At 43.5% G+C, this 144,179-nt stretch overlaps 2 protein-coding genes and 1 pseudogene across 2 annotated transcripts in view; all 3 read left to right on the top strand.

Moving 5' to 3' along the window:
- cpne4b (copine IVb) overlaps positions 1–35,682 on the top strand; it is a 335,964-nt gene extending 300,282 nt beyond the window's left edge. Inside the window, exons 12-15 of the mRNA XM_041184286.1 lie at positions 10,589–10,640; positions 11,480–11,613; positions 16,982–17,218; positions 35,168–35,682. Coding sequence (XP_041040220.1) covers positions 10,589–10,640; positions 11,480–11,613; positions 16,982–17,218; positions 35,168–35,299 — 555 coding nt within the window. The 3' untranslated portion in view covers positions 35,300–35,682. The remainder of the gene's footprint in view (positions 1–10,588; positions 10,641–11,479; positions 11,614–16,981; positions 17,219–35,167) is intronic.
- Positions 35,683–40,162: 4,480 nt separating this feature from the next.
- On the top strand, positions 40,163–40,593 carry LOC121276181 (annotated as a pseudogene).
- A 47,718-nt stretch (positions 40,594–88,311) lies between these two features.
- Positions 88,312–139,901, top strand: mrpl3 (mitochondrial ribosomal protein L3). The gene is made up of 10 exons (XM_041185152.1): positions 88,312–88,418; positions 94,051–94,229; positions 96,053–96,144; positions 96,810–96,908; positions 107,253–107,352; positions 110,935–110,995; positions 124,238–124,349; positions 125,106–125,183; positions 126,283–126,360; positions 137,871–139,901. The coding sequence occupies exons 1-10, from the start codon at positions 88,339–88,341 to the stop codon at positions 138,018–138,020; spliced, it is 1,029 nt and encodes a 342-aa protein (XP_041041086.1). The 5' UTR covers positions 88,312–88,338; the 3' UTR covers positions 138,021–139,901.
- Positions 139,902–144,179: the final 4,278 nt, after the last annotated feature.

Raw genomic sequence — 144,179 nt, 5'->3', positions numbered from 1 at the left:
ATGAGTTCAAATTGCACCCATTGTTTTCATGACTGCAGAAACAGGGCTCTCTTCTGTGTTTCTTTTCTCAAAGGTATGTTAGAAATTAAAGATGATACTTGCTTGATAATTAGATCCCAAGCCAAATGGTGAAGTATGAAATTGGACGCAAATCCTTTTCATGACAGTTGGTTTACTTACAGAATGCAGCATTGCGTATGTCTGCCTCTTACGTACCAGCCAACCCTTTGATCCAGCAGTCCCTTATCATATCTGCTTCATATCAATTAGTAGCCTCCACCTATTTATCATTAACCTTAACAATACAATTAACATAACATTAATATTTGCTTATCATAAATTCAGAAGAGAATGGAGTGGATTTTCACTCTTACTGTTTTTGGTCAGCCCTGATTCTTGATTTGTTTCCACCAACTCCAATGACAACCTAAATCGGGCAGGGAGCAAAACAATGCTGGCCAATTTGACATTGCTCCTTATTCTCATCTCTCTGTCTGAGTGTCCCTATTGCTTCTGCCTCTGTTGTCCACCCTGTAAATTATTTCAATTATTTCTCACTCTTTGAGCACAGAAGTTCTTCCAGCTATGAGTTTTCTTAACTGATGCCCTGAGTATATCTAAATAATAAATTTACATGTACAATGTCTGACAATTACATAACTAATCTAAATTCTTCTGTAATTTTTGACTGTACTCTCTGGCTCACTGCTTTCACGCTCCCAGATCTCCATCTAGGTAACAGACAGGACCACAAGAAGCACTAACTCCAACCTTTAGACTGTAGCAAAAATAATGATTATTTAACATTTGACTAATTAGAGCATTAAAATAAGATACCGAGAAGAACAAGGCAAGAATCTAAAAGGTACAGAATGAAGAATTTGTTTGGAACTGGTAGATTTCAGAGCTAGGCCAGCATCTATAGAATTAGGGCTAGAACTTTGGTTGCAGTTTTTTGGGTATAGAGCGGTCACGATTCATGATCTGCCCGCACTCGGTTCAGATTGAGGTGGGCAGCATGCAAACTTGGTGCACCCACCTCATCTGCATGATGGTAGCACGTGGCCAAGTGGATGCCTTAAGGCTGCTGCCTTCACCTTAATGCTGTCTTCACCCTACCTCTGCCAGCTGCCTCTGCGTTCAGCAGGAGAGCACAGCAGTGTTGTGCAGAGGCTATGTGGTGCAGCCAGACTGCCTTTGGAAATCCAAATTTGGAACCCCGTCAGCCAGTTGGCAATATGCGACCTCATTCCTAGCCCTGGGTCGTGAATATGCAGCACGTGGAGCTGACGTCTGACTCACCCATTTCATTATCCACTCCACTGCCCAAGCTGCCTATTGCTGTCCATCCGATGAATCTCATTATCTATCATGGCCCAGTTAATCTGTCCATGCTTTGCTGCATCTCGCTTTCCGCTTCACTTCCTACCTCCACACATTTTACCCACTTTTTTTTCTGACAAAGATATTTCTCAGACTATCTATTCAGAAACTTGCAGAAACTATATCGTTAGAATCAATGACTGAGTCAGTTTAACTGTAACAGCATCCTGCTTTTACTTAACACCTTTCACATAGAAACAAAACCTCCCAACAGCAATGTAAACAGAGCAAAATGGCTCCCGAGGCTAGAAGATTCCTAGATTTTAGAAATGGCAGCTAATGCTTGGTCAAACAGTTGGATTTTAAGGAGGGTCTTGGAGGTTTTGCTAGCAGCATCCCTCAGGTTAGGGTTAAAGGACTGGGGAAGGGGGAGCAATTGGGTCAGAAGGGAGGGCAGAGGTTGGGATTGGAGGGGAGCAGTGGTTAGTCTTCAGCAACACTTGTTTTTAATACAGGATTGGGAAGAGCAATCCTCTTCCAGCTCCCGGGTCCACATTCATGTATTTCTTTAAAGACTTACCATTTCAATGACTGCCAGCAATGGGTCCTTTAAGAACCCCTCCCTTGTTACGCTGCAGGCAGGCCTGGTTCCTCTGAGTGCTGCTAATACTGCCACCTTGGACAAGCCAACTTCGTACAGGGGCCTCAAACATGTGCTAGGCTCCTTATTTACATGGGAAAAACATTTAACACCTGCTTTGGGCAGGGTCCTGGGCATCTTTCTTTTGGCTATATCAGTATAACAGGCAATACACTTCTAACTGCTAATGAGTGCACGCTACCCGCCCGGTGTACAGGAGGCTTATGAGGACATTTAGAGTGGGGATTTGGCCCTGAAATTGGTCAGGGAGGCAGTTGGGCAGGCAAAGAATGACTTGAGGCTGGTCACATGCCAGTTTCCCACCACAATCCTGACTCCCCGGCTGTTTTCCTGGAGGCTGAATCAGACAAGGAATGGGCTACCTGCCCACAAGCTGTGGAAAGCTTTCTGACTCAATGAAAAAGCCAATTATAGCCATTGGTCAGAGGCTGACTGGAATTTTCTGTTGGCCCTCCAGCTTCATGAGCCCACCCACTGTCCCTAATTGGACGGCAAGCTTGGCCGATACAGCAACATTCGATGTTGGGTTACCACTCCTGACTTGCATTGGATCCCAAGATCAAGGGTCTTGACCCAAAAGGGAAAATCCTGTCCCCCGTGTCTGAAAATTGGTGGTCAAATATCTAAACCCTTATTTCTGTCGCACTGGTAATGGAGGGCGAATGGGTGGAGGTGCCTGGGGAGCTTGTGGCCTAATGTGGGTGGTGGGTTGGAGGACACTTGGCAGCGGGTATTTAGGTGCACTGATAGCTGATGTGAGCATAAACCTCTGCTGAAAGTTAAAATGCCAACCTCATAAATTTAACCGATACCTCAGATTGATTTTGGCTGCAAGTAATCTCTGGGTTCAGACTGTTGTTGAAACAATTCACTCTGGTCGTCACAGTGTTGGCTGAGTCCTTTCAATTAGGTCAGTGCCTTCTAATCAATTACAGATATCCAGCATTTTCTATATATAATCAACAGGAATGGCGTGCAATTAATTTTTTTTACTCGCATAATTTATTCCTAGAGGGAATGAGTCCTACATCTACCTAGGGTTTAATGCTGTCTACCTTATGGCCAGAATTTTGATGTTGGCGTGTGGGGGTGGGCCTAGCATGCCGAAGCATAAAAATGACGCGCGGTGACATCGGGCGTGCGTCCTGAAGTCGGCACGCGTCATTTGGATATTACGTTCGGCGGGCACATGCCAGAGTCGGCTGCGCGCCCGCCAAACTATCAACAGCCTATTAAAACCAATTAAGGTAGTCATCAATGCCACTGTCCAGCCTTAAGGTCGGCGGGCAGGCAAAGAGCCCGAGTGGCCTTCGCCTTTTTCAGGAAGCCTCATCCATGGGCGGGATGATGTCTCCAGAAGGTTTTATTAAATAAATAAATAATTTGTGCACAATTCACAAACATGTCCCAGCCCATGTGACACTCACGTGAGGGGACAATTCTAAATAATTTTTAACTTTTATTATTCACAAACTTTTATTATGTACTTAATCTCCCTGAGGCAGCTCCGTGCCTCAGGGGGATTCCTGCGCTCTTTTGCGCACAGGCCCCGACTCTCCCTCCTCCGCCCAGCCCCCCCCCCCCCCCCAGGTAGCACTGAGGCTGTGCGTCACACTGGGTGGGCCTTAATTGGCCTGCCCAACTAAAATGGTGGCTCGCAGCCGATCGCGGGCGGCAATCCGCTCCCAACCGGCCTGCCCGACATGCAGAAAATCTTCCCTTATGTCTTTATGGCTCTTTTAAAATTAATGCCATTTAATATTTTTTTGGTCAGGATGAGAAAACTATGGGTTAGTTTAAGTAAACTTTATCAGCGTCTAGCATTCTCATTGATGTGTCTAAGAAAGTCATGTGGCAGCGCAGACCTTGAGTGTTGCTGAAAAAAGAGACATGTCAAAACTTTTCATCCTGCACTCATCAAGACACTTGCAAGAATATCAATATAAGGGGAGAACAACCACTTATACTTCACATCCAGTATAAATGGTTGTTTTCCCCTTATACTGGTATTCTTGTGAATGTCCTGATAAGTGCAAGATGAAAAGTTTTGACATGTCTCTTTTTTCAGCAACACTAAAAAATAAATCAGCCAGGCAGCAGGCAACCAGCAGACGCACATCCTTGTCAGGATGTTTAAGGAAAAAAATCAGAAGCAAGATACAATGCCAGATTGAGAACCAGCTCCTTCTCATCCTCTGAATCTTAGTCCACGGCCAAGACTGTTCTTATACCCAGCCAGAGCTCACTGAGGGAATTTTAACTGCATAGACACAATTTTTAAATCTCCCGTGCGAATTGCGAACACGGAAGCTATTGCCTTAAATCAAGAGGCTCACTGAGGAGGAATGAGCAACAAGGGTTGGCTTTGCCAATGACACTCTCAACTCATGAAGGAATAAGAAAGAAAATCTGTCAAATTTATACCTCCTTATGTGGCTCGGTGTCAAATTTTGTTTTGATAAGGCTCCTGTGGGAACACCTTGAGACGTTTTATGAAAGTCGCTATATAAATACAAGCTGTTGTAACCATTTTACATCCATCTTGCAAGTTGACTATTGGGATGCTTTTAAAAAAATATTTCATTTTGCCATACATATGCAAGAGAAGGCTCACTCGCTTATTAAAATGTGATTGGTCTTCCTGCAACTCTGCAGTGCTGGGAAGTTATTATCTGAAACTAAATTGGATTGAGGTCAGGGAGCTGAGTTTAGGCTGAAGGAACAGAATGTGCAATTACCATAAAGCTCCCGATTCATTTGTGAGCCTCTTGATTTAAGGCAATAGCTTCCGTGTTCGCAATTCACACGGGAGATTTAAAAATTGTGTCTATGCAGTCAAAATTCCCACTGGAATGCAGAACATTATAAACAAACTTCCACAAACCAGGAGGCTCCGGAGCCAATTGCACATGTTCCCAACGCTGCAGAGCACTTAGCAGCAAAGATTCATGCTCCTACCCACCCAGCCACATACCCCCAGGCTATTTTCAGAGCCATCTGTCTGTGTTAAAGTGCCTTCCGAATACCTCCTCATAATGTGGAAATGAACCGCCCTGTCTGCTGACCTTTCCCTTCCCTGCCTGAATGTGCCAACTGTGCAGAATTATAAAGCAGGCGGCTAAGCACAATTCACTGCTCCAAGGCGACAAGGTGCAGGTTCCTGCTGAGGAATCGTGCCATTTCTTTGTGGCTTCTGCCAGCCTCTCCTGCCAAAGATCCAGAAGAATCTCTCCGTGGAATTTCAGGGCTGACAAGCCTTCTTTTCTTTGGATTGAAAGTGAAGAAGGAAAAAAGTTCCCCTTCTTCCTTCACAAAATGGGCGGGATTGTTCATTCAGCGTGATCGGTGGGCCGGGGACCAGCCGGGGAACGGACCCCCACCCAGCCAGGGGTCAATTAACAGCCAGCCAGCGTGAAACGTGTGCTGAAAGGCTCAGCGCTGCCAGGGTTGTGGGGAGTGGGGGGGGAGGCAGGAGGAGGACGAGCGCTGAAGTCAGCGTGGGGGGGTGGTGGGGAGCATTCACAGTAAGCCCCCCGAAGGCAGAGAGCTGCCTCAGGGAGCTGAAGAATTTAAATGCGAGGAAAACAGATCTTAAAATCCGAAAAAAGTGCCCACGCATCAGAATCAGTCACCCGCACACGTACAAGATGAAAATTTCTGTCCATGCATTTGTATTTTTTTATTTCATAACGAAAGGTTTCCTGAAAATTGCAAAGGCCGTCTGGCCAATTCGCCTGCCAGCCAAACTCATTGGATGGGCAACAAAAAAACTCCTTAAATTACAGCTTTAGCGGCCTTGATAGGCCTCTTAATTGTCGGTGGGCGCGCTTCTGATTCTGGTGCGCGCATGCCAGCCAAAATATCGCACGAGTGCGCAATGACGTGGGAACGCTCACCTGATGTCATCACATGTTACTTCACACTCAAGCAAGTTGGGAGTGTGCCCGCACGCCAAGCGTAAAATTCTGCCCAATGTTAATTTAATACACAAAAGAAAAGCACCAGTTAAATTTTGAAGCCAGATAACTACATTTTGTGGGCATTTAGAAAGGGCTTTTCGACGCCCCTTTAGTGTTGCCTGCAACAGTAATTGACAGCCCCTCCACAGGGGGCAGATAGGCCAATTAAAGCCCCAATTGGGTCATTTTGCCCCAGGCGCTGAAACGTTAACTCTGTCCCTCTCTCCACAGTTGCTGCCTGACCTACTAAGTATTTCCTGCATTGTCTGTTTTTATTTCAGATTTCCAACATCCGCTCTGCTTTTCTTCCGTTTCCCCAGCAGCACTCACTGGTGGGGCTGCTATTCGGACATCACTGCGGGCTCTCCTATCAGGCCTCGTGCTTCCCTGACTCACTCATCATCCTTAATTGGATGGTGAATGTAGAGGTGGCCAATTAGGAGGCTGCCTCATGTGAAGTTGCTCACGAGGGTGCGCTGAGGCTACGTGCAGGCTCAGGGCCTGTCTTTGGCCACGGAGTCCCCAGGAAAATTAGCCCAGTGGTTTTAGTTTCTAATGCCTATATAAGAATGAACAAAAATGTAGGCCTCTCTTGTACCGGATTGGCCCCGCTCACACTCTTGCAAGACCCTCCTGAAGCCTCCCCTCATCTCAAAGGTACTTGCATGCCAGGGCAGCCATGAGCCACCTGACCTTCAGCCGTACTCTGTTTCTGGTGGGAAGTGCAATGGGAGCACGTTAACGAGACTTGGAAATTTAAAATTGTCTGCAGCATCTTCCTGGGGTGACGGGTGAAGTCTCTAACTCATTCCATAACCAACCTCACCACAGATGATGAACGTGGTCACCTGCACTTTGCGAAACAAGCAAGAACTGAACCAACCTAGCCAAAACCCACCAAGAGTCAAAGCCCTGGTATGGCCTTCAAAGTTCCCCGAGGTTCTCAGTTTCAGAAGATCTTTCTTATATATCATACCTGCAACTTTTTCCTTCAACTTTAATCCACTTCAATTTTTTATCTGGATGTTTAATCATCATTTGGGTCCTACTCTTCAGATGCCAAAGGCATTGCTATGGGAGATTTACTGGCACATTTTGATGTTACATTTGCTGATGATACTGCAAAGCTACAAAAGAGACCTTGACTGTCCGTGATCTTTCAGTTTCTTCATCATACATTCCAGTCTATTTATACTTTCCTGGCTGCTGTACTTCTCCCTGTTGTTTAATTATCCTATTGGAATGCTGGTCTTTATGCAAGGAGGATGCAGAATAAAAGTAGAAATGTCTTGCTACTTTTTTTAAGGTGAAGGTCAGGAGTGGGATGAAGAGCCATATTAGATTTGAAACGTTAACTCTGTTTCTCTCTCCACAGATACTGCCAGACCTGAGTTTTTCCAGCATTTTCTGTTTTTATGTCTTGCTACAACTGCACAGTGCATTAGTGAGACCCAGAGCACTGTGTACAGTTTTGGTCTCCTTATTTAAGAAGGGATATACTTGCATTGGGGGCAATCCAGAATAGGTTTACCAGGTTGATTTTTGGGGATGAAGGCATTGTCATCTGAGGAGAGTTGAGCAGGTTGGCCCTATACTCATCGGAAGTTAGAAGAATTTCTTATTGAAGCACATAAGATTCCGAGGGGACTTGACAGGGTAGATGCTGAGAGGATGTTTTCCCTCATGGGGGAATCTAGAAGTAGGGGTTACAGCTTCAAAATACCAATAATGAATCTCCCATTTAAGATGGAGATGAGGAGGAATTTTTTCTTTCAGAGAGTCATCAGTCTTTGGAATTCTCTTCCCCAGAGAGCATTGGAGGCTGAATCATTGAATATATTTCAGATTTTTGATCGACAAAGGAGAAAAAGGTTATGGGAGAACGGGAAAGTGGAGTTGAGGCCACAATCAGATCAGCCATGAACTTATTGAATTTTAGAGAAGGCTTGAAGGGCCAAATGGCCTACTCCTGTTCCTATTCCTTATGTTCTGCAAACGTAGCTGTAAACAGCATGGACTAGATTGGCTGAATGGCTTGTCTCTGTGATATCTGTTCTATGTAAAACTATTTTCATTTCCTCTTGCTGCCTCTGCATTTTGGCTCGCTGTCAATCTTTCTCTATTTCTAACATGAGCTTTAACTATATTGAGTTGTCTTTTATACAAATTGGAATCCTCTTTTCATCATTAAACTATTTCTCCTTGTTTTTAGCTTCTTTACAACCTCTATAATCAGATTCTTTATAAGCTGATTAACTGATGTGGTCTGGGTCTAACTACGCCCCTTTCCTTGTTTATAGATAGAAAAAATTCTCTATCCTCACATTAGATAATGATACATTTTTCTACTCAGATCCCACATGAAAGACAATTAATCCTTTCACAGCCACTTTAAATTGTCAATCAAACTGTGAACTCAGAACCTCTGCTGAGATAATTAGCTTTTGAAACTCAGTCAAGCATTCATAATGGCATAATAACAGCCCTTTGGAAATGTCAAAAAAAGAATTGTGTTGAAATTGTGAAACAGGTGGTCATGTTTTTTTTTCTCCAACCTACGCCAGATGACCTGTCAATCAAAGCAGACCACCAGATGGTGTTTTTTTAACCCTCGCTGACAAGCCTGTTTCAGAAACATAGAAAACAGGAATAGGAGTAGGTTATTTGGCCCTTTGGGCCTGCTCTGCCATTCGATATGATCATGGCTGATCCTCTATCTCAACGCTGTACTCCCGTGCTCTCCACAAAGCCCTTGACGCCTTCAGAGTCCAGAAATCTATCTATTTCCTTCTTAAATATATTCAATAGCTTGGCCTCCACAACCTCCTGGTTCACCACCCTGAGTGAAGAAGTTCCTCCTCATCTTAGTCCTGAATGGTCTACCCCATATCCTGAGACTGTGTCCCCTTGTTCTAGACCCCCCAGCCAGAGGAAATAACATCTCTGCATTCAGTCTGTTCATCCCTGTCAGAGTTTTATATGTTTCAATGAGATCTTCTCTCATTCTTCTAACCTCCAGTGAATACAGGCCTAGTCAGCCCAATCTCTCCTAATATGACAATCTTGCCATATCAAGAATCTGTCTGGTGAACCTTTGCTGCACTCCCTCTATGGCAGGGATATCCTTTCTTAGGTAAGGAGACCAAAACTGAACACAATACTCCAGGTATGGTCTCACCAAGGCCCGGTACAACTGCAGTAAGTCACCCTTGCTCCTGCACTCAAGTCCTCTCGCAACAAAGGCAAACATACCATTTGCCCTCTTAACTGCTTGCTTGCACCTACAGGCTGTGACTAGTGGGGTACCACAAAGATCAGTACTTGGGCCCCAGCTGTTCACAATATATATCAATGATTTGGATGTGGGGACCAAATGTAATATCTCCAGGATCGTGGACGATACAAAGCTGGGTGGGAATGTGTGTTGTGAGGAAGATGTAAAGCGACTACAGGAGGATTTGGACAAACATAGTGAGTAGGCAAGAACATGGCAAATGGTTCCCCTGGGTAGAGAATTCCAAAGATTCACAACCCTCTGAGTAAAGAAATTTCTCTGTGGGCGGTGGAAGCTCAATCATTGAGTATGTGTAAGGTAAAGATTGATAGATTTCTGATTAACAAGAATGTAAGTGGTTTTGGGGATAATGTGGGTAAAAGGCATTGAAGTGTTCAGTCAGCCATGATCATATTGAATGGTGAAGCAGAATGGCCTTTCCTGTTCCTATGTTCCTATGCTTGCTTTCAGTGATTGGTGTACAAGGACACCCAGGAGCTTTTGTACATCAACATTTCCCAATCTATCACCGTTTAAATAATACTTTTGTTTTGCAAGCTTAAAAAGTGGAAGATTTAAAAAACTGCATACCATGACCCTTCAAGAGTGCTTACGTCTACTTTATTACTTCATGACTCCCACAGTGTGAGTTAAGGCCCTTGGCACAGTCAAAATGAAGTCTGTTTGAACTCAGCATGAAGTTCAAATGGCCCTGCTGAGTTTGGGTTTCCTACCTGTGTGAATCACACCCCATCCCTTTCCCCCGTAGGCAAAAATTGGATCTGTTGGAAATGGGGAGGGGTGCAAGACTTCCACATCTGGGAGAAGTCCTACTAGTGCAGGTAGAACTCCAAACTGCCTGTTAAAATGGCGTGCGTATCCCAATGATGTCATCCACGCACAAAACTGCTGCTGCAATTAGTCTCCTGTTCCTGTGGGGCAGATGACCTGACCATGCCTAAATCCAGGGAAGTAGAAACATTGGGAGTCAGGAACACTGTGGATGTACCTGCACCACATAGACTGCGGTGATTCATGAAGGCAGCTCACTACTACCTTCTCGAGGGCAACTAGGGATGGGAAATAAATGTTGACCCTAGTCAGTGATGCCCACATCCCATGACAGAATTTTTACCATGACATAAACCCCACCTCCACATCCTCATCCTCCCCAACGCAGCACCATTCCCCCTGGGTGATGGATATTGAAATTGTTCCTCAAAAATTCTAGCACCTCAGCACTATGTGTATCTTTTGCGATGAGAATTGTGTGGCACCTGTGAAATTCCAACATGAAAGATTTTGTAATAACTTACATTTTATCCACCAACTTCTAATACTCCATTTTTTTTTATCCCCCTTGATTTCCAGGTCTCTCATGACTTTGCAATCAACTTTAATGAAGAGAACCCAGAATGTGCAGGTAAAACCCAACACAAGAATCTTCTGACAGACTTATAAATGTCTTTGGTATTTTTCTGAGTTCTGACAGGCCAAATGCAATGTGCTGATGGATGTATTTGTCCACAATGTTTGTACTATTGGATGGGGTTTCCGTCTCCACGTATCCTGATGTTGGACTGTTTTCTGCTCTATTTTCCTTCATTTAAACACAGACATCAGGTTTATGAGATCACAATACACAACCCAACATGAGTACTCAGCCAAATCATGCAGTATGATTCAATTTACATGATTCTTTTTTATTGAGTTCACGATTCACTATCAGAACTCAGGTACCAAGCTTCACATTCCAGCGTTACTACAGCAAACAGTGGTTTGCTCACAATACCGATGCCAATTCCACCTTTGATCTCGACATTTCAATCGTACTAACATGAAATTATAATACATAAAAAGACACAGAATGCAGACTTCATGGAACCAAGAATGGTCATGTTCGTCAACCTCTCCCAATGATTCCTTTACCGTGGTTATATGGTCCACTCAAGCTTTATTACTATAAACAGTGACTAAACCACATGACCCAAACCCTCAAGACATGGATCACTGACTTCCCCATTCCTTCAGCTTCTCGTCCTTTACAAGGCATCCCTGAAGTGAACGCTGTTTTAACACATTAGGTGCTGATTCCATAAACAGCCCGAGACATTGAGATATATGGGTTTTGTGAACCCACCTTCCCACACTCGACACTTAATGAATAAGAGTTCAAACTGATGTGGGTAAGTACTGAAGAATATTGAAGCAACTGCTTTTGCAACATGCTCATTCTCTCTCCTAACTATACTTTTCTGCAAGGTATACAAGGAGTTGTCGAAGCCTATCAGAAGTGCCTTCCAAAAATCCAACTTTATGGACCAACAAACATTGCCCCAATTATCCAGAAGGTGGCCAGTTCAGCCTCAGAGGAAATGCACACCAAGGAGGCGACGGTGAGCGATCATCAAGGACACTACGTGGGGTCGCAAATGACACACAGGAAAAAAGGGCGATCTCTTGTTTCTCCAAAACATAGGGAACTTTCCCCCTATGTCCCACAGACCAAAATTAGCTGGTGGAAATCCAGCCCTGACCCTCTGGGAGCAGATTTATTAAACGTTAAAGATCACAGATTAAGGATCAGAGACTAACACATGGAACCGGCAGGTTGTTTTATGAGGAAAGGTCGGACAGGTTAGGCTTGTATCCACTGGACTTCAGAAGAGAAAGAGGCAACTTGATTGAAGCCTTTAAGATCCTGAGGGGTTTTGGCAGGCTGGATGTGGAGATGGATGTTTCCTCTTGTGGGAGAGTCTAGAACTAAGGGTCACTGTTTAAAAATAATGGATCGCTCATTTAAGGCAGATGAGGAGAAGTTTTTTTCTCTCCAAGGGTCATGAGTCTTTGGAGCTTTTTTCCTCAAAAGGCGGTGGAAGTAGAGTCTTTGAATATTTTTAAGGCAGACCTAGATAGATTCTTTATGAACAAGGGGGTGAAAGGTTATCAGGGGTAGGCAGGAATGCGGGGTTGAGGTTACAATCAGATCAGCCACGATCTTATTGAATAGTGGAGCAGGCTCAAGGGGCCGAGTGGCCTCACTCCTGCTCCTAATTCATTTGTTCGCATGTACATTTTTAAAAAAATAACTACTGTCTATTAGGTTAAAGATACTGCAGCTCCATTTATAGGGGGTAAATATTCTCTGTGAGCTACTTTAATGATTTTGTTTATTTTGAACAAGTTAATGGCTTTATTAAATGAAAGCACTGAGGAGTACCCGCCCATTGAGAGAAGGACGCAGATTTATTGTCCTCGGTTGGGCAAATGGTTGACAACATTCTTCAGAGAACAGATTGTATCTCATTTAGTTTCTCATTCTCAATAATCCCTCCCTGGCTCCACTCAATTTCATTCCATTTGACCTGTTAATTATTTTTCTGAAATATCTGTCTGCTAAATGACATGTCTCTGAGAAGCGTTTATCTCACTCCCGATGCACAGCACGTCCATTCAACATGCGACCCCCAGCTTCCATTATTATATCAACCTCAGTGAACCAAGTCTAATGTGTTCAGTGAGCTCTTTCTGTAAACTGCACGTTCCAACACTCGTGTCAATCGGGTAAAGTCGAGGCTAAATGGATAAGTAGGGAGATCCGTAGAAAAATGAAGCTAAGAAAAGATTTTATGATATATAAAAAAGGCCCAGCTGTCAGGAACATAGGAATGGGAGGAGACCAACTACCACTTTGTATCAGTTCCACCATTCATTGAGCTCATGGCTGGTCTGTGACCTAACTCCATATCCCGTACTACCTTTGGTTAACATAAATCTGTCAACTCAGATTTAAAAGTAACAATTGATCAAGCATCAATAGAAGAGAGTTCTGAACTTATGCCACGTTTTGTGTGAAGAAACGTTTCCTAATTCCACTCCTGAAAGGTCTGGCTCTAACTTTTTGGGTAAATGCCCTCTTCATCCTAGACTCCCCAAACAGCAGAAATAGTTACTTTCCATCAACCCTATCAGTTCCCTTTAATATCTCCAAAACTTTGATCAAGTCGCCCTCAGCCTTCTAAATTCCAGGGATTATAACCGTGGTTTGTGTAACCATGCAGGCAGCTATAAACAAATAACTGGGCCTAACTGAAGGAAGTAGGAGCAATGCTGGATGACAGTGGGGAAATTGGTAGCAGACAGGTAGCAGTGATGATGGCAAGACTTCATTCCGTTACATAATAAGAGTAAAGTAAAATCAATTAAAAAGCAACATTGGTCCTTTGGGAGATTTATCAGGATAGTTTAGCTGTGAAGATAACAAAAAAGGCAAATTTGCAAGACTCTCAAAGACAGCTCTATGATCATGCTGCATGTATCAAGCGTTGCTTCATCGGAAGTAATTGTAGAAATGCTGATGGAAATGGAGAGAGCCACTGGCTAGTACATTTAATAGCTCATTGAGGTCTGAGTTGGTCCCTGCGGCTTGGTGGAAAGCCATTATTTAAGAGGAAGTAATTATGAATTTTATGTGCACGAGCTCCAGCTGTAACATTCCGAATCATCTGAAACAACAGCCCCACAACTCTCCGAGATATCTGTGCTCCTCTGATTCAGGCCTCTTGAGCATCCCCAATTTTAATCGATCCAGCCTTCAGTTGCCTGGGCCTTAACGTCTTGAATTCCCTCCCTAAATCTCTCCCTTTTCTGACTCACTTTCCACTTTTAATACAGTCCTTAAAACCTACCTCTTTGACCGAAATTTCAATTATCACCCTAATATCTCCATGCACGGGTGTCATATTTTGCTTTGTCGTACTGCTGCAAAGAACCTTGGGATATTTTGTTACATTAAAGGTGCTTTATAAATATGAGTTGTTGTTATTGTCCAAGTAACTCATCCAATTACATTGAGGCCAATGCCTACATTATTTTAAAAGCCTCAATCATGTATCCTTTTAAGACTGTAGAGTGGAGATGTGTATGGGTTGTGTGCGTCTCTTGGCGATAAAACAGATGCATTGCTGACAAATTTAATAGAATGACAGCCTACCATTGGGCCCATAGTAAATTAATCATTCCTATTTTATAAGCATCCAGGATAGCTGCCTAAAATAGGGATTAGGCCCCTTTTGTATGTTCATTGAGGGCCTAATGCCACTTGAAGGACCCCACTGAAACATTTTTACAATGGGGGAGGGGGGGGAGCAGGTGTGGGCTTGTCCATCTCAGAATTCCTCAATTTTAATTAAATATTCCATCAGGCACCTTACCATCCGACATCCCCACTCGCCTGCCAGCCAGAATTCTCTCCAGCTACCCTATCAGTTTCCCTTAATTTCTTGAAAACTTTGATTGGATCATCTCTTAGCCTCCTAAATTCCAGGGAATACAACCCGAGCTTGTGTAGCCACATACAGATGGCTATAAACAATTAACTGGGCATAACTGCAGAATTCGAGATGACAGTGGAAAAATTGGTAACAGACAATTGCAGTGATGGCAAGGCTTTGCCCGTTGTATAAGAGGAGACTCGATTCTACAATCCAGCTGAGGCCCGAGAGTTACAATCTGTGCCAAACGAGATGAGTTTCATGTTCACACCAATGTCCAGATGCAATCAGAGCTACAGAAATGGAGAGCATTAAAAAAATCACACTAGATAAAGGGTATTTCCTGCTTTTGGAGTGAAAGAAAGTTAACATGCAGGTACAGCAAGTAACAAGGTAGGCAAATGGCATGTGTTAGCCTTTATTGTAATGAGTATAGGAAGTCTTGCTACAATGATGCAGGTTTTTGATGAGACCACACCTGGAGTGCTGTGTACAATTTTGGTCTCCGTGCCTGAAGAAGGTTGAACGTGGCCCAGTGTTAGTGCAACAAATGTACATCAGACTGATTGTGGTAATGTGAGGGCAATCCCCATGAGGAGGAATTGAGTAGAATGGGCCTCTGCTCTCTGGAATTCAGACAAATGAGAGGCGATCTTATTTCAAAATATAATCTGCATTTAATCATAAATAGTAATAATACTCACCTCGCAATTTTATCTTTAATTCAGAAGCTGCGATAATCTGTGTATGTTATCCATGACTATGTAAGATGAGTGAAATAAGTGTGCAATGGTGCATCAACTATTTGGGGTGAGCTGGGTATTTAGTGGTGCTTGATGAGTGTTGCACTTGCATGCAGCAGGTAGCTGCGTTATTGCTATTACTTCTGTATGATGGGAAATGCTTATAATGGGATCTCTAGTTTGTCCATTCAAAGACCTCCTGAGATGCCGAGTGGAAAAATGAGGTGCCTCCTTATTGGGCAGGTTGATGTGATGTGTTCCATGGTCTGGGGCTCATGGCCACAATCACACTTCAGGTTGTCCCTTATCTTCCTCTTATGGAGCAGGGACCATATCATCCATTCCCTGTGCGGATTCGGTTGAGTGATACCCATTGACTTTGAGAGAGACCAAAGCCCGGGACCTCTGCTGTTGGGTCAGCGATGATGTGTTTGTTATTTATGCTGCATGCATCCCATGATTCTGTCTATCTAGATTGTGAATTGATAGCAGCTGCAGTGGAACTAACTGCGCCTTTGTCCTTATCTCTGATCTGATTTACGGCCAACATTCCAATCACCAATCCGGGAATTGGAAATTTTTAAAAAAACGAAGTGTGATGGAAGGAGTTAAGTAAATCTCGTCATCTTAACTGCCCTGCCCCCAGCTCCTCCCGGTATCCATCAGGCTGTGGCAGGGGATGAATGGGGAGTTAAAATGGGGGCCGTTATTGCTGCAGTGTGTGTTGTTAAGAGGATCCAAGCTGGTTGGTGAAGTAGAAACCAAGTCACAGAGCTTTTCTTTGGTGAGAGAGTTTATTGGCTTGCTCAGGCTCACAGCTCTCCTCCCACACAACCCAACATCCTAGCTGCCCCCTCTTTATAGTCCCTTTTAAATAAAAAAATGATCAATAAATCAAACTAACAAAAAGCAGGGTAAACAGCTCCTGATGGGGCATTGTAATTAAAACAAAACGTCAAAGGAAACCTAACTAAATCAAAATATTATTCCCAGGGGTGGTGACAGACCCCAGGCCCCGCGGAACCCACCGATTGCAGAAGACATCTAGCGTACCAGTGGACACCATGTGCTCCCTCTCCAGGGACACCTGGCCGTGAATATAGTCACGGAACAGGAGCAGACAGTCTGTCCCCTATCTATATGTGCTGAAAGACAATGAATACCGTCACCTGTTTCTCTTAACCATAACCATGTAATTGACGTTAAGAAACCTTAATAATGTAATTGACAAGACATTGACATGTGTGACCTTCATACAATTACATACAATTCAGAAAGTGGCAATGGGTTAAACAGGAGCATTCTGAACCTGGATTAGAATACAATGGGGGTATAAGAAGTGGAACTGAGAACATTGTGTTGGGATTATTTCTAGATTGAAAGGAAGTGTTTCCTCTGGGCACCAAATGTGGAAGAACAATCTTCACATTCTTTACAAGCAATTTGATGTTTTTGGTGTATATAAAACACAAAAGGAATGTTCCTCATTAGTATACATAGTGAACAGAATCTCAATTTTCTTCATGCAGTGAATCCTTATGATCTGGAATACACCAACTGAAGGAGTGGTGGAAGCAGATTCCACAGCTTAAAACAGAGAATTGGATAGATACGTGAAGGGGATTTTTTTTTTAAATGAGGCACTGGGGAAAGTGTAGGGGGAGTAGGATATAGGCACCATGGGCTGAATGGACTCCTTCTGTGCTGTATCATTCTATGATTCTAACTGTGTCTCTTTCCTTTGACAGCAATACTTCATCCTTCTGATTCTGACGGACGGAGTGATCACCGATATGGCTGACACCAGGGATGCCATTGTCCATGCCTCTCACCTTCCCATGTCAGTGATCATCGTGGGGGTTGGAAACGCTGACTTCAGCGACATGCAGATGCTAGATGGAGACGACGGGATTCTCCGCTCCCCAAAGGGTGAACCCGTTTTGCGAGACATCGTTCAGTTTGTGCCATTCAGGAACTTCAAGCATGTAAGTGGGGAAGCGGAGCTTCAGGTTTGTTCCCGGGCCTGGCATCCTTGTGTTGTTGAAGTTTGTTGGGCTCACTTTTCACACCTCTGACAATATAACCTGGGGCAGTTTGTGCTTGTTCCTGTTCACTTAACTTATTAGCAATTTAGGGAGAGCTGGCAATAAGTAATAAGGATGAAAATAAATCGAGACAGTCGGATACGCAGGGCAGGATTTTGCATTTTGGGTTGGGACCTCAGCATTGGGTCAAATGGGGGTCCTGACCCCCACACTACGTCGGAGGAATCATCTGGCAGTGATTTTCCCCGAATTGGCCAATCGGTGGCCAGAGGGTCGCACTGAAGCTTGTAAAAAGTTTTTAAGGTGTCCTCGGGAAACTACAGTAACAGTAGCTTGGTAGTGCAGAACTTTAATATAGCTGCAAAGAGAGAGATGATGCTGAAGCTTTTCATTTTGCACTCATCAGGACAAACACAAGAATGCCAAATTTCAAATAGTTGAAAAGGGTGCTGATTGGGTGACAGATTGACTGTGATTGGCAGAGGCGTTGCCATGGAACATGCAACAAGGAAGCATAGGCTCCTCAAGCTCCCAGGTAATTCAAAAAAGGTGCAAGGCTTAAACGTGTCCTTTTGTTTGCAAAGAACGGGTTCCTGCATTTGAATGCATGTCGCTTCTTCCAAGCGTAAATGAGCCACAATTTGAGCTTGACTGATTATTTTAAACTAGTGTAGTTACTAGCGCACTCAGGATTGTTCAGCAACCGCTGTCCAAGCGCTGATCATTTGAAATTTGACATTCTTACACTTGTCCTGATGAATTCAAGAGGAAAACATGTCTCTCTAATGAGCAAGTCTGTGGGCCTATGGAATGAATACCCTGTAATTTCTCCAGTCCAGAATGTTTGGGACCAGGGGCTGAATTCTCCGGTCGGCGCACAGAGGTGGGGCCCGCTTGCCGATGCGTAAAACGATGCACGGTGACATCAGGCGGGCGTCCCGACATCACCGCGCGTCGTTTAGGTTTCCAGCTCGCCGGGCGCGCAGCCAAAGGCCTGTTAAGGCCTGTTAAAAACTAATTTAAGCAATTAAATGAGCTGCCTGTCCAGCCTTAAGGTCGGCGGGGGGCCTGGCGAAGAGCCCAGGCGGCCTTCGCATTTTTCATGAAACCTCATCCACGGGCGGGAGGAGGTTTCATGACATGTTTTAAAATTCAATAACTTTTAAAATAATTCTTTGACATGTCCCAGCTCATGTGTCAGTGTCACATGAGGGGGCATGTTTTAAAAGTTTTAAATTACTTTATTTGCATTTTAAAACCTTAAACGGATCTGAGGTGACTCAGGGAGATTTCTGCGCTCTTTTGCACCCCCGATTCAGGGAATTCCACCCCTCTCCCCCCCCTGCCCCGCACAAAGTGCTTCCAGGTGAGCACGTAAAATGGCACCGATTGGGTTTGCACCCCCCCCCCCCCCCCCACCCAATGGGGGCAAAAATTTTACCCCAGGTCATTTCTGGATTTCAAAATTTTTTGGATTATAGAAAGATATTAGAATGCGGAACCTGGTGCGTGAACCAGAAATCACTACAGTTATAAATATTTACCTGAAATGTAACGCAGTGATAAAACATTATAAAGCAGCAGTAAAAATTGTTTTACCAAGGTAAGTGCCGTATCTTCCATGTTTTCCACTCCCTAAGTACTGGTACAAACATGATGCCAAAGTCTGCTCAAAATATTTTTGGAAAACTGGGCCAGAATTTTTACCTTGATGGGTGGGCGGCTCAGGGAGTTTCCTGACAGTATAAAAATCTTTAAAAATAGAAAAATATTAAAATTATTAACATGTCTCCCCCCTCCCTCCGTGTGACAATGTCACGCGAGATGGGACGTGTTAATAAGAACGACACAAACTTTATTACACTTTTTAAAAACGGACATGAAACCTCATCCCGCTGGTGGATGAGGCTTCGTGTGTTATCAGAAGCCTGCCGGAGGCTCCTGGCCTGCCCGCCAGCCTTAAGGTTGGACGGGCAGGGCCTTTAACAAGCTTAATTATCCTGTCAATGGCTCAATTGGCCATTGACAGATAGGCAGGCAGACAGCAGATTTCGCTGTCCGCCCGCCTTCCTCAATATTTAAAGGGACCGGGATGACATCGGGGATTCCTCCTGACCTCATTCCCCCGTCATTTTCCTGTCGGCGAGCGGGCCCCGCCCCCAAATCGCCAAGGGGAAAATTCTGCCCCTGGTGTTTCTGAACAATAGACTTCCGGACTGGAGAGGTTACCGTGCACTATACTAAGGAGAGGTAATCAATCGCAAAGGGATTGATCACTGTCCTAAAGAGGCCCGTTTGCTTCATTGGGAGGAGAAGCTGTAAAGGAGATGGGCGAATGTGTTTTTTTTCTTTAAATATTAAGTGCGTGTTTCAGGATAAGGGGCTGATCATTTCGGACTGAGATGAGGAGAAATTACTTCACTCAAAGGGTTGTGAATCTTTGGAATTCTCTATCCCTGATGGTTGTGGATGCTCCATCATTCCAGTTGGGATAGACAGATTTTTGGTCTCTCGGGGAATCAAGGGGTTTGGTTTTCCCAGTTCTTTTTTCTCCCATTCAGTGCTGTTTGGCACAACCCTGACATTCTGAGGGGATTTCCCTTAATGGGAGGAGGTGGAGCAACAAGCCAATGTTGGGAGAGAACAGGAGCTGATAGCCCACATCAGGAGTAAACTGGGAGTGACAAACCTGTAACCGGGCAGATCAGGAGCAGGCAACTAACATTGGACAAATAGCAAGAGCAGCAGTCTGGCCAACCATCTATGGGGGAAGAGCAGGAGTAAGCAACACGAATCAGTTGGAGCCATCACTGAGCCACGAGGTATTGCCACTAAAGTCTGGAAATAGCTTTGCTTTCCCACCAGATATATATTAAGGTGTAGTGTTTTTTTATTCATTCATGACATGTGGGCATTGCTGGCAAGGCCAGCATTTATTGCCCATTCCTAATTGCCCTTGAGAAGGTGCTGGTGAGCTGCCATCTTGAACTGCTGCAGTCCATGTGGTGTAGCTACACCCACAGTGCTGTTAGGGACGAAGTTCCAGGATTTTGAACCAGTGACAGTGAAGGAACGGCGATATTGTTTCAAGTCAGGATGGTGAGTGGCTTTGAGGGGAACTTACAGATGGTGGTAATCCCATGCCTCTGCTGCTCTTGTTCTTCTAGATGATAGAGGTCACGTGTTGTCGAAGGAACCTTTGCAGATATGTTTTCAACTACATTATTTTGGCCTGTAATTGAAATGGAGTATTTTTAACGTGAATTTAATGCTTTAAAAAATTAGTTTCTAATTTTGCAGTGTTGTTCAGTGTTATGTATTGTAATTGTCCTCAAGAGAAGCTCAAAGAGACATGCTGGTTAGATAAGCGACTAAGTCTTCCCTTTCGGTGATTTGACTGGTTGAAAGATCAGCGGCCTGTTGTCTAATGGTCAATGATCTGCGATTCGATGTTCAGTTAGTCAAACTTATTGGTTGAAACACCTCTACAAGACCCCAGTACTAACCCACACTAAGGCAAGTTGACATATTCCCACAGGCGCAAGATTTTAATGAGCGTAGGAGCTATAGTGTCAGCAAAATGAAATATTGCAGATGGCAATTAAATGTAGAGCTGTAATGACATTGATTAACATCTGCCTCATTGATTAACAGAAGATTATAAGGAGAGAATTGCTTTACAGTCAGAATTACAAGGGAGTTAAGAGCCCAGTGCAGACACTATTCTCTGTCTTTCACATAAAATGTTAAATTAAGACGCTATTATAAATCCCATAATGCTGAACAGATAAAAACAGGATATCCGGTCATATATCTCTTTGCTGTTTGAGAATCCTTGCTGTGTGCAGATTGTTGGCTGCTTTACCCCACATGGATAAACAAGCACATGTTCACACTTTCTCTCCTTCCCATTTTATTCTCTTTCTCACACTTATTACAGTTCCACATGTAGCTGTTTATTTTCCAAAGGTGGTCTGTATTTATCTGCTGTCCGTGATGGGTGTGACCTTGGCAGAAACACACCTGGAGCCAGATTTCAAAGGCTGAATTCACTATCATGGTCGACCCTCACCAACAGGACTCAGGCAGGTTGCCAAGTGCTCGGCAGGTGCTGTCGGGCAGCTGGCTTCACCGGAGGGCAAGGATTGTAGTGGCTCCGAGCAGAACGTTGGAGCAGGTGTTGTGGGAGTACCCTAGGGCAGATGGTGATGGGCAGGAGGTTGACCCATTGGCAAAGAGAACTGTTCAAAGCTGGTGAGGCGTGTAACACATCACCTTTCCTGCATGATTTATCATTGCCGTCCGCACGTTTTTCAGATGAAAAACAGGCAGCTGTGGGTCGAGAATCATAAGCCAACTCTCTCTCTCTCTCTTTCTCGCTCTCCCCGCTGGATTTTCCAATGGGTGCCAGAACTCCATGTCAGGCCCATCTGGAGGTCCTGAGACCATCCAAGTCGCCAGTGAGCCCTCCGGCACAGCCTTCCTAGAGACAGCTTCCTAACTGGCCACCTCCATGCTCGGCATCCCATTGGGGATGGCGGACTGGGCTCCTGCTGCTGCTGGCTCAACCAGAGGGACCGCAGCGAAGGCAGACCATCAGCTCCACCGGGGAAAGGTGGCTGCTGCCATGACGGGCAGGCGGGCGAGACAAGGGCACTCTCACTGCCTGTGTAGGAGTTAGAAATGAAGGAGGCCTCGGGCAGTCAGGCCATTGAGATGGAGGGGAAACAGCTCTGCAGGCACATTCGCAGACAAGGCTGTGGTCTGTCATCTCCGGGGACCCTGTCGATGGAGCACGGAGCCTCTCTGCACACAGCGGCGAGCCACCGTGGCTGCAGCAGTTCAAGGCGACAGCTCACCACCACCACCTTCTCAAGGGCAACTAGGGATGGGCAATAAATGCTGGCCCAGCCAGCGAAGCCCACATCTCGTGAATGAATGAATAAAATAAATGAATAATACCGGTGCTGATGCAAAATAGCCCCTAAAGGAGGGTTCACCTCAGTGGAGCGCGTGGCCGTCCCAGTGAAGCTCCCCCCCGCCCCCCCCTGCTATTTTCCATGACCCCTCCCGCTGCCAAGGCCCTCTCCATGAGGCCAGGAAAATCCAGCTCTCTGTGTGTGTCTGTTTGTCAGGCGGGTGGAACGTGACCTGCCTGTGTCCAATTCAGCAATTAAGAGCTGAAAAAAGTGTCCATTGCATCATAATCAACCAGCTGAAAATGCGGCTGATAAAATTGCTGTCCGCAGATATTTACATTTATTTTATTTCACCAAATTTCATCCCGGCCCTTGGATGAGGTTTGATGAAAAATGCAAAGGCCGCCTGGCCGATTCACCCGTCCGCCAACCGTAAGATTGGACGGGCAACGGCAAAATCGGAGTCAATTGCGTCGTTAATAGGTTCAATTGCCCTCTTAATTGTCGCTTCCGACTTTTGCGCGCGCCCGCCGAGTGAAATATCGCGTGAGCGCGTGATGACATGGGGACGTTCACCCCGATGTCTTCTCCCGCGGTTTAACGCCTGATCGGGTCTGGCATGCACCTGCCCAAGGGACGTAAAATTCTGCCCATGGCGTTCAAATCCCACCATGGAAGCTGGTGGAATTTAAATTCAACCAATAAACATGGAACGTAAAGCTAGTCTCAGTAATGGTGACCATGAAACTATCATTGATTGTTATTAAAAAAAAAATACCATTTGGTTTCCTAATGTCCTTTAGGGAAGGAAATCTGCCATCCTTACCTGGTCTGACCAATGTTTTCCCCTGATTCTCCCTGCAGTGAGCACTCAGTCTTTGTCCCCAAAGCACCTGCCTTCAAAACAGGAGAGTATATTTGGAGGATGAGTCATTTTGCTCATTTCTTAAGAAGCCACATTTTTTTCCAAGTCAAACAGAAGTGCAGACTGGATGAAGCTCCGCAAATCAATCGCAAATGGATTGATCACTGTCCTAAAGAGGCCTGTTTGCTTCATTGGGATTACTGCCCTAATCACTTCCATATTTGCTTTCTCCAAAGATTAAACATCAAAGTATTAAAGCACCAAAGCACAAATGCAAGAAAGTAAATATTTAATGATTTGTACATCACTGCCTTGAGTATCCATGACTAATAAACGCAAGATTCCCAATCTGATTAATAAAAATTGTAATAAATTTCATACCGGCAGAATATTCAAAGAAACTTTGCAGGCTATCAGGATCAATAAGTGACTGCTTATGTCAAAAGAATGTGTCTGATATGAGACAAACTTCCATTTGTGTCTCCTTTATAAATCAAATGCTGTGCCTCTTCTGCACTGTGTGATTCTGTGTAAAATGGCAGCACGTTTGGTGTAGGGGGTAACCAGGGAGTTGATTTGTTTTTCATTCGTCCGTGGGACATGGGCATCACTGGCTGGGCCAGCATTTATTGCCCATCCCTAATTGACCCCAGGCATTTAAGAGTCAACCACATTGCTGTGGATCTGAAGCCACACATAGCCCAGACCAGGCTGGGACGGCAGATGGGTTTTTACAACAATCGGCAATGGTTTCACGGTCATCATTAGACTTGTAATTCCAGATATTTTTATTGGATTCAAATTCCACCATCTGCTGTGGTCCCCTGAGCACTACCCCTGGGTTTACAGACTACCTGGTCTGGTGACAATACCACGGTGCCACCCCCCTCCCCTGATTCGAATGGGTCTATTCAGGACAAAGCAAAGCCAAGCTTTCTGAGCTGAAGCAGACCCAGCGACTGTGTAAATATTTTAAAAGGTTGTCCAGCTCCGAACTCCTGACACTTTATTTGCCAGTTGCTGTTATTCCAGTGCAGTTTTCAAGGGGTGTGTTCTCTGACAGTTTGGAATTAAGGGTATGACTCATTTTCGTAGTCAATTGGGCCTAAACTCTCAGGGGTTTAGAAGAATGAGAGGTGATCTCATTGAAACATCCAACATCCTGAAGGCGCTTGACATTGAGAACGGGATTTTCCAGCTCCGACAACGGCGGGCGTTGTCCCAGGCAGGAAGGGAAAGATTTGGAGAGCCGTTGACTTTTAACAGCCTGCCGGTGTTGGGGCCGGAAAATCCCAAGCCCTGGGAGCTTGTTTCCCTGGTCGGATATATAGAACACGGGGGCACGGTCACAGGAAAAGGAGCCGATCCTTTGGGGACTCAGATGAGGAGAAATCTCTTCATTCAGAGAGTGGTGAATCTTTGGAATTCTCCACTGCAGAGGGGAGTGGAGGCTCCATCATTGAACAAATTTAAGGCTGAGATAGACAGATTTTTGGTCTCTCACAGGGAATTAGGGGATATGGAGAGCAGGCCGGTAAATGGATTTGAAGCTCAAGATCAGCCACGATGTATTGAATGGTGGAGCAGCCTCACCAGGCTGAACGGCCTACTCCTATTCCTAGCTCTTAATTCTCATTTCTTATGTTTCTAAATCCTATTTTTTGTGCTAATTAAGGTGAGGCCCACATTTGCAACCAGTGTCTGCACTGTTCTCCCTCTATACTCTCCTGACAAACATACCTTATTTCCAATATGTGAAGAGAAACCCCTAAGTTCCTGCAGTCATTACCTCCATAGATTCATTCATTGACAGGAATAATTTAGTGTGAGTTCATATTGAACTGCAGAGTTAGTGATTGCCAAATCTGCTTTATTTCACTTTGTTTTGTTATCGAGTTGTGCAAGTAGGGACTCAGTTGCTTGGGCCGTGGTAGAACGGAGAGAAAGTGAGGCACACGGCTTTGTAGGTTACATGGTACTTTCAAGCTTTTGCATTGAGAGCCTTGCACGAATCTGACACATGTGCAGGCTTTACACGTGGACACATTCGCTGTTATCAGAGCAAGGGTCATTCCTCATCACGAGGAAATTATTGACAATATAAGTGCATTGCATTGGTCTTGATCCAGTGGTTGGAAGGGGCAGTTGTTAATACATGTCACCATTCAATCCCTTCCTTTGCTTTGAGGATAACAGTAGAACATTGCATTACCCATTTTAGGAGATTAGCATGTGTTAAATAACATAGTGGGGCTGGACGTATCAGGTTTTTTTGGGGAGGGGGTTACAGGAATGCACAATCTTGTGCATGTTTACAGAAACAAATGGATGTCAGAATCTGTGACAGTGAAGCTCAAATGACCTTGAGTACAAACGCTTGGCTTCAACTAGAGTATTTTGTCCAGTTCTTGGAACCACACTTTAGGAAGGATGTGAAGGATTTAGTGAGCATGTGGAAAAGACTCATAAGAATGGTTCTAGGGTTGAGGAACTCCACTTGTATGAATAGATTGGAGAAGTTGGGTTCTGTTCTCCTTGGAGATGAGAAGGTTGAGAGGAGATTTGATAAAGGTGTTCAAAGTCACGAGGGGTCTGGACAGATTAGACAGGGGGAAACTGTTGCCATTGGCAGAAGAGTTGGGAACCAGAAGACACTGATTTAAGGCGATTGGCAAAAGAGGCAATAGTGACATGAGGAAAAGTTTTTTTACACAGCAAGTGGTTAGAATTTGGAATGGGCTGCCTGAGAGTGTGGTGGAAGCACGTTCAATTGTGCCTTTCAGAAGAAAATGGGATAGTTATTCAAAAAGAAAAGAAAGTGCTGGGTTATGGGAAAAGGCAGGGGAGTGTGATAAGCTGAGTAGCTCTTACAGAGAGCCAGCACAGGCACGATGGGCCAAATGGCCTCCTTCTGTCCAATAACCATTCCATGATTCTGGTAGTTATTTCAATCCCTCGAATGATCTTGATATCACTCCCATGCCACCAGTGATTTGATATCAGCAGTAAGTTACTTTACTACCTTGAGTTCCTTCTATTCATTGACAGCAGCCGATATAGACCAGTATTGAGGAGCATTGAGCTCCACACTGTTGCTACATCATGACAAACACACTGAAAGACTAAAACAAAAACAAAAACAGAATTACCTGGAAAAACTCAGCAGGTCTGGCAGCATCGGCGGAGAAGAAAAGAGTTGATGTTTCGAGTCCTCATGACCCTTCGACAGAACTGTTCAACAATTCTGTTGAAGGGTCATGAGGACTCGAAACGTCAACTCTTTTTTTCTCCGCCGATGCTGCCAGACCTGCTGAGTTTTTCCAGGTAATTCTGTTTTTGTTTTTGTTTTGGATTTCCAGCATCCGCAGTTTTTTTGTTTTTAACACTGAACGACTATTGATTGTAACAGTTACACGCTGAGAAGTCTGGTCAGTGTTATGCTGTGTTGCACTCAGCAATGTTAACAAGGAGTAGTAATGGAAATTGCTAATTAACTGTGACAACTGCTCAGCTCGTCAAACAATTACCACATGAAACTTTCCTTTGTGCAGCAGGAATCAAATCTCAAACAAATTTTAATTAACCTTGGCCTACTAGACAGAAATAAATATTTCTGTGAGACTCAGAAATACTTGACAGTACTAAGCCTGTGTATACTGTAGCCAGAAACAATGAAACCACTTAAACACAAACACAAAGGCAGTGATCATTGAAAGACCTTTTTTTAATTACCATAAAAACATGAATAATATAGTCATCCGGACTCGAAACGTTAACTGTATTGCTCTCCGCAGATGTTGCCAGACCTGCTGAGTTTTTCCAGGTATTTTTATTTTTGTTTTATAATATAGTCATCCTTCTTCTTAGGCAAAACAAAAACAGAATTACCTGGAAAAACTCAGCAGGTCTGGCAGCATCGGCGGAGAAGAAAAGAGTTGACGTTTCGAGTCCTCATGACCCTTCGACAGAACTTGAGTTCGAGTCCAGGAAAGAGCTGAAATATAAGCTGGTTTAAGGTGTGTGTGTGGGGGGCGGAGAGATAGAGAGACAGAGAGGTGGAGGGGGTTGGTGTGGTTGTAGCGACAAACAAGCAGTGATAGAAGCAGAATATATATTTGATATTCTGCTTCTATCACTGCTTGTTTGTCGCTACAACCACACCAACCCCCTCCACCTCTCTGTCTCTCTATCTCTCCGCCCCCCACACACACACCTTAAACCAGCTTATATTTCAGCTCTTTCCTGGACTCGAACTCAAGTTCTGTCGAAGGGTCATGAGGACTCGAAACGTCAACTCTTTTCTTCTCCGCCGATGCTGCCAGACCTGCTGAGTTTTTCCAGGTAATTCTGTTTTTGTTTTGGATTTCCAGCATCCGCAGTTTTTTTGTTTTTATCTTCTTCTTAGGCAGTCCCTTGGGATACAAATATACAAACAAGGAGCAGGAGTAGGCCATTTGGTCCCTTGAGCCTGCTCCACCATTTAATAAGATCATGGCTGATCTGATAGTAACTTCAAATCTGCACCCCTGATAACCTATCACCTTCTTGCTTACCAATAATCTATCCACCTTAAAAATATTCAAAGACTCTGCTTCTACCGCCTTTTCAGGAAGAGTTTCAAAGACTCACAACCCTCAGAAAAATTTTAGCCTCATCTCCATTTTAAATGGATGATCCCCTATTTTTGAACAATAACCCCTAATTCTAGATTCTCCCACAAGAGGAAACATCCTCTCCACATCCGCCCTGTCAAGACCCCTCAGGATCTTATATGTTTCAATCAAGTTGCCTCTTACTCTTCTAAACTGCGGTGGATACTAGCCTCACCATTCCAGGTATCAGTCTGGTAAACCATCTCTGAACTGCTTCCAACGCATTTATACCCTTCCTTAAATAAGGTGACCAATACTGTACGCAGTACTCCAAATGTGGTCTCACAAGTGCTTTGTATAACTGGAACATAATCTCCCTATTTTTGTATTCAATTCTCCTTGCAATAAATGATAACATTCTATTAGCTTTCCTAATTACTTGCTGTACCTACATACTAGGCTTTTGTGATTCATGCACCCAGATCCCTCTGCGCCTCAGAGCTCTGCAATCTCTCACCATTTAGGTAATAAGCTTCTCTTTTATTCTTCCTGCCAAAATGGACAATTTCACATTTTCTCACCTTGTACTCCATTTGCCAGGTTTTTTGCCCACTCACTTAAGCTATCTAGATCCTTTCCTAGCTTCCTTATGTCCTCTTCACAACATACCTATCTTGGTATCATCGGCAAATTTGGAAACCATCCCATTCATCCCTTCATCCAAGTCATTTATATAAATTGTAAACAGTTGAGGTCCTAGCACTGAACTCTGTGGCACACCGCTCGTTACATCCTGCCCACCTGAAAAGACCCATTTATGCCTACTCCCTGCTTCCTGTTAAACAGCCAATCTTCTATCCATGCCAATATGTTACCCCCTGTACCATGAGCTTTTATTTTCTGCAATAACTTGAAGCAATGACTTGCTTCCACTCCGGCTTGCTATTTTCCGAGATTGCTGATAAGCCCAATACATGACCTGTGGATTCTGCCACATGCAGGGCAGATGGTGCTTGAAGGGTTATATAGTTATACCATGTATTGTAACGCAGTTAGTCAGAAAAATGCCATGCTTATTCACATGAGTCAGTCAGTTTAATGGCAGCTTAGATTATTTCCTATAGCGATTGGACATTGCAAAGGTTATAAAGTTGCATAGGTCTACAAGCAGAACTATAGTTTCGCTGTTTTTATTATTTTGCTGCAATCTCAGCTGAGGACTTTAAGAGCACAGGGATATGTCACTCTATGCTGTTTTCCTAGGGTTTCTCTGATTCTTCTTCCACACTCACAGGACATGAGAGTTTCTCCCTCAGAGAAATGGGAGGTTATACTGGGAACTGGGCATAGTGTTATTGGAGGAGGCAGTGGCATAGTGGTAACATCACTGGATTGTAACCCAGAGGTCCAGGCTCTGTGGACATGGGTTCAAATCCCACCACAGCACCTCATAGAATTTGCATTCAATTATTTAATAAATCTGGAATACAAAGCTAGCCATCATGAACAGTGACTATGACAACTATCATAGATTGTTGTAAAAACCCATCCGGTTGGTGAAGGAAACCTACCATCCCTACCTGGACAGGCCGACATTTGACTCCAGACCCACAGCAATGTGGTTGGCCCTTAACTGCCTAGCAAGCCATTCATTTTCAATTAGGGACCGGGAACAAATGTTGGCCTTGCTAGCAATGCCCACACCCCATGATGGAATTTTAAAAAATATCAAATGTGACAATTGAAATTAGTTCCACTAGCATCAGTGGTTAGAAAAAAGCTCCCTGCAAAGATCCAGTGATCTCTGTGGCATGGATTTCCCCTTTCCAATTATAAAATTAGTTTTTCAAGGCCAGACATGCCGTTCTGTAGTAACTATGAACTTAGTACCCACTTAAAAATCCAGTTAATCCCCATAACAAATAATTTATTCTGTAAGGGTTTTACAGCAAAACTAGTAGCATAAGAGAGGAAATTTTCATCAGTTCAGTGATTTCTAACTGATTGTACACTGAGGGATTTTCAACAGCACACCCTCTGAAGACACTTAGAATCACTGACAGCACCTTCTGGATTTCTGTGTTTAACTCTTACAGGTGCGGGTCTCAGAAGCTGCCGTCAGTTTCAGAGAAACGACGGCGATGAGTGCTGACAGTTCCACCATCATCGCTACCGCAAAATCCGGGCTAAAATTTCACAGCTACTGTACAAAATTAAAGGGAATCATTTTTGAAGGGGGAGAGGTTTCACGGTAAAGAACTCCACTCAATTACGTAATACACCAAAATTATTGAAGATCTCTCCTATTCAGGAGAAAAATGTAACTGTGAGCAATCTCTTTATTACACTGGAGATGTGTCAATAAAAAAAAAAGCCATTCAGTTGACATAAACATCTGGTTCACTTCTGAGGAGCTCCAGAGAATTAGTTTGTATTAAGGTATCTGCTGCCTGGGATTAGCATTGTCTTCGCTATCAACCTCAAGCAATCAATGACGCTTTTAATTTCACAATGGGTTTCACTGTGAATTGATCCATGTAAAATTTCAAAAACCTCATTCATTTGGACTGCAAGAAAATTTGGTTTAATCAGTACTAACAGGAAGGGAAGCCAGTTACTTAAGAATCCAGAACAAAAACAGAATTACCTGGAAAAACTCAGCAGGTCTGGCAGCATCGGCGGAGAAGAAAAGAGTTGACGTTTCGAGACCTCATGATCCTTCAACAGAACTGAGTAATATTAGGAAAGGGGTGAAATATAAGCTGGTTTAAGGTCGAGGGGAGGATGGGGGGAGAGAAGTGGGGGGAGGGGGTTGTAGGGACAAGCAAGCAGTGATAGGAGCAGATAATCAAAAGATGTCACAGACAAAAGAACAAAGAGGTGTTGAAGGTGGTGATATTATCTAAACAAATGTGCTAATTAAGAATGGATGGCAGGACACACAAGGTACAGCTCTAGTGGAGGTGGGGTAGAAAGACTAACAAGGCATAAAAGGTATAGATTTAAAAATAATGGAAATTGGTGGGAAAAGAAAAATCTATATAAATTATTGGAAAAAACAAAAGGAAGGGGGAAGAAACGGAAAGAGGGTGGGGATGGAGGATAGAGTTCAAGATCTAAGGTTGTTGAATTCAATGTCCATCCAGAAGGCTGTAAAGTGCCTAGTCGGAAGAGGAGGTGCTGTTCCTCCAGTTTGCATTGGGCTTCACTGGAACAATGCAGCAAGCCAAGGACAGACATGTGGGCAAGAAAGCAGGGTGAAGTGTTAAAATGGCAAGCAACAGGGAGGTTTGGGTCATTCTTGTGGACAGACCGCAGGTATTCTGCAAAGCGGTCACCCAGTTTACGTTTGGTCTCTCCAATGTAGAGGAGACCACATTGGGAGCAACGAATGTAGTAGACTAAGTTAGGGGAAATGCAAGTGAAATGCTGCTTCACTTGAAAGGAGTGTTTGGGCCCTTGGTCGGTGAGAAGAGAGGAAGTGAAGGGGCAGGTTGCATCTTTCGTGTGGGCATGGGGTGGTGCCATAGGAGGGGGGTTGAGGAGTACGGGGTGATGGAGGAGTGGACTAGGGTGTCCTGGAGGGAACGATCCCTCCATAATGCCGCTGGGGTGGGGGTGAAGGGAAGATGTGTTTGGTGGTGGCATCATGCTGGAGTTGGCGGAAATGGTGGAGGATGATCCTTTGAATGCGGAGGCTGGTGGGGTGATAAGTGAGGACAAGGGAGACCCTATCATGTTTCTGGGAGGGAGGAGAAGGCGTGAGGGCGGATGCACGGGAGATGGGCCGGACACGGTTGAGGGCCCTGTCAACGACCGTGGGTGGAAAACCTCGGTTAAGGAAGAAGGAGGACATGTCAGAGGAACTGTTTTTGAAGGTAGCATCATCAGAACAGATGCGACGAAAGCGAAGAAACTGAAAGAATGGGGTGGAGTCGTTACAGGAAGCGGGGTGTGAGGAGCTGTAGTCGAGGTAGCTGTGGGAATCGGTAGGCTTGTAATGAATATTGGTGGACAGTCTATCACCAGAAATTGAGATAGAGAGGTCAAGGAAGGGAAGGGAAGTGTCAGAGATGGACCATGTGTAAATGATGGAGGGGTGGAGATTGGAAGCAAAATTAATAAATTTTTCCAGGTCCTGATGAGAGCATGAAGCGGCACTGAAGCAGGATTTCCAGCATCCGCAGTTTTTGTTTTTATTACTTAAGGATCCAGGATTAATATTAGCTGCTTGTTCCTTTGCCACATCTGAAGTGTTGGGTTTGTGTGAAGCAGTAATGAGAAAACCCAACGTTTAGAATTCCTCCTAAAAATGTAAATGACTTTGCTGAATTACCTAAACTATGGGGATGGGGCAGGGGGCAAGACATTGTTTTAAACTGGAAGTCTCCTTCCCTCTTCTAGAATTTTCCCCTAATACAATGACTGAAATCTTCTGCACTTGGAACAATTTTGAGCATTCCCAGATCCCAACCCCACTCATTGCAGCAGTGCACCCACTGATGGAATCTGCTGGGAACCAGCCAGCGTACTTGCCATCTAATTAAGAAGAACAGGTGGGTGCAGGAGGCAGGAATTTGACTGATCCATTCAGGGTGACCAACGCTTATGAAATAAAAAGGACACTTCGGCCGTGGGGCCAGGGGATGGGTTGGGAGGTTGCTGATGACCATAAGAGTAGTGTGGCGTTGGTTGCCGGTGACTTCCAGGCTCAGTCTCCACAGGCTGTCCTAGAAGTGAGGGACAAAATGTGTCCCTTAAGAGACATAAGGCACATAAGAACTAGGAGGAGTAGGCCATTTGGCCCCTTGAGCACGATTCAACTAGATCATGGCTGACCTACCTCAACATCATTGTCCCTGCATTATCTGCATATCAGTGAATACCTTTAATATCTAGAAATCTATCGACCTCTGTCTTGAACATACTCAATGACTGAGCCTCTACAGCCCCCTGGGGTAGAGAATTCCAAAGATTCACCACCATCTGAATGGAGAAATTACTCCTCATCTCAGGCCTAAACGACCAACCTCTTTTTCTGAGACTGTGCCCCCTGGTTCTAGACCTCCCCACAGCCAGGGGAAACATCCTTCCTGAATCTACCCCATCGAGCCCTGTAAGAATTTTGTATGCTTCAATGAGATCAACTCACATTCTTCTAAACTCCAGTCTCCTCAATCTCTCTACGTTGGACAACGCCAGCATGCCAGGTTTAGTCTGGTGACAGTCCCTCTAGGGCCAGTATATCCTTCCTTGGGTAAGGAGACTAAAAATGTAGACAATTCTCCAGATGCGGTTCCACCAAGGTGCATACAATTTCAGCAAGATTTCTTCACTTCTGTACTCAAATCCTCTTACAATAAAGGCCAACATACCATTTCCCTTCCTAATTGTTTGCTGCACCTGCATGTCAGCTATCAGTCACCTGTGAACAAGGACATCCAGGTCCCTTTGGACATCAACACTTCCCAATCTTTCACCATTTAAGAAATACTCTGCATTTCTGTTCTTCCTATCAAATTGGATAACTTCACATTTTTCCACATTATATTCCATCTGCCATGTTGTTTCCTACTCACTTAGCCTGTCTAAATCTCCTTGAAGCCACTTTGCATCCTCCTCACATCTCACATTCTCGCCTCGTTTTGTGTCTTCAGCAAACTTGGAAATATTAAACTCGGTCCCCACATCCAAAACATTGATATAGCTTGTGAATAGCTGGGGCTATTGATTCCCCACTAGACACCGCCTGCCAGCCTGAGATTGACCCTTTTATTCCTACTCTCTGTTTTCTGCCTGTTCTCAATTCATGCCAGTATATTAACCCTTAGCCCAAGTGCTCTAATTTTGCTTACTAATCTCCTGTGTGGGATTAGCCAATGCCTTCCACAAATCCAAATAGACCGCACCCTCAGGTTCCCCCTTATACATTCTGCTAGTTACACCCCCCAAAAATCCTTAACAGGTTTGTCAAACATGATTTTCCTTTCATAAATCCATGTTGGCTCTGCCCAATTCTACCATTATTTTCTAAGTGTTCAGTTATCACATCCTTGAGAAATAGATTCCAGAATTTTCCCCACTAACAGGACTGTAGATCCCTGTTTTCTCTCTCCCTCCTTTCTTAAATAGTGGATTTACATTTGCTACCTGCTAATCTGCAGAATGTATAGAATTTTGGAAGATGACCACCAACACATCCACCATCTCTACAGCCACCCTTTTTCAACACTCTGGAATATAGATCATCAGATCCAGTGCATTTCTCCACTTTCAGTCCCATTAATTTCCCCAGTACTACTTTTTTTTTTTACCAATAATAATTTCTTTCAGTTCCTCATTCCCGCTAGCCCCTTGGTTCTCAAGTAATCTTGGGAGGAATTTTTTTGTATCTTCCTCCATGAAGACGGACACAAAGTATTTGTTCAGTTTCTCTGCCATTTCCTTATCCCCATTATAAATTCTCCTGTCTCTGCTTGTAGCAAGCCCACATTTGTCTTTTTGAATCTTTTCCTTTTTACATACCTGTAGAAGCCTTTACAGTCCATTTTTATGTTTCTCACTGGTTTACTTTCACGTGGGAGAAGCATTCAAAAATGGGGACCATCCCTAAACATACAGGACAGTTGGTCACCCAGCGCTGGAGCAGGCAGCAGCCTTCACCATCTCCCAGTGAGAGCACTGTCTAGATCCAAGCAGCGGGAGTGGCAGGAACTCAATGGAGGTGGCACCTTAACAAAGGGACCACCTGCCACTGAATCAGTCCCAGCAATGTGGGGAGGCATCAGTCACCAGGAGATGCTGAAGCAATGAAAAGTCTCTGACCCAGGGAGATAGCAGCCTTGCCCTTTTCTTTTTTCTTGCAAGTTCAAACCAATCGCACCTCCGGCCTCCCGCTGTGCAGCCACCTCGTCCTTTGAGTTGCTGGTGGTGCTGACACAAGAGGGGGTCCATGCCACCCCTTCAGAAGATGCCATTGCTGTGGTACAGAGTATTTAGGGATAAACTGTTTCCACTGGTGGCAGGATCAACAACGAGAGGGCACAGGTTGGCAAAAAGGAGCAATGGGGACAAGAGGAGAAAGTTTGTCACACAGCAAGTGGTTAAGGTCTGGAATGCACTGCCTGAGAGGGTGGTGGAGACAGGTTCAATCGAGGCATTCCTGAGGGAATGGGATTATTATCTAAAAAGGAAGAATGTGCAAGGCTACAGGAAGAAGGTGGGGGAGTGGCACAAGGTGCATATGTCATTCAGAGATACAGACAGAAAGGGCCAAATGGACTCCTTCTGTGCTGTAACAATTCTGTAATTCTGGTAAAATAGACACTAATCGATTTCTTAAATATCTTAGTTGCCTTCCCGTGGGTGAAGGGTGGGTTGCTATCACCACGGCAAACCCACCTCCATGAAAAGCGCAAGGAGGCAGCTTCAGTGAGGCTGGGAAAATTCAGGCCACCAATCCCCTTTAATTCCTAAAGTGGACAGGGCATTAATCTGCTTCTTTTCTTTGCAGGCATCTCCTGCTGCTCTGGCAAAGAGTGTCCTTGCTGAAGTCCCGAACCAAGTGGTGGATTATTACAATGGAAAAGCAATTCCGCCAAAATGTCTGTCGGACTACGAGTCTTCCCGAACACTTGCGCCGTAATACTTTAGCGACCTTTTACCCAGTACAAATTATGATGCATAGCACGTCTCAGTGACTTTTAAAATGAATGAGAGAAAATATTTTGCATGTGTAGTCACCAGGCCTGCATTCTCCTAACCTGTTGTACTGTTGACAGATTTTTACACGCGATGGACTACTTTGCATTACAGCATGTCGCCTTGAAACGTATCAGTATCTGTTTTTTATACAGGTTTATTGGGATTTTACTAAATTTCTTAATATTCTTACACTGTAAAGCATTTTGGAACATTTATTGAAAGTTGATAGTGAGCAGTATTGGCTCCATCTGTTACTAATGATGGATTTTTCAGATGCATGGACTGTCTTTTGCATGTCTATAATAAAATGACACTGTTTTCCAACTATTGTCCTTTTCTTATGTGGCAACAGACTCTCAGCAAAAGCAATTAACACGGTGTCAATTCAAACTTGTAAAAAAAAAAGGAGGTGGATAAATACCTGTCAAAGGATGTAATTTAAAGTTGTAATAACAGGCAAAAGCAGAAGTGCTCAAAGGGATCTGGAAATACAATGGTTCTATTGCTGCGAGGGCCATGGCCTCTCTGTATTGAATAATCTAAATTAGAATGTTATTTTGATATTCTGGAGCTTTACTGTCCAAGAGTTTAGGTTAAAATGTTTAAAGCTTTCCTCAGGAATCTAAATACATTCAACAGAGTCATCAGTGGCCATGCTGCACATTTTCAGTTGACCAAAGAATGTTGGTGGTGGCTCAGTTGGTACCACCCCCATTTCTGAGTCAGAAAGCTGGGGATGGGATGTCCAGTTCCACAGACTTGAGCACAGAAATTGAGGCTGACACTTTCATTGCAGTACTGAGGGAGTTCTGCACTGTTGGAGCTACCGACTCTAGGTTTAAATTTATGGTTTACATGTCTGCCCTCTCAGTTAAACATGCAAGATCCCCATGGCACTATGTCGAGGGGGAACAGGGGGGGTTATCCCTGGTGTCCTGGCCAATATTTATCCCTCAGTCAAGATCACTAAAATTCATTATCACGGTGCTGTTTGAGGGAGTTTGCTGTGTGCAAATTGGCTGCCATGTTTTTTACATTACAACAGTGAATACACTTCAAAAATACTTCATTGGCTGGAAAACACTTCGGGACATCCCAAGGTTATGAAAGGCACTATATAAATGCAAGTCTTTCTTGTAACAGCTTTGACAACATGAATGGCCTCTTCTTGTGCCAATGTGGCAAGCTGCTGTCCAATACTAGTGATTGCGCCATTGTAATTTACAACCTGACCCATTTCAAGAAAAATACAGCTTCTCAATACCAGGAAAGAAACACTAGCTGGCAAAAACAATATAATTAAATGATAACTTATCCCCATTTTTGTGGGAGGCTGATATGTGGTAATTGGCAGTTGGGGAAACTGTGACGAAGGAACATTTAGCAGTGATGGGGAAAGGTGTGAATTAGCGAATCTTGATGAATTTTCCACAAACTGTTGTCACTGTTAACAACCCTGCTTGGGGGGTGGGGTGGGGGGGGCGGTAATTTTCCCAGAAACTTGATAATATTTACTGGTTCCCATAATGCAGTGTAGAAATGTGGGTTGATTTGCTGTTATTTTACCTGTATTGTAGTACTGACAAAACCATATGTCTAAAAGTTGTTATTAGACTAAAGGATTATATTGTTGGCACCTAATGATTAAGAACTTGCTATTTAATGGACCCACAATAATGCAATGGAATGTTATTTATCTACACTTAAAAAAGTACAAAATCTGTCTGTTTGACCCAAGTTTTAATTAGCTTGTATTTATTTTCATTCATCCCACTCTACATTTTCTAAACCCTTGTTATTTTTAGTACTCTGAGATAAAAGTTATAGAACTTAGAACACTTGAGTCTTGAATTCAGTTTCTGTTCTATATTCTGAGGTGTTCAGCAGCAAGGAAACTGACTTATGCTAAGGAAAATACATTTAAGTCCCAGTACTGACATTTTCTTTCAGACCGATAGTGCATATCTTTGTTTTATTTCCCACTTTTTTATCACAATTACGAGGACATAGAGGCACTGGAGAGGGTGCAGAGAAGATTTACAGAAACACACATCAGGAAAGGATTGATAGGCTCATATTCATTCTCCTCCCGTGAAAAAAGAAGGTTGGAGAGTGACCTAACAGAATTCCTCAAAATTCTGAAAAGTTTGGTGGAGTGGATAGAGAGAGAATATTTCCTCTTGTTGGGAAAAGCATAACTAGAGGCCATCAATATAAGATAGTCACCAAGAGATCCATTTGGGAATTCAGAAGAAACTTCTTCACCCAGAGTGCTGAGAATGTGGAACTCACTACCACAGGCAGTGGTTGAAGTGAATAGTACAGATTCATTTAAGGGGAAACTATCAAGCGTATGAGGGAGAAGGGAACAGATGGTTTCGATGGCAGATTTAGATGGGAGGAGGCTCAAGTGAAGCATAAACACCAGCATGGACTGATTGGGCCAAATGGCCTGTTTCTATGCCACAATATCCTATGTGAACCGTTTTCCATATCAGAGCCTCTCCTTTCAGGACAGTTCAATTAAGTACAAGTCTTTTGTAGGGAGGGTGAAAACAAATCCTAGAAAAGCTGATCAAACAGAGGGACCTGGTTGATTCCTAATGATTAGTATGTGTAAAAGATGGAGACTGGATTCAAAACACTAAATACCCAGCCAAATGATTCTCACACTGAAGTCACTGTATTGTCCTGATCTCTGGAACACATCTCACCTGAGTTGATGGAGCTGGTAGCGTTATTTATAACCATGCATCTATCATCCCCTTGTAGGAATTAAAAACTTGAAGTATTTTTAGGGAGGTGCTTACCATTCCTGAAGGAAAAGATTGGAGATTGAAGATAGAAGAACTCTTTCAGAGTGCTTTTTCTTGATATTGGAGAAGCAGTTGGAGTGTTAAACCATGTACTCGAAATCTGTGGGATGCTGTAATGGTTTTTTGAAGATGTGTCACATCGACATCAAACAATGATATAAAAAAATATTTTCCTCTGACATTGAGTGGTTCAATTAGGCTAAGCTTTGGGAACCCCATGATGCTGGTTGTTTGACTTCAAACAGAAAGCCTCCTGGCTTAACAATGCTCACTTCTTTTTCTGGTCTGATATAACAAACAATAAGGGGAATGAAAGAGAAAGCCTTTTATCCAAATGGTGCACATGGTTAATCAGTACAAATGCTTTGGTTGCCATCAGCAACTCAGATAGGAAGCTGTGAATAACTCAACGGAGGCTAATGAGTGAGACTTACAATCATAAGGTAAAGGGACTTATTGCAGACCTGTTTAATTAAATAGAGATATGATTACTTTCCAGATACATTAAAATTGATTACATTTTTGACACAAATGAGTTTTGACAGGCCTGAGAGAATGAACCTCAAATGCATTGTTCAGAAACTCAACTTACCAAAAACCATCACAAGGACAGCAGCAGTCACTAAACAATGCAATCTCTGTTAATTGAATTGAAAGGCTGCACAGCCTCTTGTGGCAATTACCCTTCCCTTCCAAAATAAAAAACATCAAAAAGACAACTTGCTTTTGTAAACTGATGGTAATCTCATCTGTACTGCAATCATCTTGATCTCACTGGCAGCTTGAGGAGAATTCATTGTTTTAAGCAGTTAATTGAACATCTGATTGGAGTTTTGGAACAGGAAAAGAAATACGAAATAAGAATGGAATAAGATCTATACCTGACTAACTCTCTCAATGGATCACAGAGCAACTGCAAGAAATAAGATGTATCATAAATAATATCAGAATAGGACCCCTGAGCTCTCAAAAATGGAAAATTCGGAAAGTTTCTTGAGGGATGAGAAATTGCATTTTTGCAATTTCCAAAATGGTTTATTTAATATGTCTCCACATTTAACTGCACCAACACTTATCTTTGTATCCTTTGAGCACAATGGTGAAATGTGTCACCAAAGCAAAATACTGCAGAGGCTGATAATCTGAAATGAAAACAGAGACGGCCAGAAATATTTAGCAGGACAAAAACAGAATTACCTGGAAAAACTCAGCAGGTCTGGTAGCCATCTGTTGAAGGGTCATGAGGACTCGAAACGTCAACTCTTCTCCGCCGATGCTGCCAGACCTGCTGAGTTTTTCCAGGTAATTCTGTTTTTGTTTTGGATTTCCAGCATCCGCAGTTTTTTTGTTTTTATCTCAACATTTAGCAGGTCTGGCAGCATCTGTGGAGGGTGAAATAGAGTTAATGTTTTAGATCAAGGACCTTTCTGAGAAAGACCAGTTCTGAAGAAAGGTCCTTGACCCGAAACGTTAACTCAGTTTCTCTCAGCACAGACACTGCCAGACCTACTGAATATTTCCAGCACTTTCTGTTTTTAGTTTGAATGAGTGAAATATGATATACTGTTTGTATCGATATGCCTTTGTGTTGCTTACATTTCAGTTCTGCGAAGGGTTAATTGGCTGAAATTTAATGGAGCTCACCTGAGTGAGCTAGGTAGTGGGGGGACCTGCATAATGGTGGGGGGGTCTCTGCAGCTCATTCTCGATGATGATGGGAAAACTCACCCCCATTTAGTCAGCAGCAGGAATGGACAGATGCAGGGAACCTTCCTGCTGAGTAATTAGACTCATTATTGAGCCACTTAAAGGCCATTATCCCAGAGCCCACCAGAATTCAGTGTTGGCTCATTGGTCTAGGGGTATGATTCTCACTTTGGATATTCTAATCAGGGATATGTGAGAGGTCTCAGGTTCGCATCCCAAGGAGGCTGGTATGGACCTGACGGTCTGAATCGCCTCATCTTCTCTTTCACTATATTGACGTCATGGTGTGCATGAATGTTCTCGCCAAGGCCCTGACAGGCATCAACAATGTGGAAAACGGCAGGTTCTCATCCGACCATGCTCCAAAATGATTGTGAGGTTCCTAACTGTAATGATGAAGCATGGCTACATTGGAGAGTTTGAGATTATTGATGACCACAGGGGTGGGAAAATAGTTTTCAATCTCACAGGCAGACTGAACGAGTGCGGTGTCCTTAGCCCCAGATTCGATGTTCAAGTAAAGGAGCTGGAAAGGTGGCAAAATGGTCTCCTGCCTTCCCCTCAGCTTGGGTTCCTCGTGCTAACGATCTCGGCTGGTATCATGGACCATGAAGAGGCCGAGCGAAAACGTACAGGAGGAAAAATCCTAGGATTCTTTTTCTAAAACTTAATACCAGTCTATAATAAAACATTGAAACCATTTAAAAAAAAAGAATTTAGTGGTTGCTGAAGGATTGTCCCGGACACGCATGGCTCTCCCATGCCTCCTGAAGACCACCCAGCCAACTCTCCTGGGCGCGGTGGGGGGAAGGGTCTCTCTTTCAAAAGCATGCAGTGTCCAATAGAAGCATCGGACATCAGGGAGGGGGTTGCCCACTGACAGACACTGCCCTTGCATCCGTCACCCCCTTTCCCTCTTGCTGGTAACCCTCCCCCCCCCCGTCCCCACCCCCTCACCAACCCCCACCACCCCCAACCTGCTCCACTCATCTTCCCCTAAGAATCTAGTGATGATCCTGGCTGAAGGCTTCACTTTAAGACGGGCAGTGGTCACCACTCCCAGTGGCGCTGCCTATAATGTGAGCTGCTGGACACTGATTGGACGGGCTGCACCCTACTGTGGGCTTAATTCTGCGAGAAGCCCATTGTTGCCCAGTTAAGTGCCTGATTACATTTAAATACTCCTTGGAGAGTCCTCAAACCCTCTCCTCTTTATGCGATCCGCATACCCCATATCGGCTCCATTATCTCCCAACCTCTAACCCTGCTTGAACTAAGGAAACTCGAATTGTTCTTGAGTACTGTGTGCAGTGCCGCAAGAGATCAACGACTGTACACAATGCATAACAGCAGACCCAACAGGAGCCCTGCGGAACACTGCAAAGCTCACCTTTTCATTCCAAGGGTAGGATATGTCAAGGCCCCATGGAGGGCAGGCCGCTGGCGTGTTGGTTTGTTGGCATGGTCCCAACCCCCTGGCCATTTTCAAGAGGGCCAGGGTGGGGACAGAACAGCTGTCTGCCCACAGGCAGAAGGTAGCCAGCTGGGGTAATTAAGGGGACTAATAAGACCCTTCTCCCATGCCAACTGAAAATTTCCAGCTGGCACCCCAGGGCTCCTCCAATCATAGCAAGATAAATAAAGTAGCCTCCTGGTAGGGAGCGAAGGAACAGTGTGCATCACATTAGGGATCCCACTCCCCACTCTGCACCATTCAGGGCCATGAATTGCAGCCACCAACCCTCCAGTGGAAGGGTTGTGCCTCAATGATCACAACCAGGCATCTGTGCCCTTTAATTTAAATTACCTAGACTTCAGAGGGCACCCTCCACAATGAGGAATTCCCTCTCTTTCTATCTCTCTCTCTCTCTCTCTCTCTCTATGGACCAACGCTCTTGACTTGAACCTTTGTAGACGGTGGAGTCAGTGAGTTACTCATCACAAGATTCCCAGCCTCTGTCCCACATTTGTAGCCACAATATTTATATGGCTGTTTCAGTTCAGTTTCTAGTCAATGATAACACCCAGGATGTTGATAATGAGGGATTTAGTGATGGCAGTGCCATTGAATGCCAAGGGGAGCTGGTTGGATTCTCTCTTGTTGGAGATGGTCATTACCTGGCACGTCCGTGGCGCAAATATTACACTTTACTTATCAGCCCAAGCCTGAATGTCGTCTAGGTCTTGCTGCATATGACACGGACTGCTTCAGTATCTGAGGAGCTGTGAATGGTGCTGAGCATTGTGCAATCATCAGCGAACATCCCCACTTCTGACCTTTTCAGAGAGGGAAGGTCATTGATGAGGCAGCTGAAGATGGTTGGGCCTAGGTCGCTAGGATGTGATGCTAATTTTCCAAGTTTGGACCAGACAGGTCCATTCAATGAATTTACATGTCACTTGCCAAAGTTCTTGTGTTCAGTCGTAAGAGGGGCCCAGTACTAACATTTTTTAAAAGGCCAGGCACCCAGCTTCCTGGGAAGGTGATTTTAAAGAACTTCTGCCGGTGCAAAGCATATGAATACGCTCTGTTTTTGGAAGTGTTGGATTTAGCAGGGAATGTTACTGCTTCCTCACAGGCAGGGCAGAGTGTTTGGTGATCAGTCCATACAAAGACTGCAACAGGTATGGGGTCAGCAGTGGCCGTGTCTCTGGGTCTAAAGCACAACAGGGGGATGGAGCAGAGACTGAAGAGAGGGCAAGGTCTGCCCAATGCCCTCTGCCAACTTGGAGCCAGACTCATCCATGCTCCTTGACAGAGGCAGGAGGCTGACTGGCAGGCCAGCTAAGGTGCCCAGCACCTCAGTGTGCATGCCCATCAGTGATCTCCTGTAGGCCATTCCATCGACATCCTCATTGGGTAGGAGATGCTATGTGAAAATACATTCACCGACCTTGACATTTCACATGAGGTCGTTAGACTTCTTGTAGCACTGCTGTCAGGTCCTCAGGTCCAGACGCTGGGAACTACCCTCCTGAGCCCCTTTCTCCTGCTCCCTACTGAGAACTGTCCCACAGAACCATGCGGCCCCTCCTCCAGTCCACCTCCACCACTAAAGCCTCCAGCTTCACATCCCTGACCCTGTCGCCCTCTCTCTCTCCCTTTGTGTTCTGTTTCCTTTGTTTAGAATTGCAGCAATAGCATTCAGCAGTTTCCTGTAATTGAGAGCAGCTTCTCTTTTAAGATGGACAATCTGCCTTTAAGTGTAGATGGCAGGCTGCACCACGTACTATTAGTGTCACGCTGCTTGGCTCCCTGCTGTGCGCAGAGGCAGCCAGAACGTGTGTGACCCTCAATCATGGAACTGGTGTGGCAGCATCAAATTTGCATACATCTCCACCAGAACTGGCATTGGCAGGTCACAAACCAGGACCCCTGTGCCTAAATAATAGAGCAAACTAATTTTGTGCCCAGACACACTGATCTGCTAATATTGATCTCTGTCCATTTCCGCTTACTGGGAAACATGCCACTTTGAATAAAAAAGCCTGGGAAGAAGAGGGTGGTGTAGGAATCAAGCTTGTAATGGCCCATCATTTGCTGATGGTGCTTGTGACAATATGTGCCAATCCAGGAAATTCCAGGCCATTTCTTTGACCATGATTTGCACATGAGAGACAATCTGACCATTCACATCATAGCTCCAGCTTCCCTTTTTCTACAAAAATCACAAAAACAAGGAATGATTTTGTGAGAATTGAAATGGAACACCAGGTATTGTACATGGCAATGGAGAGGGGATTGGGTAAGTTTGTCTTTTGAACATAAACTGGGTGTAAATTGCACTCATAGTTGCACTGGTCTAGTTACAGTTCAAGTTTCTATCAAAATGCAAAATCTTCCAGCATAATTGGATAGTGTAAAATGTAGGCATTGATATTCTTAAGAGCGGTAACTTGTTGCAGCTTTACTAAGACAGAAGTTTTAAGATTAAGATTTTAAAATTCTCATCCATGTTTCCATGTCCTCACTGCTATCTCTCGAATCCCCTCCAGCTTCAGTTCTCTGAGATAGCTGTTTTCTGCCAATTCTGGCCTCTTGAGCATCCTCGCTTTTAATTACTCCACCATTAGTGATGGTTCATTCAGTTGCCTGGGTCCTGAGCTCTGGAATTCCCTTCCTAACCCCCCTCTGCCTCTCTACCTCTCTTTCTTCCTTTTAGACATTTCTTAAAACCTACCTCTTTGCCCAAGCTTTTGATAATCTAATTTAATATCTCCTTATGTGTCTCGGTCTCAAATTGTGTTTGATAATGCTTGTTAAGCACATTGGGATGTTTTATTATGTTAACTGTTCTATATAAATGCAAGGAGTTCACCACCATCCAGGACAAAGCAACCCATTGATTGGATCCCCATCCACCACCTTCAGTATTCACTCCCTCCATCACTGACTCACAGTGGCAGCAGTGTTCACCAAATACAAGATCACTGCAGCAATTCACCAAGGCTCATTCGACAGCACCTTCCAAACCCGCAACCTCTACCACCTACAAGGACAAGGGGAGCAGGCACATGGGAACACCACCACCTGCAATTTCCCCTCCAAGTCACACGCCGTCCTAACTTGGAATTATATCACCGTTCCTTCACTGCTGCTGGGTCAAAATCCTGGAATTCCCTCCCTAACAGCACTGTGGGTGTACCTGCACCTTGTGGTGTGCAGCAGTTCAAGACACCACCTTCTCAAGGGCAACTAGGGATGGGCAATAAATGCTGGTCTATCCAGCGATGCCCACATCCCATGAAAGAATAAATAAAAAAGTTATTATTGCTGTTGTTTTTGTAAATGAGTTTGTCACCAATAAATAATCATGAGAGGGATCTTTCTGAGTCAACTCCAATCTCATCCGTCAAATGGATGCTTCACAGCACAGAAAGATCACAAGTGCCCGTTGAAATTTCCCATTTGATTGCAGGGGGTACCAACATTAAAACAGCAGAGAATCTAAAAGAAATCCTAGGCTGATTTCTCCCTGGTGCCAGCCCAATCATGCATCAGCAGTTATCTTCCACAGCGATACATATTCATTAGCTTCTGATCAGTGAAACCTCATTAAACAAGCTCACTAAGCATAGTCAGAGCCATTCGATGAAGCTGATGGTGTTGTCTCAAGGACGTTGAAGGCCACGATTAAATACTGCTTCCATTTGAACTTGTATACTCTGCTTCTCAGCATGGCTCGATTATTGTGTCCTATTTAGTTCAGGTCCATGCCCTCTCTGTAATAAGCATCGTCTCCACTGTTGGGAAGGGGAAAGGACAATTATCAGTAAAGAAACTCAACTGCTTCCAATGGCCCCACCCTTCCAAACAATTATTATATCCCATGATATATCTTTTAAAATCATGTGGTGCAGCTGCCCATTTTAGGCTGAACATTGCTGAAAAAGAGGGACATGTTATAAAGCTTTTCATCTAGCGCTCATCAGGACAGGTGCAAGAATAGACTCAAAACGAGCCTTTTTGAAAAATTACCCAGAGACTTGTTCAGCCGAGAGTTTCCCGCTGCTTTCACCATGGCCATGCCTCAGCCAATCAGAGTTGACATGTCAACCAACCAGCACCCTTTACTCATGTACTGTAATTCGCTGTAATTGTTTGAAATTTGGCATTCTTGCGTTTGTCCTGATGAGTGCGAGGTGAAAAGCTTCAACAACATGTCTCTCTTTTCAGCAAGAATCGCATTCTGTACTACCAAGTGACTGTTAGTTGGAATTGACAATAATAAAAAAAACAGCATTGAGAGTTCCTGTCATCGATCATCTCCCATAGGACATCCTTTAAATATTTTTTTCTTTTATGGGATATGGGCTTTGCTGGCTAAGCCAACAATTGTTGCCCATCATAAATTGCCCCTGAACTGAGGCTTGCTTAGCCATTTCAGGGGGCAGTCAAGAGTCAACCACATTGCTGTGGGTCTGGAGTCACATGTAGGCCAGACCAGGTAAGGACAGCAGATTTCCTTCCCTAAAGGGCATAGTGAACCAGATGGATTTTTACAACAATCAGTGATAGTTGTCATGTCACTATTACTCAGACTAGCTTTATATTACAGATTTATTAATTAATTGAATTCAAATTACACCAGCTGCTATGGTGGGCTTTGAACCCTTGTCCCCAGGGCATTACTCTGGGCCTCTGGGTTACTAGTCCAGTAATGTAACCATCTCCACACCTGCAGCAGATAATTAGTATCATCACTGGATCTGTATAAACTATTGAGTGATATATATAAAAGGGATTCTCCACTCCGATGTAGAACTGCACCCACTGGTGGAGGGACTGAGAACTTGAGGGCAGAGATTGAAAGTGATCAAAGAAAGAATCAAAGGTCATATGAGGAAAAACCTTTTTACACAGCAAGTGGTTAAAATCTGGAGTGCACTGCTGGGAGTGTGGTGAAGGTAGATTCAGTTGTGACTTTCGAAGGGAATTGGATAAGGACCTGAAAGGAAAACATTTCTAGGGTTTATGGGGAAAGGCCAGGGGAGTGGGACTAGCTAAATTGTTCTTACAGAGCCAAATGGCTCCTTCTGTTCTGCAACCTTTCTAAATGTTATGACCCCTGTGGGGGAACCATAAACCAAATTTACTGGATGACCCCCAGATGAAGAAATTACCAACAAGATTTCACTTTTTGTAACTTTCAGAGCCAATGTAAATGAAACATGAATTAACAGGTAAGTGATGCTTCGAATAAAAAGGTAAATTTCACTCTAAGCAGTCAATACAACAAAGATATGCCTTACACAACCACAGGCATTGCATCATACCCCATAGACAAGTGACACCACATGCAACTTCAAAGTTCTCTACCACAGACTCTGGTATGTAGGATCTCTCACTTTCACACGCAATCAACTCAGCCTTCAAGTTGCACTCACTGGCAGCCTTATTCCAGCCAAGGTCCAGGGAGATGGTTGTCATCTAAATGGCACACTCATGCAGAGCCTCATTAATTAGGTTCACAACAGTCTTGATGGCACAGAATCCCCAGAAACCCCTTTATCCTTCCTTTAATAAATCCCATTAAATGGTCTGGTAGGCTCTGGCAAAACTGAAGCAGCAGCAGTAAAATTGTTTAATTCACTGTTCCTGCTCTAACGCTGTCTTCAGCTTTCTGTCCCATTTAAGCATAATGCACACAGCTCCTCATATACCCCTCTGCTAAAAGTCTCCTTTGTCTGCAGCCGTCCCTTGTGTCTGGCCAAACAACTTTTGTATGTTAACTTCCTTCCTGTAGATACGGCTTCCAGACCAAGTCATATGGACCAGTATTTCTTATTTTCCAAGTAAATTACAATTGATCCCTTTACAATTGATGCAAACCGATTAAAGTCCCTATCAAACATTCTTAAAAACAATTAGAGATTCCACAGGGATTTTAAAGAAATTACAAATTTTCTTGACTTGCTCTGCTTCCAGGTCCAAGGTCACCACGCTAAGATCCTCGTGCCACCACCTGGAGCAACGTATGTCTCTAATCAGGCAATCAAAATGTTGGCCCAGGGGCCATTAGTGACATTCCCAGGGTCAGAGGCAATATTTCTCATGAAGGTTTTAAAGAAAGAAGCTAGTGTGTCTGTCACTATCAGGTAAATGTAATGATCATAATTTACATACTCATCTAAACATAAACATCTAAACATAAATGAAATTGTGGCAGAACTGGCTTAAATGGCTTAATGTTACATGGGCACTAGCAACTCTCCAGTACCTCACCCAAAGCAGTACTCATCACGAATAAGCACAGTGTTTAAGAAACAGAATGTTAATCAAACCAAACCGGATCTAATCTTCAGTTCAGCTCACATCAGAGCTTGAGTACAAAAACTCCAGTGCAGTAGTAGTGAGGGAGCACTAGATTGTTAGAGGTGCCGTCTTATGGTTGAGATGTTAAACTGAGGCCCAAACTGCCTGGTCCTTGTGGATGCAAAAGATCCCATGGCATTATTTCAAGGAAGAGCAGGGAAGTTATCCCTGGTGTCCTGGCCAATATTTATCCCTCAGTCAACGTATGGACAGATTATCTATAGTCATATTACAATGTTGTTTGTAGGAATTTGCTTAGCGCATACTGGCTGCTGCATTTTCTACATTATAACAGTGACTACACTTTAAAAAGTACTTCATTGTCTGTGAAGATCTTTGAGATGTCCAATGGCCATTGCTGTGTTCAACTGTTCAGTGTTTGACTGTGTGTGTCTGTTGACTGTTCTCTGCTGTGTGCTGCTATTCAAGCCTCTGGGTGTGGTTACAGAGAAAGAGAAACTGAAAACAAAAGAGGCTTGTGGCTGCAGACATTTTGAAAAGCTTATGCAAGAAAGTTCTGTTCACACATAGAAGCTGGCAAGAGTCATCTCTGTTCCTCTCCAAGGCATAAAACAAAATAGTCATGAAAAGTGCTTTATAAATGCAAGTCTTTCTTTCTGTATGTGTTTCTTCACCACCACCACCTTCCCCCCCAACTCTTTCTCACATGCACAGATTCACACACGCATACAATATAGCAGTATCAGGATCAGTAGCTGGAACAACAACTGGTGTCTCCATCTCCCAGGCCAGAGTTACTGAGACCAGGTATAGCATCCATATTGGCTTGCCAACTAGACCATTTGGGTAGTTTGGATTTGACTTAGGATTTAGTGCTTGTCCCTCTGTCACTGACAGTTGTACTTTCAACACAGATATTTTTCTTCTGCATAAAGCAGGTCACTCTTAGTTGGTACTGCCTTGGGGTTTCAATATTTCTTCACTATTCAAGGACATTATTGCTCTTTTAATCACTGGTTAGACCTCAGGCCAAGTATTATGTCCAAGCCTGGGCACCAGCTATTAGGATGGTTTTCAAGGCTTTGGAGATGGTAGCAGAGCAGATTTACCAGGCAGGGATGAGGGGGTTACATTGGGGTTGTAGCCCCTGGAGCAGGGGAGGTTATGGGGAGGTTTATTGAGGTGTTTTGAAAGTTTAAATAAGGGGAAACTTTTTCCATTGGCAGGAGAGTGGGAAATTCTAGGATTTGAGGTAATTTCAAAAGAACCTTAGATAGGGAGATGAAGGGAATTTTTTTTACATAGCGATGTGATAATCTGAAATGAGCTGGATGACAGGGCAGTGGAAGCAAAATCCATTTTCAGCACTAAAAAGTGAATTGGATATTTGCTTAAATTGTTTGCAAGGTCCAGGGGAAACGAGCAGGGACAAATTGGTTTGCTCATTCAAAGAGCTAGCACAAACACATTGGGCCGAATGGCCTGTTTCAACGCTAAATTATTCTAAGATTCAATAACTCCCAATGCACTTTCATTAGTTTGTAAACAATATTTTGTTTATCGAAAGATAGCCGCTCTCATAACATTATTTGACACGTTTGTTTGCCTGGAGAGCAATGTTATAATTAGATCTTTAACACCATGCAAGTTTTGGTTTTAAAGTTTAATTGGCAGAAGGCAAGTCGCCTTCTGTGTGCATGAATTTAGAAAAACATATTCTGAGGATAAAAGAGTGCCATGTGCTGGGGCACAGGTGGGAGGAATTGATCCTGTATGAGACATCGAGCCTTTATCATTTTGACATCCTGTTTCCTCTATCTTTGGGATCTCTTGTTTGATTTTTTTAAAATATAATTTGTTTAAAGGGAGAGTATTGATAGCATCAGCACGTGACATCGCTTGGTGAGGAGCTCCTGTGCTCTTGCGTATGAGAGAAATAAATTCACACCGGTAAAGATATAAGCGTGTATTCTACTCTAAGTGGAATCACAAAATGATTACAGCACACAAGGAGGCCATTCAGCCCATCGTGTCTGTGTTAGTGTTGCAATCTTTTCACAATGAAGCGCATGCTTTAGCTGTAAGCGAGATCTGGTTTTACTGATTATAAGAACCGGTTTCCACCTAGTTTGGGGGGGGAGGGGGCTGGTGGGAGGAGGGAGGGGCAGGAGGAGTGGGAAGGCAGAGCAGGAGGGGGAGGAGGAGGAGGAGGAAGAGGAAGAGGAAGAAGAAGCAGTGCGGCTATGTTCTTCGGGTTTTGTGAATAAACCTATGTTAAGGAAAGACTGGCTTTGGATTCCTCCTTTATTCAGTGAATGAGTGGCAAGTTAGAGCAGTCCGTACCAGCTCTCTGCAAAACACCAATCCCTCCTCCTCTGCCATTTTCCCATACTCCTGCAATTATTTTCAGATAACTATCCAATTCTCTTTTTAAAGTTATGATTGAATCTGCCCCCGTCACACTCTCAGGCAGTGCATTCCAGATCCTACTCACTCACTCCGTAAAAAAGGTTTTCCTCATGTCGCCATTGCTTCTTTTGTCAGTTACCTTAAATCTGTGTCCTCTGGTTCTCGATCCTTCCCCCAGTGGGAACAGGAACAGTTTCTCCCTATCTATTCTGTCCAGACCCCTCATGATTTTGAACACCTCTATCAAAACCCCCTCAACCTTCTCTTCGCCAAGAAGAACAGCCTGAACTCCTCCAATCTATCTTCATACCTGAAGTTCCTCATTCGTGGAACCCCTCTCTTGGCTGCCTTCATCCATTGGCCATACTTTGACCTCAGTGGGGCACCCACATGCCATCCAGGCAGAGGGCGGAGAGCCCTCAATTGGCTCATTATTTGGCCTAATTGGCTATCTGCCAATGAGGGTAACCATCACTTTGCAGAAGCAGCCTCTTTCAAGGGAGGAACATGGTAGACTGGCACTCCGGCCAGTTGCGCCAAACTGCCAACATGTCTGCCTCCAGTCCTGCCCCCATAGCTCCACCAAACATCAGCCCAGCATTTTGCAGTATGTGCTTTTAACAGCTGGTTCCCCCCCCACCCCCACCCACCCCTTGATCAAAACTACCCCCCCGCCCCACCTTCTCTCCCACCATCTGATTAATCTCTCTCTTCAGCCCCCTGGGATTGACCCCACTCCACCTTCCATCAAGATGGCTCTGCTCTACCCTCTGCACTCATCACTCCTGACACAGATGCTGCTTAACCAGCTGAGTGTTTCCACTGTGTTCTGTTTTACTTTTGATCCAGCAAGAGCTGCTGATTGATCCCTCCATGTTTTTATGGGACAGGAGAACAATTACGCAGGGCTAAGAGTACAATAATTATGTGTTCTCTCAATTTAATGGGATAAGCTGTGCTCATTTCATTTGTGCTTGTTATCCATTCTTCCATGTAATGTGTGTTACGCACTTCAATTGCAACTGTGCAAAGCTAATTAAATTTAACTTTACTGCATTCTAACTGTCCCAATTGCGAGTTCATTATTTAGACAATGTTGTTTGACTGAAAGAGATTAACTGCAGCTGATAAATGTTAAATTCCTTTCACTCATTGCCAAACTAAATCATTTCCAGTGTAAATAATTATTATAAATTATATAGAGTCTGTACTTTTGAACTTTCTGTGCAGTTTCCATCTGGATTCGCAGATTTAAAATGTTTTACTTTCCCTTTTCCTCAAACTCAGAACCTCCTGGAATACTAGGAGAGGCTTTCCTGGCATCTGATATCAGGATGCACTGAAACATCCAGACATAGCAAACACTGGAAAATAGGTATGTTGGAATTCCCATTCCTCTCGGAATCCGGTCAATTTTCCTTCCATTTAGATAAACTGAGGAGAACCAGGTAATCACTCGAACCCATTTGAAGTGTCTGTTTCTAAGAAAAGAGTGTGAGCTATTCCACTACCTGTCGGCATTGAAACATCTATAAGACCTCAACGACTAAGCATACATAAAAATTTCTTTTAACAGGCTATTATTTATAGGGGGAGGCAGTGGCATAGTGGTATTGTCACTAGACCTGTAATCTGGGAACCCAGGGTAATGACCTGGGTTCAAATCCCACCACAGCAGATGACTGTGAAACCACTGCCAATTGTCAGAAGAACTGGTTCACAAATGCCCTATGCAGGAAGGAAATCTGTTGTCCTTACCTGGTCTGGCCTACATGTGACTCCAGACCCACAGCAATGTGGTTGACTCTTAAGTGCCCACTGAACAAGAGTAATTGGGCAATAAATGCTGGCTGAGCCCATGAACGAATAAAAATACTCTTTTTATGGGATGTGGGCATCACGAGCATCTGTTTCTGATCTCTAATTGCTACAACTAAGTGATTTGTTAGACCATTCCAGAGGGCTGTAAGGACGGCAGATTTCCTTTTGGACACGAGTGATCCAGATGCGTTTTTACAACATGATCGTTTGTACATAAACAAACCGGAATAAACCTGTTTCAGTTGGGTATTAGAACTCCATGGGGCAGAATTTTACATCCTGTGGGCACCCAACCCAATCAGCCATAAAATCCTGCGAGATGACATCAGGCGAGAGCCCTCGCATCATCGCGCACTCATGCAAAATTTTGCTTGGCAGGCCCACACAAAAGTTGGGAGCGCTCCCACCAACAATGAAGAGGGAAAATAAGCCCATTAATGGCACAATTGTCAGCGATTTTTCGTGGCCTGTCCAACCTTATGGTGGGCGGACGGGTTCGGACAGCTGGCCTTTACATCTTTCATCGAACCTCATCCAAGAGCGGGATGAAATCTCCGTTGGGAAATAAAATAAGAATAAATACCTGTGGACAGTATTTTTAGGAGGTGTGCTTTCAGGTGCTTGATTGTACTGCATTGACACTTTGTGTAGCTTTTTAAACATTTATTTCATCGTTTGCAGGTCCCCAGCTCCCTGAGGCAGCTGTCTATCTTCAGGGAGCTCTCTCGCAGCGCTCACCCGCGGTGATGTCATCGTCCGCCCTCTTCCCGACCCCCACCCTTGCAATGCTTTTCAGCATCCGTTTCATTCTGGCTGACATTTAATTGGACAGCCGGCGTGAAATTGCAGTGGGGAGCTGATCGCGGTCGGGGGTCCATTTCTTGGCTGCTCCCAGGCCCGCTGGTCACGCACACCCACCAAGAGTAAAATTCAGGCCCATGTGTGTGTGTGTGTGTTCCAGTGTTTTCTCTGTGGCAAAGACATCACAGTCTGGCAACGAGATTGGACTGTGAATTTTCCCATTCCAACAAATCTTGGTTGGAGAAGCTTCTGGCAAACCAACAGAGGACCTGTGAGATAAAAGCAAAAAACTGCAGATGCTGGAAATCCAAAACAAAAACAAAAATAGCTGGAAAAGCTCAGCAGGTCTGGCAGCATCTGCGGAGAGGAATACAGTTAACGTTTCAAGTCCGTATGACTCTTCAATAGAACTAAGGAAAAATAGAAAAGAGGTGAAATATAAGCTGGTTTAAGGGGGGGGTGAGACAGGTAGAGCTGGATAGAGGGCCAGTGATAGGTGGAGATTGCCAAAAGATGTCATAGACAAAAGGACAAAGAGGTGTTGAAGGTGGTGATATTATCTAAGGAATGTGCTAATTAAGGGTAGAAAGCAGGACAAGCAAGGTACAGATAGCCCTAGTGGGGGTGGGATGGGGGGAAGGGGTTGAAAAGGTAGAGATAAAACAATGGATGGAAATACATTTAAAAATAATGGAAATAGGTGGGAAAAGAAAAATCTATATAAATTATTGGAAAAGGGGGGATCGGAAAGGGGGTGGAGAGGGAGAGCGAGGTCATGATCTAAAATTGTTGAACTCAATATTCAGTCCGGAAGGCTGTAAAGTGCCTAGTTGGAAGATGAGGTGCTGTTCCTCCAGTTTGCGTTGAGCTTCGCTGGAACAATGCAGCAGGTCAAAGACGGACATGTGGGCATGAGAGCAGGGTGGAGTGTTAAAATGGCAAGCGACAAGGAGGTCTGGGTCATGCTGGCGGACAGACTGAAGGTGTTCCACAAAGCGGTCACCCAGTCTGCGTTTGGTCTCTCTAATGTAGAGGAAACCGCATCGGGAGCAGCAAATGCAATAGACTAAATTGAGGGAAGTGCAAGTGAAATGCTGCTTCACTTGAAAGGAGTGTTTGGGCCCTTGGACAGTGAGGAGAGGGGAAGTAAAGGGGCAGGTGCTGCACCTTCTGCGGTTACATGGGAAGGTGCCGTGGGAGGGGGTTGAGGTGTAGGGGATGATGGAGGAGTGGACCAGGGTGTCCCGGAGGGAACGATCCATACGGAATGCCACCGGGGCGGGGGGGGGGGTGGTGAAGGGAACATGTGTTTGGTTGTGGCATCATGCTGGAGTTGGCAGAAATGGCGGAGGATGATCCTTTGAATGCAGAGGCTGGTGGGGTGATAAGTGAGGACAATGGGGTCCTTATCATGGTTCTGGCGGGGAGAGGAAGGTGTGAGGGTGGATGCATAGGAAATGGGCCGGACACAGTTGAGGGCCCTGAGGAATTGTGAGGTTTTTCTTGCTGGGAAATACTTTAAAAAATCCTGTTTTAGTGGAACACATGGCCGGACTGACCTTCAAATATGTCTGCATCAACAAATATTATAGGGCAACTGGGTGAATATAGTCATGACCGAGAGACTTTTGGTGCATACGTGGAGCAGCTTGAGATGTTTTTCACTGCCTCGAAGATCCTGATAATCCGAATGTTAATCAGACAACGGAGGAAAAGAAAAAGGCGATCTTTTTGACAGAAGCAGGCCCAGAAGTGTATGAAACACTCAACAATTTGCTCACTCCTGCTAAGCCAAAAGACACACTGCTGTTGGACATTTTGCGTAAGCTTGAGCAAGATTACAATCCCATCAAGGCATTAGAGATTTCTGAGAACTATCAGTTTGGAGCCAGGGATCAGTTGCCCAGCGAGGACATTGGAGAGTTTATCATTGCTTTGAAAAAGCTGCCCATTTATTGTAATTTTGGAGAATTTCAAGAGAGATCATTGCAGGACAGGTCTGTGTGTGGTTTAAGAAGATAACACATTCATAGTAAGTTGCTGACATTGCCATTAACTTTCAACATGGCTCATCAAACATCATTGTCCATGGATGTGGCAGAACATGACTTGAGAGGAGTCAGAGTTAACAACCGCCAAGCGCCTGATGAAGGTAATAAGCTGCAGCTAAGTAAGCAAAAGGCCCCAGTGATGGCAGTTAGTCATGGCAGTGGTACTACAAAATCCTGTTACCAGCGCTTAGGCCAACCTTGGGCACAGAATTGTCCGTTTGTGAAGGCAGAGTGCTACAGCTGCCAGAAGAAGGGTCATCTTGCCAAGGCCTGGCAGAAGAACGTAAACAGAGGAAACGCTAGCCGCAGGAAACAGCAGTGTGGTAAAATGGAGTGCTATGTACCTTTAAGAGAATATACTTAATTGAACCTGTCACTGTAATGACCAATCGCTACACAGCGCGGGCTACTTTGGTAACTGTAAGTCTAGAGCTGGAGGTTTACTGAAGAAGCACACATGGTGTTAGTGTTCTGTTCTTAGTTCCAATAAACCACCAGTGCTTGTTCAGTTAATCGGTCTGTCTGCTTCTATTGTTTCAAGCACCAACTAATGTGTTGATATCAAGAATGCAGCTAGCGTTCACTGGACAAAGCAAATCTGATAACCAAAAACATAAAGGCAGTCACTGCATATAGTTGTTGAACAGCACCTGTTCGATGAGGGGTCGGTTGAGACACACATGATCCGAAACACGAGGGTGTCCAGTGGACATTCACAGGGCATCGTAGCCCAAGTTGTGTTGGATGGAGATCCGGTTATCATGGAGGTCAACATGGGGGCATCAGTCAGCGTGATTCCTGAATCGCTATATCTCAAACTTTGAGTCAACACCAGTTGGAGAAATCACACATACAATTATGAGCTTATGGAGCATAGAAAATCCTCATATTGGAAAGTGTGTCAGTTCCAGTCACAAACTATGAGCAATGTGCAAATTTTCCCTATTTATAGCGAAGTGTGAAAAACTAGCTTTGCTAGGAAGAAACTGGTTAACAGCATTTAAGTTAAACTTGAATGAGCTTTTGCGCGTAGAAGCAAAATTCACAACACAAGATGATGTATTGCCAAGTGCTCTCAGGTGTTTAATTAGACCGGCAAACCAATTCAAGGATATAAAGCCATTGTATGGGTCCAGAGGAACACAAGAGCAGTTTACTGCAGGCCTTGTCCACTACTCTAAGCGCTAAGAGAGAAAGTAGAGCAAGAACTGAAAAGACTTGAGACTGAGAATAGCATTTCTAAAGTAGAACAGAGTAATTGGACTGGGAGAGTGGGTGGTATAATCAAAAAAGTAACTAAAGAATGAAATTGTAGTTGTGCTTTTTGTGCCTAAATAGCACCAAAGAACAGTCATCTGAAAATGGACAAGCATTTATGCATTGCAATCATTCTCCTCACCAAGTGGATCATGAACACAGAACATTCTTGTGACATTTCCTTGTCTACTGTTAAAAACGAATGCCCCAACTTGTATAACATAGGAGGGAACTTTCTCCCCTTCGGACGGGCTGGTCAGGAGCGGGTGCAGGTGGGCATGGAGCCGATCGCTGCCTGTGATCAGCTATACGCCGCCATTTTGTGTGGGTAGACCAATTAAGGCCCGTCCAGCATAACGCACACCCGGAAGCGCTCACGCTGTCTGTGCGGGCAGGGGGAGGAGGGAGAGTCGGGGCTTGCACTCTTTCACGCATGCGTGCGAGAAAGCACAGAAATCTCCCTGTGTCCCCTCATGTGACAGCATCACATGAGCTGTGACATGTTTTTTCCAAAAATATGTATTAATGTTATAAACCCTTCGTGAACCTCATCCCGCCCCTGGATGAGGTTTCATGAAAAATGCGAATGCCGCCTGGGCTCTTCGCTTGCCCGACAACCTTAAGGTTGGACAAGCAGCTTTCTCAATTGGCTTAATTGTTTGATTAATGACCTTAACAGGCCTTTGACAGTTCAGCGAGCGCACAGCCGACTTCGATGTGCACCCGCCGAATGGAAGACAGAATGACATGCAGTGATGTTGGGACGCATGCCCAGCGTCACCGCGCGTCATTTTACGCCGAACAGAAGATTCTGCCCATAGGATTGTATATACTGATATCACAATTGCTGGCCAGAATGAAGATGATTGAGCAATTCCCCCTGTCAATCATGCTTATATTTGTATTTTGCCCTGTTCCTCCTCCTAATGCTTTTCACCTCCGCAGTTTTCCTTGTCCATCTCTTGCCAACTCTGAGATCTCAGCGCTCCTCCAATTTTGGTATCTTACTGTTATGATTGATGCAGAACTGAGTTATTTAAAAATCCCAGAGGGAAAAGTTAAACCAGTGTTATAACCTATAATTTTAAGTGTGATGTTTGAGATGCGACTCTAAATTCAGGAATCAGACCACCGGTTCTCAAGGTTTAAACGAAACCTTTAAACGAAATGAAACATTTTATTAATGTACGCAGGTTAAAATATATATACACATGGCCACAAATTACTACTATCATAACTTTTAACAAATTCATAAACTAACTCCATTAAGGCAACAGCAACCCATAGACCTAACCAAACACCAGGCAAAGCATTTTCACCTTACGAATTCAAAATGAGGTTATTTTCACTTTGGTTCCTGTGAAGACAGTGGAAAGCTCACAGCTGCTTTGATGTTACATTGCCTCTGCTCTGTACACACAAAACTGATGAAGTTATACCTTGCACAGTCATTGAATGTCAATTCTCATTTTGTCACCAGCCTCTTTGAACTCCACTTTTTAACAATAAAGCCCCTTTCATCATACCAACTTTATTAGTGATATAAATATATTGCTTGGTATCTGCTAGCTAGGTGGTAGTTTTCAACCCACTTATTGAATGCTCTGTTCAAAAAATGCAAATGCACGCTGTCTCTCCTACATATCAAAACTAGTACCCATCAAAGCACCCAGACCAGCTGGCTTTAATCCAATTAAGACACACCCACAGACTAAACCTCTATTTTAAAAGAATTTTTTTTTCCAATTATATTTTATACATTAATAGCTTCATGACACTTACACATCCTGGATTTTAATCCTTCCACCAACGGGGGCCCAGTGTTCAGCCTCCTGGGCCCCAAGCTTTGGAATTCCCTCCCTAAACTCCTCTTACCACCTTTAATGTGCTCCTTAGAACTTACCTCTTTGTCTGAGCTTCTGGTCACCTGACCTAACTAATATCACGTTTGTTTGTGGTTTGGTGGCAAACTTTGCTTCTGAAAACTACTGTGGCTCGCTGCTGGATGCTCAGAGCACTCTCCTCCCCCGCTTCCTTCTTTAGAGTTTTCAGCTGTCTTGGCTCTGCTGTGGAGTCACAGGGCTTTCCAACCCCACTCAATGCCACAGGTTGGCAAACTGACCATCAGCACTGGTTGAGCTCTCAGTAGCTTGTTGGCCCAATGCAGAATAGCTTAAGCTTCATTCCATTGGTACCAGCCAGGTGGTGGGTGAATGTTGAGTGAATAGTATAGGTGCATTTAAGGTGAAGCTAGACAAATATATGAGGGAGAAGGGAATGGAGAGTTATCCTCATGGAATTTGATGAGGAAAGATGGGAGGAGGCTTGAGCGGAGCAGAAATGGAAACATGACTAGTTATGCTGAATGGTCTGTTTCTGTCCATATCCTTTGTAATCCTACGTAATTCCTTCTCTCTCCTCCTGCCAGAAATGCTGAGGTGTCTTTATTGGGGAGGATGAACAGGTTGGGTCCCTTTCCTCTTGAAAAGAAAAGGCTGAGAGAGATACCCAGTAGACGTCTTTAAAATTATGAAAGGTTTTAGATAGAGTTGATACAGAGAGAATGTTTCCTCTTGTGGGGAAGAGTAAAACTCGAGGCCGTCAATATAAGGTGGTCACCAAGAAATCCAATAGGGAATTCAGAAGAAATTTCCTCACCAAAGGACTGATCAGCATGTGGAACTCTCTACCACAGGGAGTGGCTGAAGTGAATAGTATAGGTGCATTTAAGGTGAAGCTAGACAAATATATGAGGGAGAAGGGAAAGGAGAGTTATCCTCATAGAATTTGATGAGGAAAGATGGGAGGAGGCTTGAGCGGAGCAGAAATGGAAACATGACTAGTTACGCTGAATGGTCTGTTTCTGTCCATATCCTTTGTAATCCTACGTAATTCCCTACCACCACATCACCACTCCCCCACTCCAACCCATATGCAGCTAGTAACAAGAATAGAAAACATCACCAAGTTGTCAATTTACAAAGTATCTCCTGCTAAATGATCAATTCTTTCTTTCTAGAAGTAAATAATCCTTTTCATGCCATCGTCAAGACCGCCTATTTCTAGCTCCGTAACATCTGCTGGCTTCGCTCCTGTCTCGGCTCATTTGTTGCTGAAACCCTCATTCATGCCTTTGTTACCTCTTGACTCGATCATTTCAATGCACACCTGCCAGGGGTCTTGCACAGTCTACCCTCTGTAAACTTGAGGTCATTCGAAGCTATGCTGCCCATGTCTTAATTCTTTGTAAGCCTTGTGCCCCTATCGCTCCTGTACTCACTGACCGACATTGGCTCCGGGTCAAGCGATGTCTTGACTTTAAATTTCTCATCCTTGTTTTCAAATCCCAAGAAAGTCCCCTGTCCCACATTTCCCTCCCCCTGCCCTGATTATCCCAGCGACCCCCCCCCACTCCACCCACCATCCCACTCACCAGGACCTGCCAGCCTTGCCATGTTAGGACCTTGGATTTACCTGAAAGTCTGGGTTCATGGTATCTCACCTTTGGCATTGCACGCAGTCCCAGCAGTGGCAAGTGCTCCCGGTGGCGCTGCAAAGACAAGAGAACTGCCAGCCCTCTGGCCAGCAGCTCTAGGAGGTGGGAATTCTTCTCTGATGGGGGCGGGGTCCCCACCCACCCCCCCCCCCGCCAATGTAAAATTCAGCCCACTTTCTTGCTATCAATTCCTTTCAAAATCCTAAAAACCTCAATGAGATCACCCCGTGACTACAGAAAGGATGTAGCTCATCCGGAAAATGAAGTGCTATTGAGGTGATGGTTGAGTTTGGGGTAGAGAACAAAATATCGGATCAGTTTCAGAATAAGAGGCTCGTACTACTGAAGAGATGAGTAATGGGGGAGGCACATGACTGAGGCTTTCAAATGAATAAAGATCGTATGTGTGGAGATTCAGACAAAGCAGGTGAATTGAAATATATTGAAAAGGAAAGTAATCTTTTCCCTTGCCTGCTCCCATCACCATTGTTGACTGAGTAACATCAGGGACATAACAATAACCAGTGGAGTGGTATCAGCTTTTCCCTTGTCCTTGTTGGAATATATATGATATAACATGGAAAAGTGTGAAGTTATCCAATTTGGTGGGAAGAACAGAAATGCAGAGTATTTCTTAAATTGTGCTAAGGGACATCATGAGTCTCTGAAAGCTAACATGCAAGTGCAGCAAGAAATTAGGAAGGCCAATGGTATGTCAGCCTTTATTGCAAGAGGAGTGGAGTACAGGAGCAAAGGAGTTTTGCTGCTGTTCTGTAGAGCCTTGGTGAGGCCACAGCTGGAGTAATGTGTGCAGTTTTTGTCTCATTAACCAAGGAAGGATAGGCCATTGAGGGAGTGCAAGGAAGCTTCACTAGACTGATCCCTGGGATGGCAGGATTGTCCTACGAGAAGAGATTGAGAAGAGTGGGCTAAATTCTCTAGAGTTAAGGGAATTGAAAGGCGATCTCATTGAAGCGTACAAAATTCCTCCAGGGCTTGGCAAGTTAGGTTCAGGGAGGATGTTTCCCTTGGCTGCATGTGGCATCTAGAAACAAGGGACACAGTCTCAGAATAAGAGGTAGGCCATTTAGGACCAAGATGAGGAGGAATTTCTTCACTTAGAAGGTGGTGAATCATTAGAATTCTTTAGCCCAGAGGACTGTGGAGGCTCAGTCATTGAGTATGTTCAAGACAGAGATTAATAGATTTCTAGATATTAAAGATATTCAGCAATATGGGAATGATGCAGGAAAATGGCGGTGAGGTGGAAGATCAGCCATGATCTAATCGAACGGCAGAGCAGGCTCAAGGGGCCAAATGGCCTGCTCCTGCTCCTATTTCCTATGTCCTTATGCTGCCCTCTACCTGACAGAGTCTAAGGTTGGATCAAGTCCATTGAGGGCTCCAACTCAGTCGAAGTGAATGGGTTGTTGACTGAGTTATACTATTGCATGGTTGTGCTGCCTCCTACTTCAGAATCCCTTTCCAAAATTGGGAACACTAAAAATGTTCAATGGGAAAGTGCATAGTTACACATCATTATAACATTAGTGGAGGAATGCCAGTGAAAATGAATATCAAATAGATCATGACATCTTAATGACAAAGTGACTGCACCAGGCAATTTCCTCTGATTGTTTTGTTCACATTTTAGATTATTAAAGTACATCTATTTTAGATAAAAGCCTGCTGTGCATCATATAAATAGTTTGCATCTTGATAAGTAGCGACATATAAATGAATGGTTCCTACGTTAGTTCAATAATTGTTTAATATTCATAGTTAAGAGGCAGAGATTTTAAATATCCCTTGGTAAGGTATGTTGCCATGGATGAACTCTATAGGTGATCCTACCTTGTAACTGGAATCCCAGATACTATGGGAATTGTAGGAATAACAATGATATGGGAATATTTTGTTCTGAAGAAAGGCAATAGACCTGAAATGTTGAGTGGAATTTAACGTAGACGACGGGACACTCGGCTGATGAGAGCCACACATCAGCTACTTTTGGGAAGGCCCACTGAATTAAATGCCAATCAGGCACTTAGCTGGACAACAGTGGGCCTTCTCCAGCACCTAGGACCCTGGGATCAATGAAATCAGAGGCTGGCAGCTCTTCATTACTCGGCAGTGTCACTGGGGAGGCGGTGCCTGCTGCCAGTAATGCACCCATTTGAGGCCCAGGATCACCAAGGGACTCAGACCACAGGTGAGTGAGGGCGGGAGAGGGGCCGCGGGGTGGGGCGTTGTGGGGGGAGGGATAGAGGGGTCAGCAGCATGGACAGGGGGTATCTCTTAGTGGGACCCCCTTTCCAATGCTGGGTCCCAATCAGGCACTGAGTGTCTTTGATTGAGGGACCCCCTTGGAAACCCGCAAGCAACCCAGACAGGATACGCTTTATGGGCTTCATGCATGGTGAGTTCTCCGCCCACCACTGAGAGAATACTAGTGGCAGTGGGATGTGGCCCTAAAGTGGGGATTAATTAAGGACGTGAAATGGCGGAAGGGCAGAAGGCCGTCCATGAGCCTTCCCTCGAACCACCCAACCCAGACTTAATCAAGGCAGAGGCAAGATGGTGGCGAGGTCCCCACCTGCCACCTTCCCACCCAATTAAATGTCCCCACTATCAAAATCGCCATGGGGGCTCAGACATTAAATTCTGCCAATTGAGGGCCTTACAAGGGTAGTTAGGTCTGTGAAACAGTTTGGACTTTTTGGAATTGCAATTAAGAGAGATATTTATAGAATTTCCCCCTTACACAGCAAGGGGGTGGGGGGTGGGGGGTGGCGGGGAGATATGCATGGAGTCTCAGGATTCATTCTGGCCAAGCATCCCTCCCAGGCCCTCCCCCCAAAAGCAATGTATTTTGGGGTTTCTGGCAGAATGGTGCATGCAGCAACCTGGGCTGCATCAATAATGGTGTTGGCTCCTGCTGACGCTATAGAAATGGGCGTCCTCCCACTGACTGCACAAACTCTAGCAGGGCTCAGCACAGGAGCGGGGGCACTGGTGGGGGAAACCCCAATATAACTGCAGGGGCTGGTCATCGCACACTTCTGGGGCTGTGTATGTTTGTGTCTCTGCACCATTATGGATCCCATTATTAAATGCTATAAAAATGGCACAGTTCTAATGGTTATATCATTTATTATTTTAATTGGTCAATGATTTCATGATCCCAATGTTTGCTGGAACTCCAGTTAAAAGTTAAATAATCTTGCAAGTACAGTATTAATATCCTCAGTCCCAGTCTCATGCTGAAAACTCATTCCTAATTACCAGAATAAAGACAATTTGGTGAAGTGAAAAAACATTGTCGGACAGGTTACAATATGCACACCCTTATACACACAATAATACATATAAACCCAGAAGGCAGGTTGCCTAGATTTGTCTGCAATTATATATGCAAATAACCTCAGTCACAGCAACGGAGAAATGAAAACAAGCCTACACTGATGAGCTTGCGTCATAATGTGTACAAGATTATTCCCTATTAACACCATTAGTTTCATTAAACTACATTCTCAAAACTGCCGGGAGATGTGTTCAGATAAACAAAATAGGCAACTGATTGACAGTAATGATTAGCAGTGCATAAAGTTCTGTTTCTAAGCTTTGCAATCTCCAGTAATTGCTAGCATCAATATAAGTGGGAGTATACTGCGGGTGTGAAGACAGATAGCGGAGTTTATAACTGAGACAGCAGCAGGCCAATAAAAAATGTTGCAAGGTTCAGCCTTTCATGGCATCTATATAATATCCATTGGGAAATCTCTGCAATTTCAGAATGCCCCATTAAAAATATTGCAGTTGTTAAATACATAACTCAAAAGAACTCTAGTCACAAGGCAATTACAACTCATGTATGTAGCCTTCATAAACTACGTGCATTTTAATACTCTTAAATTATTCACACTGGCTATCCTGGTAAACAGTGTTCTTAGAATGACCACGTTTTGCTTGTTCTTATTTCCCAGATCCAAACTAATCCCCGCTGTTCAACAAAGAGGGACAGAGAAAATAGACCAGTTAACCTGACAGCAGTCACAGGAAAATGCTAGAATCTTTAATAAACCAGTTAACCTGACATCAACAACAGGGAAATACTAGAATCTTTAATAGGGATGGGGTTGCAAGGTACTTAGAAAGTCATAATGCGATTGGACAAAATCAACATTAAAGAGAAATTGTGTTTAACAAATCTGTTTCTTGAGGTTTTTGAGGTTGTTAACTAGTGGTGTAGACATGGGAGAACCAGTCATGGTGGTGTTTTCCGATTTTCAAAAAGTATTTGATAAAGTGCCACACCAACATGGAAACATGTGAAGTGGTCCACCTTTTGGTAGGATTTATAGAAAAGCAGAATATTTTTTAAAAGGAGAGAGGCTGGCATATGTGGGTTCTCAGGGGGACCGGAATGTCCTTGTATGTGAATCATGGAAAGTTTACATATCGGTACAGAAAGCAATTAGGAAAGCAAATGGTAACTTAGCCATGGACTGTGGTGGTTCAAGAAGGCAGATCACCACCAGCTTCTCAGGGGCAATTATGGATGGGTAATAAATGCTGGCCTCGCCAGCGACGCCCACCTCCCCGTGAACAAATAAATAAAACAAATTAATTTTTTTAAAAGCCTTTCTTACAAAGGGGTTGGACTATAAGAGTGACGATGTCTTGCTGAAATTATATGGTGCTACAGTGAGGCCACACCTGGAGTACTGTGTACAGTTTTGCTCTTATACCTAAGCAATGATATATTGGCCTTCGACAGTGAGCACTAAAGGCTCACTAGACTGGTTCCTGGGATGAGAGGAATGTCCTATTGAGGCAATTGCATAGACTAAGCTCATCTTCCTCAGAGTTTAGAAGAATGAGAGGCAATCTCATTGGGCTGGATTTCGCCGTTGGCGAGAAGAGCAGGGTCCGCTCGCCGATGGCAAAATGACGCAGGATGATATGGGGCGGAACCCACGATGTCATCCTGCCTCATTTAAATTTTCAGGAAGGGCGGGGGCACAGCGAGATCAGCTGTCCGCCCGCCAACCTGTCAATGGCCAGTCGAGGCCATTGACAGGATAATTAAAACAATTAAAGGCCCTCCTCGTCCAACCTTAAGGCTGGTGAACAGGCCAGGAGCCCTGGCGGGCTTCTGATAATACACGAAAGCTCATCCACCGGCGGCATGAGGTTTCATGTAGGGTTTAAAAAAGTTTATTGAAGTTTCAGTGAAATTTATTAACATGTCCCATCTCATGTGACATTGTTGCGAGGGGGGCATGTTAAGGATTTTACTATTTTTCTATTTTTCAAGTTTATACAGCTGCCAGCGATCTCCCTGAGGCAGCACTTAGCCTCAGGGAGATGTGCGCTCTTTCATGCGCATGTGCGAAAGAGTGCACTCTTGCATTTGGAGAATTTCCCCCCCTCCCCCTGCTTGATAGGGAGCACATAGCGCTTCCGGCCAGACGTGATGCTGGGCTGGCCTTAAATGGCCCACCCACTTAAAATGGCGGCGGGGCCCGCTTCTCCGGCGGGGATCGGCTCCCCACCCGCTGGCGATTGCGTCAGGCTCGCCCGCCCGACAGGCAGAAAATTCTTCCCATTGATATATGTATGGGGAGAAATTCATTTGCATAGCGCCACTTCTAGCAGTGCAACACAGGCAAATCACATGAGTGGGCAGCACCAAAGGCCACTATCTGCACCCCCAGCACGATGCTCTTCAGTGATGTTGATGAAGTGGCACTATGCAAACTAATTTCTCCCCTGCAAAATTTTTAAGGGGCTTGGCAGGATTGATTTTGGGAGGATGTTTCCCCTGACTGGGGAATCTAGAACTGGTGGGTTGCAGTCCAGGAATAAGGGGCTGGCCATTTCAGACTGAGATAAAGAAAGATTTCCTGTCACAGAGGGTTAAGAATCTTTAGAATTCTCGACCCTGGAGAGCCCCGAATGCTCAGTTGTTGAGTTTGTCCAAGAATGAGATCCATACATTTTTGGACAATAAGAGAAACAAGGGATCTGAGGATTGGGAAGGTCAAGCTGAGGAAGGAGATCAGCCTTAACTTTATTGAATGGTGGACTAAGCTCAATGGGCTGAATGGTCTACTCCTGCTCCTATTTCTTTTGTTCCTATGTTCTTATAAGGACTGAGCAAACAAATCATTCACTATAATGGTGCAATATTATTACCCAAAGCATTCAACATCAATGAAATTCTTTAAGATGTGGGATTGCCTATCACAGATATGCTCTTCATTCTTTGAGAAAATGTTCAGCATTCACATAAAATTTAGGGCAAATCTTTACAAATTGACGTTCCCGGTGGGGAGCTCCCTTCTTCAGGAACAGGCACACACAGGTCCAGCTGAACAGGAGATAGAACTTTTGAAATCCACCTGAAAGATGTTTGCACTACCCCCCAGCCCAGGACAATGGTGTGTTACAGACGTCCCTGGGTACATGATACAGTGATAAGTGTGTCGGAGCAGGACATACCTTTGCTGAAATCGGAGGGAACCGATTCAGAACTTCTGGGGTCACCAAGTTCAATAATCCTGGTGAAACAAGGACAAAGGTCCCATGAGCAAAAAAGGCCTCTTTTGGTGAGAGTCTGTAGGATTTGGGAGACAGGATCAGGATGTGCTATGTTGAAAGGAACTGAAAATGTGCCAGTTCAGTCCTGATGACTCGCAGCAAGAGTCAATGTTTTGCATTGAGTTGACAATAACAGGGAGGGTTCTCACTGCTCTTGAGTGGAGTTTGTCACTTGTTTAATTTCTTTTTAAACATTTCCATGAGGAACCACAGAAGGTAGGGCTATAGTTAAAAAACATAGTTTTATTTAAATATTGAATCTTGCAATAATACAGTGCCTGAGAAAAAAAGAATTGCATTTATATAGCACCTTTCAAGACCTCAATACATCTCAGTATTTTTCAGCCAATGAAGTACTTTTTGAAGAGTAGTCACTGTTGTAATGTAGGAAATGCAGCAGCTAATTTACACACAGCAAGATCCCACAAAGATCAATGTGACAATGAACAGATAAGCTGTTTTTTGTAATGTTGATTGAGGAACAAATATTGTCAATATATCATGTGAAATAGGAACAGGAGTAGCCTTGCTCGAGCCTTACTCCACCATTCAGTAAGATCATGGCTGATCTTCTACCACAGCCCCACTGTTCTGCCCTCTCCACATATCCCTTAATTCCTTGAGAGACCAAAATCTATCACAGCCTTAAAAATATTTCATAAGGAACATCCACGACTCTCTGAGTGAAAAGATTTTTCCTCATCACAATCCTAAATGATCGACTCTTTATCCTGAGCCTGTTTCCCCACACCCCCCCCCACCCTCCCCCCAACCCTGGATGTTCTAGATTCTCCAACCAGGGGAAACAATCTCTCAATGTCTACCCTGTCCAGCCCCTTCACAATCTTGTACGTTCCAATGAGATCACCTCTCATTCTTCTAAACTCCAGAGAGATAGGACCAACTTACTCAGCCTCTCATCATAAGCCAGGATACATAATAAAGTATTCTAAAATACTTCACAGAGAGAGAAAAAAGACAGAAGTAATGGAGGAAAAGAGTGGGGCAAGGTTTCTAGCTATGATCCAAGAGATACAATTTGAAAAGGTCTTAGGAGGAAGGGGGAGAGGTGGTTTAGGTAAGATAAGGGGTTGGCCATCAAGACACCAGGACTGAGGACGGCTGGATACAGATTTTGCAAACACTCATTGTGGGGATAAAACCAAACATGAGGGTGCAGAGTGGGAACAGAAGAAGTGAAGGGTAGCATGGGAAGATGTTCGAGAATAGTGTTGGGAATTCTATGCTGCCATCTCCCACACGAATAATGGCACAAAACAAGGTTTCTCTTTGACAGTCTTCCACTGAAGCACATGGCAACACTTGTGCCAAACTCAATAACTCAATAATTCAGTAATGCAGGCTGTGAGCACAGCAGGATCCACAAGACAAGAATCTCAGATTTGTGACAAAAATGTAACAGCTGGAAGTACCTGTAAATAAGAGATTTGCAATATTCCGATGGGGCCGGGGGTTGGCGGGGTTGGGGGGGGGGGGGGGGGGGTGGTTAGATGGGGGTGGGGGGGGGGGTGAGGGGTGGGCAGTGGCAGTGGCAGTATTTGTTTCTATTTGTTCATGAGATGTGAGCGTCACTGGTAAGACCAGCACTTGTTGCCCACCCCTAATTGCCCTTGAGAAGGTGGTGGTGAGCTACCTTCTTGAACCACTGCAGTCCATCTGGCGTAGGTACTGTTCGGAAGGGAATTCCAGGATTTCGACACAACAACTGTGAAGGAATGGTGATATATTTCCAAGTCAGGATGGTGTGTGACTTGGAGGGAAATTTGTGGGTGGTGGTGTTCCCATGCGCCTGATGCCCTTATCCTTCTAGATGGTAGAGGTCATGGGTTTGGAAGGTGCTGTCGAAGGAGCCTTGGTGATTTGGTGAAGTGCATCTTGCAGGTGGTCCACACCAGGTGCAGTGGGACGTCAACTGAGCATGAGGAACCTGGAAGTCTTCTGTCTGCCCCCTCTCCTTCATCCATTAAAACTGGAAGTAGGCGGGTCAGAGGCAAGTTGGGGGTGGAGATTCGGTCTTCTAACACTATAATCAATTGGCACCCAAGCCAGATGAACCTAGACACAAATCCTTTTCTTAATAGTGGGTTTTACTTACAGAATGCAGCATTACATATGTCTGCCTCCTATCTAGTAACCCAGTGTCCTAGCAGTCTCTCTTTATAAGTGCTCTAAACATTTAATTAAATAATGCCCATCACTGGTGTATCTTACGAATATAATTAACATACCATGAACACCACCCACCTGTTTTGAGGGTTAGAATTAATGTTTTCTAGAAAACAGATCTGAAAAATATAGTTTGAAAAATCTATTTGCACAGCAAGGCAATTACCCATTGCTTACAATCCTCCAGCTTCAAAAGCAAAATTAATTTTTCAAAAGAATCTGTTAAATAACTCTTCCTAAGTTCAATGCTTTATTATTTTCTGTAAACATGGCATTTTAAGAAGTGCAGGCTTAGTCTGTTAGCCTCAGAGAAAGGTTAAAAAGTAGAACTGAAATTAACCTTTCAGCATTTGACAATTAATTATAAAGGTTATGGTAATGCAGTTTTTAGGTAATCTGACCAATTAGCCAGGGACTCAATTATTAATTGCGAGAGAGCGACTTCAAATCCCTTGATGAAAGTTCCAGCATTTAAATTCTGTTCTTTTTTTAATGAAATCTGGATACTAAGAATTGGTATCAATAAAGTGACAAGAAGACCTCAGATCATTGGAAGAAACGAAATTGCTTCACCAACATCCTGTAGAGAAGGAAGTCTTCCACCCTTACTCAGTCTGACCTATTTAGAAACAGGATGAAGCTATTTGGCCCCCTGAGCCTGTTTTGCTATTCAAATGAGATCATAGCTGATCTGCGACCTGTCTCCTTATACCCGTCTTTGCCCCCAAATCCCTTAATCTATTAATCTCAGATTTAAAGTTAACAATTGATCTAGGATCATCTGCAGTTTGCAGAATAGAGTTCCAACTTCCACTACCATTTGTGCGTAGAAGTGTTTCCTCACGTCACTCCTGAAAGGTCTGGCTTGAATTTGATTACGTCCCCTAGTCACACACTCCACAACTGTCGAAAATAATTTCTCTCTATCTAACCTATCTGCTCTGTTTAACGTCTTGACAACTTCAATAAAATTTTGCCCCCTCCCCACTCTGCACCCCCACAAGCTTTCTAAATTCCAGGGAATACAATCCTGGTTTATGTAATCTCTCCTTGTAACTTAAAATTTGGGTCAGGATTTTTACAGAGCCCACGTTTCTAACAGACCCTATTTTCACTGGTAGGGGAAAGGGTGCAGGGCATGACTCACAGAAAAGTGAAAGCCAAAACTTAAGCAGGGCTATTTAAACTCAGTGCTGAGTTCAAACAGAACCCATTTCACTGTAGCAAGGGCCTTAACCCACAGTGTGGGAGTTACAAATGTTTAGAGTAGTCAAAAATGCTTTTGAAGGGTGGATAAGATCTGTAGAGTTGTCAAGCTGTAAAGTTATTTACATTCCCAGCCTTTGTTCGTGAGAGGCAAAAGAAAACTCAAGGCTGGAAGTTATTTAAATCTTCAGCTCTTTAAAAATAAAGAAAGATGCCGTGTCAGTGAGAGTTAAAAATATTGTTTTAACAGTTACAATAGCTGTTTGTTGACATTACCACAAAGGCTATTATTATGTCATTATTAATGCTTTGCTGCTTTCCACAACTTATCATTATCTCAGTAGGGGATCCTAATTTCACAGTTTGATTGACAGATTTTTAAAGGATTAGTTGTCTTTGATGTGGGATCATAAATAAAAGTCTGTTTTGTTTAAGGGATTACGTACTTAAGGAGATTTAAATTATTTGAATGGGCTTTCATGAATGGGAGTGTTTTTTTAATAGAGTAAAGACTGTAATAGATATTTAGTATTTTATTTTATTTCATCTCAACATGTCTCCTACGGTAACCCCATGGTGGGTACTGGGTGAGTCAGCATGAGGGCTATAATGGACCCTAGTGGTTGGTGAGAGGCATGGGCTGGCATACAGAATATAGGGGGCCATCGGGGTTGGGTGGGGGCACAGGCTGGTAATCAAGGGTATGAGGGGCCAATGGGGATGGGTGGATGGCATAGATTGGCATCAGATGCCAGGGATGAGGCATGGGGAGTGGATGAGGAGGGGTGAGGGCTGGAGGACCTTTTATTCAACAAAACAACTGGGACCAAGTCCCAAACAACTGAGCCGGGTCTTTTAAACAGCCTGGCTTGGCACTCGGCAGCCCCTAAGACCACCTCCGTTCTGCAGCCGGGGGCGGTGTGCCCTCCCTTGCGTGCCCCTCCCCCCCACCCCACTCTGAAGCGAAGATCCCGCCATTCGGATGAGATTCTACCGAGGCAGGCACGGAAAGCCGGGAGATTTCCCAATTCCCACTACCCGACACGGGAGTGAAAATCTGGGCCTTGGTGGGGGAATTCCCTGTGCCCGCTGATGTCAGGCATGGTCAGTGGCGTGAGCGGACAATATGGTGCAATCGGTTTTCCGACAGCGGAAAACCAGTTCACAATTGTCCGCCCAGCCCGCTGAGGGTGGGCCGCGTTTCCCGCCATTGACGTTGGGATCCTCATTGTAATACATCAGCGTATCATTATCAGGTCAGCCTGCCAGAATCCTCCCCCCCCCACACACCGCTGGATTGTCTGTCCACATCGGTGTGAAAGCACACCGACGTGTTTCACAACAGCACATAAGCGAAATGCACTTGGCGGGCTGCACTTTGAGGGGAATTCGGAGGTGAGTACACAGTAACGTTGTGCAGCACACACCAGGGTCACCTGTTGGACTTCAAGCTTGAGGACGTCGGGGAGGGTCAGGGTTAAGGGTAGCCCTGCTGTTGAGGTGACTTGTAGGGGGGGGGGGGGAGGGGTTGGGGGGCAAGGGCTGCTCTGTTGTTGAATATAGCGCACAAGCATTCGGGGTAGGGGATGGGTGGGCAAGGGAAGTGACCACGCATTAGGAAACCTGTTTAAAGTGACCATTTCTCTGCAACTGAGACAGCTCCTACACAACCACATTGATATGATCGGATTCGGGCACCTAGCTTATCTGCCCACTCAAGTAACACGGAGGCATCAGAGTGCCGCCAAGCGCTTCACCGGCACAGGCTGCAAAGTCCTGAAATCGTGAGCGTTTTAGTGGACGGCAGAACAGTTGAAAGACAGCACAGGTTGTACAATCTCCTTGCTAAAGCTGGCCTTGGAGCAGTCACAGGTGGAGGTGCTCACAGCCCCTTGCAATGTCAGCGCCCTGGTTTAGACCAGTCTCCCCCATGGTTAAGGCTAACAGTGCAGCCTTGCAGGGTGGGTTAGAAGAATGCCTGCGCCTGAGCTGAGAGCACAACGTGCAGTCCAATGGGCAAAGCTGCTGTCAACCGGTGGGGTGGAATGGGGGCGGAGAGGGTGGGGTTTCGGGCAGACATGCAGCGCTCTAATCTCTGACCATCCAAGTGGTGGCCAGCACTCTCCGGGAAGCATTAGGGGGCCTTCACACTTAACCCGGACAGGTTCTTAGTCCACCCATGGTAACCACGTCTCTCTCTTCTGTCCTGCAGGAGGAGTACATCAGGATTATGGAGCCTGGTGATCTAGCTGTATGACCTACAGAGCACGAAGAAGACGGAGGAGAGAGCAACCAAGGGTCCTGGCTGCGCAGAGGCCGGAGCAGCGACCTCAGGAAGAAGGGGTGGCTGGGGTTCCCGCACACACTGCCGAAGAGCCACAGTGAGCCGTCACTGGTCAGTGCCTAGCAACGCCCAGGGTCTATAGACGCCGCCTTTCATTCCTGCAGATGACCCGAGAACCTGTGTTGCTGAAGAATGCTGATGTCTAAGGAACTGGTCAGTCACATCTGCCAGCTACTGCAGGATTTGGCGCCACAGGGACATGGGGGGCATCCACTGTTAGTGGGAGTGAAAGTGACAGTGGTGCTCAATTTCTACACCAGTAGCTCCTTTCAGGGCTCCACAGGTGACCTCTGTGGAATCTCATAAGCTTCCACCCACAAATGCATCCATGAGGTCATGGATGCCATCTTCACGAGGGTACACAACTTTGTGCATTTCGCCTGGGATAAGGACAGCCAGGATGCAAGACCGATTGGATTCACCCAGATCTCGGTTTCCCACAGGTGCAGAGTGCGATCAACTGCACTCACCTGGTGCTCAGATCTCCGTCACAACACATGGTGAACTACATCAATTGCATGGGGTTCCACTAGCTGAATGTGCAGCTGGTGTGCGACCACCAGAAATGTATCCTGCAGGTATGCACACGGTTTCCAGGGAGTGTGCACAACACCTACATATGCCTGTCATGGAGATGCAGTGGAGGCCCTAATAGTCATTCGGTTGCAGGAGGATGATGATGACATGCAGTGAGGACACCCCATAAATCTTCACACAGCCTCTGTGAATGTGACTCCTGTCTGGCTGAGGGCAGCTTGCTTGTGCTCTGTGATCAGGGCCATATCATAGAGACGGAGTCATGAAACTTTAGAAGCACCTGATCATTTGTCTGCCACCAGCACCTGAGCCCTTCAGGAACACAGTGTCACTGGTCACAGATGCTGAAGAAATGGGGGCCAGCCCCAACTTAAAGGTGCTGAGATCACAGAGAGAGAATGAGGGAATTCTGTGGTGCCTGCCCACTACATTCCGACAGCAATGCAAGCACCATCGAGGTGCTGGCATCAGTAATGTGTCCAGGGAGTGTGAAGCCGGACACACGCTTTGGTCTGAAGTCTGCACAGACACAGGGAAGAGGCCCTGGAGTGAGACACCTGCCTTTATCTTGTGCAGAAAGGTTTCACATATGAGTAACATGAACATTGCTCACCAGAACAAGGAGCTTTGGCAGGAAGATTTTCTTGGGAATTTATTGACAACAGTGAACAGTATGTACAAGTGATTAACACACCCAGGCTGTGCAGCTAATTCTTCTTAACTTCCCTAACCCTGCCACTACATCTCAGTGCTCCCCGGACATCCACAGAGATGGAGGCAGCCTGCTGACTGTGATGACCTTGGCAGGCGTCCTCTGGAGGGCTGAGACTTGGAGGGCCCCGGCCTGCTTTCGGGGTCCTGCTGTGTGGCAGTGGCACCCTCCTTGGCCTGTGGAGCTGGAGCTGCTGAGGTCACAGGAAGAGGAGGGCTGGATTGGCCAGACGATCTCGGAGTCACCTGGATGGATGGGCCCGGAGTGTGCATCTGCTGATCCTCCTCCCTATGGGTGCTGAAGGCCCCAGACTGACTCCTTGAGGAGCAGGGGTAGCTGGAGTGAGATCGAGCTGCCCGACACCCCTCTCGTATACACACTGATGGAGGCCAACAATGGCATCAATGATGGAGTTGAGCCCGGACAGTAGTCCTGTGCCAAGGTCTCCATGGTGGCTGCCATCCTACCTACTGTTGACCTCGATGCCTAGATGCCCACCGGGATGTCCTCCACCCCCGCTCTGACTGCAGGATGGGCAGCAACAACACTAACCCGGCTTGGGAGGCGGTGGCAGTGGTGGTCAGTGCCAATGACCTTCAAAAGAGGACAGCCAACCAATGCCGCAAGAGGATGAATGATCTCCTCCATCATCTCAGAGTGAAGGTAGACGGACTCCTCCATTGTGCCTTGCAATCTGAGGAATGCCGCGGGCTTGCCTTCTTGATGTTCCCGAGCCTTCCTTTGCAGTTCGAGCAACTGTGCCATGACCGAGTCCAGGGGCTTGTCATCTGACTCGGACTCAGCAATGTTCTGGTCTCCATCAGTCCTCTGGGTGCCAGGTACCTTGGGAAGTCCCTGCCTCCACTTGCTGTGGGTCCAACGGTGCAATGTGCTCACCAGATTATGATCCTGGGGCTATTCTAAAGCTAGGTCCCACCGAGGTGTGCATCTCTGCGCTGGTGGAGGGTATGAATCAGTGCTGTGACGAGACTTCAGGAAGGGTGCCTCCAGATTCCTCTTCAGAGGTTTCTTCAGGGCTTGTTTGGAGACCCTGAGTCGTGGACTCCTTGCAGATGTGCAAGGAGAGATAATTAGTGCCTGGCAGTGGCCTGTGAAACAGGACACATGACTCACAGCATGGTTGTCTGATGGATGTTGCACTGCTGGATCCTCACTTGGTAGAGCAGCGCTGACCTCACCGTCAGCACAGGACCCGTCCAGATCCTCGCCGGCCAGCTGGATGACTTTGTTTTCAAAGTCCATGAGGACCTTGATTTCAGGCATTCCTCCACCGGTCTGCAACCTCTCCCTGTTGTTGTGTGCCAGCTTGTCCTGCATGAATAGCGATGGAGAAAGTGTAAGCAGGACACCTGCAAAGCCAGATGATAAATATGCTTCGCATGTATGGGTGGTGAGTGGTCCCATGGACGGGATGGGGACAATGACGGTGAACGTGAGAGAGTGAATGGTTTGTGAGTGTGAGAGCTGAGAGTGATGAGAAGAGTGACTTACCCTGATGGAACGGAAGAGATCATTCATCCTCTTGTGGCACTGGGTGGCTATCCACTCTTGCAGGGCATTGGTGCTGACCACCGCTGCCCACCGCCTCCCGAGCTGGGTTAATGCTGTTTCTGCCCAGCCTGCAGCCAGAGCAGGGGTAGAGGACATCCTGGCGGGCTCCTACTGCATCCAAAAGGCACTCGAGAGACGCATCGCTGAATCTGGGGGGGCCACGGTCTTCTTCAGTTTCAGGGCCATGTCTTCCGTGCAGGTGCTGTGGGCCAGAAGCACTGAGGTGTATGCCTGTGGCTGGACTTTAATTATGGCATGCTGGCACGATGAAGCAGCGAGGTGATGGCGTGGCAGCTGAGTGAGAGCCCGCCTGCCTTGGAAAAAGCTTGTTTCCTGGGAATGCATGAATTATGTGGCAGGTTTTAGGGACGACATGATGTGAAAACCCACCAGCACGGCCAGCTGGTAAAATGTCATTTTACCCGCCCTGTACCAAACTTAGTGCCAATCTGGGACGTTTCCGCCCTTAGAGTCCAGGTATGGTTCTGGTAAATCTACACTGCACTCAAAGACTAGGGTTGTTAGCAGAACTGCTCTCAGTGGCTCCAGGTGTGGACTGACCAAGGCTTTGCGTAGCTCTAGCATGACTTCAAACTCCCTGTAATCGAGCCCTCTGTGTATAAAACCCAGCGGCTCTCATCCCACAGCAACATGGTTGATTCTTAATAACAGTCTGAAGCGCACTAACAAGCTACACTATTGTATCAAACTGCTGGATTGTGATGAATTTCCCACTCCTATCGCATTCTTTTGTGTGTGTTTCTCTTCTTCTTAACTTAATTAACTTTATGCTAGTGCACACTTGCTCTGTGGGGAACCAGGTCGCTGTGAACACAACATGCAGTGCAGTTGCAATAGATTTTGTATTCATTCTTCAGAACATTTTAATTAAAATTGCAGATCATGGTACATGACTACAATACACTCTCAGTCAAGCAGCTTCCAGCCTTGGGAGATTGTGGAAGACATAGAATGACAACAGAGTACCAGAAATACCACTGATTAAAAACTGCACAATCTGAAGTGAAGTATAAGGAAGGATGACTAACAGAACAGCACAACATTGGGTTTTTGTTTTGGTCAGAGACTCTCACCTCCTTGGTGTCACACTGAAAATGATAGGATCATATCTGTCATGCGACAGTCAGAAAGAAAGGTAACTTTGAGTGTGCCTGGCAGATGGGAGTGGGGTGGGAGAGCAACAGGAAGGCCACTGGGAATTTTACAGGCCCCCTTGCCTTTAAACCCGCCGGCGGGGGAGGGTAAAATTGTGCCCATAAAGATAAACAGTAACAACAACAACTGCTGAACGAACAATAGATATACTCATCCACATAGATCTATCACGGCACTGAAGGAGACCATTTGGCCCATCAAGTCCATGTCGGTTCTCTGTAGAGTGATCCAGTCAGTCCCATTCCCCTGCTCTATCCCTGTCGCCTTGTGGGTTTATTTCCCTCGAGTGCCCATCCAATTCCCTTTTCGTAACATTGATTTTCTCTGCTTCAGCCACCTTCATGGACAGCAAGTTCCAGATCATTATCAGTCACTCTGGAGAGATGGTCGTGTGGCGGTAATGTCGTTGGACTAGTAATCCAGAGGCCCAGTCTAATGCTCTGGGGACAGGGATTCAAATCCCACTGAGGTAGCTGGTGGAATTTAAACTCAATTAATAAATCTGGAATTGAAAGCTAGTTTCAGTAATGGTGACCTTAAAACTATCATAGATTGGTGCAAAAACCCATCTGGTTCACTAATGCCTGTTAGGGAAGGAAATCCGCCCTCCTTACTTGGTCAGGCCTACACGTGACTCCAGACCCACAGCAATGTGGTTGACTCTTTACTACCCTCTGAAATGACCGAGCAAGACACTCAGTTCAAGGGTAATTAGGGATGGGCAACAAATGCTGGCCTAACCAGTGGTGCCCACATCCCATTAAAGAAACTTGAAGGTGACCTAATTTGGGTCTTGGTTAAGCAATGCCTTGATCTTAAATTCCAGGACTTACTTCTAAATCCATCAACGGCCTTCCCCCTCGCTATCTCTGTCATCTCCTCCAGCACAACAACCCTCGGAGATATCTGCACTGCTCTAATTCTGGCCTCTTGTACATCCACAATTTTAATCACTCCGTGATTGGTGGCCGCACCTTCAGTTGCCGAGCCCAAACTTTGGCTCACCTTCCCAACACCTCTCAGCCTGTCTGCCCAGTTTTCTTCCTTTAAGACGTTCCTTAAAACCAACTTCTTTGATCAAGCTTTTGGCCGTCTGACCTAATATCTCTTGATGTGGCTTGCGTAGTACATAGAGTTAACAGAATGGGTGTGTGTTGGATCCAGTGCCCTGGTTTGTGGAGCTAAAGGATGCAGGTTGCACACTTGTTTCACGGTGACCTAGTTGGTACCAAGACAGAGAAGATCAGTAGACCGTTCTTAGAAGAAACACATCCTGTTTATTTACAAAAGGAACTCAGCTCATTGCCTTCCTTTCTGGTGCCGGGGAAAAATTGGATTGTTTTTACCCATATCTCCTGGGCCTCCAGTGGAGCCGTTCGCTCACTCCCGACCAGTCCGGGCCCCAACAACTAGTCCTTACCGACAACAGTCCTCGACACAGCATTGTGTCAGTCAGCCTGCTCCTACCGAGCGAAAGTGGTCCACCACCTTGCCACACGCTAAGGCGCCGAGAAACTCCAATTGTCTTGCAGGCTTAAACACGATAACTCCACTTGGGCCAAAGCCTGGAAAAATGGTACAAAAGGGCGGGAAGCTGGTGCCCCGCCATTTTTAAATATCTGCAGGGTGGTGCAAGGTGGCAGCACAAGTGGCAGGATTGCCCAGCAGGGGACACTGAACGCTTCAGATGCGGCAGGACAGGCCATTTCCAGCACTTCCGCTCAGCTAGAGTCTCCATTAAATGGGGCCAACGACAACTCCAACGGAACCCCTTGTACCATCTGTCTTCCCACTCCACCCGTGGCCGAACTTAGGGCTTGACCTCTTTGAATTCCACGGCAAGATTCACCTCATGGTTATTGATTATTACTCTTGATGGTCAGAGGTAATCAGGCTTCACACAACCAGATTGGAGTCTGTCATCAGGGCACTACAGACAGTCTTTCACACCCATGGATTCCTGGACAAAATTATTTCAGATAATGGGCCTCAATTGGCAAAAAAAAACCATTTTTGTCAGTTCACCATTAAAATTGAGATCTCCCCTCTTCAGCCACAAGGCAATGGGAGGGTGATTGTGCAGTCTGGACCAGTAAGGAACTGATGGCCAAGAATTTGGAATCCCCTTGAACTCTCATGCAGTACTGGACCACACCCCCTAGTCAACGGATTCTCTCTAGCTGAACTCCTAACGGGCCGCCATTTAAAAACGCAGGTTCCCCTACAGCCTGCAAACCATCAGGCTCATGTCACCCCCACTGACCATAACACAGTGGGAGTGAAGGAGTTGAACCTCCAGGAAGAACAATGCCAATGGTACAATACCAGACACAGAGCTAAAGCTTTGCCACCAGGCCAGCAAGTCTAGATCTGGGACCAACAGGCAGTAGGCTTCATTCTCACTTGCATGCTGTACTTGTATTTGGTTCAGATACTGCTGGGTACCATCCACAGAAACAGGCAAGCCCTCATTGCATTCCCTCCCACAAGATCGCAGGGTTTTGACTACCACGAGATGTGGAACAAAGACCCCCAAAACACTCCAGATGCTCCGAGATGTGTTGACCCATCCCAGAGCCCACTCCCGGTCGCCAGGAAACACTTGGGTATAGTGGTGAATGCTCCCCAGTGATTCTGGGGCACCCTGTCCGGTGGTGGGGGGTTTGTGGGGTGGGAGCGAGGGGTGCAGAAGAAAGAGGCAATAATGTAAATAGTTCAAAAATAAACATCATATAAATGGTTAAAAATATAGCTTCACATCATTGTTATAAAGAAGGTAATGTATTTGGCGGAGGGGAGGAGGGTTGGAATGTAAGAGTTAACAGAATGGATGTGCTAATCTCTGAGGCACATGATAATGTAGAACTGATATCAGGCAGTCACCTGCTAGGTACTGTTGGCAACAGACAGGTAGCCCGGAGAGGAGATGTGCCTCTCCTGTAACCCACTGTGTACATAGTGTGAATAGTGTAAATAAACTAGCTTTTTACTGTTGTCTGTGACATCTTTTGATGATCTGCTTCTATCACTGCTTGCTTGCCCCTACAACCACACCACCCCCCTCCACTTCTCTCCACCACCCCCCCCACCCCACACACACACACCTTAAACCAACTTATATTTCATCCCTTCCTTGGATTCACCTAGTTCTGTTGAAGGGTCATGAGGACTCGAAACGTCAACTCTTTTCTTCTCCGCCGATGCTGCCAGACCTGCTGAGTTTTTCCAGGTAATTCTGTTTTTGTTTTAGCTTTTTACTCAAACACCCTGATATGCCTACAGGTTCTTCTTGCTAGAATCCTGGCTGAGCACATTCTACAACAGCTCAGTGTCATAGTTTGTTTAATAATGCTCCTGTGGAGTGCCTTGGGATGTTTCATTACATTAAATGTGCTATATAAATATAGTTTGTTGTTGGCTTCGCTAATAAAAATGAAGAAACATTGGGGCAGCAGCTTAAATCACAAACTTGTGTCTCATTGCATGCCCAATGTCCTGGGGTTGTATTCAGGGCCATTCAGGGGTGTGGTGCCAAATTGTGAGTTGCCAGAGCTCTAAGAAAAGTTGGTGGCCATTTTATTTCTAAATCTACTATTATTTTGTTTTCCCATGTATTAATTATTTAAGTCCCCAATTGTCAGTAAAACTATGCTTTTTAAGTGAAAAATGTTAGTGCTGGTAGGCATTTTATTTTAAACCATGTGGCATTGTGAATCATTTGTCTTTAGCATAGCAAGAATTTCATTATGCAACAGTTTAATTATTTAATTAAAACCTATTAAAAATACGAATCACAAAAAACTTTGCTTACTTCTGACTGGGGGATGGTATATAGAGGGGCCACTGCTTTTCTTGATATATATTTATAACCTAGACCTGGGTGTACAGGGCACAGTGTCAAAATTTGAAGATGATGCAAGACTTAGAAATATTGTGAACTGTGAGGAGGATAGTGATAGACATCAGGAGGATATAGACAGGCTGGTCAAATGGGCATACACATGGAAGATGGAATTTAACACAGAGCAGTGTGAAGTTATACATTTTGGTCAGAAGGATGAGGAGAGGTGACAGAAAATAAAGGATACAATTCAAAATGAAATGCAGGAGCAGAGAGACCTGGGTGTACATGTGTATAAATCATTGAAGATGGTAGGACAGGTTGAGAAAGCAGTTGATAAATTATACTTAATCCTGGGCTTTATAAATTGGGGCACGGAGTACAAAAGCAAGTTAGTTATGAACCTTCATAAAACACTGGTTCAGCCTCAATGGGAAGGATGTGAATGTTCTAGAAATGGTGCAGAAAAGATTTACCGGAATTGTTCCGAGAATGAGAGAGTTCAGTTATGTGGATAGATTGGCGAGGCTGGGGCTATTCTCCTTGGAAAAGAGACGGTTGAGAGGAGATTTGTTAGGTGTGTTCAAAATCATGAGGGGTCTGGATAGTGTGAATGGGGAGAAACTGCTCCCATTGGCAGAAGGTCGAGAACCCTGAGGTGATTAACAAAAGAACGAGAGGGTGACATGAGGGAAAACTTCTTTATACAACAAGTGGTTTGGATCTGGGATGCACTGTCTTAATGTGTGGTGGAGACAGATTCAATTGTGGTTTTCAAAAGGGAACTGGATAATTATCTGAAGAGAAAAGATTCTACGGGGCTACAGGGAAAAGGTGAAGGAGCGGGACTAATTGAGTTGCTGTTGCAGAGAACTGACCCAGAGACAGAGTGCTGAATGGCCTCCTTCTGTGCTGTCACCATTCTATGATCCTAGTTATAGATACATTCAAGGAACTTGATAAACACATTATAAGGAAAGAAGCTGAAGGTTACCCTGATAATGTGCTCAAGAAGGATGGGAGGAGGCTTGTGTGGAACATAAACACCAACATAACTGAGGTGGGCCAAGTGGCCTGTTTCTGTGCTGTAAATTCCATGTAAAGCTGTCAGCAGGGAATACAAATACTAAACTGTGTTTCACATCCTCAGGCCATCACAGCCAAGGAATTAATGTTCAGTAGGCAAACACAGCAGGATGTTTGGGTGTTTAATGCTGCTTTAAATCCTGGGACCCTCGAGCTTCAAAGACCCTGAAATGCCAGTTTATGAGAAAATTGTGTACAGGGAGCTGTAAGGTCTGTATTATTTTACAGTCAGGGAGCTGTACAGGAGGGTTACTGCTGTTGCTGCTGTTACACAATGACACTCAGCAGCAGCAGCAGTGTGAGGCCCAGGACCCTGGGCCTGGCCTTCCCTCCGCCACTTCTTAACCTCCCCAGGCTCCAGATTCATAGTCACACCACAAACTCCAGACATTCCGGTCAACTCCGGACATTCCGGTCAACTCTCACTGTTCAGCCTGAACTCAAACTTCAGGAACTCATGGCCAAACTTGCCCTCATGCCCCACACAATAACGCAGGTAGAATTCTCTCCACATGGTCCCCGCGCTGGTCACCTCTGTGTCACAATTCACACAGCCCCATGTGGTCGTGAGGGGATTTCCCTCCAGTTTCCATCAATGAGCCAAATCACCAACCCCCACCCCCCCCCCTCATGTGTTGCTCCTGGAAACAAGTAGCTTCAATATTGGGGTTAGTGAGGATTAAAATCAACACTAATCATACAGATTGAAAATCCAGTCAGACAATTAATGGAATGGATTCCACTGAGATCAGTGGAAAAAAAAATCAAGTGGGAAAAATCAAGACGGTCAATCAGCAACGGAGAGTTTACCACCCAGCAGTAAATACTAAAGCCTTTTAAATAAATGGTGCCGGAGCAGTGCTCCAGTTTATGAGAAAGCTGTGTGCAGGGAGTTGTAAGGTCTGTATTATTTTATAGCCAGGGAACTGTACAGGAGGGTTACTGCTGTAGCTGCTGCTGCACCTTGACTCAGAGACATCCAGCAGCAGCAGTGTGAGGCCCGGGACCCTGCGCTCTGGCAGCACTATGCCCCTGGGGCCACTATTGAGTTGTCCGCTTTTCTGAAACTGTTTACTAAACTGGTAGACAACACAAGGTGTTGATTAGCAAACCCCTCCATCTTGTTCCTTGTACAGGATGTTACACTCTAGGGCAACAATATTTTTTGAAAACAAGTACTGGGGTATTCCTTTCATCTGGTAAACCAGTAGGGTCGATGCTGAACGATGGCATTTGATTAGGAAATCAGTCAGCTTTTCTGTCACTCTCTTTTCATGCAGTAGTCACTTCACCAGCAGCATATGTACACAGCTGCTGCTACTGATAGGAAAATGCCGTCTGCTGCCAGCACAATCAGCTTGCTTTGCGCACACATCCCACGCATCTGCTGCCTGAATGATCCTGAAGAGAAAGACATTAAACTGCCACAAACTGTGCCAGTATACACACAAAGTTCCACGTTCGCAACAACGCTACAGGGATGTTAAACGGAGTTAAATGATTCGGAGGAAACTCGTCCTCAAAAGTAACCACAGCCTGCTAGGCAAAAAGATCTTTGATTTTCCCCTTGACAGGCCAGCCAAATACCAGAAAGCAATCAGGCAATTATTTAAGGCCATGCACTTGCTGCTGTGCAACATCCCAGAGAAGGATTGATTCCTTCATTACTCACGCATACCTCTCAACACATTAGCTTCGAGTGGGATTATGATACTGTCTGCAAGAGATATCGTCACCTTGAACAATTTCACCTCCATTGTGTTTAGGGAGGAGAAGCTAGAAAGAAAGGAAAGACTTATTTAGTGCCGTTCACAAACACCAGACCTCCCAAAGTGCAATAGAGCCAGTGAAGATACCCTCATGGAAGTGTAGCCTACTGTTTGTAATGTTGGAAATGCCAAAGCCAATCTGCACTCAACAAGCTCCCACAAACAGCAATTTGCTCATGATCAAGCCATCTGTTTTTTGTGGTATTGATTAAAGGAAAATATTGGCTAGGACGTCAAGGGATATCTCCCCTGCTCTTCTTCAAAATAATGCCATGGAATCTTTAACATCCACCTGAGAGGGAAGTTGTGAAGCTTTTAGGACAAAAACAGTTATTTATTCAGCCAGAAACATTTAGAGTTAAAACTGCATGAGCTGTTAAACATGGACCCTTTATTATGTCTTATCAGACTCCCTCTGCCAGTACAAGTATGTATGGTGGACTTAAGTGGACAAAAAAACGCACAAATGCAATTTTCAATACACTACAGATGTATCATCCAAAAGACAGCACCTCTGACATTACAGCACTACCTCACTGTGCCAACCTGTGCTCAAATCCTTGAGTTGAACTTGAACTCACAACCTTATGTCTCAAGAGCACGGGATACTACCAGGGGAGCCACAAGTGAGGTGGGAAATGTTGCAACCAGAATATTTTTGCAGTGTTGAAAAAAAACTGTTAACATTAAAGTTGCTATGGTATCCAGTGAATTATGTATTTTGGTAAGGAAAATGGATCAAAATCTATCAGAGAGTCAGTTCGTTATGTTAAAAATGATTTCCTTTTTTCAGGAGAGCATTCAGTTGGAAGCAAGATCAGAAGTGTCAAAGAAATCAATTAGTGTGGAACAGGTATTGAAATATCATTGAGCTGAGACTGAGATCCCAAAATCAAGGATCTAGACATGAGAGACCACGAAAATAAACAGTGAAATACCAGAACAAGAACAAAGGCAAAAATACCTGGAAAAACTCAGCAGGTCTGGCAGCATTTGCGGAGAGGAGCACAGTTTAACTGTGTTCTTCTCCACCGATGCTGCCAGACCTGCTGAGTTTTTCCAGGTATTTTTGTCTTTGTTTTTGTTTTGGATTTCCAGCATCTGCAGTTCTTTGCTTTTATCTCAGTGAGATACCAGGCCTAGTTAAGAAGAAAGGTTGGAACCTGCAGTGAGCTATCACAGAAGTGACAACAAGATGCATGACAGAGAACAGCAAAAACGTTCACTATACCTGCTCAGTGAGGTAACCTGGGCCTAGGAAATTGATTTTAAAAAGAAAAAAGACTTGCATTTCCATAGCGCTTTTCATGTCTACCAGACATTTCAAAGCACTTTACAGCCAATGAAGTACTTTTTAAGTTGTAGTCACTGTTATAATGTAGGAAGTGCAGCCGCTAATTTGCACACAGCAAGCTCCCACAAACAGCAATGTGATAATGACCAGGTAATGTTTTTTGTGATGCTGATTGAGGGATAAATATTGGTCAGGACACTGGGGAGAAATCCCCTGTTCTTCTTCAAGGTAGTGCCTTAAGATCTTTTACATCCCACCAAGCAGGCAGGTGGGGCCTTGGCTTAACCAAATGATGGCATCTCCAGCAGGGCAGAACTCCCTCAGTACTGACACTGGAGTGCCAGCCTTGATTTTTGTCTCAAGCCCTGAAGTGGGACCTGAACCCAGATCCTTTTTTTTTCATTCATTCATGGGATGTGGGCACCATTGGCTGGGCCAGTATTTATTGGCCATCCCTAATTGCCCTTGACAAGGTGGTAGTGAGCTGACTTCTTGAACCGCTGCAGTCCATGTGGTGTAGGTACACCCACAGTGCTGTTAGGGAGGGAGTTCCAGAATTTTGACCCAGCGACAGTGAAGGAACGGTGATATATTTCCAAGTCAGGATGGTGAGTAACTTGGAGGGGATCCTCCAGGTGGTGGTGTTCCCATGTGTCTGCTGCTGCTGCCCTTGTCCCTTTAGATGGTAGTGGTTGTGGTTTAGGAAGATGCTGTCTAAAGAGGCTTGCTGAGTTCAGGCAGTGCACCTTGTAGATGATACACACTGCTGCCACTGTGCGTCAGTGGTGGAGGGAGTGAATGTTTGTGGATGTGGTGCTAATCAAGCGGCTGCTTTGTCCTGGATGGTGTTGAACTTCCTGAGTGTTGTGGGAGCTGCACTCATCCAGGCAAGTGGAGAGTATTCCAACACACTCCTGACTTGTGCCTTGTAGATGGTGGACAGGCTTTGGGGAGTCAGGAGGTGAGTACTTGCCACAGGGTCACAAGCCTTTGACCTGCTCTTGTAGCCACAGTATTTATATGGCTAGTCCAGTTCAGTTTCTGATCAATGGTAACCCCCGGGTTGTTGACATTGGGGGATTCAGCCATGGTAATGCCATTGAATGTCAAGGCCGATGGTTAGGTTCTCTCTTCTTGGAGATGGTCATTGTCTGGCGCTCCTGTGATGCGAATTACTTACCTTGTGATTCAGAGGGAGAGTGCTATCCACTGAGCCACAGCTGACGTCAAAGGAGTCACCCAACAATAAGTAAGAAGGCAGGAAATATATCTGCAAAGGTAAATATAAATATTTTTGTATTTCATAATTTAAAAAAAAGCTTTTAAAAATTGAGAAAACTGCCAGAATGCACAATGGCAACCACAAATCCATGTTGGGACTCATAAATGCTGCAGACCATTAGTCTCCATTTTCTGGATGAAATTGAAACAAAATTGGCTGCCAGGGAACTTGCGAGCAATCTCACAGAGCATGGAGGAGGCCAGCCCCAACTTGTATCAAGGCTCCTCAGAATGTATAAAGACCAACTGGGCACGATGGACTGAGCTATGAGTTTCTAGGCCAGAACGTAAATACAATGGTGTAGTGTTTCTGTGACTGGACAAGTAGTCGAAAGGCGTGGACCAATAATTCTGGGATTTTAAGTTCAAATCTCAGTTCAGAAAAGAAATCATGAAGCGGCTGCATTGTTGGAAAATCCACCTGGTTTACAAAATATCCTTTAAGGTAAGAAACTGGGCTTGACGTGACTCCAATCCTCCACCAGTGTGTGGTTGACTCTGCTTCCTGCTGAAGTGACCCAACAAGTCAGTCAGTGGCATCAAAATACTTTTGCAATGGTTCGTGTAGAAGGCTCAGCACCACCTTCATAGGGCAAGTGGTATCGGCAATAAAAGCCCGGCCTTGTCAGTGTCACCTGTATCACGAGAATGAAGGAATAAAACACAGGTTCCTGCAATCTCAGGATTGGATTGCGACATACCTGACTCTTATTTTTTCTCATGTCAGTTTACTTTTGCAATCTTACTGTTATGGGACTATAACAGGTTTGTCAGGCTTGGTAACCACGGTAGGGGGAGGGAAGGAGATCTGGTGTCCTGGTGGTCAGGGGTAGAGACTTCAGAAGCGTAGTCGAATGTGGTAAATACTTCTCGTATTCCTACTTATACATGAGGCTAATTTTCCCTGAGGTGGCCAGGGCCGAGGCCAGGGCCAGAGTCATGCAGGGCTGAGGCCAGGGCCAGGGTCATGCAGGGCTGAGACTAGAGCCAGGGTCAAGCAGGGCTGAGACCAGGGTCAGGGTCCTCCAGGGCTGAGGCCAGTGCCAGGCTCATGCAGGGCTGAGGCCAGTGCCAGGCTCATGCAGGGCTGAGGCCAGGTTCAGGGCCAGGGCCAGGGTCAGGGCCAGGGTCATGCAGGGCCGAGGCCAGCTCCAGGGCCAGTGTCAAGGTCAGGGCCAGGACCAGGGTTGGGGCCGTATGGGGCCAGGGCAAGCCAAAGTTTCAGCAAGAACCTCAGTCAGATTTGTTTCTATTCATTCATTGGATGTGAAGCCTGCATTTATTGCCCCTTCCTAATTGCCTTTGGGATGGTAGGTGCCTAATTTGTTTAGCCATCAGGATGATTTGACACAGATATATAAAGTAGTTAAAGGACTCAGTTGGGTTCCTATTGCTGGATTATTTAAACTTGTTTGATTGGGGAGGATCTGGGGGTCAAGCATACATGGGTAAGCTAGGTTAGATGGAGGCGGGTCTTTTCCTTGAATATGTTAGACCTACATTGCAACATATATAAGAGGATATTAAAATATACAAGTCACACATTAATTATACTTTTCCTACAGCATATCGGTGACTACACTTCAGAAGTGCATCATTGGCTGTACAGCATTTTATTAAGCAGTGAAGTCATGCTAGTTGCTTTATAAACATAAGCCTTTCTTTGGAACAAGTTTATTGAGTACTGACTCTCTGCAACAGATCCTGTTTATGGTAGAGATTTGGGGCAGGATCTTGAAGAGGCAATGGGGGTCTTGGCCGCTGGCTGGAGAGCCAGCAAGACCATATATTACCTCTCACTGCACCTTGTACCATTCGGGCACTTGACAGACCAGTGGCGGGCATTTCCCTGGGATCATGGACTCTGCGACAGAAGTCCTGCCCACCAAGAGCTGCCAGCCAATCAGAGGCTGGCAGCTATTCTTTACTCAGCAGTGCTGATTCCTTCCAGAGTTGACCCTGTTTTTTCCCTCTTTATTCTTCTGTGGGATGTGGGCATCGCTGACAAGGCCAACATTTTTGCTCATCCTTATTTGCCCATGAACTGAATGGCTACTGGGCCACTTCAGGGGGCAGTTAAAAGTCAATCACATTTAACCGGGTTTTTTTTGTCTCTCCCAGCGTGATTCATGGCTGCTGACTGGGTTGTCTAAACTTGCTGCTTCGTGTTGTCAACTCTAGTTGGACATATTCCTGCAGCATTCATCACATGACCACCTGGCACCAACCACCCATCCCCCCCCACCCCACACTCCTGCATGCGATTTGTTACCCTTCATCTGGAGAACCTTAAGGTGCCCAGCTTCTTCGCACCAATCTTCGTTATCCGATAATCCTTGATGGCCAAACAGCCTTTCTGTCTGATATTTTTATAACTTAAAAGTTCAAAGAATTTTTGTTTTAAAGCATTCTATTCTTTAATGTCCCTTGTGATTTTTCTCCTGGGCTTTCTCTCAGGAGTGACCTTTTATTCCTGGAGATTCCAGAGCAATCCTGGACTGTTGGCAACCCTAAATAATGTCAGAGTGGGGCAGGCTTGATGGACCAGGTGGCCTTTTCATGTCCTTCTTCATTTTTGTATGTTTATGTGTATTACTGCGACAGAGACCTTCTAAGCAATGATTGGCACAGATGTAAAAGCCAAGAGGGAGAGAAAGAGCTGCAGCTGCAAGTCAGAAAATTCAAGAGAGAATCTCGCGCTCCCAAATCCATAACATGATCCTGGTGCAAGGTCCTCGGCCTGAAACTCTGTTTCTCTCTCCGCAGATGCTGCCAGACCAGCTGAATATTTCCAACATCTTCTGTTTTTATTTCAGAGAAGGGAAAGACAGTTCAAAATACTCAAACCCCAGTGAAAGATCAGTAATACTGGCACCTATAATAGTGGAAATCCATTTTGAGGTATACAAGGCCAATTTGAACATGTTTTCCTGGTACCCTTCATTTCCAAGTTTTACTGTTTCTTTCCTTAGCTTTTTTTTATTTTTGAGGAACATTATCTCTTCAAGTTCTGTGTGACCAGACCTGCATATTCTTGCTAATTAATTTCATCGTATATAATAACTCTCCGAAAGTGCGATAAAGAAATGACTGAAATGCTGGTTTTGGCTCCATTGCTGCTGCTGCTGAAGGAAAGCGGAACGGAAGAGCTGGGCTCCGGGCGGAACGTTTAAGCGGACGGGACACCGGAAGTTGAGGAAAGGGGAAGCTGGATGGTGGCGGACAGAGGACGACATGGCGGCGGCGGCTGGAGCGGGAGGGTGGCGGCTGTTGTCGGGGATGAAAGCTGTCGGCAGAGGAACCGCGGCTCAGAGGTTTGATCCGGATGTTGCGCTTTGTTGTTGCGGCGGGAAGTTTAATTCAGCCTCGGGGGCGGCAGCAGGAGCTGAGGCCGGAGAGCCGAGAGGGAAGATCCAGACAACTCCCCCCCGCCCCCGGCTCCAGCCTTAAACCCAACCCAACTTCACCCCCCCCCCCCCCCCCACACCCCCACCAAACCAACCCTCCACCCCACCCCCACCAAACCAACCCTCACCCCCCACCCCCACCAAACCCACCCTCACCCCCCCACCCCCACCAAACCAACCCTCACCCCCCCACCCCCACTAAACCAACCCTCACCCCCCACCCCCACCAAACCAACCCTCACCCCCCACCCCCACCAAACCAACCCTCACCCCCCCCCACCCCCACTAAACCAACCCTCACCCCCCACCCCCACCAAACCAACCCTCACCCCCACCCCCACCAAACCAACCCTCACCCCCCACCCCCACCAAACCAACCCTCACCCCCCACCCCCACCAAACCCACCCTCACCCCCCCACCCCCACCAAACCCACCCTCACCCCCCACCCCCACCAAACCAACCCTCACCCCCCACCCCCACCAAACCAACCCTCACCCCCCACCCCCACCAAACCAACCCTCACCCCCCACCCCCACCAAACCAACCCTCACCCCCCACCCCCACCAAACCAACCCTCACCCCCACCCCCACCAAACCAACCCTCACCCCCCACCCCCACCAAACCAACCCTCACCCCCCACCCCCACCAAACCAACCCTCACCCCCCACCCCCACCAAACCAACCCTCACCCCCCCACCCCCACCAAACCAACCCTCACCCCCCCACCCCCACCAAACCAACCCTCACCCCCACCCCCACCAAACCAACCCTCACCCCCCACCCCCACCAAACCAACCCTCACCCCCCCACCCCCACCAAACCAACCCTCACCCCCCCACCCCCACCAAACCAACCCTCACCCCCACCCCCACCAAACCAACCCTCACCCCCCCACCCCCACCAAACCCACCCTCACCCCCCCACCCCCACCAAACCCACCCTCACCCCCCCACCCCCACCAAACCCACCCTCACCCCCCACCCCCACCAAACCCACCCTCACCCCCCACCCCCACCAAACCCACCCTCACCCCCCACCCCCACCAAACCCACCCTCACCCCCCCACCCCCACCAAACCCACCCTCACCCCCCACCCCCACCAAACCCACCCTCACCCCCCCCCCCCCACCAAACCCACCCCCACCCCCCCACCCCCACCAAACCCACCCTCACCCCCCACCCCCACCAAACCCACCCTCACCCCCCACCCCCACCAACCCACCCACCCTCACCCCCACCCCCACCAAACCCACCCTCACCCCCCACCCCCACCAAACCCACCCTCACCCCCCACCCCCACCAAACCACCCTCACCCCCCACCCCCACCAAACCCACCCTCACCCCCCACCCCCACCAACCCACCCTCACCCCCCCACCCCCACCAAACCCACCCTCACCCCCCACCCCCCACCAAACCAACCCTCACCCCCCACCCCCACCAAACCAACCCTCACCCCCCACCCCCACCAAACCAACCCTCACCCCCCACCCCCACCAAACCAACCCTCACCCCCCACCCCCACCAAACCAACCCTCACCCCCCACCCCCACCAAACCAACCCTCACCCCCCACCAAACCAACCCTCACCCCCCACCAAACCAACCCTCACCCCCCACCAAACCAACCCTCACCCCCCACCAAACCAACCCTCACCCCCCACCAAACCAACCCTCACCCCCCACCAAACCAACCCTCACCCCCCACCAAACCAACCCTCACCCCCCACCAAACCAACCCTCACCCCCACCAAACCAACCCTCACCCCCACCAAACCAACCCTCACCCCCACCAAACCAACCCTCACCCCCACCAAACCAACCCTCACCCCCACCAAACCAACCCTCACCCCCACCAAACCAACCCTCACCCCCACCAAACCAACCCTCACCCCCACCAAACCAACCCTCACCCCCACCAAACCAACCCTCACCCCCACCAAACCAACCCTCACCCCCACCAAACCAACCCTCACCCCCACCAAACCAACCCTCACCCCCACCAAACCAACCCTCACCCCCACCAAACCAACCCTCACCCCCACCAAACCAACCCTCACCCCCCACCCCCCCTCCAAACCAACCCTCACCCCCCAGCCCCCCTCCAAACCAAACCACCCTCCCACCCCCACCAAACCAATCCTTCCCCCCACCCCGAAACCATCTCCCCCCTACACCAACCCTCCCCCCATACCCCCCAAAGCAACCCCACACCCCCCAAAGCAACCCTCCCCCCAACCCCCCCATCTGGCTGGTGAGTGGGAAAATTGCAGCAGCTCTGAGAAAGGAAGTGGGTAGCTCTCTCAAAGAGTTAGCACAGACACATTGGGCTGAATGGCCTCTTGTACTGTGTGATTCAACTCCACAAATATTTTGGACCTGGATGCCTGGGACATCATGAGAAGGCTGATGGTGCAGATGTCAGTGGATGTGGCATCTCAAGCTTGGGAATGACAGCTACCAAAAGGTGTTAACTTTGAGGCCAAGTATAAGAACAAGGGCTCAAGTCAGTCAGGCTTTGGTAGACAAATAGACTAAAGCCTGCGCGCCTTGGTACTCCTCAATTTCAACTGGTGGAAGCATTGTGTCAATGTGTCATCAAGAAAATGTGGCAGTGCATTCATTTTTAGTGAGTCGCACAGCTTGGAAAGAGTGGCTAGACAAATTATTTGGCTGGAAGGGGCTCAGTTCTGTGTGTGCCAGTTGTTCAGTGACCTTGATTACCTCCACCCAAGGGGGAGAATTTGGGTCTATCAACATTCAAGGTGGATCCAGCTTATCGTGATTGTCAGGATCCTATCTCTTATCACTTGCCATAAATTGCAATGTATAAGTCGATCCCGTGTATAAGATGACCCCAATTTCCTGGCCGCAAAAATCATGTTTTTGCATATATTCAGCAAATAAGTCAACCGCCTTTCCAGCCATGACATGCTGTACTCACATTAGTAGTCAGCCTTGATTTTTCACCCCACAAATGCATGTTTTACTTACCGGTGCCTTATAACTGGGCAGGGGGGCCCAGGCAGGCGATTCAGGCTGCGTTGTGAAGATGTATGGGAGTTAAAGACATGCCCGCCCTTTGTGTCGGTTGCCAATGGCATTTCAAAATTTTGACCACTCACACTGGCTATTCACTTTTATACCGCTTATAAGTCGACCCCCGCCCTGTTTTTTGGAGGAATTTTTCAAGACTTTGGAGGCCAACCTATATGTTGTTATCTATGATATATATTTTCTTATCACTGTTCTGGCATCTTGCTCCATCACCAACTTCTTAGATTTATTACAGGAAGAAAGGATATCATTTTTGAGGAAATAATTTTCTTTTGTTGAATTAGCGCTTTGGGATCCTTGCAATTTGTATCACTATAACAGCCAGAGAGACAACAGCACAAAAGCAGGGAAATTATGCAAAACTTTTATAAAAGACTGGTCAGTACCCAGTTGAAGTGTTGTGGCGCATTCTGGGCAGCACGTTTTAGGAAGACGATGTCAAGGCCTTGTAGAGGGTACACAGATTTATTAGAAAATCTCAGGGATGTGGGATTTCAGAGATGTGGAGATGCAGGGATTGTTCCCTTAGAGCAGTGAAGGTTAAGAGGCAATTTGATAGAGGTGTTCAAAATCATAAAGGGTTTGATAGAGCGAATAAGGAGTTATTTCCAGTGACAGGAGGGTCGGTAAGCAGAGGGTGCAGATTTCTGGTATCTGGCAAAAGAGTCAGAGGCAAGATGAGAATTTTTGTTACACAGCCAGGTGTTGCGAACTAGAATGCACTACCTTAAAGGGCAGTGGAAACAGATTCAGTAGTAACTTTCAAAATGGCATTGGGTAAATACTTGAGAGGGAAAGGTTGGAGGGCTATTGGGGAAGAGCAGGAGAGTGGGGGCTAATTGAATAGCTCTTCCAAAGAGCTGACACAGGCCCAGTGGGTCAAATGGCCTTCTGTGCTGTATCATTTAATGATGCTCAGTATCAGTTACCCAATCATGTAGTACGTTCTCCCTGTGGTCAACTTTTATTCAATTGTGTGGTTCTCTTTACGATAAGTCTGGCTACTATTCACTCTGAGGCAGGTTTCTATCTTATCCTATAATGCGGTGTTTATTGCAACGACCTGATTGTCCAATATTTTTATCATCATCTAGTCACAGATTCGATTCCTTATTCATTAACTCAGTTAAAACGAATCTTGTTTAAACTATTTCCTTACAATTATCCTTATAAACAGCACAAAACATTAATTACACATTGGCTAGTTTAAGACATCATGGCTTAAGGATCACTTTATCATGTTTGACAAAAGTTAAAATTCATACTTGTATAAAACACTGGGTCTTTAACAGAGGACAACATCCCGTGCTGCCTCACAGGATCATATCATGGGACAAAAATTGACATTGAGTCACAGGAGGTGGCATTAGGAGGGGTGACTGAAAGCTTAGCTAAGGAAGTAGATTTTAAGGAGGGTCTGAAACTAGCATAAAAGCAAAATGTTGCGGATGCTGGAAATCTGAAATAAATCAGAAAATGCTGGAAACGCTCAGCTGGTCTGGCAGCATTTGCGAAGAGAAAAATCTGTCGAATATGACTTCTTCGTTATTAATGCTAAACTAACAGTTTCCCCGATCGATCAAGTCAACCTTGGAAAATCTGTTGCTGGCCTGACTAACAGTTCCCATGCTGGCCTGTTATACTATCCAGATCTATTATCCATTACCTATCGCATATCCCCCCTTCACCCTACCATTGACCGCTGTGCCTTCTGTTGTTTAGCCTCCAAGCTAATTCTGTCCATGACTCTTCAATCATATTTCAGACCCTCCTTAAAATCTACCTCCTTAGCTAAGCTTTCAGTCACCTCTCCCGATGCCACCTCCCTGTGACTCAGTGTCGATTTTTGTCCCATGATATGACCCTGTGAGGCACCACGGGATGTTGTCCTCTGTTAAAGAGCCAGTGTAAATGAGAGTTGTTGCAAAATCTGTGTAATTTTCCTCTTTCACCCTAGGTACACTCACTGGTCCGCTGCACGTCTACCCCCTCTGCAGAACCTGACTTCCAAATCTCCAGACTTTGCTCCAAATTAACAGTTGCAAGCATTCTCCAGCTGTGGCCTTGCAGAAACCCCAACCTGCCTGCTTGTTGCCGGCTCGCCTGTTGTTCCTCCACTAGCAGATTTATATAGATAATTTCCATTACGAATAAGGACGCAGGTATTTATAATGGAAATGTCAACAGGAAGTGCCCGCATTTAATACGTGCAGATACAAAACATGAGGCACCGTGTACATACCAGGAAGCGTAGCAAGAGTTAGAAATTAACTTAAACCACTTGAAGTACAAATTTTTTTCTTGATGAAATCAGCTGAATCCATCAGTTGCAGTCGTATAACTCGCTGCCGCATGTTCATCAGTTATAAGGAAAATGGTGTTAGTTATACTTGAAAAAAGTCTCCTAGAATGTTTCCAATGCAATTGTACCTTAAATTGTCTGGGTCAAGATGCATTATTGTTCTGTGTTGTTTCTGCTAGATGTCCATTATTCACGTTTGTTAGGACAAACACGGAGAGCACCTGGTGGCATGAGCATCTTTCTGAGGAAAACATTCATCATTTAAGAAAATTGGTTCCTGAAGAATATAAATCGTTGACCGTCAGCAAATCTTGCCCATTAAAAGATGAGCCATGGCCCAGGTTACCTTGGAAGCCAGGTTAGTTAAGACTGCATCCAATTTTGTAGAAAATGTGGAAATATCTTCGGACTGTGTATTTTTAAAGGTATCTTAAAATTTGAATATAAAAATAAACATCTAGGCTTTATCCATTTGATCCTTTTATTTTGTTTTAAACAAATTACTTTATATAATGAATAATATAATGAGTATTATACATGCATTGTTTTGTTAGTGATTGTTATACTATATCATCACACTCTTCCCTGCCACAGTGTTGTGGCATTATTATTGTATTTGGTAAGCTCAATGCTATTACAGCACTCAGACGCACACAGTATTAATGAAGCCTTACAAAGTGCTGTTAAAGCATTACATGGATAAGGTCATAAAGATGCGTAAGCAAACAAAACTGAAGAGGCCATAGAAATGCAGAGTAGCTGTTAGCCTATTCGATAATAGAATTGTGCAACATCTAACCAAATGTACAAAATATTTTATATTATCTTCAATGGAGGTATTGTGTTGAAGGTGGAAATGAGAAGGAATTTCTTCACTCAGAGTGTCATGAATCTTTGGAATTCTCAACCCCAGAGAGTTGTGGAAACTGAGTCATTGAATATATTCAAGGTCGAGACAGATTTGTGCGCTTTAGCGGAGTCGGGTTAGGGGAACAGGCAAGAAAGTGGAGACAGGTCCTCGATCAGGTCAGCCATGATCTTACTGAATAGTGGAGCAAACTCGAGGGGCCATATGACTTACTCCTACCCCTATTTCTTATGGTCTTAGTGGTTCTTTCAGGAAATTATAAGCTGCTCTCTGCCCATTGTAGTTCATGTGGGAGAAATGGATCCTCAACACAAAATAGAAGTATATTTTATTATGTAAATAGAACACAGAGTGGATGCGTATACCATATACTATTCTACATAAGGAAAACCTGTGGCTTGTCAATCCAGCAGCACATAGCCTGTTCAATGGGACGTGTTGAGCGTTTTGCCTAGCAATCCGTAGCTGCTGCCTACCCGACTCCTGATATATCTTTACCTCTGCTGACTTCTCTCCCCACTACCACAATCCCTCTATGTGTCAGTATGGTCAATGTAAGAATTAAGGGGGGAAATGTTTTGGAGATTATAGTAGAAATAGAAGCAAATGAAAGAGGATTTGACCAAAGAGAAAATGAGAAGAAAGAGAAACTAATGTGAAGGAGTGGCAGAAGAGCCACAGAGAGGCCGGGGAGAGTGAGAAATTAAAGTGAATGAGAGCAGCATGAACGTTAAAATTGGCAAGTATTGTTTTTGGTAAAGTTGCCAGTATTTCTGGATAGTTGGGTAAAGTGAAGGCTGAGATATATTATTTTGAATTCTGCCTGAAAATATTTGAAATAGTCTTGAGTTTTCGTTAATTAATGTATTACCTGACATATTAATGTCTGAATATTTAGTGACGGGCAAATGAGAAACCTATCATTTTATGGTTTTTAGAGGGCATCTAAAAGAGAATTTTAAGGGATTGAGCTCCTAATGGGGAGCATTGACTTTGGAGAATGTAATATTGGGAATGTAGACGCATAGTCCCGTCAATTAATATTGCAGATGGAAGGCTAAGGGAAACGTGTCCGAATGTCTGATGTGTTTTTGGTGGTCAAGGTACATGATTTTGTAAAATGGTTCTTCTATGCTAATCATGTAAGGAGGCAGGGTATTTCAGATCGTGATAATGCTTTAATTTTATCTTTACGTTAAAAAAAAAAATTGCCCAATTAGTTACCTGGTGTGGTTCAGTAAAGTAGAGAAATTGTGACTAAGAGACTTCCTTGGTTAAAAGCAAATCATCTCTTATCTTTCTCCCTTTCACAGGCACCCGTAGGGTCGGACTGGTTGCAGTGAAGTTGGGGATGATGCCTTTGTGGACCAAAGCGGGTGACAAACATGCAGTCACGTTACTTCAGGTAAAAGTATGGCTTGAAACTAAAGGGCACTGTTAATCGCCAGGTCAATTTAGCTTTTGTGAATTTAGAAGAAGAGAATAGAGCCTGTATTACACAGGGTAGTATAATTTAAATAACGATGGATACAGAGTGATACTGTTCAATGTACAGACTTTTTGTCTTTAAAATCATTAAAAATCCAGACATTTACGCAAATGTACTACTTGGATGAGTTGGGGAATTTTTGTTTTTAAATAGTTTGCGCAGACTTTATAATACAAAATGCTCTTTTTTTTCGAGTTTCAGTTGAAGTTTTAAGGACAGAATCTGTAACTAACCTGTTGAGTCTTTTTCACATCTTTTTGTTTTATGAAAATGGTACATGCTCATTAATTTTTTTTCCCCAAAAGTGACGACTTTAAAAAAAAAGGATAAACCACTGAAGTTGCAATATGATTAAAATAATAGGAAAAGCCTTTTCTTTTTAGTACGTTCATGGGGTGTGGGCATCGCTAGCTGGGCCAGCATTTATTGTCCATCCTTAATTTTGCTCCTGAGAAGGACACTCAAAGCATAGTGCACATATTAGCTTACATGTGATTTTCTCACTGTAGTGAATTGGTGCTGATAAATAAACCTAGTTACTACTTCAATTAAAAAGATATATTGATGTGTTTTTCTCCCAGGTGCAAGATTGTCATGTTGTATCCTATACTTCTAAAGAGCAGTATGACGGCAGGAAGCCTGCATTGGTAGTGGGTGGAAAGAATACATCGCCGTTTAATGTAAGGAAGTGTTTATGCATTTGCTTTATTATTTGATTCGTTAACAAAATATTTGTGAATATGCTAGGGTAGACTGAGAAGAACATTCATGGTTGGATGTTAGGCTACTCTATTTCTCCGACTATTCCAAACTCTGGATTTTCCTCTGGTTTAAATACCTTCAGTTTATTTTCCCTATGCGGCAGTGAGCCAAAAAAAGGCAGCTCACCCGACCTTTTGTAAACCAAGAAATTGTTTCTTTTGGCTCCAGCTTGTGTTCTGAGGATGGTATTCTTGAGTAGAGTCTAAGGCTGCCATTTTAAGGCAGATGCCAAAACCTTAGAGTCCAGAAGAGATTTACAAGCATTGTACCAGAGATGAGGGACTTCAGTTACGTGGAGAGACTGGAGAAGCTAGAATTGTTCTCCTGAGAGCAGAGCTGTAAAGGAGACTTGATAGAGGTGTTCAAAATCCTGAAGAGTTCAGGTAGAGTCAGTAGCAAAAGGATAGGTAAGCAGAGACACTGTTTTAAGGTGATTGGCAAAAGAATTAGAGGTGACGTGGGAAAGCAGTTTTTTACATGTCCAGTTTTTTTTTGTCATCTAGAATGTTGTGATCTTTCAAAAGAAAATTGGTTAAATGCTTGAAAGAAAAGCATTTACACGAATATGGGGGAATAAGAGGGAGCAGGGCTAACTGGGTAACTCAACCAAAGAGTCGGCACAGCCTCAACAGGCCGAAAGGCCTCCTTTTACACTGGATCGTTCTATGATTCTAATGCAAGCTGTGTGCAGAGCTTTTGTCAAAAAAAAACAGTTTCATGCTTTTTGTTTTCTGTGAAATAATTTGTGTGCTTCGGGTTTGACACGCGAAATGTTTTGTGGATAGGATGGATGCAAACAGTGCAGCAAACAAAATAAACCACAGTTCTTTATTTATACAAAGAATCCAAACTTAAATGCTAAACACGCAAGAACTGCAACCCTTGAAATTGTGAAGTTGTAATATGCCTACCACTTGACATTGATGCTCCTAATTTCAGTTCTGATCCAGAAATTCCAGTAATTATGAGCAATTATTACAGTCATCTGAAAAGCTAAGCTGATTAGTGGTGGCATCTACAGAAGCCAGCTTTGCCATCAGAGTCTAAAGAAGGAGCTCACTGCAGTACATTTTAAGGGAAGAGAAGACACGCTGTGGGAAAGGACAGGGAGGCCTGAAATGCTGGGTCTTGTAAGAGGGTTCTTTAGGCTAAAGGTGTCTTTTTTTAAAAATTCACCCAAGGTGCAGGCTGAGCCTAATGCTAAACATTTCCCTTGGAAGTGCATGTTTGGAAGTTGCTTTATATAATTACTGCCTTTTTAAACATAAAACGTCCTGTTGCAAGTGACTGCTTGCATTTACCGATTTATTTATTAATGCAGAAAGTGTCCAGAGATACTAGTGGGGAAGGGGGTGGTGGGGATGGGAAATGTAGATCAAACCCAAAAAGGAATGGACTCTGAAGAAGAGTCATACGGACTCAAAACGTTAATTCATAAGCTGCCAGACCTGCTGAGTTTTTCCAGCATTTTCTGTTTTTGCTTCAGATTTCCAGCATCCGCAGTATTTTGCTTTTACCTAAGGAATGCACAGTGAGTTTGTATGTAAGAGTTGAGGATGACTGAAGGCTTGACAAAATAGATCGGTTTTGAGTGGATTTTTCTAAGTTGATAGGAATGTGGAGATTAATAAGAGATTTCCAAAGAATACGGTTGAAGTGACTGAAGGAAGGGGTGGTTCATAAAAAGGAGTTAGGCAGCTGAAGGAGATGCAAGTTTGCAGAGGGCTGTCGGATTCCAAATCATGGATGAGGATTTTAAATTCAGTGTAACTAAGTAAGGGCAAGAGTGTTGGCCGAGTGGGTGTAGGGCAGCATGTTTTGACTAATTTAGTTGTTTAGAAATCATAGGGCAGTAATTGGAGAAATTAAGGGTGATAAAATCACAGGTAAGAGTTTCAGCGGCTGTGGGGCTGAGAGATAGGCGATGTTGTGGGCTTTTGTTAATATATATGTTTTGATGTTTGAAGCTTGGCTTTAGGTCTAAAAGGTTTCACATGGTTTGAAATAAGAAAATGCTGGAAATACTCAGGCTTGGCAGCTGTGGCGAGAGAGAGAGAGGAGTTGGGGGTGTGGGGGAAACAGCATTAATGTTTCAGGTTGATGACCTTTCTTCATGCTCTGGTTCAGTTTGAGCAAATATCTGAGACAGGGAATGAGGTTAGTGGCAAGGGAGTGTGGTTTGTGGTGGTGGTGGGAGGGGGTTAACAGTTGGCTGGTGGAAGGGGAGGTGTTAACAAGTGTGTGTTAATGTTTGTCATTTTCAGTCAGAGGTAATTCTGACGTCCTGTTCCTTGGTGTCAGTCGAGCCGTCTTGACAATGCAGAAGTAGTCATGGAGTTAAGATGGTAGAGAGAGCAAACTGTGTCAGCAGAGTAAAGATGGCTTGTAATTCTCTATGGAGAATGTCACTGAGAAGGGGATCATGGATAAATCTTGCAGAATAGAAGTACATACTGCATTTAGATTTTTGCAGAGAAATGTAGGAGGCACACTCAGATTATTGGTATTTGGAAGTTACTATTTAATAGCTAGTCGCAGTCCATGAAGGACCATGTTCATCTCTTTTCGTTAGAGACAAATGGTTATATCTGGCTTGGGGGGGCACCACTCCACATTAAGCATGGGCAAGGCAGGAAGGCAGCCCTCCATGAAGTACCACAGCTGGTACAGGGATTGAATCCACACTGTTGGCATCATTTTGCAGCATACTCTAACCTTCTAACCGGTTGAGCTAACTGACCCCTACAACCATCAACTGATGTGGGGCTCGACCACGTTGAGATGTGGGATAGAGAGACTGAAGTGGTTGGGCTGCTTTAGATGATTGGATTTCCTGGCTAACTCTTCAGTGAATGAAGCCTATGTTTGGAACCATGTCTTAGTGTTTGCTATAAATTGATGTGATAGCTGCAATTAAGAAATGTTTAATCCAAAAACTGGGTAGGTGGGAAAGTGGATTTGCGATGGAATCAGATGAAGCCTTGCTGCATGTTCTGTTACCATTCTGCGATTGGTCATTTTTTTAAGGAGCGTCTGAGGTCATAGCGGAGATTTTGTTGGGTCTGGGTGACGGCATAGGGAATTTAGAAAATTGTACATCTGTAAAGGAGCTTGTCTGGTTTTCCATCCATTAATTTAAATCGGGAGGTGTTGAGCAGATTCCTTTGCAGATTCTCTATGTGCTGTGTCTGGGTGAGCCAATGCATAAGAATATGAGAAACAGAAGGAGGAGTAGGCTATTTGGCCCCTTGAGCCTGCTCCACAATTTGATAAGATCATGGCTGATCTGATTGTGCCCTAAACTCCACTTTCCCACCTACCCGCCCCCCACACCCCCTCCCTCAAACCCGAAAAACCCTCGACTCCCTGGTCAATCACAAATCTGTCTAACTCAGCCTTGAGTATATTCAATGACCCAGCCCCCACTGCTCTCTGGGGAAGGGATTTCCAAAGATTAACAGCCCTCTGAGAGAAGAAATTCCTCAGCTTTGTCGTAAATGGGCGATCCCTTATTTTGAAACTGTGACCCCTAGTTCTAGATTCCCCCATGGCGGGTGTATCAGCATCTACTCTTTCAAACCCCCTTAGGATCTTAATGGTTCAAGAAGATTACCTCTCATTCTTCTAAACTCCAATGAGCAGCGCCAGGGCACAGACCTAGAAAAATCTCCCCTTGTAAGTTATCACAATAAAACCCAAGTATTTCCAAATTTGTCTGTCCCTCTTTATTTGGAGGGAGGAAATTGTTGTAGTCAACATCCTTGAATGCCTGAAAATATCTCAAATAATAAATGGGCAGAGTGAGGTATGTTTTAGTAAAGCCATATTGTGCATGTGTAAACACCAGACACTGGTTCATGCAAAGTTGGACTCATTTTTGCCAGCATATTGAGCTGTGGATTTCTCTGTGTGAAAGATCTGCTGTTAAGAAATATTGAAAAATTGCTGCAGCTTTAGCTTGATATTTCTTTAGGTTGAAAACCCTGCTGTATCCACAAAGTTGAAAGTGTTGGCTTATTGGCGTGTATTTCAATCTATTACAGTGATACACAAGTATTTCTCATACACTATAGCTGCTGTCGATTATCACTTTGAAAAAGTTTTAGTAATTATTAAAATTAGGTATTTTTAAAAATAGCTTGAGAAAATTTGTATAATTCCCAGTTCAATGTGAGCTGTTAGCTTCCAAGTGATCAGTAATTAATTGAAAATGGCATCTGGATTGGCCAAATTAATGGAAAAAGTCCATAATCTGTCTTGAACAGGATATCATGAATTGATAGTCCTCATCAATATAATATTTTTAATGTTGATGTTTCTGTTTAGCAGTGATTTATTCATGTTCTGTGCCTGTTTTTTTTAATTTGATTTTGCAGTAAGGTCTTTGTATGAAGAGGGGACAGCAGTCACAGAAATGTGTGTTCTCAAGAATGGGGCAGAGACTACTTTAGCAGAATCATCATAGTATGAACATTTTCCTTTTATTGCATTTGAAAAATTCTGTCTGCTCAAGCAACCATGAGACTGACGTGCAAAATATAGTCATTAGAAGCAATCAACCTTGAAGTGCAGATCAATTTGGATACCTATGGTTAGAGATTAATGCAAAAACTAATCATGAGGAGATTTTATGGTACAGTACATTAAGCCAGAGGAATTGCTAATAAGGAATTTTTAAAGTGCAACTCAGAATACAGATTTACTCCCTTACTGATGTTAAAGGCAAAATATTTTCAGGTGAAAACTTGAAGATGCTTCCATTGATTTAGTTATCTCATGGTTGTGCTCCTTGTTTGATGCAGAGGGTTCCAACTTCTCAACAGCAGAACTTCCTTGCCTCCCACCATATCCTCTTTTCTTCTTAGGCAGTCCCTCTGCATCAGGAGTGATTTGCTTTCAATCTGATTTGATGGGTTCTGAGATGGCTGATAAGTCCAATGCGCGATCTGTCATGTGTCGGGCAGGTGGTGCATGAAAGGTTGGGTAAATGGGTTGTTTGGAGGTTTGTGCGCTGCATCCAAGGCCTCTACTTCACCTCTGCATGTTCCCAGCAAAGTCTGTCTGTGTGTTTGGTGCCTTCCTGACTAAACTTTCTCCATTTTGGTCAGTCACAAGCCAGGGTCTCCCATGAGTCAGTGGGTACGTTTGACCTCTTCAGAGATGCTTTGAGGACATCTCTAAAGCATCTCCACTGCCCTCCTGGGCCTCTTCTGTCATAACTGAGTTCAGAGTAGAGCAATTACTTACTTGACACTAGACTCCCACAATATATTCTGTCACTGAATAATCTGCTGTGTGTTAACACCCAGAGCTGACTGCTATCTCTGGCAGTCCAAATTGAGTTTCACTAACCCAGGAGTGATGTTTTAGGCTTAAGTACAATTAACCACACAAATGAAGAAATTAATCCAAAGAATCAATTGTTTATTTTGCACCAAGTTTCTCCACATGCATAAAGCTCACTTCAGGCGGTAAGCACAGAACAGAACTGTTGACCTAAAACAGCAATATAGTCAAAATACGTCCACTCAACAACGAGCAGTTTGTCTGCCAAGCAGGTAGCTACAGATCATCGGCTCTGGGTCTTCAGACCAATTTACTTAAGGCGTTTGGTTTATATCCCATTCAAATGCACAGCTGTGTCCTGCCGCATCTAGCAATGCAACCTTGTTCTTAAATTCACCCAGTCTTCTCTAGGTAAGCTTGTCAGGGATGTAAAAAGGCTAAACTAATGAATAAGTTTATTCCCTCTCCCATTATTCAAAACCACCTACTGTCTGCTTCTTTAATCAATCTAGGCTAGGATATGAGTGTGTCCACCCTCATGATGAAAAGCTTCCAACAGCGTGTCTCCCTTTTCGGCAGTATTCAAGTATTTTGAATATTAATGCAAAGAGAGACATGTTGCCAAAGCTTTTCGCCTTTCACTCGTCAGGACAAACTGCCAAATTTCAAATAATCTCAACAATTTATACTACAGGAGAAAAGGGAACTGATTGGTTCGCCACTCAACTAGCTGAAGTGTAGCCATGGAGAAATCAACAGGAAACTATAGGTTCCCCAGGCGCATGTGTAATTTAAAAAAGGTGCAAGGCTTGAATTTTTTTTTGATCATTCATGGGATGTGGGCCTCACTGGCTGGGCCAGTATTTATTGCCCATACTTATTTGCCCTTGAGAAGGTGGTGGTGAGCTGCCTTCTTGAACTGCCATAGTCCATGTGGTGTAGGTACACCCACAGCGCTGTTAGGGAGGGAGTTCCAGGATTTTGACCCAGCGGCAGTGAAGGAATGGTGATATATTTCCAAGTCAAGATAGTGAATGGCTTGGAGGAGAATTTCCAAATGGTATTCCCATGTATCTGCTGCTCTTGTCCTCCTAGATGGTAGCGGTTGTTGTTTTGGGAGGTGCTGTATAAGGAGCCTTGTTGAGTTCCTGCAGTGCATCTTGCAGATGGTATGCACTGCTGCTACTGTGCGTCGGTGGTGGAGGGTGTGAATGTTTGTGGATGAGAAGCCAATCTGCTTTGCCCTGGATGGTGTCAAGCTTTTTGAGAGTTGTTGGAGTGGTACACATCCAGGCAAGTGGGGAGTATTCCATCACACTCCTGACTTGTGCCTTGTAGATGGCGGACAGGCTTTGGGGAACCAGGAGAGAACTGGTCCCCGTGTATGAATGTATGTCACGTCTAGCAATCGTAAATGAGCCATGTTACGAACTCGTTTATCTTAAATTGGTCACTAGAGTAGCTGTTCTTTCTCTGTTTTCTCTATGGCAATGCTTCAGCCAATCAGAGTCAACTTTCCAACCAATCAACAGCCTTTGCTCATGTGTTATAAATTGTTGTGATTGTTTGAAATTTGGCATTCTTGTGTCTATCCTGATGAGTGCAAGATGAAAAGCTTCAACAACATGTCTCTCATTTCAGCAGTATTCAAGTTCTGTACGCTCATGGGACTGTTTATCTGTATTTTCTTTTTGTCAATGTGGCTTGGCCCATATCCATCACACCTGGCTGATATTAAGTGAAGATCGCCATCAAACAGTTGTCCCAGAAGAAAAGGCCAACTCTTAAGGAGTCCCAGTTCATCCACGTGTTTTGGCATCGAGCATTTTTCTTGAATCTCCCACCCCCCCCCACCGCCCCCCCGTCCCCGCCGTAATGATTCTGGACAACTTCAGATTTAAATGTTTAAATCCATCACAAGTTTTTAATGTTTTATTGTGCATTATTTTTCATTTGGCAATGAACAACATGGAAGCTATATTTTGCACATGTTGACTTCTGTATAAACTCATGCGAAAAGGCCATGTGCTTTTTGAACGCCCCAAGCTGTGCTTCACAAGGACCCTTAAGGTCATTCAAGAGATGCTCATCAGTCTTTTGTTACAGTGCACTTTATTTCTTTCTAAACAAATACAGAAATGCCAAACAATTCTTGATTGTGTGATTAAAAAAAAAACCTGGATTTTACAATTGAAGAATTAAGAAAAGCAATACACTGCATATATCTCATCTTATCTCTAAGTCAGAAAGTTGTGGATTCAAATCCAGGGACTTGAGCACAAAAATCTTGGTTAACATTTTAGTGCAGTACTGAGGGTGTGCTGCAATGTTGGAGGTGCTACTGTTCAGAAGTGATGTTTAACCAAGGCCCCAGCTTCCCTCTTGGCTGGGCAGAAAAGATCTACGGCACTATTTTGAAGAAATGCAGGGAGCTATCCCCAATGCCCTGGCCAATATTTATTCCTCAGTCAATATCACTGAAACGTTATCTGGTCATTATCATAGTGTTGTTTGTCGGAGCTTGCTGCTGTGTTTCCTACATTCCAACCCACACTTCAAAAGTACTTCATTGATTGTAAAGTGTTTTGGGACATTTTAAGGTTGTGGAAGGCACTATATAGATGGATTTTTTTTTAGTTTGAAGTGCAAAACAATTCTTTGAAATTATAAAGCTGACAAGGGGAATGTTTTCAACAGCACTACTCATTATGCAGCTACAGGTATGGCAGTAATCATGGGGATTCCCATCATCCCTGCTTCCACTGAAACCCTCAGCGGTTCAATGGGCAAGTCAAGAATGCATGGAGGAGCACAGCTAATAATTATATCTGCTTATTTTCCTTTCACATTACTCCTTCCACTTTTAAAAGTGGAGATTCTTGCTGCTGATACTACTCAAAGCTTTCTTCTGATTTTTAAAATTTTTTAGCAAAAGGATAGTTTTCATAAGCAGACTAAATCTCCTGTGAATCCTTCAATGTAAGACCAATGCAACATGTCATAAGTCTAATAAATGCCCCTTAACTATGGTATTTTGCAAGCAGAGATCATGTGCATTGCTCACCACATTCTGGTGTCTGCTCTGAAAGATAATAGATACCACACTGTTAGATTTTACACTTGTATTAACACAAATTCATTTATTTATGTAATTTGACATAGTTAATGCCTTGCAATAGTATGGCAGAGCAAGTTATGATTTAAAATAAAAGTTAAATAATTTAGAATCAAATTTCAAAGTATTAAAAGCATCTTCCTCAGAACATGTTTCTTATAGCCCAGTAATCTGAAAGATTTTGGGGCTGAAAGTTATTTGTGGATGCAAAGTTTGTTTGTGGAAAAGGCTCCCTTGCACACACAGCTCAATTGTTATTTGGATTAAACTAAAGATTACAGAAAATGTTCCCACAGGAGTGGGTGCAAGTTAGGATACGGGCAGCAGAATTTTGGATCCGTTTATGGAATGCTACAATTTCTATCATTCATTCAAAATCAGAGATGTTATATGACGATTAGTGTGTGGCATACTAATAAGGAACTTGTCAGGCACCATCTGTGTCTGTCGCATGTCAAATCCTTAAACAATGCACGTTTTGAACTTCTCAACAAAGCTTCCTTAACTGAGTAATTAGCAGATCAGTCAGTTAGACCCCTTTTGCCATTTTGATGTTTAGTAAGGAAAGACGGCCTCTATTTAAATTCTAGAAAATATTCCTATTTAACACAGGGTGCAAAGTGCTTTCATCACAGCTTGATATAATTTCATGGTTGCTAGCAGTCCCCTCACCTAAGCAGTCATTATTCATGAGTGCATTCTTCAAGTGCAGAAAGGAATACTATAACACTAAGCAAAATATTGCAGATGTTAAAAGTCTGAAATAAGAGAATATTGTAATTCTTATTCCTTCTCTGCATTCAATATAATTCAATGCTAGTAAACCACGTTTCTTTGTTGACTTGAGTTGGTGCTTGTTCACTAATTCAGGGCTATAGTCTGGTTTGAGCATAATAAAAACATGCTGATTGAATTAACACAAGTTCCTGCTATACTACAGTTTTTTTTTCTCTGAAAAAGATTACCTGGAATGATGCAATTTCATGTAAATCTTAGGTTTATTAGTGTGCAGAACAACATTGAAAGATTTCATAATAGCCAAAGTTTCATGTGAACTTGCAGTCAGCCAGTGAACTGGCTAAGTGCAAACAAGAAATGCCCTATATACAATGCAATGTTTGCTTCATGTAGTGTCATATTTGACCCCACGATGAGCTTCTGACGAGATAGCCACACCATTGCTAAGGCAACCTATTTCCACTTCATAACATGGGCTGATTTCCACCCTGCCCCACTTACCCCCAGCCCTCCACCAAGCATCAGCTTATCGTCCATATTGATGCTTTTATTTCTAAACTTGGCTATTCCAACACACCCCTGACTGCTCTCCCATCTTCTACCCTCTGTAAACTATAAACTCATCCAAAATTCTGCTGCCCATATCTGAACTTGCATCCAGTTCTATGGACCCATCACATTGTGTTCACTGGACCACATTTGTTCTGTTAAGCGGCACCTTAAATTTAAGGCTCAGCTTGTTTTCATTTACTCCATGTCCTCACCCCTCTCTATCTCCATCTCCTTCAGCCGCACAACCCTCCCGAGTTCTCTGAACTTCTCTAATTCTGGCCTCTTGCACATTGCCAGTTTTAATTGCCCCACCATTGGTGGCCATGCATTTGGTTACCTTGAGCTGGAATTCCCTCCCTAAACATCTCCAACTCTCTTCCTCGCTTTCCTCCTTTAAGACACTTTGTAAAACCCACCACTTGGAGCAAGCATTTGGTCATTTGCCTTATGTGGCACAGTATCAAATTTTGTTTGACCCTCCTGATACACCTTGGGTCATTGTATTCTTTAAAGCTGCTATATGAATATAGGCTGTTGCTGCATTGTGGATTTATTTTATTTTTCTTTGCAGAAACCAGAGTCTGTTATGGAAAAGTACAGGCTAGCAGGGATACCCCCAAAACAGAAAATAACAATTTTCAGAGTGTCTGAAAATGCTATTATTAAACCAGGTAATGTTTCAAACAGAACTTTTCTTGTGTATTTGTTTTGTAATGTGCAAAGACTGACAAGCGATGTGAACCGATCGGCATTAAACGGAGGTTTTTTTATTCCCTCCGGGATGTGGGTGTTGCTGGTTAAGGCATTGTTTATTGCCTATCCCTCATTGTCCTTGAGAAGGTGGTGATGAGCCACCTTCTTGAACTGCTGCAGTCCACGTGGTGTGGTATTATGGCACAGCAGATGGTAAATGCCAAGCTGCTCAAATCCCAGAGGGAAACTGGAAACAGCTGTCAAAACAGTCTTTGCAATTTGTATAGTATGAGGAGAGGTTCTGAATCAGGAAATGATGTCCCCAACTACTTGTGATGATTTTATAGTAAACGTATTAAAAGACTAAAGAGAAACAAACAAAACACAATTACACTTAAAACACAAATGACTTCACACAGTAAACAGTACTTTAAAACAGTTGCACAAATCATAAGTACCCACAGAGCTAATCTTCCCCTTTTCTGTTCAGCAACTATCCTTATAGATTTTAGAATCTATACTAGATTTTTAGTAATCTAAAATTAATTATACCCCACACAGTGTTTTTTCCTTGGGGTGTCCACTGAGGCTGACAACAGCTGGTTCTTCACTGCTTGTTTGTCCCTACAACCACACACCCCCACCCCCCCTCCACCTCTTTGTCTCTCTATCTCTCCGCCCCCCACACACACACCTTAAACCAGCTTATATTTCAACTCTTTCTTGGACTCGAACGCAAGTTCTGTCGAAGGGTCATGAGGACTCGAAACGTCAACTCTTTTCTTCTCCACCGATGCTGCCAGACCTGCTGAGTTTTTCCAGGTAATTCTGTTTTTGTTTTGTAGCTGGTTCTTTTAGTCTGGCCTTGTTCGCACTGTCTTCTGGGACTTCTGACCAGCTACCCTGCTGTTTTCTGGGAGATCTAAGCAGCTTCCCCCTCACATAGGCTTCAGTATTTCCTTAAATGCATTCCTTCCCTTTGATCTCTTATCTCAACCAGCCTCTTTAGAAATGCTTCCTTCCCAGAATTGATTAAATCATTCTATACTTTTGCTCTTTGACTTGTTAAAACAAACTTACATTATCTTTATCTTATTTCAATTACGCCTTTTTGCAACCTGCATGTAACCCCTTTGAACTAAAACAACTCAATTCAAAACTGTTCCTGTTATTGCTTTATGTAAAACTCTGATTGAAGTTCCTCTTGGTTTATTAACATACCAAAAACACTTCATACTTTTTTGGCTTTAGACCCTAGCTCTTAATCCAATTACCATATCTACAACCCCAATAGCCTGACTTCCAGTGCATTAAAAATGCCAAGGTTATTACCAGAAGAAAAATATTACAATTTCTTGTTCTCTTGACGTGTAGATACACCCACAGTACTGTTGGGAAGTGAGTTCCAGGATTGCAAGAGATTGCTCATTGGGATTTTAAAAAATCTGTTTAGTGTTACTGAAAGGGAGAAAACTGTATGTTGATCAATCCAGGTCTAACGATTTTCTAAGTCTATTATTCATTCTCATCAGGTGGCATGTACATTAAAGCATTTGCTGCCTCTCTGGTATAAGCAACTTTTAAACATTCCAGCCGTATTAGTAGAATCAACATAATTACTGATTAGATTTTTGTATAGCATAATTCATCATCCATTAAAAATAGCCAAATCATAACAATTGCACCTTTTAAATAAATAATCACAAAATTGAGTCATTTAGGTTTTGATTGGTACTATTAAGCTATTAAAGTTGCTTTTTTGGGTATAATTTCTAGCTATTGGTAAAATCAGTTCTGAAGCAAAGTGTAATTTTTTAAAAAAGTGATTTACAATTAATTGCAATGGTAACTGAAAATGAAGATGCAATAGAAACATAAGCATACTTCTCTCTAAATTCCGTTCTAGAACTGTTTTGATTAAAAATCAAGTCCATCCTGTGCCTACTCAATGTTTGCACATGTGCTTTCAGCAGGAGTTACTAGATAGCACTTGGGAGAGGGGATCCCTGAAAGTTTCCCCCTCCGATCTCTGTATGCAGTTGTGGTGCCCTTAATGGGTGAGCTCTGCACAGAACCAGGGACTTTCTTGGATTTTGTGGTCAAATACATTCCTTCTTTCCCACCAACTCTCAGAATTACATAGGATATATGTCACAGAAACAGGCATTTAGCCCAGCCAGCCCATGCTGGTGTTTATGCCCCATTTAAGCCTCCTCCCATCTTTCCTCATGTAAATCTATTACTGTAGCTTCTATTCCCTTCTCAGTAATATGCTTTTCTATTCTATTTGCTTCATCCACTCCCTGTAGTAGCAAGTTCCACATTCTCATCACTCTTTAGGTAAAGAAGTTTCTTCTGAATTCCCTATTGGATTTCTTGGTGACTGTCTTGTGTTAATGGCCTCTAGTTTTGCCCTTCCCCACGAGTAGGGGCATTCCCTCTGTATGCACTCTATCAAAACCTCTCATAATTTTAACTATCTGCATTAGGTCACCCCTCAGCCTTTTTTTCCTAAGAGAAAATCTGCACCCTTCTGTTCAAATAAATTCAATGGTGTATGTTTGAAATTTGCCCAACCTGGATGTCGTTCAACTCTGTTGAATTTCTGTGTGCGGTTTATTTAAACTAACTGGGCCAGTGCCTCAGTCACCTCTGATCTGAGGAGGGCGATGGATTGTCGGTGCAGGCCAAAACAGACTACAATCGTGCAGTTATACAGCAGGTTATGATCCTTCAGGTTGTTGCTAGAAACCTCCTATGTGAAGCTGTTGGCCTGGAATCTTTTACTTAAAGTTTCCTTGGAGACTGTTTGGGCACCAGGTGGAAAGCGATAGGGATAGTGTCATTGTCGGTATACAATTTACATGCTCCTACTTATTTTTATTAACTCAGCACACACTGCAATCAAGCATGGGGCCCTCTTAGTCTCTATTGTTCAGGTATACACTGCATTAGCAGCTGACAAAAACGCGAGTCCTCCATCCTAGGACACTGCTTGAAATTGGATCAAGAGGTAGAACTCGTAATCATTCATCAAAAAAGTGCATCTCTCGATGCTGCAGCATCATGTCCTGTGTGGCACTTTTATCATACCCTGATTGTAAGTCTAGTGAGCTTATCCGCCTTTTTAAAAAAAAATAGAGCTTGAACAATGAAGTACTAGCACCCCTGCTGGAGTTAAAAGATGTCAGAGTTAATTTTCTGGTGCTTAACACCTTATATACATTGGCGTTGTGCTGCTGGGCACAGGAATATTAGCCTTTTAGCTGTCGGACTTGATTGCAGTCTGTACAGAGCGAGCTGGTCTCAGTCGATGTGGTAGTTCAGTGTCTACAGTTGGCTCCAATTTCTCTGATTTAATAAGCTGTGACTACCTGGCCAAGGTATTGGATTGTGAAAATTAGGGACGGAAACATTTGAATGTAAATACGATGGTGCACTAAATAATTCTAAAGATCCACACAGCCTTTGGGGTTTATCCCTTTAAGTAATCCAAACTTTAATGTTTGAATAGTTTGCAACAATTGGATGGCTTTAATTTGTATTTCAATTTATTCAAGGCACTCCATTGTATGCTGCTCATTTTCGCCCAGGACAGTACGTGGATGTCACAGCAAAAACGTAAGTCTTATATCTTGGAACAACAGCTTGAAATTGGGGCAAGAGGCAGAACTCATAATCATTTATCAAAAGGAGCATCTCAAAATGCTGCAGTATCTTGTGCTGTGGGCTGAGCTTTGATTTGCACTTTTATCATCCATTGCTTGCATGTCTAGTCTGCAAGCCGGCATTGTAGCAATGTGTTAAGGAGATATGTTATGGAATACTTTTGCTGTTTGTGCTCCCTCTTTTACAGCATTTCCATGCACTCTTCCACCCGAGGCAATTCATTGCTAGAGTTGGAAGTTAGCTCTCCTATTTCTTTGTATGTTTTGTGCAGCACTTATTAAACCTCTGTGTTCAGAATTAATGCATTAAAATGACCAGATTTGAATAAAAATTATTCTGTGTCTCAGCTGCATGGTGAGGATTGCAGACTCTCAAATTAGCAAGTACTGACTTCTTTTAAGCTTTTCAACAGAAGCTTATTATGTGCTGTGAACTTCCTTAGGTTGATGGCCACATTTGGACCGGGTGAGCTGTTTGCTAACTGGTCATGCTATGCTCCTCGTTTGGAAAGGCTTAATTGTGAATCACTATTTTCGAACAAGCTCGTAGCTGCACGTCTGTCTTTATGCTTAAGATGTTAATTGTGGCTCCTCAATGGCTCTCTCTCCTCTGAGTCAGAAAGTCATAGCTTCAAGCTCTACTCCAGTGCCTTGGGACGTTTTACTACATTGAGGTGCTGTATAAATACAAGTTGTCAGCAAACTAAAATTCTCAGTACTCATATGCTATTGTGTACTGATCAGATACAGAGAAACCCACTGGAGTAAAAATCCCTCATGCATATAAATTTTCAATTTCCAACTCTGTGTAACCAACATTATATACACATGGCGAATTCATCTTGATTTATACACATTGTACTTATTTTCAACGTGATGTACCAGGGACTGGGACAAATTGAGATGGTACACAGAACTTCTTATTGTCCTTAAAAATTACTGTTTAATAACTATGCACAGTATCCTGCAGAAAATTAATGGTAACTCTTTTTTAATTGGTATTTCATTATCCATCTGGAGCTAAACGTTGCCAAATGCTGAACTGTGTGGTTGTTGCTGCCTTTTGAAAATACAGTTGTGAAATTACATTTAATTACAGTTTAATGAGCGAGGGAACTGTGATATTAGAGGACTGGACTGGAGGAAGAGGTGGTTAAGGGCCAAACCTTGCAATGTATTTTAATTACCTGCTTTCAGACTTCACTGTACTCAGGATTTCATAACCCTGTTATGTTTTTTTTTAATATGAGGTGTTTATCAGGCATAAAATCTCTAAGGTGTTCATTTGAAACTAATTGTAGCATAACGTGATCAGCTGGGTAAAGCGAATTCCACGCTTATTAAAATCCTGTTTAAAGTGCATCAAAATTATTTTGATTGATGATGGCTTAAGGATTATTTGTAACCATCTTTTGGAAAGTACTAAATATACCATTCATTATTATTACAGTTGTAGGAGGCTTCAGAATTTAGATGTCAGCACTTCTCATGAATATTGTGCCCAGACTATTTTGAGCAGACTTTCTTTAAGTCAACCAAACCCAACCAAAAGGCACCTCTGCCAGCTTCAATGTCTCTCTACTCACAACCAAAACGAAGGAGTGAAAGATTTATTGATACAATGGCTGTGTGGTGTTTTTTCATTTCTGAAGTAGGTTAAACTATGGGGAACCAGCGGCACAGTCAGCTCATTCACTTCTTTCTTAACTGTCTAGATCCTGGCCAGTTTTGTTTTTTGAAAGAATGTCTGAGTACAACATGTTTGAGGTTGTCCGTGCCAGGCCTGATTTTCAGGCACTACTTGGCCATCAAAAGACCCAGCAAGCTTGTGTACCTTTCCGGCCAGAATTGTGCCTGCCGCCCACCATAATGGGTAAAGACATAAAAGAAAGCATCCTTTAGTTTCTCCTGAAGCAGGCGCAAGACCCTTTGTATATGCAGATAAGAGGCTCAATGCCTGTTTGTGCACCCCCCTCACAGTCAGATTGATTTGGTCTTAGGCAACTGGTGCTAGCTGTGCCAGGAAACTAGGCCTAGGGATGGTCTGCCAGGAAGGTAAGTAATTTAGTTGAACCTGGAGCTGACAAAAGAAGGAATGATCCTCCCAACTCCACATTAAAGGAACAAGATCTGCCCCCCCCCACCCCCAACGCGCACATGGGTGATGCTGTTCTTACCTGCTGTGGCATATTGGTGTTTTACCGTTCTGCTGGGCTGCCTGACCACTTCGGTGTTTGTGCTTGTTGATCCATTATTTTAAAAGAGGCAGAGATGAGATAAACGCACACTGATATCTGACTTGAAAATGTTTGCTTTTAAGATGTTACTCAATGTCTGTAGGCATTGGCCAATTTCCTTTTTGAAACATAATGTGTTAGGTGTATTTGTGCAAGCACTTGCACGTTTCCCATTGTTCATTGACCTGCTACCCTTGCTAAATATGCATCTCTCCTAATATGGTAAATAGAAAGAAATGGCGAGTCTCTGTCTGCCAGTTTGTATTCCATTTATGTTCCTGGCAACAAATTTTTGAAGGCTTTTGTTTTGTAATCTGAAAAATAATCAATTGAAATTGTTGAGTATAGCCACTTTATCATTGTTGTAAGATTTATTTCCTGCAATGGTTGGGGAGCTACTGAGATTGTTTAAGGGTGAAATGGGGGTGGGAGAGGGTTGCTAAAAATGGCAGTAATGCTTGAAACAGACACCTGACTAATATTAACCAGTAAATTGATTCAAGAGTTACTCAGTACTTTTTGCCAATTAATCCCAGTATCTCTGTGCTGTGACTGTCTTGTATTTTTTTTAACTGTTAAAGGAATGCTGGCTTCCGAGAATTTTTTTTTTTAACCATTAGGCCCAGCAAATTAATTAAAGATGAAACAGTGTGCCTGTGGTGTTTGACAGAGTCAACATGCGTGATGGATCACCAACTGCCATACCTAAAGTGATTAAAATAAAATCTGAAGACAAGTTGTATTGGCTGAATAATGACTGGAAAACCTGTCAACTCTAGTCTTGCCTAGCTGCTTGATTACTTACTGAGGTGATACCAATTTAATTTTTGCAAGGTGAATTCATGTGTTTGAACCACTCTTGCAGCAAGTATTCTAATAATTGGATATTGCCAGAACTGCGTTCCATTTAGAAACACTTCAACATCTGCAAAATTTATTTTTTATAAAGTCATGTCATGAATCCATCAACTGCTAAATTATTAAATATAGTGTTCATCTTGAACTTGCATTTATTTATTCTTGAGTTAATGAAAACTAACAGGATGAATCTTGGGGCCAAGCACAACTCCTGAGAGTAATTTAAGTGTCTTTTATTCTCCGTGGCATTGCAAGGCTTGTAAAATGGGTGTTGAATTATCAGTGGTTTTATCTGAATCTTGAATATTGGTGTTACATGGTGTTATAACAGACTCTATTGTGGATTATATTAAGGGTTAAGAATGTAGAGTTTTGGTTTCAGTTTAAGAATTTTGGTGGGGGGGTGGTTTGTTTAATTTTGCTTGGTTTAGTAGGCCTGTCTGTGTTTACAAACCAAGTTTGAACTTTTGACCCAGCTGAGAGGCTTTTAGAAGCAAAAAAAAAACCGGGATTGCTATGGAGAAAATTGCTGAAGGAGCTATGCTCTAAAAAGAAAACTGGTAGGTTTGGATTTTTTTTAGGAAAAGTGTAAGAGAAGCTGACCTGGAGGCTATAGACATACAGCCTGTTGTATTTAATCATGGAACTCTGCTTTGTATGTTTAGAGGGGAAAAGGAGGAGTTCTAGGGAACTGGGAGGACCAAGTAGCTCTGTAAAGAGAGAAGTCCAGCTACAGAACAGGCACCCACAGAGTGTCTGTATGTGTCTGGTGGGCCAAGACGTGTGACCCTCAGCAACTCTTATACTTGGACCAGGAGATCATATTTTTAGGAATATACCATAGGTGTGAGCAGCCAGACCCAGAGAAAAAGGAACTGCCTGCGAGACAGAATATGAGTATGTTAAAAACCTATCAGAGTGAAAGCCACAGTAAAAAAAGTTAAGCTGGGAGAAGTCTGTTGGATTGAGTTTAAGATAGAAGCTCATATTGTTTAGAGTCATTATCTTATTTGTTCAGTGCACCCATTTAGTTATTATTGCTTGTGTTTGTTTTGTCCAAGTTTCTGCAGTAAAGATTCTTTTGGCATTTTAATTTAATCTATGAGTCCTGCTGCTTATTTCCTTACCCTTGGTTCTTCTGCACATTATATTCCTTAAATGATTATGGTCTATCAACCAGGACCTGGCTTGGCCATATTCTCATAGGTGGGATCATAACAATGGACGACACTGGGAGAATTGAACATGTCGTTTGCTATTTTGTTCAACTGGGTTAGAGAAGCGGGGATGATACCAGAAATTCAGGGGACAGGAGTGTTTTGGCTGAACGAGCAACTCCTAATGAAGTGTGAGGAGCAAGTCAGTTGTGAGGGCAGCAGAGGGTGCATGAATGATTACAAAACAGGAGGGGGTGGCTAACATGGTAGAGTGGGACCAACCTATGACAAGATGAGGAAGCAGAATGAGAAGTTTGGAATTAAGACACACAGAGACACAGGTTATTGGTGGAAGTTTGAGAAGCTGGGAGTGTTGCACTTTGTGAAGACATGATTTGTATCACTTTGGATAAGTTGAAGCTTGTGGGAGATGGAAGTTCTGACGTCCAAGTTGAAGAAAGTTCGAAGATGTCGGGCCTCGACTTAATGGAGATATTCTCTAGTTTCGTCAGCAAAAGGGAAGAGTTGGAACTGAGGTAGAAGAAAGGAACAGAAGTGTCGAGGTAAACAGCTGACGGTCGAGTGGGATGTCTAGGTAACATATCTCTCAGCTCAGCTTGAACTGCGGCTAGAAAGTGTTGATATGAGCCAGGGCAGAACTCTTAAACTCACAGATTGTCAATTAGAACAGAAGTTCCCAAACTGAGGATCCCAACAGTGTTATCAGAGGGCTACAAGGAGGAGGCTAGCAACTCACTAAACAGGAAATGTCTGCAGTGCCTGATTTTTTTTCATTGGTAACATGCCCTTCAACTTTCTCTCTCTAACTTCCAACTCTGCTCTAGCCAAAACTCAGCATACCCTGTCGACAGTTCCACCTCAGAGGTATTTTAAACGTTCCTCAGTTTAAATGTATCTCTTTCAGTTAACAAAAAAAGTTGCATACCTTCTTCTCTGTGCAGCATACCACATAATCAGAATCACAGTGCAGAAGAGGCCCTTCGGCCCATCGAGTTTGCACCGACACGTGAGAAACACCTGACCTACCTAATCCCATTTACCAGCACTTGGCCCATAGCTTTGAACGTTATGACGTGCCAAGTGCTCATCCAGGTACTTTTTAAAGGATGTGAGGCAACCCGCCTCCACCACCCTCCCAGGCAGCGCATTCCAGACCGTCACCACCCTCTGGGTAAAAAAGTTTTTCCTCACATCCCCCCTAAACCTCCTGCCCCTCACCTTGAACTTACGCCCCCTTGTGACTGACCCTTCAACTAAGGGGAACAGCTGCTCCCTATCCACCCTGTCCACGCCCCTCATAATCTTGTACACCTCGATCAGGTCACCCCTCAGTCTTCTCTGCTCCAACGGAAACAACCCAAGTCTATCCAACCTCTCTTCATAACTTAAACGTTTCATCCCAGGCAACATCCTGGTGAATCTCCTCTGCACCCCCTCCAGTGCAATCACATCCTTCTTATAATGTGGTGACCAGAACTGCACAAGTACTCCAGCTGTGGCCTCACCAAGATTCTATACAACTCCAACATTACCTCCCTACTTTTGTAATCTCTGCCTCGATTGATAAAGGCAAGTGTCCTATATGTCTTTTTCACCACCCCACTAACATGCAACTCCACCTTCAGAGATCTACGGACACACGCGCCAAGGTCCTTTTGTTCCTCAGAACTTCCTAGTGTCATGTCGCTCATTGAATACTTCCTTGTCAAATTACTCCTTCTAAAGTATATCACCTCACACTTCTCAGGGTTAAATTCCATCTGCCACTTATCTGCCCACTTGACCATCCCGCCTATATCTTCCTGTAGCCCAAGACACTCAACCTCACTGTTAACCACCCAGCCAATCTTTGTGTCATCTGCAAACTTACTAATCCTATCCCCACATAGTCATCTATGTCATTTATATAAATGACAAATAATAGGGGACTGAGCACAGATCCCTGTGGTACGCCACTGGACACTGGCTTCCAGTCACTAAAGCACCCTTCAGTCATCACCTTCTCTCTCCTACAACAAAGCCAATTTTGAAACCACCTTATCAAATTACTCTGTATGTCATGTGCATTTGTCTTCTTTATAAGTCTCCCATGTGGGACCTTGTCAAAGGCTTTGCTGAAATCCATATAAACTACATCAACTGCACTACCCTCATCTACACACCTGGTCACCTCAAAAAATGCAATCAAATTTGTTAGGCATGACCTCCCTCTGACAAAGCCATGTTGACTACCCCGATCAAACCTTGCCTCTCCAAGTAGAGATAGATTCTCTCCTTCAGAATTTTCTCCAGTAGTTTCCCTACCACTGACATAAGACTCATCTATAATATATATATTATATTTTGGATGTGCTCTCGAGCCCTGAAGAAATACATCAATAGCAGCAAGTCTGTGTCCTCAATTCTACTTCAAGAATATATTAAGATGCTCTTTGCCCTGAGTTTGGTGGAGCACCTGCTTTTTCTTCTGTCCCTGTGGTATTCAGAGGCAGCAGATAAATGGCCTCCATTTAAAATCCTGTTGCTGTTCTAGCATTTTTTTTGCAAAGTTTGTTTTTTCTCTTGCTTGGATTTAGTGTTGCTACTTAGCATCTTAAATTAAGAAATAAATTAACAACAGCAACCATACCCATAGGTCCTCAACGTTTGCAGAAAATAATGAAACTTGTTTGTTACTGCCTGCAGAACAATCTAACAATTTATTATTGCCTGTTCCTGACTTCAGTCAGACACCCACTCACTCTGGGCTCTGTCTTCAGAGAATTGTTTGTTGCACATCCGGTCACATTCCCAACCTCAAGTGAGGGGAGGCTTGCAGTTTCCTTGCCTTTCAGTTGCTTACACTGCCCATAACAGCTGGGAAGCTCTTTGTATTAGGTCATACTGTGTTCTCCAAACTTCAGAATTGCAGGGTAAACTTGTGCGAATGAGGATTGCACTGTGATTCTGTCAAAGTGCTGCCAGTGAAAGGGGAGCAGGCCCAAGGAATTTCCGGCTAGTGACATGAACTTGTTATGGCACAACCGATGGTAAATGCTGAGTTGTCCAGATCCCAAGGGAAACTTGAAACAACTGCCACAACTTGTTTTGCAATTTGTATAAATTTTGAGATGTGTGCCCTAAATTTAATAGTAATAAGACCACCAAGTCTTATAGGTTTTTACAAAACTAGATTAAACATTTATTAATAGAAGACATGACTTTAAATACATACATAGATCTACAAATTGCCACTATGATAATTTCTAAATCCCCTACATAATCTCACTCCCAGTTACGCTTTCGTTAAGGCAACAGTAACAGTCTATTTTTAAAAGACCTAGCAAAGTAAACAAGTACCCTGGACAGTCAAATTCTAAGTGAGTTCTCTTAACCTCAGCTCCTGAAGGCAGCCGTTTGGTACATACAGGCTGAAGGAGTTTCACACTTGTTAAATCTTAGACTACCTTCCCTTACACACAGCCTTCACTCCTTTATACATATCTTCCCCTTTGAATGCAAATACCCTTTGTTTCACTATGTCTGTGGACTTTACCTTCCTAATAATAAAAATCTCTCATAGCACTAAGTTTTACCAGCAATATTTGGGAAAAATAAACACACTGTTTCTAAACTTCACCTGGCTAGGTGACACATTTCACCCCTTCTTTGAAAACAATCTAGTCTGGTTTATTTAAAAATACAAATGTCCTTTTATACCTTGCGTTCTAAACTTCCCCCATGTTTACATCAAAGCCTTCAGACCAGCTGCCTTTAATCTAATTAAATCTCACACATACACAAATAGACACATCCCACTATTATTCTATTTTACAATAAATTCCAATAACATTATGGAAATTATTGTGTCTTCCTGACAAACCTCATGTTAAAACCCAACTGTGTAAGGAAGCAATGGAATGCAGCTAAAATGACAAAACTTGCTGAAGTATTTCTGTGTTATCAACTGTATCTACACTTAACATTCAAAATTATCACTCCTTAGAATGCGGGAGGGGCACACATGGGATAGGGCACTCATTATCACAGGGAGTGGTTAAAGTGAATTTTACAGATGCATTTCAGGGGAAGCTAGGCAAGCGTTTCAGGGAGAAGGCAAAGATGGTGGATTTTGATGACAAAAGATTGGAGGAAACTGGAGTGGAGCATAAAAGCTGGTATGGACTCATTGAGCCTTTCTGTACCATATATCCTATGTAGTTCTAGGGGTAGAGGGGGCTGTTAAACTAAAAATGTCTAAACTGGATGGCGTTCATTATAAGTAATGTATAAAACACTATTTTGGCCTCAACTGCAGTACTGTGCCCAGTACTGGACACTATACTTCAGGTGGGATGTGAACGCATTAGAGAGGCTGCAAAGAAGATTCACAAGAATGGTTCCAGGGATGAGGAACTTCAGCTACGTGGTTAGATTGGAGAAGCTGGGGCTGTTCTCCTTGGAGAAGGGAGAATTAAGAGGTGGTCAGGAGTTGGTCAAAAAGAGAATCGGACAATCACTTGAAGAGTAAAAACTAGCAGGGCTACAGGGAAAAGGCAGGGGAGTGGGACGAGGTGAGCAGCTCTTACAGAGAGCAGGCACAGATACGATGGGTCAAATGGCCTCCTGTGCTGTAACCATTCTATGATCACTGGAGCAATAAAACATTACATTTAAATAAACTGCAGGACACAAATATTTCTGTATTTCCTTCTGAAATATTTAATGAAGTATATATTCCACTGAGGTTAGACTTGTAAAACATTTGCATTTCTAGGGCTGTAGGTTAAATCATAAGAGAAGAGATAGGCTTTACCAGAAGTTAGATTATGCATGCAGTATCTGTCTGAATTGTCACTATGAACATGCTGATAACCTGTGGGATTGGTTATGTTTCTTGAGTAGATTTGCGTGGTAACTCAGGAATTGTAGATCCACAAGTTAGTTGTGGCCACAGCCTGAGTGAGGTATAATATAAAGAAAAGAAATGGCATGCATTTATATAACACCTTTTGTGACCCAAAGCACTTGACAGCTTGTAAAGAACTTATGAAATGTAGTCACTGTTGTGATATAGCAAGCATGGCAGCCAATATGCATGCAGCAAACTCCCACTAACGATAATGTGATAATGACCAGATAAGCGGTCTTTGCGATATTGGTTGAGGGGTAAATTTTGGCCAGGACACCTGGCATAACTCCCCTGCTCTTCTTTGAAATAGTGTGATGGAATCTTTTAATCCAACCTGAGAGAACAGGCAAAGCCTCAGTTTAACATCTCATTTGAAAGACAACATCTCCAACGTTAGATTTTTGTGCTCGAGTCCCTGGAGTGGGAACTTGAACCCACAACCTTCTGACCTGAGACAAGAGTACACCCAAGTGAGTCACATGTGTATTTGTCTCGGTTTAATAATGAAATATATTGCAAATTGAGTAGGTAACCTGGAATAGAATATGCTGTCCAATGCAAAACTTTAGCAAGCTAATATTTGAGCTGATAGACCTCTTCTAAAGAAATTAGGAGCATAGGAACCTATGTAAGTCTTCAATTCAGTTTAACTTGCAATTAGCTTTAAAACAAGTGTGATTATAAATTTATGATTTCCCCACACAGGTGGTGAAGTTTTGCTTTTCTACCTCAGCATAGGCCAATATAGGGGTCACTGGTCACACTTGACTAATTGGGAATCCAAATGAAGGTCATTTTGCTTCTGATTGGTAAATTTAAAAAATGAGTGAAAGGTACTTTCTGTTGAACACATGACTTTAGTACCTCCTTGCATGATGCATGCAGGTGCATTGCAACCTTTCCGTGCATTTGTTGGTAAAATGGTAAGACGCTGTCAGAGTGTGCAACTGTTTTGGTTGTCGTGACTGCTTTATTTTGGTTACTCAGTGATGGTACATGAGCTACATTTACCTGTATTGTGCAAGTGCATGAACGGTGTCTGCTACTAAAATGAGTTTGTGACTAAAGCGGTGTTGCCATAGCTATACCTATGGCTGATCAGCAATCTGCAGCGTTCTGTCACAGTTAGAGTAATATGTGCATTACCTCCGAAAGAATACTACAGTGTGAGCAAAATATTGAAACCTTGAAATGATTAAATTCTTCATTCATCTTATCTCAGGGTTTACTCAGCTAATTAGTGACCAAAAAAATTATGGGTTATTTAAAAACTCTCCATTTTTTTTTCTTTAACCACTTTCATCTTCCTTTAATTTGGGTGGGATCATAGTTTTAGTTGAACAACCTTGTTTAATAATTTTTGCTTAAACGATTTTTAAAAATGTTTTGAAAACCTGAATTCAAATATGCATGTTTTTTCTTTTGAGTAAAGCTAGAACACCATGATGGTTACATAAAGCTGCAGGCTTTGGATTCAAACCAGCACCAATGGGTCTGGATTCCCAAAGTAATAAGATTCAATAACAGCTGCAAATGTTCTGTTTGGTTTAAGAGAAGAAAAACTGTTGACGCTTACTTTTTGTTTAGGAAATTTGGATTGAGTTTTTCGTGTCATAAGGTTTTGTTTCTGCCATTGTCATTCGTGTTTAAGTGCTTTCCCAGCTTACCTAAGTTGGAAGGAAGGGCAGAGAAGAAGAGTTCATTAGGCATTTCACTAGAGAGGGGGAAGGTTAATTTGCCCTGGGAAGGTGACATAACAGCATTTACACTGCTCAAAAATTGAACTGGGCATTTTTAAAAAGTGATGCACAGTTTTGCCCATGCAACTTGCCTTATCAAAATCATTGGCGGAAAAACTGCCTGACTTTCAACCCTCCAACATTCAAATATCTTGGGTGTTTTCGTTCAAAATCATTCAGACAGTCATTAAATATAGTAAGTCTGCACTCTTCACTGAGGAAAGCAGGCTGATTTGAGAAAACACCTAAAACAGAAAAGACCATAAGACAAAGGAGCAGAAATTAGGCCATTCGGCCCATCGAGTTTGCTCCGCCATTCAATCATGGCTGATAAGTTTCTCAACCCCATTCTCCCGCCTTCTCCCCGTAACCTTTGATACCCTTACCAATCAAGAACCTATCTATCTCAGTCTTAAATACACTCAATGACCAGGCCTCCACAGCCTTCTGTGGCAATGAATTCCATAGATTCACCACTCTCTGGCTAAAGAAGTTTCTCCTCATCACTGATCTAAAAGGTCTTCCCTTTACTCTGAGGCTGTGCCCTTGCAAAAAGGTTTGGTGGGAATACCTCTTCCCCCCTCCCCCACCCAAGATTTAAAATAATTTTCATTATGAAATATGAGGTGATGGAGTCAAGTTGAATGCAGTATTTAAAAATTCAAAATATTTAAAAATTGAAGGTATTTTAACTTGGGATATTTCATCATGCGTGGGAGGTGTCCCATTTAATAAGATGGACAGATTCTTGTGAAATGTCTGAAATGCTGTAATTTACTGCAAAGAATAAATTATAGAACAGTTCTCACCTCCAATTAATTATATATTGTTCAGAATGGAGCCTTCCCCTATTAAGCAGTTTACCTATTAAATAATTGGGTTAACCAGTGCTGTATCACACTGCCAATAATCACATTTTTGCACTGTATTCAATGCATTACCTCCGAAAGAATGCTACAGTGTGAGCAAAGTATTGAAACCTTGAAATGATTAAATTCTTCATTCATCTTATCTCAGGGTTTACTCAGCTAATTAGTGACCAAAAAAATTAGTTATCTTCCAGAAGCTAATTCGAGCTGGCACTTGTAATTTTTACTTAGTTCTGTTGAAGGGTCATTTGGACTCGAAACGTTAACTGTGCTCTCTCCGCAGATGCTGCCAAACCTGCTGAGTTTTTCCAGGTATTTTTGTTTTTGTTTTGGATTTCCAGCATCCGCAGTTTTTTGCTTTTATTTTGGCACTTGTAATGATGGTCCACAGCAAGATAGTCTTCAAACAAGTTTGTATTCATGAAATAAACGTAACTTGTACATGTTATTCACTAAACATTGTTATGGATCAAAGAAAACTCTTCTAATTTCTCCCAAATTATGCATGTTGTTTTACATTTGAAATGAGGTCTCCCAAGCTACACCTCTTCTCAATATCTGGGTTTTAGGGATTAAGACTTTCCACCTGGTGAGAAATTGTGACTGCATTAATTGCTGATTACTTGGCCTGTGAGCCTTACAAGTGAGCACACTTTCCAGCATGCACATTGTAGTATTGCAGGTAACCTAACCCCTCCTGCTTTTCTAATGCATGTGAAGGTACTAAGACTTGGCTCCTCGTGAAAGGCGGAAGCAAAGTGGCAACAGCCCAGAATGTGGCGATTTCCATGGCAACATTACCTGAAGAATTGGTCACTCATGGATCAAATTTTACACGGAATTTTCAATTGCCGGATTAGATTAGTGAAACTTCCCCCAATACTCTTCCGTAGCTCGCTGCAGAATCAACTGGTTCCTATCCAATGCTGAAGGAAATTTTGTTTGAAGTGCAGTGAAAACGCAAAGTGAAATAAATTACCTGCAGATAAAACGCAATCACCTCACTTAGTATTCTGTTACGATTGTGTTAGAATGCTCCTTCCAATCACAGAATTGTTGCCGCACAGAAGAGACCATTCAGCTCCTTGTGCCTGCACCGGCTCTCTGGAAGGAACAACTCACCGAGTGCTTTTCTCCTGCTTTCTTCCTGTAACCTTGCATATTCTTCCTTTTCAGATAGCAGTCCAATTCCCTCTTGAATGCCTCCATTGAATCTGTGTCCACTGCACTCTAAGGAATGATTTATGATTTCCCCTTGAAGTAATACTACATGTCACCAATGGCACATGTGCTATGTTTTGATTACTTTTGTCTTTCAGTCTGATGAAAGCCCCTGGGGGAATGCCTATGAATTACGATTTGCAACTCTGAAACTGTCATTGTAAATTGAAAATATATTTCTAAATCAATGAATCTCTTGCAGAATTGGCAAAGGTTTTCAGGGAGTTATGAAGAGGTGGGGATTTAAAGGTCAACCTGCAACTCATGGGCAGACCAAAACCCACAGGAGGCCAGGAGCTTCAGGCCCTGGGGGCGTAAGTATTTATTCTGTTTTCCGTAAAAGTAGCTTTTCCAACACCACTGTGCACCACAGAATGCATTGAATTCCTATTAATGGTCTGCTTCAACAATTCAAGGCTTTTAAGCTATTCCATTATGCCACAGCATTTGCTGAAACAGTTTGCTATTGTGCGTGGCTGGTGTTGGCTCCAGTCTCATTGCAGTTCTTCTAGTCAGCAGTAGCTACAGTGGCATTCACAGCGATTCTAATGCTCTTATTTGTATTTGAAAACATAATTTTGGAAATTGCAACTTATTACAGAGTGAAACAGTGTAACTAACCAGTTTCAGAGCTTCTGGTTGATTGCTTTGTACAATGCATAGATCAAACATAGGATATGGTATGTTTATTGTCTTGAGTTTGGATTGTCTCCCTTGCATGCCAGTCTCACCTTTTTTGCACTTTTGTGCCCGAATTTTAATTTCTATATTAAATTTAATGTGAATTTCTTGTAGCTACAATTAAGATTGAGTTTGTTTTCCTCATAAAGGTGTTTGTGGAATATTAGAATTCTATAGATAACATATTTATACAAATATATCTAAATAATACAAACATTTGGACTAGTGAGATTAGCAAGTTGATTACAATCTTTTAATACTGAAAAGATATTAAATACAAATCACTCCATGCAAAGCAAAACAATATGTTGCCATAAGTTCAAACATATGTTCGAATGTTGTATTTCATCCATTGTGTCACAAGGCATTTCTTGTCATCTTGAATGCAGGACCCGGGTAGAGTTTTTCCTGGGAAGAAAATGCCTGGAAAAATGGGGAACATTTACAGAACAGCATATGGACTAAAGGTTAGATTTACCAAGCATGCTCAGTTGTGATTAAACCTGGGGCCGGAGTGGGGTGCAGGAGGAGCAGAATTACTGTATTTTTTTGATTGATACGCCTTAATCCTTTTGTCAAACTTGGGATGCCTAGTACAGCTACTTTTTGTGACTGAATCAAGACAATGGTCATGTTTCAAGGAGCTAAATGTTTTTCAGAGCTTTTTGTTTTACAATTGAAACTGCTATAAACTGTTGGGAGTCATTTAGTAGTATTGAATTATATGCTGTAGAGAAGGCTGTTGTTGGGGTAATTTTAAGAGCTTTGCCCGACCTTCATTCTTGGGACTTGAATTCCACAACAGCACTTGATGAAGCATAACGTTTATTTAAATTTCAGGTAAAACACTTGACTGCTCTTTGCTTTAGTCACATGCATTTTATTGCAGGTTCCTTGCTTGTTTCACAATTTGTAGAAACATATTGCGGGACAAGTTGTTTGTCTCTGTTGTACGTTTAGACAGTATCTGATGTATTCTAGTGAACAGTAGTACTTGGCTTACTCAACTATAATTATAGTTTTGCTCAGTGTTTGGATGGCTATTTGCAAATTGGCTGTTGCGTTTTAATACATTCCAACATTGATGATACTGCAAACCAGTTTATCGGCTGTCGAGCACTTTGGGACATCCCAAGGTTGTGGTAGCCGCTATATAAATGCTGATTCTTTCATTATGCCTAATAGGTCCCAATTAATACCTGAATTTCCTTGATATAAGAGGATAACCAAGTAATTTTGATGAGCTCAGTCTGGATGTTAATTGAGTAAAGGGGAGTGTACATTGCAATTTTTAATTTTAAGTTTTTAGATGGGAATTTTTTAAAAAGCCTTAAATGAGATAGGGTAGGCGTGGCAAGGCAAATGATAAAACCAAATTCATGTGCGTGCACGTGAAAGTTTTGATACACATGCTAATAGGTGTTGGCTATGTGGTCTTGGAGAATTGGCCATTGATGTACTCTTGATGGACTACTTGTCGCATATGTATGCTGTCTGTAAGGTCTTTTTGCTTATCCCAGTTCCACTGCACATTCGTTTATTAGAAAGGTACTTATGTATTCATAGGTCTGGAGAGTGAATACAAAAGAGAATATCCTTTATGTTCATGGATCTGTCCCAGGACACAAAAACTGCTTTGTGAAGGTAAGATTATGAGCTACAATATATTTCAATAAAGATTTGGTAACAAGAGAGCTATTGTAATTCGTTAGAGGTGTGGAATAACTTGTTCATCTCTGTCTCACAAACTAATGAAGTAACTATTCCCTACCTTACAGGTACAAATTATTTTTAAGACTTTTTACAGGCTTAACGTCTGCAATTTCCTCCCCGAACCCCTCTGTTTCTCAACCATTCTCTCCCACATGTACTGGAAAGCTTTTTGCCCTCCTCGATGCATTATAAATTTGACTGTCGAGAAGCATTTTTGAGGAAAGGCAAAATGGAGAGCACCAATGAAGCATCAAATCCTATTATTGTTATAGTCAGCTATAAGTGACAGTAATGAGAGATTGTTCTTGCTTGACTCCATTCTTGTCTACCTGATAGTAGCCAGAGCACCTCTAGCTCCTCTTCCCATCTCTCGCCCTCACTTTCAAAACCTTCCAAGAATTCATCTTTGGTCAACGTCACCTCTTGACCTTGATGCTGCTTCTTGTTTACGTCATCCAAAGACATAAGATAAGCTTTATACAATAATGCCGATAACACCCAACTCTATCTCTTTACTATCTCTTCTGACCCGCATCCACTACCTCTGTGCTTTCTAATTGCTTGTCCCACATCCAGTCTTGAATAACCTCCAACTAAACATTGGGAAAACTAAAATTGTCATCTTTGTCAATCTCAAACTTGATGCTCCTCTCTGGTCATGAACTCAGGCTACTTTGCAGCTATGGCATCCAGTTCAAACAAGAGCTGAGTTTCCAGCTCTATTCGATCTTCGTCTACTTCCACCTTTTTAACATTGCAGCCTCTTGTCCGTTAGTTCATGTACCAGTGAAACTCTGATCCATGTCTTTATCACCTCCTGACTTGTCAACTCCAATGCTCCCGAAGCTCCTCCCTCCTCAAGTGTCAGCTCCTCCGGTGCTATCTTAAAGTGCACCACCCTATATGCCCATCTATCTTTGCTGAGCTCCTGGTCACCCAACAAATCAAATTTAAACTGTGTCCTTAAACCCTCAGTGGTCTTGCACCTCCCTACCATTGTAACCTAATTCAGCCCTACATCCCTCTCCCCTTTTCCCCCACCATTGGGAGCATGCTCTCAGCTCTAAGTTTCACTTCCTGAACCACCACCACTCCCACCTACTTTTCCTCCTCTTAAGAACCCCCTTAAAACCCATCTCTTTGACCCAGCTTTTTGTCATCTCCTCCAAATACCCCTTGCTTGCTCAGTGCCCATTTTCCATATATATTCCAGATACATTAATTGAATTCAAATTCCACCAGCTGCCGTGGTGGGACATGAGCCACGTCTGTAGGGAATTAGCCTGGGCCTATTGGATTACTAGTCCGGTGATATTGCCATTACGTCACCATCTCCCACAAGTCTGTAGTAATGATGTGGTTGCTGCCTCACTATCATGGTAATTGACCCTTCTTTTCTGTTTCCAGTTATTATCCTATTTGTGGGGGGCAGACCTTTGTACACTGTAAATTTTATCTCTACTCAAAAGTGCTTCACATCTGTTTAGTTGTGAATAAATTGTACAAGAAACCAGTACAGTTGTATTTTAGAACTTAGCAAAGTAATCATCAGGTGGCACAAAGATTCAGAACAGTTCAATCTGAACTGGTTAAAGAAAGAGCTGATCTCTGCTTTCAAGTTTTGACAGGGTTAGATAAGATAGACGAACGCTGTTCCAATTGGCTGATAATACAAGGACCAGGGGGCACGGATTTAAGGTTTTTGGGCGGGGGGATGTGAGGAAATCTTTATTTGTGCAGCAAGTGGTAATGACCTCGACTTCGCTGCCTGCAAGGGTGATAGAAGTAGAGACAATCAATGATTTCAAAAGGGAATTAGATAGGCACATGAGAGAAATAAGCTAATGAGGCTATGGAGAGAGAGAGAAGCGGGAATGCGACTGACTGCATTGCTCTTCAGCGAGCTGGCATAGACTCGATGGACCAAATGGCCGCCGCCTGTGGCATAATGACTTGAGTTTTGTTTAGCCATTCATTGTCATTATCCCACATCAAGTTCATTTGTGTTAAGACATTTTCCTCTTAATCTACAGCCTTTGCGTGTATCATGTAGTGATGCAGCGTAAAGCTCTGTAATGAATCTTAACCCCATGGGAACATTTCTTAACATTCCTTTCTTAGTGCTAAACTTCAAATAGACTTTCCTACATCCTCCTTCCTCTGTTATTTTATTTTGCTGATATCACTGTGTTGAAATCAAAATATTTTGTGTGTTTTTCTACTGTAACTGTCTATTCACAGAACTTTTATACTGTGGCACATTTCAGTACCTTCAGTTATTCCTTCCGCTGACAAGCTGCAGGCTCTTGAAACCCAAGCCTGACTTCAGTTTCCTGATGTACTTTTCCTTCCTTCAATCTTCATATTTGGAATTATAAATCATGGCCTTCACTTGATTTGAGAAATCAATAATTTAATGTTTGGCTATTTTGGTGCTTCAAAGTAACCAAAAAAAAGTGGGTTTAATTCCAGTGTATTTACTAAGCAGGTGTTCATCCTGACCGTGCCATTTCAGTGAAATCAAAAATGTCATTTAAAAAAATTTATGCTGATCACCTATCAATTCCAGTTACTTCAAAAAAAATCTGGAAATTTACTTTTTAACTTTCTCAGGAACATTGCCTTAATGTACTAGACACTGTTAAATGACGAAGAAGCCACAAAATCCAGTATAACATCTAATAATCAAATCTGATGTTTAAATTTGCACCTTGAAATCTGCTTCTTCCTGGCGATTTGAATATAGGAGAGGGATTTGTACAGCTTTGTGATCAAGAAGTTTCACTGAATAGAAAATTGTAAAACAGCGGAGCAACTTACCATATGCAGCGCTTGTATTGTTTACAGTGGACTGTGTTTAATTGGTTTTGGAAATGTAAGAAACACAACATGTTGGTATTTATTGCCATCAGTAAGTCAAACGTTAAGGTGCCTATACCTGAACTTCTGCACAGAAGCTCACACAACAAGTCAAATATAGCGAGCATTGCTTTGATCACTGAGGTACCCATCCAGGAATTGTATCAAACACTGCTTTGCTTCCACCTAGAATCTCCAGCTTATTGCTCTGACAGATTTGTTTCTAATTATTTTAGCTAAAGTCAACTTGGTGTGCTCCCTTCTTTCCATGCAGTTGCTGCTGACTAGCTTCAATGACTTTGAGTGTCTTTGTTTTCTCACTTGCTGGTCCCAAGACGGACTGAAGAACTTGAGTCATAAATGGGAATTGATGTGGAATCTGCTTGATCGTGACAGCTGCTGCTTTTAGGAAATAAAGGCTGGTTGCCAAAGATCACCTGTTTTAAAAGTGTGTCCTGTTCAAAGGGAATAGAAAATCATAAAAATCTGCTATGTATGTGGTTCTTGCAGCTGTGCCTACCATGTGTTCAAAAGCATCATGTACTTCGTTAATAAGCAAATTTATACAGATGATTAAGTTACTAAGCATAATGCTTAATGTTATTTAATAGAGGTCTTGACAGTGCTGTCTTTGGAAGTTAGGCCACCCCATGGATGCAAAAGGCTGATCTGTAACAAGCTGTGAAAAGTGAAGTTGGAACACCTTGCTCGGATTACAAGATTTGCCCCCTATAAGATAGTCAATTATATTAGGAAAAAATAGCTTGGAGATTAAATTAGCAGTTTCACAAAAATTACAGCATACAAATTGAATGTTTAAGAATGGCGCTGGAAAATTGGCGATACGAACGGTCAGCGCTATGGCTTGAGAGAGACAGAGATTTGATCTCCACTGTGCTTAATTTTAATTCTGTTGTACGATTGTTGAAGAGGTGAAAATGACCATTAAGGACAAGGCAGCGGTTGATTTAGTAGCTAAAATCATAATTGAATACTAATAATACAATTCACCAGTACCTCATCATGGAATTCTGCAATATTGGGTCAATTTGAGTTGTTCCATGAATGCTCTTAGCCTTCAGATCATTTAACTTAATATTTTGTCTCCTTCTGTCTTTTTTGGATCTTCGTATCAATGGCATTGAGTCATAATGCTCATTGGGAGAGCTGGTGCAGACACGATGGGCCGAATAGCCTCCTCCTGCACTGTAGTGATTTTACCCTCCAATCCCCATCCCCGTCCTGAGAGAACTCTCAGGTGCTTACTGTTTAAATCTCTGAAAACATTGATTAGCAAGTACTGGGGAATGGACAAACGTGACAGGACTTCTAATTTAACTTCCCTCCCTGTGTTCTCCCCTGCATCTCCTCTCAGTAGGATAGCCAAGGTCAATAACTCAATGTATGGAGTATTGCATTGGAACCTGGACCCTTTGGAGTTGGAATTTTCAGATGAGCTGCCTTGAGAGTGTAGAGTGCTCATTCAACAGGTGGTGTGTGCCTGTAGGTACCTTTTTTCTTTTAATGTGATGTGGGCATTGCCGGCAAAGCCAGCATTTGTTGCCCATCCCTAATTGCCCTTGAACTGAGTGGCTTGGTAGACCATGTCAGAGGGCAGTTAAGAGCCCAACCACATTGCTGTGGGTCTGGAGTCACGTGTAGGAAGGACAGCAGATTTCCTTCCCTGAAGGACGTTAGAGAACCAGGTGGGTTTTTACGACAATCAATGATAGTTTCATGGTCACAATTACTGAGAGTAGCTTTCAATTTCCGATATTAATTGAATTTGAATTCTTCTCACGCTTGTGGTGGGATTTGAACCCATAGGTTACTAGTACTAGTAACATTACCACTATGTCACTGTCTCATGTCCTTATCTCTCTTCCTTAGTGGGGGAACTAATATATAGAGGTTGAAGCCTAGGACTGTGTTTCAGGCAGGTTGTGTAGAAATCTCTCTGGATTACAAAATGGGAATAAAGCTGTAGTAGTGGTGTTGCATTGCTATTTTCTGCTAGTGCATTTGGTTAAGGCAGTAACTACTAACCACTAATAAATATGCAAGGAGTAGAATACTGGTGGGGCCCTGTATGTTTTCAATTAGTTGTACTGATCTGGAAATAACCATTTTAAAGGTTTTCTAAAGAAAAGATCAACAGGTGTGTTGAGACTTTATACTACACATCAGCTAGTGTCAGATATCACACTTTGTAACCTGGGTCATGAACTTGATCTATACTGCCACAGATGGATGGTAAGACATTGGGAAATGAAATGCAAGTCGCAGGTGTCCAAGACATGTATTCAGATTACGGCATCTAGGGGCCAAGTATAAATTAAATGATTTACATTGAGGGTTTTGGTAGTGGTATTCAAAATCATAAGAGGTCTGGACAAAGTAGATAGGGAGAAACTGTTCCCATTGGTGGAAAGGCCAAGAGCCAGAGGGCATATTTAAGGTAATTGGCAAAAGAAGCAATGGCAATATGAGGGAAAACTTATTCACACAGCAAGCGGTTAGTATCTGGAATGTGCACTGCCTGAGAGTGTGGAAGCAGGGTCAATCGAGGCATTCAGAAGGGAGCTGGGTCATTATCTAAAAGGGGAAAAAGCAGGGGAATGGCACCAGGTAAATACTCTTGCAGAGGGCCAACACATACATGACAGGTGGAATGGCCACCTCTAGCGGTGTAACCATTCTGAGATTCATTTTTCTGTTAATGAACTCTCACAACCTCCAGAGATTGTATCTTGCATGAAATTGTAAAATATTGCATTTTCCTGTTTTCACTATGTCATTTTATCCCTTTAGCTTCATTAATTACATTTTTCTGAGTCAGTAATTAATTTGTTGCACCAGTCTTCGCCACCCATTTCTCCAAACTTGAACAGATGCTTTTCAGAGATGCCATCTGCATTACAAGAAGTCCATTATTTGCAGGCTTCTGGGTGAATAGCATTAGTCAGAGAAAATTAGCTGTTCATCGATTGAAAGTGTAATGATGACTATTATTCTTATTTAGTCTACTGTGCTCAGTTTTCCCCTTATTATTGCCTTTGTTCCCCACTTTCTCTGCTGGACATTAGCATTATGGACAGTTTGGCTCTGCCACGAGTTCCAATTATATTTTCTTTCATGAAGCAGAGAAATAGTTTGAATCAATGGTTTGTGCTGAGTGAGTTAAACATTCCATTTTAGTGTTTGTGTATTATTATAATAATCCTACTTAGCCAGTACTTCTGTCTATCTTGCTAACTGATCATTAAACGATAACTAAAATACTAATAAGTGTTACAGGTTGTGGCTGAAAATGAGGACAGTTAAAAGCAATTAGAATTCCCACTGAAGGCCAATTATTGTTGCCAGGCAAATGTTAGCCAGCAGCAACCCCCTCACAAACACACAAAAGCCCCGCAAAATTAAGTAACGATTTTTCACTTGATAGCTCAATTTTCTCTGCCGCTATGATTTTTGTTCATGTGCTATCAAACCTAAAAGTTCATTAATAAGAGAAAGTGAACTCTAAATTTGGATGGTATAGTTCGATTGATTTAATATTTGGAACATGGTGCATATAGACATAAATAACTTGGCATGAGATTAAACATGTTAAATTGGGATACAGCCACAAAGAAGGGAAAGAGGTGAACGAAGGACAGAACTGTGGAGAGTGATTTAAAAAAAAAAAAACCTGGACAACAGGAGGCAGCAAAGTGACGAAGAAATAAGATGCAAGAAAAGCAAGCCATTGAGTGAATTAAGGATTTTGCTGGAGTTACTTTTAATTAAATATGGGAAGCTACAAATTTGATGGTAGTTGATCAAAACAAGCCTGCAGCCCTGACAATAAATGAACCTTAGTATGAAAATGTGGATGAAATGAAAGTCTTCTATGCTAAAACTCAACTCTGATTATGGGTGGGTGACATTGAATGACAAAATGTGACAATTTAGGAATTCTTTAAAGCCAGACTTTCATTTTCCCCTCAAAACCCTGACCAAATATGTTTACTTGGACAGAAGCCTTTTGACCTATTGTGCTTATGCTAATTCCATTAGCCTGCTATTTCCACCTTGCCCTGTATCTTCCTCTGCTTGAAGTGCTTATCTACTCTTTCCTGAGCGATGCTGTCCATTTCCACTCCCTAAGGTGACATTTGGATAAACTAAGTCTAAACATTTGATGCATGCGAAAGGTTGTACTCGACATATTAACTACTCTGCTATGGACCAAGAACTTTTTGGGCTGCTTCACAAACTGAATCTATGTTTAAGCTTTGGTCTTCTATCATCAGAACGCAGCACTGGCCTCGAGCTGAATGCCAAATCAGATGTTCTTTGTTGCCGTGTGACCAAAACGCCACATTGACTTTAATTAACCTTGTGTCAACGTTGCAAAAGGTGTGCTACCATTTCACATTCAGGTGATCACTAGAACCTCAAGTAAAGGCAAAAAAAGAGACTCCTCAAATTCTTTAAAAACCTGGAATTAATCAATAATGCTGGTTTCACACCGCAGATCCCGGGGAGTATTTCTGAAGAGAACAGGCATTAATCTTGCACGAAGTGTTACACCCAAAATATTAACTTTCCATTCTCTCCACGCGTGCTGACTTACCCAGTGCACGTTTCCCAGTGTTTTCTACACTTGTTATCACTAGAACTCCTCCCTTCTGCATCTCAGATACAGATAATGATTAAACTGGCCCAGTTAATTTTTACACCACCCAGGAATAAAAGGATAAAATGTTAATTAAACCAACCCCCAGCAGATGACACTTATCACAACGTTCTTTTTTCTCCATCTTGATTGAGGGGAGCACATTCCTACACAAGGTTTTATGCTTTGATTGAGGTTTAATTGGCAATGCTGCCAGACTTCCGCAACAGCCCTTAATTTCACCACTGGATTCATGCCAAAATTTGGATGCAGTTGCCCTGCACGCTGACTTTTTTCTAGAGCGAAACTCATTCTCCATCTTGAGTGAAATGTACGGTCACCATCTGCCTGAAATTGTGATCCAAGGCTCACATTTGCTTTTCTGATTATTGTAAGACCAGTACTGTTGGTTTTTTAAAAGAAAGGCATTCAGGCGCACTGTGATTTTGAATAATCCTGGCGTGTTTGTGCCTTCTCCCAGTGCAGAGGGTGTGACAAAATGAAGTGAATTTACAGTAAAATCTTTGCGATTATTGGAAAGTTAATAGTGGACGACGCAGTTTTGAATTGCTGCTCTCAATGCTGGTAATCAAGTGGGGAGATGAAATTCATCCCCAGATTCCAGCTCTGTGTCTGCGAGTGGCCAATTTTAACGTTGCATTATTGGTGGCCTTGAAGCAGGTTGTCTTCCATCCTATCAGTTCCAAATAGTGCATGAGTTGGGTGGGGGCCAAGGACACTGGCAAAACTGAAACAATTTGTATCCTTAACTCAAAATTATATATAATTTGTGACCTAGAAGCACTGCAGTACTCCACAAATCTGAAGGATCAATACCTGTTTAGCACCATGTGTCCAGATAAAAGCACTGCCCACTTTCAAGGTTCAGTTGTTCTGCTTTATTGGATGGGTTGATAACTGAACTCTTCGGATGAATTTATTTGTTATTACAGACTGCTGCACAAAGTCTTGCCTGTTAAATGAAAAATGCGGAATATGAATCATTTGTTTGAATCACTTGTTCACTGAACCGTAGAAAAATCCTTCAGTACAGTAGAATAAATTAAATTTGAGCTAGCTGTGTTTTTTAAAGCAAACGAAACGTTTAGTACATGAATGATTATAAAATAGGACGTTAAGTGGTTGAAGTTGTTTCCAGTGTCCGTTATGTATATCGTCCCAATACTAAACAGATTTGGAAATATGCTACTTTTTGGTTACAACAATATCCTGTTATATTTAGATTTATTAACTGGTGCAAGTTTATTTTAACAATTTAATTTACAATTAATATCTTAAAATTTTGATTTTGATTTTTTTTTGGGAATGTATATTTTTTTACAGAAAATAACTTGCAACGATGTAGGCCCTTTAACATAGAAAATGTGCCAGTGCAATGGTATAATCACAAATTGGGCATTCACTTTTAGACTGCTGAGTCTGTCAGGCAGAGTTGCCGTTTTGCTTATTTGCCAGATTTTCTGTGCTTTGCATTTCTGACTTCCCACAATGATTTTATTGATGATGAGCAAAGGAGCTGGTTGTGATATCATGTGAGCTGGCTCCCAAGTCTCTGCCCTCAGCAAACCAAAAAGCTTCCATAAGCATTCCCACATCCCTTATGACCTGAAACTTAGAACCTTGCGCTTGTCATGACCAGGACAATGCAACAAGAATACAACCCACTACCCTTACACCGCAGTGTTAAGCACAAGATTGTTTGCCTATTCTGCAAAGTGAAAGGTCAAATTCAGCCCATCATCTATGCTTGGTTTTGCCACTATAAATTAATGCATGTAGTTTGATGGACCCCTAACCCAGAGTTAACTCATAACCCATTCCTGATGCATCTGGATACCTGACAAGAAAAATCAGTTTAACTTACCATTTCATTCTCTGCAGCTCATTTCTCTTGGCAGTTTACCCTTCCATCTTCAAGAATGAAAGGGGAAATGTAGGAGTAACATACCATACTAGAACACCACTGAACTTTCCAAGCTAACAAGGCCAAGAGAGAGCCATTGTGCGTTATTGGCCAGCGGTTCAATTTTTATCCATTGGATGTGGGTGTCACTGGCTTGCTAGGCCAACATTTATTGCCCATTTAAGAGTCAACTGGAGTCACATGTAGGTAAGGACAGCAGATTTCCTAAAGGCCAAATGGGTTTCTAATTCCAGATTTTTATTGAATTCAAATTCCATTATCTGCCATGGTGGGATTTGAACGCCGGGTCCCCAGAGCAATACCCTGGGTCTCTGGATTATTAGTCCAGTGACAATTATTAGTCCACTATGCCATCACCTCCCCAAGTACTGGCATTTGTCAATGAACAGATTACCCTTTTTGTTCCTCTTTCAGCAATGATTGTACTTGTAGACCAGTGCAAAGGGAAATGGAGGGGATGGTTAATAATGGAAGAAACCTCTCAGACAAAAGAAATGTTTTGTTTTAAAGCTAGGTTTGTGTACATAATCCTGAACACTGCCTGATTATGGATTTACAGTTTTTATAATAAGAAATTGGAATGCAACAGGCCAATGGATAGAAGGGTGAGAGCCTACAGAGGTTTACACACATTCCATGGAATTGTCCTGTTGTAATTAACCTGGGACTTGAAAGCTGTGGTTGGCTTCAGGCACCAAGTTACATTTTAAAATTACCACCCATGGTTCTTTCAGGACATAGGTTTTCAAAGTCTGGTTTACTGGTTTGGGGAGTGGGGGTGGGCGGGGGGTGGGACCTTCACGTTTGTTGTTAAAAAATAAAATGCCTTGCTAAAGGAGACGGCACCAGGAGCAATGATCAAAGCTTTGTCATAGAGATGGGTTTTAAAGGAGGGGGACCCTGGAGTAACGGGTGGTTTTGGCGAGAGTGGGGTCTAGTAGAGCTTGAGGTAGTCCAGCCAGACCTGATGATGGATAGTTAAACCACTTGTGTACCAGATTTACCAAACTTTGAGCCCTTTAGACTTGAAGGAGCAAAGATATGGGCCATATGGGGAGCAGCAACCGGGATGAGAGAGAAAGGCGTCAAAGGTGGAGGTGATCTAATGAAACCTATTTTCTGGAGTGGTGAGAGTTTTGTTTGGATGTTGGAGTATGCACTAAAATTTAAACATTCTGAAGTTTGCATGTTTAAATATAAATTGAGTTCTGAGCTCAAAGGAGAGCAGGGAGTTATCTCTGGTGCCCTGGCCAATATTAATCCCTCAATCAACATTGCAAAAACAGGTTATCTGTCATTATCACATTGCTCTGTGTGGAAACTTGCTGTGTGCAAATTGGCTGCCACCTTTCCTGCATCACAACAGTGACTGCACTCCAAAGGTACTTCATTGACTATAAAACGCTTTGGAACTCCGAGGTTGTGAAAGGCGCTATATAATGCAAATGTTGTTTTCGGATACCCCAGGATCGAGTCAGTATTTGCAATGGGGCTGGAGGAGTTTGTCAGCATTTGTAATGGTTGCCCACACAAAGGTCACAAAATAAAACAAAATGCCACGGATGCTTAATAAATAGAAACACAAAAGTGCTGGAAGCATTCCGCTGGTCAGGCATCATCTGTGGAGAGAGGTTGGTAGTTGGGGTATGCATTTTAAGTCAGTGACCTTCTGTCTGACCCCAGGGTTATATTTCATGTTATCAACTGTTCTGGTCAATTCACTACAGGATTTGCCAGGGGTAGTGTACATGCTCTGCATCTGGCTTTAAAGATGAGGAAGATCAAATTGTTCTGTTACAACGGAAAAAATACAACAGGCTTTGCCAAATTAGGAATTTTCCACAAGAATTTGTTTTATTATTGGCTTGGAATGATGTGCATTGTTTGTCAGAGGTGGTTACACATTAAATCGTACTGACTGATTTAAAGTTGTTTTTTTTTTCACCTTGCCTTATGTTCTTTCCCATTTTCTACCAGGTCAATGATACCACATTGCCCACTCATCAGGAAGACAACAAGAATCCACCATTCCCAACTTACTTTGCTGACGGAGATGAAGGGCTGCCAGAAGATCTGTTTGATGACACAGTGTTCCAATTCACTGCGCCCTCTATTGTTGTCTCCTAACGTTTGACACTTTCAAGGTGTTCTGTTGGCAGCTGCTGATAGCTCTCACATCCTGCGTCAAGTTTATTTCACCCAGGCACTTTTATCTCCATGTATTGGTCCGTGCTGCTGGTCTGCTGGGTGAGATTTGAAGAACAGAAATAAAGTACCGTTCACGGGGTGAAGCGTTGACCATGAATTGAAAATGCAGCGATGGTTTAAAAAAAAGAATACTTAGATTTTTTTTTTAATGGCCCAAGCTTTGAGTGTGAACTGGACTAATTTGACAATGTTCTGAAAGAAGAAAAATGTTCTGCTGCAAAACTATGAAGATTTTACTCTTTTTGTATCCCAATTATGGACTGCAGACTTTGCCACTTTATCCAATTTGATTACATAACATCATGGAAGAGCACTCTTAAATACAGATATCAGGGCAGGGAAGCCCTTGGCAGAAAATATATGCCAATTAAAATATTTGTAGAAAATAACCTCCCAAGTGTTTCGGTCTGAGTAGTTTAAATATTTTAAAATTATTGCAGTATAACAGGCATTTACTGTCTACTATTCTGTGTGGAATAATATCAAGCACCAGGGAAATCTCTGGCTCAACCTCTGGGTGGTTTTGTTTGTTGCATTAACTAATCTCTAAAGGGCAAAATTATTGAAACTCCAGTTGGCTTCATCTGCACTGTGCAATATTCAAAGCCACCCTACAACTATATCATGCACAACAACATTACCATCAAAATCTGTCATCTCTATCATTAGACAGCACATTAATTCTGTGAAAACACTGAATGCCTTTGATTGCTGCTAATAGGTCGTGTACAAGGCAAACTCCATCTAAGCATGTTACATGACACAACATGATGGAATTCCATGGTAAACACCAGATGACTTGTTTTCATTGCAGCAGCGCAGTGTAAAGAAAATTAAATGCAGTGTGCTTTGAAGAGGAACTTGTCGGCAAAAGTTGGAGTTTTTGTTTCTGAATTCTGTGCTGCTTCAGCAATGCCATCTGCTTTGACCTTTTTATACTTGGGTTTAAATTTTGCAGCCGTTTAAGATTCTATATTGTCGCAGGTGGTTTACCCATGCCCACACGCACTTAGTTGTCCACTTGTTCTATATAAGTTAAATTATCAGAGACTCTTCTAATGGCTAGGCACTGAATCAAGACTGGATATATGTTCCTACTGTCCTTCATGTTGTGAGGGGCAGAATTTTTTAATTAGCTGCCTTGAAACAGTTCTGAATAATTTTAAGCCTTTTATATAGGATCTGAACGTATATTGCATGAATGCTGCATCATTCCTGGACTATTTTACATCATCCAGTACAGGACATGCTGCATCTGCGGTTTTTGTGTTTTGATTATGTTTCAAAAATTACTCGAAGATTGGTTGAATATAAAAGCCCAGATTTTGCAGTAGTAACGACAATGAAACTGTCAGCATTCGCCATCATTACTCTTCCGAAACTGACCATTTTTGGAATCCGCACATGTGCAGTTAAATGCAGAAATTCAGAAGTTGCTGTCATTGATTTCACGCATTGTTGAAGTCCCCACAGACGGAAATCAATTAGAAATAATTGAACTGATGGGAATTCCTCTTTACGCTGCAATATCGCTTTAACCTGCCCTCACCACCCCCCCCCCCCCAAAAGAATGTACTTTGTTCATGAGATATAATTGGGTTTTGAATGGTATACTAAGTCATAACTACTGCTGAACAATCTCTCTGGCCCAGAGAAGCTAGTTTTATATTGGTGCAATGTCAGATTCCATTATGATAAAAAATCTAGTTTTTTATTTTTTAAGAATGTATTTGATATTTCATTTTAATGTATGTGCCCCAATCTTTATTTCGCTCTAAAATGTATAAAGCATTAAGGATTTCCTAGTTTGCTGACTGAGAATTTCTTCAATGCGATTGGCTGCTTACCTTACATAATGACGTCACTGTTGATGGATGCCTGGAGATTCCTTTGATTTGGTTCCAGATTGGGAAAGGTTAATCCATGCCAGGCAGATTGTTAAATTTGTGGGCAGCCCACAATAAGGCCACCAGTGAATACCATTGCTCATATGACCTCAAAATTCAGGCTATTAAATTGTAAATTCATGTATTGTAATTCAAATCCATTTTATATTAATGAACCTCTGTACCTAGAGGTAATCCATGCAGATGTGTCTAATTCAGTATCCTCCAGGCAGGCCTCTCTACTTGAATCCTCTATAAATTTGAGCGCATCTATCACTCTGCTGCCTATAATCTAGACCCATACCAAATCCTGCTCATCTGTCACCCCAGTGCCTGCAAACCTGCTGTCCATACCTGGTCCGCCCTCATTTGTTATTTTAGACTCACACCAATGCGATTGACTCATTACTGCCCTCTTGATTATTGTTGTAGCTGGCAAAGGTCAGTTTGATTTTCACAAATGAAGCAAGCCTGACATCTTTCTACAGAGACTAGTGTTGGAATCACTATCATGACTGTTCTGTGATTTAAATAGATTACTTTCATAACAACTGAATTTAAAAGCGGCAAGAATGGTGGAAGTTTAAAGACTTATAATGGTGCACTCTAACTTGTGGTACTGAAGGACCATTGCATCTATTTTTCAATGCAGAATATTTTGAAAGGAGTTTTCATTGATTTTTAATGTTCAACTGGGGAAACATGCAAAACTCGCAGTTCACAGCATGCTTAATGAAAACTAACGCATTATTTTAGTACATCAGTACTGCTGTTTCAAAGCTGTCCTACCTGATTGTTACACAGGTATATTAAATCACATTTTCCTTTTGTTGATGTACTGAACAGGGAGTCAAAAGCAGCAAAATGATAAACTGTGAGTAGCGTTTCCAAGGATGGAATTTGCCTTTGCTTTTTGGTTTTACACTGAAAGTGTTAAGTTTCATCAAGCCTTTTGAATGCAGGTTTCCACAGATGTAGCCATTATGCCCACTCCATGCGTGAAGAATTACATTTTGAAATCATTCAAGGGCAGTAACCTTTTGGCATTGTACAGCTGTAAGTACTTGGCCTGCAGAATTTTCAGAAAATTTTGCAGTGTGTCATGAGGCAGCTGCGTGCCCTCATTCAGCATGATGTTGGGGATGTTAAAAGACTGAACACCTGTCAATTGCCTCATTCCCACTGTAGGGACTAAATGAGTTATTTATTGTAAAAGTGATGGGATATCCTCAGCTCCCACTAGTATTTCCTGGCACTGTGTGACAGAAGGAGCAAGCTTTGTTTGTAAAGACCGTCAGAATACGGGGGCCAAATTGAGCAGAAGGCAAGTGGGAATAGGCAGGAAAAATAAAATGCAGATCAATTTGAGGGCAAGGAGGAGGTAACATGGATGAGAGAGGAAGAAAATAGCATGAAAATGCCACAGAATCAAGTTGGGCTAAGATGAGAATGTCATTTTTAATTTTTTAAAATGGCATTGTAGAAGTGACATTTAAAAATTAGTGAAGTTACATTTTTTAAACAGCACCTTCAAATATAGCAATCTTAAAAGTACTAGAGAAGGGAGAGATTAACGGGCAAGACAAATCCAGAAGCAAGTCAAATGTGTCTTGTCTTTATTTACAAAAAAAGTAGTAAAATAAATTGCAACACATCACTGAGATGTTTGCATTTGATTTCATGTTAACTAACAAATCACAATCGTTACAGTGCAGGAGGCCATTCAGCCCATTAAGTTTGCACTGGCTCTCTGAAAGAGCATTCTACTTAGTCCCACTCCCCTGCCTTATCCCTGTAACCTTGCACATTTTCTCCTTTTCAGGTAGCAATCCAATTCACTTCTGAATACCTCAATTGAACCCGCCTCCACCACCCTCTAGGAAATTTGCTCCAGACTCCAATTACCCTAAGAATTATTGTTCACATCACTTCTACTCCTTTTTGTCAATTATTTTGAATCTGTGCCCTCTAGTTCTTGATCTCTTGAGTGGGAGCAGTTTCTCACTATTTACCCTGTCCATACCCCTCAGAATCTTGAATGTTCTTATGAAGTCTCCCCTTGGCCACCTTTTCTCCAAGAAAAACAGACCCAGCCTCTCCAATCCATCCTCATAGCTACAGTTCTTTATCCCTGGAATCATTCTTGTGAATTTCCTCTGTACTCTCTCCAATGTCTTCACATCATCTACAACTCCACTACAAACCTTCCTCTAATCTCAAAAACAACCATCAATCATGACTATTTCCTGTCACTCAGCCAATTTCTTATCCAAGTGCCTGCTTTCTCTTTTATTCCATGAAGTAGAATTTTGTTAAAGTCTGTTGTGTGGCACTGAATCAAATGCCTTTTAAAAATCCATGTACACCACATCAACACTGTTTCTCTTATCAACCTTCTCTGTTACCTCCTCCAAAAACTCCAAGTTAGTTAAACATGATTTTCCCTTAACGAATCCATGCTGGCTTTCCTTAATTATCCTGCACTTGTCTGTGACTATTGATTTTTATCTCAAACTAGTTTTCAGAGGTTTCCTTACCTTTTGAAAGCAGGCTGACTGGTCTGTAGTTGCTGGCTTTATCCTCGCATCCCTTTTTGAACAAAGGTGTAAAATTCACAATTCTCCAGTCCTCTGGTACCACCCCTGTTTCTAAGGATGACTGGAAGATTGTTACTAGTGCCTCTGCAATTTCCACTCTTGCCTCCCTCAGCAATAGGTGGAGCTAGCTGACTCGCACTGCTACTGTACAGTAGCAACACGAATGGTATTCTCCACTAACAGGATGCTGCCATCAAGCCAAAAAGACGTTCTATCTCACAAATGAGTAATGTGGTATATGAATTTCAGTGCCAATGTGATGCCAGGTGTGTAGGCTGTATGGCCCAAAGACTGGCAGATCGTATCAAACAGCATGTCCTAGTTGCTGTTCACAGTGGGCAGGGTACATACCGTACCCAACCAGCCTGTGCTTGCAAAACTCAAAACAGTGTCCAACATTAAATGTGATTCTGTGATTGGACAACGTTTGCTAAATAATCCTCAATGTGCTAAGAATCATGCTAACAACCAGCTTAAGATTGTCATTTGGGCTCACAATATTGTGCATTTGCTTATGCTGGAAGCTACATGTTAATAAACAGGGCCCTGTTCTTTGCAGACAGAATGAATATTAACATACATTGTGCCTGTTTCAGCTAAACAAAGTAAGTGACAGCCATTCACTGATTCATTCCTCAGGGCAATGCCTTGACTAATCAGGGGCAAGCTGGTTTAAATTTCAAACAATGTTTGGCAGTTAACTGTCAGTCACCAACAGTGGTGCATTCTCCTTGGCAATGCCACTTGCCAACCAATCAGCACTCTCTTCACATACAATATAAATTGTTGTCTTCCCCTTGTGAGTGTCCTAATGAGTGAATGATGAAAAGCTTTGGCATGTCTCTATTCAGTAATTCTTAACATTAATGTGATTGGAAGAGGCTTGGTGGCCTAGCTGGTAATTTTCTCTCTTCCTTTTTCATATGTTCGTATGTAACCAGGGAGAAATGTGTGGGGGCAGAGGACTGGTTTTGTGTGGTTACAATCATAGCTACTAATTTGTATTTTCCACTGAACAATTATGTAGTGGAATATTATCTCTAAAAATAATGGTAAAAATCTTGTCATCCTTTGTCATTAAAATGGAATTAGCTTTACTCTCTGTAAAGCAATGAAACTGTGGAAATTATATAGCAACTGATTGGAAATGCAGAGAAACCACATAGTTAGAAGAAAAGTGACAGACATACGCAGATACTTTCTGTTGTGTAAGAATTGTGTAAAAGAGGTCAGCTATGGATTGCTTGGTAGCACTCTTGACTCTGAGTCACAAGGTCCTGGGTTCAAGTCCCACTCCAGGCCTTAAGCACAGAAATTAAGGCTGACTCTCCAGTGCAGTGTGGGAGTACTGCACTGTCGAAGGTGCTGTCCTTCAGATGAGATATTAAAGACCTTGTATAGCCACTAAGTACACATAAAAGATCCCATGGTGCTATTTTGAAGAAGAGTGGGTGAGTTGTCCATGGTTTCTGGATAATCTTTATTCCTGGAACTCCCTCCCTAACAGCAATGTGGGTGTACCTGCACCACATGGACTGCACGGTTCAGGAAGGCAGCTCACCACCACCTTCTCAAGTGCAACTAGGGATGGGCAA

This window comes from Carcharodon carcharias, chromosome 3 (genome assembly GCF_017639515.1).
Source record: "Carcharodon carcharias isolate sCarCar2 chromosome 3, sCarCar2.pri, whole genome shotgun sequence".
Classification (NCBI taxonomy): domain Eukaryota; kingdom Metazoa; phylum Chordata; class Chondrichthyes; order Lamniformes; family Lamnidae; genus Carcharodon; species Carcharodon carcharias.
The sequence above is the reverse complement of the archived record's forward strand: the minus strand, read 5'-3'. Positions and strand labels throughout refer to the sequence as shown.

Coding starts and splice junctions, on each gene's coding strand:
- mrpl3 (XM_041185152.1), top strand. CDS start 88,339: ATGGCGGCGGCGGCTGGAGCGGGAGGGTGGCGGCTGTTGTCGGGGATG. Junction 94,230..96,052: donor CAGGTTACCTTGGAAGCCAG/GTTAGTTAAGAC, acceptor TCCCTTTCACAG/GCACCCGTAGGGTCGGACTG. Junction 125,184..126,282: donor GAACAGCATATGGACTAAAG/GTTAGATTTACC, acceptor ATGTATTCATAG/GTCTGGAGAGTGAATACAAA.